The 118,938-nt window shown below is 32.7% G+C and overlaps 2 protein-coding genes across 14 annotated transcripts; one reads left to right on the top strand and one right to left on the bottom strand.

Moving 5' to 3' along the window:
* Window positions 1–7,175: 7,175 nt before the first annotated feature.
* Window positions 7,176–74,295, bottom strand: LOC148608739 (rho family-interacting cell polarization regulator 2-like). 13 transcript variants are annotated; one of them, XM_088595632.1, is made up of 21 exons: window positions 74,161–74,295; window positions 49,110–49,169; window positions 40,465–40,822; window positions 33,796–33,874; window positions 30,588–30,611; window positions 28,361–28,414; window positions 22,198–22,246; window positions 19,717–19,811; window positions 18,768–18,831; window positions 18,230–18,399; window positions 16,486–17,337; window positions 15,193–15,314; window positions 14,536–14,746; window positions 12,473–12,602; window positions 11,964–12,122; window positions 11,462–11,611; window positions 10,818–10,967; window positions 10,394–10,440; window positions 9,748–9,831; window positions 8,944–9,037; window positions 7,176–8,049 (listed from the first exon to the last, which is right to left on the bottom strand). In XM_088595632.1, exons 3-21 carry the CDS (start codon window positions 40,809–40,811, stop codon window positions 7,973–7,975), a joined length of 2,958 nt encoding a protein of 985 aa, XP_088451758.1. In that variant the 5' UTR covers window positions 40,812–40,822; window positions 49,110–49,169; window positions 74,161–74,295; the 3' UTR covers window positions 7,176–7,972. The 13 variants fall into 13 exon arrangements, with proteins under 13 accessions (XP_088451758.1, XP_088451751.1, XP_088451754.1 ...); XM_088595625.1 differs by lacking the exon at window positions 74,161–74,295 and adding an exon at window positions 70,980–71,589; XM_088595628.1 differs by lacking the exon at window positions 74,161–74,295 and adding an exon at window positions 59,412–59,475.
* Window positions 74,296–75,663: 1,368 nt separating this feature from the next.
* On the top strand, window positions 75,664–118,533 carry LOC148608740 (nucleoporin NUP35-like). Its single transcript, XM_088595647.1, has 11 exons — window positions 75,664–75,805; window positions 80,734–80,843; window positions 81,302–81,414; window positions 82,697–82,802; window positions 84,706–84,757; window positions 89,131–89,242; window positions 91,136–91,189; window positions 92,527–92,596; window positions 93,490–93,618; window positions 93,810–93,962; window positions 115,492–118,533. Exons 1-11 carry the CDS (start codon window positions 75,778–75,780, stop codon window positions 115,567–115,569), a joined length of 1,005 nt encoding a protein of 334 aa, XP_088451773.1. The 5' UTR covers window positions 75,664–75,777; the 3' UTR covers window positions 115,570–118,533.
* The last annotated feature ends 405 nt before the right edge of the window (window positions 118,534–118,938 follow it).

Raw genomic sequence — 118,938 nt, forward strand, 5'->3', positions numbered from 1 at the left:
AAATGGTCAATTCAATAAGCTTTACAAAAGTGCCATTGAGTCGAGGTCATCAGAGGAACCCTTTTAAGAGTTATGGCCCTTTCAAGGTAAAACAATTGTTTGATGACACCTTGTAGGTACTAAGGACCTTTAAAAGTAATTTATGCACTTTTTTAATTTTTTTGCCCCCCCCCCCCCCAAAAAAAAAAACAAACAAACAAACAAACAAACAAACAAAAAACAAAACAAAAAAAACGTTTGCAGGTACAGCAATTCTTTTGCTTGCTTCAGAACATTGAACTCAACTAAAATTTTCAATATTGTTATACAACCCTTGGTGGTGGCTGAGTATCATTTGAGTACCAGGTGAGCGATTTAGGCTCATATGAGCCTCTAGTAGAAGATACGTTTGATAGATCTTCGCGAGCTTTTAAGGTGCGTCTTTCTCATGTCAATGAGATATGGAATAAGTTTACGTGACACTATTTTCACAAACCAGCAACAATTTGAAATCCTCTACGGAAGACAGCAAGCAGCCCTCAACATAGACCTTAGGCGCTGTCTGCCATCTTGCTGTTAGCTTCAGGACGAACAAAATACATATTCACAGAAGTCAGATGGTGTTGCGAACTCTGTTCATAATATAAATTAAAATGGGCAGTTGTAGAAATTTGTTGTACTTTTGTTTACTTTCATCACTTTGCCTGGAAACTGTTGCTAAAAGCCTGAAGTTTGATTTTAACTACTATTGTTGAAAGTGAAAGTAGCTGTACCAGATTTCGAAAGTACTCGGGCACTCTTTTATTATAATACATTAACTCTTATGTTATGTGTTTCGATTTTTGCCTTTTAACTTTGTGGCGTACTGGGCTTTTATTATATCACTATACCAAAGCCAGGTGCTGGCAAGTCCTAATTCCGTATTTGGAAAAAAACGGAAAGCTGTGATTGGGTTCCGGCCAGTCTTTTCCTTCGTTTGTCTTCATAAAGCTATGGAAAGCTTCATATTTTGGCATACTAAGAAATACAGTCCTTACCAAATATCTTTTCTAATACTAGTATAAGAATAACTGTTTTAAAAATGCTCTGCGGTATACGTTTAAATGCTAGGTTCAAAAGCGCCATTGTGTCTTTACTAACGAACAGGTGATCGACATTATGTACACACATTGACAAGTCTAGCAAAATTAAAAACATCCACGAAATTTCTCCAAAATTAAAAGCAATGTGCAATGATACATAATACATCATGTATTTTCTCTGTTTTTTTTTTTTTGCTCATGAAACAAGTCAAAATCTGCAGTTTTTCTGTTGACTAACATAAGTAACATAAGACGGTGACTTGCATGCGATAGAAACATGCCAAACTGTAAAAAAATCAGTAGCTTTATGATGACAAACAAAGGCAAAAACTGACAAAACCGAAGATTCCATTTTTTCCCCAAACCCTGGATACTAAAAGTTAAGTTTTTTTCCGTAAGCAGCCATCAATAGCGATGTGCAAACTGCATAAAACTATATAAATGCTATAGTTAGATACATATTTTCGCATAGGCGATACATACAAATCAACTTTGGCGACAAAAAATATATAAAAGTCATGTGGAAAATCTCATTTTTGCCGGATTCGCAGATCAGGATGTTGGATGTTGTAAAGTTTCAAAATGTTCGAAACTTTTCTTATTTTCATATTTTTGTACTTTTTTTACCTTTAAAGGTGTAACTTGCAATAAAAATATCTTATCTTCTGTTTATATCTTAGAAAGAAAAAAATATGTAAACGCAGATAATAAACATTGTAGTCTTTTTTTTATTTCTTGCGGGGAATTTTTAGTTGATTTGTTTCGTATTTTTTTCTGTTTTTCCCAATTTTTTTTCTACACTCGATAACAAAGCTGTACACCAGGCCTTTCAATCATTGTATTTAATATCGTGTCAACTATAAATCAATATACAGTTGATGTCGAATATCAATATACAGTTCAACTGCATCATCTGTAGTTTGAGGGAATCCTTTATTTAATTCTTCCACATATATCATAAAAAGTTCATAAAAATCTTCTTCTCGTGGTAATTGTCCCCGAAATGTGCATTCTTCTCTACAGGCTTCGATGTAAACAGACTGGACGTGGTTCAAATAGCTTCTGGTACCATACAAGTGAGGAAGTACATACATGACACTTGGTTTACCATCAGGACAGTTCTGATTTTTAGTTGGTCTGATATTATGCGAATTCCATTCAATAACCATGCGGTTAATATCTTTCTGAAACAAGATTACAATGTGATAACAATATAATTACTGTCTATTTTCAAATTGTACACATGCCTTTTACATATAACTGTAGGTTTTAATGATTTTTTTCTGATTTTGAGTTATATAAAGATCCGATTTAAAAAAAAACGCACCTCAATGCTTTAGCAGGTTTACACAATAAAATTCGTCTTTAAAGTTATTTAAAGGTGAAAGAGGGGGTTTCTAATGCTTTTAGGCTATTTGAACTGAATGTTGAGTTTTGATATTGTCTAATTGTGTGAAACGATTTCAATTGTACTACGCGAAAATGGTGCTCAGTAACTGTCGCATTGTGTCGAGGTATCGAGGAACGGAATGTCAACATCAAACATTGTTGGTAACCATAACGCATGCTTAAGCTTTTTTTAAAGATAAGCAAATCCAAACATGACGAGGAACTATCATGCGCACATGTCTGTTCAGTAGATGAAAAGGATAAGATGTACGAAATAACTTTTAGAAGTTTTGACAATAGCTTAGTATAGGGTGAAAGCCGTGTAATAACAGTAAATTTATAGTTACCTGAATCAAACGAAGAAAACAGATCTGCATCAGATTTTTGTCGACATGGTTCCCAATAAACTGCCCATTATCGAGAAGGGCTGAAAGAACATCTATCCAGAACTGTGAGCATTGCCCTGGGAAAAAACTCCATAGCATTTCAATACGCTGATTTCCCGTACTTTTACCATATATAAAACTCTCTTCGCGATTGGTTAGAAATTCTTGCATTATGCAATATGTCCGTTTTCAGTACCCATATCTCCTCTTACACGATGTGGACAACCACCTCTTTTGCTTACTTCAATGAAGTACCCTGCGACTACTTTTGGGTCACTGCTGGTTTAATTTGCACATAGCCATATTATGTTTCTGGAAAACCCGTCAATACATCCATTTATGCAGATACCAAATTTCTTAAGCTTGTCATATGAATCTACATGCCATAAAAAGTCTGGACCAAATGCAAAGTACTTTCGTCTACGGAGGCGGAGTTTTAATCGAAACTCGATGCCCTTTTTGTCCAAAATTTGCATTAAAATACTCACAGCCACCCTTGAGACACATATTCCATGTGAATACATCTTAAATGCATTGCGCGATATCTTAGTTGACTACCACCATCTAGTTGTCCTTGGATAAATTCAGCTACTTCGAAAATATCATTTCGAAATTTGCGTCTGAATAAGCTCTCTTTTCTGAATATTCTCTTCAATGTTGTCATACTTATAGTAATATGATGATGTTGTGCTAAAAACTCTAATATTTCAGAATATCTAAATCCAAAGTCAAAATAAAAGCGGCATATCCTTTCTCGGTCCATATTTAATGCAATTGTTTAGGGATGTGGCCGTTTAAATCGTTTATATACATGTACTAAGTTGATATAACAAGTTAGCTAAGTTGATATAACAAGATAGCTAAGTTGATATAACAAGTTAGGTAAGTTGATATGACAAGTTAGTTAAGAGTAATCAAGGGAACCAAGGTCATAGCGGTAATCAAAAGAATGTAATCCAGGGACAATGACCAGACATGGAAAATAGACACACACAACAAAGAACATAAAGCAACTAAAATCATACATACAAAGTAACAAAAGTAAATGAGCAACTCGCACTCCACTAAAAACTGGGAGCATGGACCAGGTGCACCGGTAGGGCAAGCGTCCTCCGCCTTTCTAGAAACACCCGCCGAGTTGCTCATAAAAAGTCAAGTCCGGGATAGACAAACGAGAAAGGGAAAATTATGACCCGTTGAATAAATCAGTTTTCATGGTGCTGATGGATACACCATAAGTCAAGTTGTTATAACAAGATAAAAAAAAGAGCTTCACATGGTACTAACGGGCTTCCGTCGTATGGACCAGGTGCATTGGTAAGGAAACTTCACCCAGACAATATGAATCCGGTAGGATAACTCCACCAAAACATCTTATCTACCTAAGTGTATGCATTGGCAATGTAACTCCACCAAAACATCTACCTAAATGTATGCACTTTTAGGGTAATTCCACCAAAACATCTTATCTACCTAAGTGTATGCACTGGTAGGGTAACTCCACCAAAACATAAACATCTACCTAAGTGTATGGCAAGCCGTTCTCATATTTATTCCATATTTAAGAAATCTCATAAAATATATCAGACATCTTATATGTTGTATAAGATATCTCATTTCCCTATTTTAGCTTTTTTTTCTTGCTTTAATAGAAGGAATGAATCCATATTAAAAGAAACGCAACACAAAATGAATACTATTTTCATTAATCTCATAAACTGAAATAATTCTATTTCATCAAAACAGTTGGGTCTCTGTAACCCTGAATGAAACATAAAACAAAAATCACGTTATAACACTAAGACCACATTTAATCGCTCACTTAACTGATCTGAAGTTGATCTGAAAAAATCTGAATAGATTAAGAAGAAATTTACCAAAGATCTTTATCCAATTGATATTCAAATTTTAATAAGCATACTATTACCATTGTTAAGATAAATTCAGATGATGATTCACCTTTCAAACGGCGAAACTGCTAAGAATAATTTGTACAAGGAACCATCCAATGTCTTTTCCACCGGGTTCTGCAAATTGGGAAATGTCATTTCTACTGTAGAAACAATAGATGCGGTTTCGATAAATTCATTATCTTTGTTATATTATGATATTGGTTTTGATACTGTGAAATGTATTTATCGGAATCGCATCTATTGATCCTATTGTAAACATGACCTCGTCGATTCGCACAATGTGAACACGGAGTTTGACGGCAACGAATTACAAGGTCCAGTCAAAAGTGAGTTTTTTTTTTGTTTACACTGCATCAACCGATTTTTCACAATCCTTTTTCTATTTAATACAGATTTATTTTGACCGCTTGGGGGGAAAGGGAAAAGGGGATGGGGTGTCTTGCGTTTGGGACTCGGCTGTACAGACCCTGAGAAAAAAAGAAAAGAAAAAGAGAGATATACCTAAAAACAACGCTTTAAACATTTTAAAGTTTATTTCCATGGACGTTTTTACTGTTTATGTAACATTTTGATAATTACTTTTGTCACGTGAATTACCTATAAGTTGGTATTAATATGTATGTAGTTTTTTTAACTCCATACTCGACTTTTTCAACACATATTCACGATTTTGATTGTTTACAATAGTCGTTTATAGTTTACAGAGGTGTGTTTTTTCGACGCAGCCGCAATAGCGAATAACGTCTATATACTATATTAGATATCTTATATAGTATATGAGATATCTTATATAATATATAAGATATCTTAATTATTATATCAAGATATCTCCTTTCGTTTCGTATTTCAGTTGAAATCTTCAAGAAAATTATTTTGGTATAACAAACTTTTTTTTCGCATGATTTATAGCCATGTTCTATCAAGTTCAAGGTCAATCCCGGCATTATTTACTTTATTTACACTATGATACTTTTAATTGAAAGAAATCGCTTAAGTGTGAATTGTTTTTTGACGGGACCCTTTTGTGTCGGTGAGCTGCACAATTGTTGCTGTACTATTATAAAATAAATTATACTCACGTGCAATATGACGACAGAACATGTCATGCTCACCCTTCCGGAGTACCTGGTGTCACTCCAGGATTTTTGTGGGAGCTTTATGTTTTTGTTTGTTTGTTTTTTCTTAATTTCATTTGTATTTTCCTTGGCTTGCTTTTGTGTATTGTGTATGTAGATTGTCTGTTTTCACGTTCAGGCCATGTTTTGATATTTTGAATTATCCCACTGCCGATGCTTTTATTTTGCTGATATTTATGGACCAGGTGCATCTGTAATGTTAACTCTGAGACAGTATGGACCATGGGCACTGGTAGGGTAACTCTGGTTATGTTCAAAACCGTGTGGATTAGGTGCTTAAGTAAGGTATAACTCGCTCAAAACAGAATGGGTAAGGTGCATAGGTAGGGTAACTGACTTTGACACCAAAACAGTTAGCATGAACCAGGTGCACTCGGGTAAGGTAACTCTGACTCCAACCCAAATATATAGTATTGGCCAGGTTCACCAGTAAGGTATCTCTGACTCCATTCAAAACAAATAGTATGGACCAGGAGCATGGGCAATGAAATTCTGACCTCACCAAAACAGATAGTTTGGACCAGGTACATTTGGTAGAGTAACCCCAATAAACACATAGTATTGACCAGATGTATTGGTAGGGTAACTCTGACTCTATCCAAAACAGATAGTATTGACCAGATATATTGGTAGGGTAACTCTGACTCTATCCAAAACAGATAGTATTGACCAGATGTATTGGTAGGGTAACTCTGACTCTATCCAAAACAGATAGTATTGACCAGATGTATTGGTAGGGTAACTCTGACTCTATCCAAAACAGATAGTATTGACCAGATGTATTGGTAGGGTATCTCTGACTCTATCCAAAACAGATAGTATTGACCAGATGTATTGGTAGGGTATCTCTGACTCTATCCAAAACAGATAGTATTGACCAGATGTATTGGTAGGGTAACTCTGACTCTATCCAAAACAGATAGTATTGACCAGATGTATTGGTAGGGTAACTCTGGCTCTATCCAAAACAGATAGTATTGACCAGATGTATTGGTAGGGTAACTCTGACTCTATCCAAAACAGATAGTATTGACCAGATGTATTGGTAGGGTAACTCTGACTCTATCCAAAACAGATAGTATGGATCAGTTGAATTTGGTAAAGTATCACAGACTTCAATAAAACTGATGATATGGACCATGTGCATTGGTAGGGTTACCCTGACATCCCCCAAAACGGAAAATGTTGACCTGATGAATAGGTAGGGTGAGTTTCCAGTGTAATTTGGAACCACATGTCTATCTTTCAACAAACTAAGAGACCTAACATACAATGAAAAAAGTTAGAAACTGATATTTAAATTTTATTCCATTATCATATATATTCAATATATATAATATTGTAACATAATTAATATAAAGACTTTGACTAGACTATATAATAGTAAATAATATTTACCGGTAATTATTTTATTTACAATGTAATAATCTCAAAGGTTTTGACTAAAAAGCAGCAATGTAACTTACAACTGACAAAACAAGTATTACATAAATATTGTAACCTGAAAATATAGCAGGATAAAACATTTAAAGATGGATGGTTATTTTTTTCTTAAGTTAAAAAATATGCTGAAAAAAATTAAAGAGATCAAAGGCAACTAACATAAAAAGTCTGATAGAAAGTTGTCAGTTTAATTCGAATAATCAGTTAATCTCTCATAGTGGTCGGTTCCAGCACTTACTGAGAAGTTGTCATTTATTCTCTCTTAGTAATTACTGAAAAATTGTCAGTTCTAGTAATTCCTGGCAAGTTGTCAGTTCTAGTACTTACTGAGAAGTTGTCGATTAATCTCAAAGTAATTACCGTTTTAAACAACTTCATTGGGCAGTAGAATGAACTTTGGAAATACATTAAAAGTTTGTTAATAACTGTATGTAATCTAAAAGGAAAGGAGTTCTCTGTGTTTTCCATTGTATCACTTTACATTGATTCAGATTAAATAAGGATCAAATGTGCTTCTTAAATCATATAATAAAGTATTGTAAATGAAGAGAAGATCATACAACATTATTTCCCGTTTTCTCCACAGTTTAACATCTGTTACTATGGTAGCTTCACTCTGTTACTATCATAACAACTCTACTGTCCTATTTTTTCACCTGAAAGCCTTGAAATCCATGTGTAGTCAGCTGTGATTCATCAAAAGCATGTCTCCCCTCCTCCCCTGAAAAAAAAAATAATTCAGTATACATCAAACCTAAATAACTTTATTTAGAATAAAACTAAGAATATAATAATTATGGACTGACAGTTGGTTGTTTTAATAATACATACTCTAAAATATGAAAATGAATCTAAAAAAATCTATAAATGATTTACTACTAGTGGAATCTTTTCTGATATTTCATGCACAAAAAAATTACACAGATTTTGCATTTGTATTATAAGCATTGTTTCCTGTATGTTATCTCCCCCAGTGACATTTGGAGAAGAAAAAAAAAGCCAAACCGTAAACAATTGTCTGTTGTTATAATGGAGATTGGTGATACTATTTGCACTGAGCAAAGTCACATTTAAGACATTTCCAAGGAAGAATCATGAAATTCATTGAAAACATAAAAACCAGGAGGGATTTGGGAAGATTACTGATGTATATAGATTAGTACATAGCTTTTCAAATATTGCCATGTAATCAGCTCTAAATTGATATCTATCATCTGAATAAAGCCTTGATCCAATATCATGGTCTACGGATGATATAAGGGCAATTGTAAAAAGGCCATGTATCAATTTGGAATTAAAACAGTACCCCTTTTTGGAATTTAAAGCAATATTCCTTCCTTGATACATGTTTATAATCCTTATAGACATTAACAAATGTACACCAATCTATCAATAGTTACCATGGTTACTTACCAAGTGATAGTAATGCTGCTTTAGCTTGCCCCTGAATACCAGATGACGGATCAGTTTGACAAATGTACACAAATCTATCAATAGTTATCATGGTTACTTACCAAGTGATATTAATGCTGCTTTAGCTTGCCCCTGAATACCAGATGACGGATCAGTTTGACAAATGTACACCAATCTATCAATAGTTACCATGGTTACTTACCAAGTGATAGTAATGCTGCTTTAGCTTGTTCCTGAACACCAGATGACGGATCAGTTTGACAAATGTACACCAATCTATCAATACTTTCTGTCGCCTAAAAGTTAGAAATACATACATGATGAGGTGGATATAAGATCAGTGTCCAACTTCATAAAACATCTCAAATTAAGATTTTCCTCAAATCCTTTCTCAACCCAAATTTCAACCTGTCAGATCATTGAAATTGAAGATTTGAGGAAAAACACAGGAATTGAGGAAATTCACAACTTGAAATATTTTTATGAAACCCAGGCCAGGTCAACAAGCATGCACTCTTTCCCTACACAATAAGGTTTTAATAATTGATACCAATACTTGGTGCACCATGGTTTCAGGAATTTGTTTATGCCCCCACCACTGTTAGGGCATACAGGTTTACCCTTGTCCATCATTTTGTCGTTCCATTAGTTTATAAATGCCTTTTTATTTGAAATATTCCTAAATCCATCCATATTATTGATATTTCAAGTATGTTGTTTATCTTCAGTATTGGATCAAGGTTATGCCAACTGTACTTTCTTGGGTCGTATACTGTACTTGGGTTGTACAATGTATTCTTTCCTTTTACTGGTGTACAGTTATTGTCTCTGTTCTGAACATATAAACTCTACATCAATAAAAATAGTAACAAAATTGCTTTTTAAAATTTAAACACTGTATTATGCTCATCATTATTTGAAACCATGAAAATTGATTTCCACAACTGTACTGACTTGACAGAAACCTGGAAAAATGAGTATGTTGACAGTATGGTAATTAACATACCTCTAAAATCTGGAGAGCTTTACAAGAGCCAGCTCTTATATCTGAAGTTTTATCTTCTAATCCTTCAGCGAAAACAATCAGTGCCTGTAAAATAAAGTGGTTGCATACTCAAAAAGAAGGGTTTACAGGGGGTTCAAATTTACTTTCAATAGTGATATGTCCTACACTATTTTGGCATCTAAAATAAAAGGTTCCCAAAAAAAAAAGTGAAAAGTCCGCAACCAGAGTTAACATAAATATGGTAGATTCAGGTTCTAGGTAAATAATATTACAAAGGTTCTGCATGAGAAATTTTGGATTCCAGACTTAAGACCAGTGCTGATCTGAACCCCCTGAGAGATAACTCTATGTGCGGATTTTATGTTGAGTTAGAAATCTTTTTTCATGCAAGCCCAAAACTAATTTATTCAGCAAATTAAAATTAAGGGCCAAGTAAAACAAGGCAAGAAAATTTTGGGGATAGAATTTTGTGAACAATCAGGTTTTATAAAAATTTTTTTTCCAAATTTTAGGGAATGGTTGGCCCCATGCAAGCATTTCCTTGGATCTGAGCCTGATATTGGAATATTAAGGCACATGATTAAAAAGCCTACACATCTATGATTGCTATGACTACTATTTCCAGGGTTTAAGTATAATATAATACCTGGTCTCTTCTGTCCTTGTTCTTTTTAATTTTTCTCAAGTAAGATTCTGAAATAGAAATAATGTAGCATCATAACTGGTTTATTATTCTCCTAAACATATTTAGAGAATGTAGCAGTACAGTAATGGAAGGGCAATAACTCTGTCACCTAGCATCTATACAAATGTACATACTCATAGTAATTTTCAATAACTGCAAATTAAGATAAAATAAAATAGATATCTCAAACCAAAAAAAGTTTAGAAAGGTAAAAAATTCATGAATAAATCAAGTCCATGGCTATAATGTCAATAAAATGCTCTTTACAATGCAGTTTGATACAAGTACAGAGGTTAGATATATCTATTAAATTCTGAATAAAGTGATTAAATAATAGGCATAGCATTTAAGTTAAGCATTGGACAACAAGTGTTTGATTGCTTACCAACATACTCGGCCACCTCAGCGTCAGGTCCTATAAGGAGAACGCCAAGTATTTTGACGCACAGAGTTTGTGGTAGCTCTTCCTTTAGGGTTAGAATGGTCTTTATTACACTGTCTGTTTCTCCACAGCATAACTTCTCTACAAGGTTTACTGAAATGAATATTATATGTTGTTAATGCACTGTAATTTTCTGATGTATGTTACAAATTACTATTGGATGTATTAAATATTGATGATGTATTTTAATCCAACTCTTCATTAACAATAATTTTGCTTAACTGACTGCAATAAAAAGTAACCAACAAATATTATGTTTTCCGCAGTAAGTCAAATTACAATTATGGGTTATTTCAACATTTTCCAAATTTGATAACAACAAAAATTGAAACATTAAATCCTCTGCCATTTTACATTCATCCATTTTATAATTGATGCGGGTAGCTATTTTCATCCTTGGAAGAATATTTTTTCTTGTATTAAGGAACACAATTGGTTTCCACACATCCAGTAAAGCTAAATATTAGAAATAAATATTAAGTTTAGACTTTCGAAATTTTTTCAGACTTCAACATAAATACCAGTATTTCATGTACATGTAATAGAAAACAAACTGTTGACCTAGGTCACATGATCAACACACTTACTTTCATTGGCTACAGCATCTACATGTTGAAGTCCACCTTCCTCCTTAAAGTAGGTCATGAACTGATGAAGGGTCACTATACAGGTGGGTTTAATTGTCTCAGGGTCATAACTTAGGACATCAAGCATTCTCATAACTAAATGGCGAATAACTGAAAAATAATAATGTACATGTTAGAAATGACTGTCTAGTTCACCTTCATTATTATTTGACATTTTCCGAAAAAAACTTTATATAAATTAAAAATACTTTTATTCTTCTTTAGAAATCATTTAAAATTTTTTAATTCCATTGAGTAAAACTGTGTTTTAGTGTAATTCATTGTGTAATGCATCTGTTTAAATATCAAGATCCTTCATCACTATTATACAAGAAAATCTCTGCTGTATTTCATTATAAGTTTGTTCAGTATTGTTTTCTAATTAAAACCAAAGCAATCAACTGTTCATCATAAAAAGTAGAGGTAATGAGACAGTATACGTAAGGATAACATACAACAATACCTCGTTTAGGGTCTCTCTCATATTTACTACGTAACTGAGCACCATATTTTTGATCAAGGCAAGTAACTAATTTCTCAGGTTGTATATACAGTAGATTTTGATCAGTACATCTCGCCCAGAACTCACGTAAACTTTTATCCTCTGTCAAACTGGACATTACTACAACACAACAATAAGTTCTTAATTTAACAATAAAAATATAGATATCCTATAACCTAGGTATAAGTTGTTTATAGAAAATTTTGTTCCATGCTGATGACTTATTGTTTATCCTAGTCATTAACACTGAAGGTATTATCAGCTAAATGGCTGTCCTAAAGTATAGTTTGGTGATAAGAGTTTTTCAAGCATTTTAAGTTCTAATTGATATCAGAATAATTACTATTTTCATTTTCAGTCAGATCATTTTGGCATATGTGTAGAAATTATTACCCACAATGCATTTGGTTTTAAAATGGTGGAGTGGTCCTTAATGATTGTATTTCACCAGTATGACCAAAGATACATACCAGAAAGTAGGTCAATCTCCGAACCATTTTCTGAGATTTTAATCAGACTTTCTATGACATCAGCTTGTTTTTGTAATCTGTCTAATGCATAGATTTCTCTGCATTTTAAAGGTCCATATACTCCCAAACTCTGGAGAAATAAGCCATAAGATCACTTGAAAATTTCATTACTAAAATAATTTGTCAGAAAATTATTCTTATGTGCTCATTCAATATTAGTAATTCAGGAAATGAAGTTCAATGCATTTATTTTTGTTTCAGACAATACTCTCATTTTAATTGATAATCCTTATTACTTTAGACTGAGTGATGAAGCAGTACAAGTTTAGTTAATAAACAGCAGCAACCATTAGTACATGACACACCCATCCCCAAGAAGGAAGGAATGATCAGTTAATAAACAGCTGTGCCATTAGCACATGATACACCCATCCCAAAGAAGGAAGGGGTGATCAGTTAATAAACAGCTGTGCCATTAGCACATGTTACACCCATCCCCTGGAAGGAAGGAATGATCAGTTAATAAACAGCTGTGCCATTAGCACATGATACATCCATCCTGAAGAAGGAAGGGGTGATCAGTTAATAAACAGCTGTGCCATTAGCACATGTTACACCCATCCCCTGGAAGGAAGGAATGATCAGTTAATAAACAGCTGTGCCATTAGCACATGATACACCCATTCCCCAAAAAGGCAGGAATGATCAGTTAATAAACAGCTGTGCCATTAGTACATGATACACCCATCCCCTGGAAGGAAGGAATGATCAGTTAATAAACAGCTGTGCCCTTAGTACATGATACACCCATCCTCATAAAGGAAGGAATGATCAGTTAATAAACAGCTGTGCCATTAGCACATGATACACCCATCCCAAAGAAGGAAGGGGTGATCAGTTAATAAACAGCTGTGCCATTAGCACATGTTACACCCATCCCCTGGAAGGAAGGAATGATCAGTTAATAAACAGCTGTGCCATTAGCACATGATACACCCATCCTGAAGAAGGAAGGGGTGATCAGTTAATAAACAGCTGTGCCATTAGCACATGTTACACCCATCCCCTGGAAGGAAGGAATGATCAGTTAATAAACAGCTGTGCCATTAGCACATGATACACCCATTCCCCAAAAAGGCAGGAATGATCAGTTAATAAACAGCTGTGCCATTAGTACATGATACACCCATCCCCTGGAAGGAAGGAATGATCAGTTAATAAACAGCTGTGCCATTAGCACATGATACACCCATCCTGAAGAAGGAAGGGGTGATCAGTTAATAAACAGCTGTGCCATTAGCACATGTTACACCCATCCCCTGGAAGGAAGGAATGATCAGTTAATAAACAGCTGTGCCATTAGCACATGATACACCCATTCCCCAAAAAGGCAGGAATGATCAGTTAATAAACAGCTGTGCCATTAGTACATGATACACCCATCCCCTGGAAGGAAGGAATGATCAGTTAATAAACAGCTGTGCCATTAGCACATAATACACCCATTCCCCAAAAAGGCAGGAATGATCAGTTAATAAACAGCTGTGCCATTAGTACATGATACACCCATCCCCTGGAAGGATGGAATGATCAGTTAATAAACAGCTGTGCCATTAGTACATGATACACCCATCCCCTGGAAGGAAGGAATGATCAGTTAATAAACAGCTGTGCCATCAGCACATGATACACCCATCCTCATAAAGGAAGGAATGATCAGTTAAAAAAGGGCTGTGCCATTAGCACATGATAAATATGTCACCACGAAGGAATGAAAGAGTTTTTTTTTTTTTTATCACAAATCATTTACCCTTTGTACTATATTAAGACTTCTTATAAATAAGGTATTTAGGAAGAAATACAGGGATTTTCGTACAGTGATAGGCTTCTAAACAAAGTTTGAAATTTATTAAATGAGGGGTTCTCAACTTAAAGTACCTGTATGATGTGTGAAAAAAAAATCCCATAAAACATGAAAAAGTACATAACTGCAAAAAGAAAAATAGGAATTCACCAAAATGTATATGTATACAGACCTCCAAACAACTGTGACTAATTCTTACCTCTAACAATCTCTCACAGTAAACTAAATGGTACACCAAGGCATGATCAACTTGGTCATTACCAGTTGTCGGGGGTAATGGACTGGAACCTACACTGGATCCCAGTATGGTATCTTCACTCAGACGTTTGGCTAATGATTCAATACCCGAGTCAGCTGTTTTGGCTGTGGAATCTGGACTAGATATCACATGATCGAAAACAGAGGAATCACTGTAATAAAGTGGAAAGTAAGTAAATGTATAAATCTTTAGTGGCAACACATAAAGGGTATTAACAAAATTATCTGATAAACTCTAGTCAACAACAGACACATAAATCAAGCAAAATGACTGTCATAGACAACAGCATATGAACAAATGTGCTAAAAGTTCTAATAATTGCTTGGAAATGTATTTTTCTAAAATATATTAAACTTGGTTTAACAAAATAAATGAATTAAATACCAAGCCAATATGAAATTTTTCAAAATGTATTACATATAATAAAATTGCATTGTTTTATACATGAATACAGAAGACACACAAAAAAATAGAACATTCATGAGTTATCAAACCCAGATTTCTTTAATTTAATTATAGTTGGTCTATCTCCTAAACCACTAGCATGTCGTGAATACTAAATCTAGACAAACCAAATTTTTGATTTTATAGACTTACTGAGGCTGGGGAGTTTCCTCACTCTCCTCCTCTCCTTCTTTGTTGAGGAAATCAAATGCACCAAGGGCACTCTCAATAGAAATACTAATACTAGATGACCTTGAACTACATCGTGAGTGTTTCTAAAAATAGACAAATACTAGGATAACTAATAACTATATTTACAATATAACAATAACAGCCAGCAAAACAGATCATACCAATATTTCTCTGTAGAATTTTTAGAATTTTTTTCTGTTTCTCCAGTTTTTTTTTTTGTGTTACGTCTTGTTCCTTATCTTCAGTTCTATGTTGCATTCAGTTGTCTGCATTGTGTATGTAGATTGTCTTGGTTCCTTGTTTTCACATGTTGGATGTCTCTGAAATGTCTTTCTTTTTGATTCTTCAGTGTTTTTGTTACCTTATTCAGATAGGAAGATTGATGGACATACTTTAAAAAAGTAAGCAAACCTAAGGTCACTGGTCTTAATGTGAGAAAATTAAGTTATAAATAGGTTATATGTGGAAAACCCTGATTTCTTGTAAACAGTGAAAATATATGTTTAAGAGACGTAGAAAAGATGACTAAACCCAATCTTAAAAGTTTCTGAAACATTAAGTAACATGTCAATAATGCTTGTTTCTGTTATCTTTTCATTGATTTTTTTATAAATATACTGGTACTGATTGTGTTTTTTTGTCTTTCTGGAAATATTTACGTATATTGCAAAACTGTGAGACTGTCAAAAGTTGTCTTGATAAAATTAAATTTCAGAAGAAACATGCTTTCTGATTTGATAAAATTTTGTTGTGTGACTGATGTCATCAACCATTTTAAATGATCAATTGCTAAATTTTGATACTAGAATTAAATTATAAGAAATAATTGTTATATTTTTTTTCTATTTGAAATAACGCCCATGTGCACCATGAGAATGATAAAAATATAGAAATAAAACTACATGTTTTTTTTTTTTCAAATTAACATGCTGTTGCTTTATTTCAGTTTTACATATTGTTAATTCTTTCCAATTCCCAAATGGATGCTTTGAGGAAAAAAGAAAATAAAATAGGTCAATTTACCGAATTTTGTAAAACAGGAGGTAGATGTCTCACAGGCCTAAAATTGGAACCAACAATATGGGACCTGTACCTGATGCTGGATACCAAATATCAAGTTGCTGAGAAAAGTGTTACAAAAGATTTTCACCACACAAAATCCAGATTTTCACTATGTGGATTTCAACCAAAAATGACATTTTGTAATAGCATATGAGCATTACTTTGTCGACAGTAAGCATTATAATAACCTACCCTTAATATTTGTTCTAGTGTTACTATAACATCTTCCAGCTTTTCTAATTCCCTATACTGCCCATGGTAATCCTCCAATGTTGTCATCAGACTATGTAAAGCATCCTCAATATTTGTAGGTTCATCTTTTGATAATGTCACAGTATGGCCTAAAGCTACAGGGAAATGTAATGGAGAATACCATGATGAAAGGAAAGAAGATGGTGGTGAGGTCACTACTATTTTGGCTGCAGGCAACAATGCTGCAACAGGTCGGACAATATCAATATTACTGTCCTTTGCAGTTTCTGTTATTTCATCAATCGGGGCTCTTGGAGCTGGACGTTTTGTCCGACTTGGGGAATCAGCACTCTTATTCTCATTATCTCGTCTTTTTCCATCAGGAGAATAAGCACTTGACAAATGAATATCACTATCCCTATAATAACCAGGAGAATGGTAGGATAAGTCTGACTGAACAGTCCTGTACGGTGTGGATGATGCACTATGCATACCACTTGTGCGTAAAATAAAATTATCATCTTTGGTTGTGGAGAGATGAGGTGGAGTCGAATGACGCCTGCTGTCATCTGATGACAGACTTGAGTAACTACCACTAAGTTCACCATTAAGAGCAAGAACTGACACTGGTCTCTTTCTTGGAGCATTCTGAGCTCGTAACGGCATGTCAAAAAAACTCATAGCCTCTTCAACTCCATCAAGAGGATTCCATGTAATAATTACACTAAGTTTGAGTGATCCATTTGTATTAATGCTGACTGTCATCAATTGTGGATTACATGAAAAGAGGTCTTTTGTTTCACAAGTTTTCTGTCCTAATATCACAGATTTGAAACTTCTTACTTCAACTCCCTGTGAAAAAAATTAAAATCTTTTTTATTTTTAATATGCATTTATTAAGACACAAATCACCTACAACAAAATTGAATGATAAATACATTCTAACACAAATTTGAACTGGTCATGAGAATTTATTGATGTAGATAAAACCATCCTTTGTTACTGTAAAAGAAGATCTTATGATGCCTTACAATTTCCTTTCACATTTCCTATCCTTGTTTAAAGTATGATAATAATAGTCATCTGTGTTGATAAGTTTCTCAATGATAGTTTTGTGAATTATTCCTCATTCATCTCACATTTGTAATTGTAGTTGTGATATAATCTCAAAGTGGTGCTATCTTAATAGTGCATACAAAATGTTGACTTTACTACTAGTCACAGTTGAATCAAAATGAAGAGTTTATTAGTGCTTGTTGGTTTTCAGAGTGGGGTTAAATTGCAAAAACTTAAAGTCTTCAGCATCACTCTGTTGGGAATGGCTCCCACAATCCACTACACCAAGGCAAGTACATAAAGGCAGGTCATTTTGATCGGTGTAAAATTTGGCAATTTTGAAGTAAAAAGATATTTGAAAAAATTTTGGCAGAACTAACCTTCGCAGATGCATGAAAAGATCATGTGCTTAAGCTGAGTAAATATATTGCAGAATTAATTTTGCCATTGACAGACAGACCCCTAATATATGCCAAAATATGCACCCAGTTAAAGTAATCCAATATATGGTATATGCTTTCACAAGACCACAAGTACATGTACAAGTATTTTTAATACTATCTGTGTAATACCTTTATATTTAAACCATCTCCAATAACAGCTTTAAATGTGTGTTCAGGATATGGTATATGCTTTCACAAGACCACAAGTACATGTACAAGTATTTTTAATACTATCTGTGTAATACCTTTATATTTAAACCATCTCCAATAACAGCTTTAAATGTGTGTTCAGGATTTTCCCACCTCTGGTTCCCTGTTTTCTCCACACGACCTCGTGACCTCCATTTCTGTGATCCATGTCTCATTGTGATGTCAAACACATCTCCAGGACAGAGTCTGGCAAACCCTGCCATACCTTTAGAATGTACATTTGTTGTATGTTACTGGTGAATTATTATTTCAGCACAGTGCATATGCATAAACAATTTTCTTTTGGTTTATCTAAGCAAATAAACTGGCTTTTTTTCCCTTAAGACTGTCATATGAAATTAATGAAATTCAAAAAAATTTGCTTTTTAGCAAGAAAATTAATAATCACAAAATAAAAACCATTTTTCAAAGCTAAAAATCTTAAATTATTTATCTGATTTTACTAATGAGTCAATATTTTATATTGAAATTAATTATAATAATCTTAAGTTAGAAGCCTAAAAATATACCTTTAATTTAGATGGTATTAATGAATACTTCCCTTTTTCTACAATGTATATGTTTGTGTCTTACCTTTAATCCTACAATGGAAAGTTCCTAACATTGCTTCTAGCTGGGCCTCTATTGCACACATTGTCTAAATGTAAACAAATTATCTAACAATATTGGAAAAGGACAAGGTAACATGTAGACTTACACTACCTAAATAAAGGTTACTGTGAAAGTACTATTATTCCTGGAGTACAAAGTTTCGTGGTTTTCTTGAGTAGACCACCAAATTTGGTCCCCAATGAAAAGAAGACTCCAGTTGATGTGTATCCTGAAAACCTCAAAACCACGAAATCAAGAATTCACAAATTTGTGTTTCTTCTGTAATCCACAAAAGTTAGTATCCATGAATTAAAGTACTTTCACAGTAATAACAAAATTACTGAACTGATAACCTATTGGCAATAGTTTAAAATGAAAGCCCATATTACATATAGCTACAGTACTTGAACCGATACGTGCAACAAAAATTGCGATCGGTCATCGATCACCGATCAGTTTCCAGTCCGTCATTGATCAGTCAAACTGATCCATTTAACTGGTGATCGCATCATGTGACCACAGAGCGGTCAATGTATTTTACGGTTTTTGTTGTTTTCTTTGTCAATTTTACACATATTTATATAATGTAATACATTTAAACATCAATTTATACTTTTATTTTACATTGCTTCAAGGACTGTATATCATGGTAACAACAGAAAAGTTGAGAATCACTGCAATAGACTCAATCTGAATCATTTTACCACTGCAATAGTTACAATCTGAATCCCTTTTACCACTGCTATAGTCACAATCTGAATCATTTTACCACTGCAATAGTCACAATCTGAATCCCTTTTTTTATGCTACTGTTTATGATTAAAAAGGCTATACATGCAAGACAAAAATGTACAACAAGAAAAGTCTTTTAATTTTTAATTTTCTTAATAATTTATTTTCCCTAGATTCAGTACATGTATCATGTACATACCTGTATACATTCCATCATTCCATATTTAACATTACTGAGTGTGTCTTTCTGGCTGGTAGGAGAGGTTGTGTATGCTCTCTGTAAATTCTTGGTACCTACAACATGGAACATTCTATTACATGTACATCAATGGCTGGTAGGAGAGGTTGTGTATGCTCTCTGTAAATTCTTGGTACCTACAACATGGAACATTCTATTACATGTACATCAATGGCTGGTAGGAGAGGTTGTGTATGCTCTCTGTAAATTCTTGGTACCTACAACATGGAACATTCTATTACATGTACATCAATGGCTGGTAGGAGAGGTTGTGTATGCTCTCTGTAAATTCTTGGTACCTACAACATGGAACATTCTATTACATGTACATCAATGGCTGGTAGGAGAGGTTGTGTATGCTCTCTGTAAATTCTTGGTACCTACAACATGGAACATTCTATTACATGTACATCAATGGCTGGTAGGAGAGGTTGTGTATGCTCTCTGTAAATTCTTGGTACCTACAACATGGAACATTCTATTACATGTACATCAATGGCTGGTAGGAGAGGTTGTGTATGCTCTCTGTAAATTCTTGGTACCTACAACATGGAACATTCTATTACATGTACATGTAAATCAATGTCATCAAAATTGTCTTTACCGTTATATATATTTTAGTTTTCACCATTTTAAGTTTATAGTCATGCTTAATGTACTGCTTTCAAAACTTGTTCAGGAGGTAAGTATGTTCTTCTAGGTTTCAGCTTTGATAGCAGATTTCCATACACTGACAAGGTTCTTTTCAGAATATGAACCATCCTCTGGCTGACACGTTCTATTTCAAAGATCCATGCATTTTTATTCAAGTGATTGGTAACCATTTGTCTTTGGATGAGGATAAAGACTTGATAATCCGTATTCCCAAAGGGTAACAGATATAACCCCTAAACGTAAATTCTTTAATGCTTTGGCACCTTGCACAATTCTACATTAAAGCAAGTTATTGTGCATATACCAGGATATTGCTTGTTTCTGGTCCCTATTTGGCACAAAAAAAGTTACTGTCATTGCGGGTATGGAGGTCTTTGAGGTTTACACTATAACATGAGTAGAAATGTATTGATCTCTATGAAACTGTACCTCTTGGGATGTCATTCCACAAATGGAAGGCTAGAATTGATTTTAGGGGCTGTGTTCTGGAATCAGGGAGTCATATAACAATAAGAAAAGATTTCACACATTCATGAAAATTGTTTACAAATCAATGAGTCTCAATATCTAAGTTTATTTGATCTTGGTGAAAGTACAGGTACATGTACAAATCTGTGGATAAATCTCCCACATTTAGTGCTTGACAGTCCTATTAGTACATTTCTACACATTTTTTTAATATTTGTTCAGGAAGAGAGCTATGATTACCCTCCTTAGGACAAGGAATACTTAACCTAATGGTACAGATTATATAACTTTACAGTAATAAAGGAAGCAATTCAGTTATCAAGAAAGTACCATTAATTTCTCACGCCTTTAAATATGTAAGTATAAGACTTGACCAAGCAAACAAGTATTTTTCATTTTGTAAAATGGCATCTTCTGATAATTACATAACCCTAGATCTACAGCCAAAAACTATTCATGCCAAGTTTGAAGTCAGTGAATCATTTATTTTCATGCAGAAAAAGTCTGTTATTAACACAACATTTTAGCCTAGCTAAATTAAGCCATGCTTTTCTCATTAACTTAACTCCTATTCTTTTATCAAACATAACTTGTATTCTTTCCTCTAATATAACTCTATCAATTCTTTAACTTAACCTCTTTTCTTCCCTATAACTAAACTCTATCTATTCTCTAATTAGACCTCTTTTCTTCTAACTAACTTAACTCTATTTATTCTTTATCTGAACCTCTTTTCTTCCCTCTAACTTAACTCTATCTATTCTCTAATTTAACCTCTTTTCTTCCATTTAACTTAACTCCATCTATTCTCTAACTTAACCTCTTTTCTTCCCTATTATAACTTAATTTCTGTTTTCCCCTTTCAATGAATTCCATTTTCTTTCCTGTAAAAATTAACTCATGTTCCTTGCCTCTAGTTTAACCCTTGTTGCCCCTCTCATTTAGCTCCTGTTTTTTTCTTGTAGTTGAACCTATATATGTATCCCCCTTTAGCTTAACTCCTAGGTTTTCCCTCTTACCCAATATCTATACACTAGGAGCAACTTAGAATTATTTCTAGACAAGCTGAGGAGGCTTACTGTATTGGAGCACCTGGTCAATGGTCCCAGTTTTTAGGCTTCTTAGTACATGTTATTTGGGTTATATCAGAATCTTTGTTGTGTGTGTTTATATTCCCAGTCTAGTTTTTATCCTTGAAATATATTTTGATTACTGCTGGAATCATGTTTTCCTTGATTACTCTTTGTTTTACCTTAACATCCTCCTCCACCCCTGATTAAAATGAATTTATGAAAAGTTCAAATATCATGAACACTTTACCTTCTCTTAATTGTTGCTGTACAAGGTAACAGTCATGTAATTCTTCAATCTGAAAATATAAATCAACATCATCTCTTTTAGGAATAAGTCAACTATTTTAATTACTGTAAACTGAGAAGTAATTCTACATGATTTGTTTTGATATTAATAAACATAAATTTACTTAAGCACTCCATAAACAAACACCTCTATAAATTAGATCATCTGTACACAAAATACCCCTATATACCAAACACATGAAAAATGATTCATAATCAGATCATCAATAAAACTTAACATCTCTTTCAACCAAACACCTCCATAAACCAAAAACTTCAATCCAACAAAAGTAAAACTAAACATCGCTTTCAACCAAAACACCTCCATAAACTAAAATAATTCTGTCAACTAAATCCTAAATAAACCAATTCCTCCCCCTGTTTGTCACTTGTAGAGCAGTATTTAAATAACTATACATGTACATGTAATATGACATAATGTATACATGTACATGTAATGTGACATGTATACATATACATTTAATGTGACAAGAGGAAGATACACAATTATAATGAGCTGAAACAAAATATATATCTTGTGTCAGCAGGAATATGATACTTGTCTCCATTTGCATTTTGTCATTTATCATCTAAGTTTGCCTATTCACTTTAACATTAAAATGATAATGTATTCCTAATAGTACATATTTGTGGAATATATGTTAAATGTGAACCACACCTGGCTGGCCTAAACAATCCACAAATATTTAGTTGTAATCAGAAAATAGAAATGCCACTAGTGGCTGGGAGACCCATGGGAGATAGGTTACACGAGTACACGGACTCCCACAATGATGCTTAAAACAAAACAATAGTAATATAGATCATAAGTTCACTTTATGACAATGTTAAAACTCAAACAGCAAAAAAATATTGTGAAGATTTTATAAATGAAAATTACAAAACCAAATATGGACTCTAAACACTCAGACAAAGATTGCCTCAAAATTGATGTACATGAGTATGTGTGATTATAACTTTTTCACTTGCTATCTACAACAGTGAAAGCACAAGTAGTTGTCACAGTGAAAGCAGGTCTAATAGTAAATGGTCTGTCTGTCTGTCTGCATCACCAACAGTGAAAGCAGGTCTAGTAGTCAATCCTCTGTATGTCTGCATCACCAACAGTGAAAGCAGATCTAATAGTAAATCGTCTGTCTGTCTGTCTGTCTGCATCACCAATAGTGAAAGCAGGTCTAATAGTGAATCGTCTGTCTGTCTGTATGTCTGCATCACCAACAGTGAAAGCAGGTCTAATAATGAATTGTCTGTCTGTCTGTATGTCTGCATCACCAACAGTGAAAGCAGGTGTAGTAGCCACTCGTCTATTTGTCGGTCTTAGGGGATACCTACTTTGTGTAATATGTAACTCAAAAAATATTGAACAAATATTATTCAAACTAGATCTGCATCTCTAAATAGCTACAAATTTGATTTTTTCCCTACATTCTTGCCATATTGAATTTAGCCATTATTTTCAGCAGTATATGCTTTAATTAATACATTATAGTATAGTATTCTAAATCTTTCTTCAGTAGATGCTGACTGGCCAACTGAGAATGGCTTTGCAGTGATTTATATATCAGGAAAATAAAGCTTTAACAAATGACTCAGTCATCAATACAACAGAATGACTCATTCCTGAGTAACCAAGATTATTCTTAAAATCATCTTAATTTCAGTAGCACTCTTTGTCAGCACTCAATAAAATTCAGAACAATTACACAACCGGAGAGAGCTGACTACATTTTCAAGGGATGGTCATGCAATAAAAAAAAAGATCATGATGATATTACAGTTTCTACAAAAGAAACAATCTTCATAATGGATAACTTTATAGCATGAATAATCAAAATTAGTTTTTGCAAATACTAACCTAGTAAAATTGACAAATAAAATGTTCAGATGAAAAACAATGGTTAGAAACAAGAGAGAAAGATATTACATGTCTGAACAAAGGCTTGAAACAAGAGAGATATATTACATATCTGAACAAGGGCTGGAAAAAAGAGAGAGATATTACATGTCTGAACAAGGGCTGGAAACAAGAGAGAGATATTACGTATCTGAACAAGGGCCAGAAACAAGAGAGATATTACATGTCTGATCAAGGGCTGTAAACAAGAGAGAGGAGAGAGAGAGAGAGATTACATATCTGAACAAGGGTTGGAAACGAGAGAGATATTGCATATCTGAACAAGGGTTGGAAACAAGCGAGAGATATTACATATCTGAACAAGGGCTGCAAACAAGAGAGATATTACATGTCTGACCAAGGGCTGGAAACAAGAGAGAGAGAGATAACATATCTGAACAAGGGTTGGAAACAAGAGAGAGATATAACATATCCGATCAAGGATTTTAAACAAGAGAGAGATATTACATGTCTGAACAACGACTGGAAACAAGAGAGATATTACCTGTCTGAACAAGGGATGGAAACAAGAGAGATATTACATTTCTGAACAAGGGCTGGAAACAACAGAAATATTACATGTCAGAACAAGGGTTGGAAACAAGAGAGAGATTACATGTCTAAACAAGGGCTAGAAACAAGAGAGAGATATTACATATCTTAACAAGGACTGGAAACGAGAGAGATATTACATGTCTGAACAAGGGCTGGGAACAAGAGAGAGATATAACATATCTGATCAAGGATTTTAAACAAGAGAGAGATATTACATGTCTGAACAAGGGTTGGAACCAAGAGAGATATTATATATCTGAACAAGGGTTGGAAACAAGAGAGAGATATTACATGTCTGAACAAGGGCTGAAAACAAGAGAGAGATATAACATATCTCAAAATTGATGTACATGAGTATGTGTGATTATAACTTTTTCACTTGCTATCTACAACAGTGAAAGCACAAGTAGTTGTCACTTGTCTGTCTGTCTGTATCACCAACAGTGAAAGCAGGTCTAATAGTAAATGGTCTGTCTGTCTGTCTGTCTTTCTGCATCAGAGAGTTGGAAACAAGAGAGGGATAGAGGGATATTTCATGTCTGAACAAGGACTGGAAACAAGAGAGAGATTACATGTCTGAACAAGGGCTGGAAACAACAGAAATATTACATGTCAGAACAAGGACGGGAAACAAGAGATAAATTACTTGTCTGAACAAGGGCTGGAAACAAGAGAGAGATTACATATATATGAACAGGGGTTGGAAACAACAGAGATATTACATGTCTGAACAAGGGTTGGAAACAAGAGGGATATATTACATGTCTGAACAAGGGTTGGAAACAAGAGAGAGATATTACATGTCTGAACAAGAGCTGGAAACAAGAGAGAGATATTACATGTCTGAACAAGAGCTGGGAACAAGAGAGAGAGGTTACATACCTGAACAAGGGCCAGAAACAAGAGAGATATTACATATTTGAACCTTCTTAACTGTTTTATATACTGGTTAGCACATAAATAGTTTCACATGCATAAACACTAAGCAAAATTATAATGTGAGTTACAAATTACCTAAAATGCAAACTCAAATTCAAACAAATCATCTATATTTCGGATGTACGCTTTAAGACCTTTCATTTGATATGCAACAACATTTTTTGCTCTTAATGACCCTACTCTTCTAACATGTACTACTTATACAAGGTTAAAACTCTGATTTTTTAAATGTACTCATTTAGATCTTCAAAATGATATATCACATGACCCCCATTGACGAAGTTGAAAAATGATGCAATATCAAAACTATTAATAGGTATTGTTGAATTATATAAAACCATTGGAAGATTTTAAGTTGTTGCAGTATCATTGGTTTTTTATATTGGTCCTTGGTATTGTGTCAAACAGTTGTACTTGAGCAGATCTTTCATTCTGTGTACTGATCATTTGTGTGTCTATTGTGGATTTTAAAATATATACCCTTGCTCTGAAAAACTAAAATTTCAATAGATCCAAAACAAGACATCTCAAATCTGAAAACAGTATGATAATCTACAGAAAATATGTAACAAAATAACATAACAATTTGAGCAATTGCAGAGCTCATTTTGAGCACACTGATTATTTAAATATGACACGATAACAAACTCTAGAACTGGAAGTCATAGAGACATGAAACTACCACCATATATCTTAGGATGACTCGACCTTAATAAATATAACAAGGTCAAGGTCATACAATTATGTCAAGGTCACAAACCAGATTCTGCAAGACATTAAAATTCTCATAACTTTTAAACAGATAGTCTGACAGGTGTAAGCTTGGTCTCAAAATGTAGGGCTTATCGAGAATATCATTTCATACGCTGTATGTATGCACTTATCTCTTATTGTTTTCTTAATATCAGGGCTTGTAGTTTGCAGTGAGAAGGCTTTCTAGCACTGTATGACCTTTGACCTTGGATGCAAATGAAAGGTCACATTGACCAAAGATCATTGATGAAATATAAATTTGAAAAACTTAAGTATGATATTTCAAGGGATATAACTCCTGTATGGTTTAAGAACAAAATACATGTTTATGTTTATTTAATACGTCTTCTGCTTCTGCACATAAAACAGTTTTTAGATTGAGTCTATCTATTATAGTTTTCAAGATATGAGTGATTAAAAGAAATTGTTTTAGGGGACATAACTCTTAAAGATGATAATGAAATCCTTAGCAGGGTCATTTTCTAATACAACATGATGACATCTATATGTTCATCAAGTATGATAATGACATCCTGAAAAATGAGTTCAGGGGACCATGTTGATAAGATGCTAATAAATGGGAGATAACTTCTTCAATGGATGATGAAATTCTTCATGGGGTTATCATGTTAAAGTCCTAAATGAGTCTATTGATGGTCCAAATTTTTAAATGGTATCTCGAAAGATGATGAAACAGGGCCATGTCAAAGTAAATATTGGAAGGGAAAACAACTAGCAATCTGTGACCTTTGACCTTGGGTGCAAATGAAAGGTCATATAGACCAAAGATCATTGATGAAGGTCCCATGTCTCTACAACTTGCAGTTCTTGAAATATAAATTTTTAAAACTTTAGTATGATATTTAACTCCCGTATTGTTTGATAACAAAATACAAATTCATATTTATTAATTTGGTCGTCTGCTTATGTACATGAAACTGTTTCCAGATTTATTCTATCTATTATAGTTATCAAGATATGAGGGATTGAAAGAACTTGCTTTAAAGGGACATAACTCTTGGTAATGAAATCCTTAGCAGGGTCATTTCCTACTTGAACATGATGACATCTATATGTTCACCAAATATGGTAATGATATCCTGAAAAATTAGTTCTTGGGACCATGTTGAAAAAAAAAAAACACCAATAAAAGGGCAATAACTTCTACAATGGATAATGGAATTCTTCACATGGTCATCTTATGAAAGTCCCTAACGAGCTCTATCGATGGTCCAAATTTGGTAATGATATCTTGAAAGATGAATAGGGGAGAGCATGTCAAAGAAAATTTTGCAAATGATGAAAGAATTAAAAAGAAAAAAAAACATTAGAAAAACAATAAGGTCTTTCCCATGTAGGGAAAGTCCTTAATTATTCTTTTGATATAAAATCCAACAAAGGATTGTCATCAGAACAATACAAACTTTACACAACATACAATAAACAGATTTTTAAAAGTACTCATGATGGCACATACTGAATATATTTCTAAAAAGGCCAAGTTCAACTTACTAATCATTTTTATGTGTAGGAAAACATTTGTGAAATTTCTCTATAATAAGAGTTCAACACTAAAATTCAAATGCTCTCAGGTAGAAGGTGCATATGTGTATAAAGACACGAAGCAAGTTAGAATAATGCACTAATGCTTCCATATTAATCATGGATAAACTGGAATAAAGGTAGGCAATATAAGCACATATTATACTAAATACAATTACCGAACTGATTAAGTTCAGGACCAAATAAACCAAACATATCCCATTCTTCATATTAGGGGAACCACATCTTCTACTAATAGCTAAGTTTGAATAATATTGACAAATTGGTTAAATACACTTTACAAAGTAGGTACTGGTACTCGAAAAGCATGAGGAATAGATAAATGGTTGGAGTCCAGCTACTAGAACCGCTTACAATGTTGGTGACAAAGACTACATCAGGTAGAATATTATAAACAAACCTTTGATAGATGGAATTCTAATCTCTTTAAGTATCTCTCTGCTGCCTTGATTTGCTGTGAATAAAATAAAATCAGAAAATTAAAATTAAATATATCTCTACAAGTATATTACATAAGCACAATATACGTTTTATTGTTCCTGAATGTTTGTAATCAATTCACTATAGACAATATAAAACTATAAAAGGAAAACAGTAGGATATCTGATTATTGTAATGAGATCCCAAAGCAGGGTTGTAAATATTCCACGGATGTCTCACATGTATTTTATTCTATTGCTTCCATTAAGAAATTATATTCAAAGAAAATAGAGCAAAATAATTCATTCAAGAACTCAATAAAGCTTATGATGATGCAAGAAGATTGCATAGATAACAATTCTTAGTACATTTTGTACTGTATTGACTATTGTAAATAATAAGTGAAGCAAACCAATATAGTTTGAATAAGCATGTTCCATCACTTATGTTCTTGAAATCTTATAGAATTAACATTCGCATGTGGGGAAGGAGGGCTAAGGGGAATGTTACCCAAAAATGGAAAAAAATGTTTATTCTTGCATGAAATCTTGAATTTTCCCACAAATATATAATCTGTAAATGATTATTTTATGGCCCTGCTGAAGTCTTGAATCCACTCATTATTCCAGAATATTCTTCTTTAATGACCTTAAACCTGTAAATACTTTGATGCACATTCTCTTGAAGGTTTTGAAGAATTAACTTCTGTAGATGAAATAAGACATGGTATTGGATTAGTAACATGCAATCAGTGACACAACATTGCAGACACAAACAACTAAATAACAAAGGTCAAAGGGTCATCATCAATAGTATAAATAAATACATCTAAAAAAAAAGGACTGTATAAGTTGGTATGTAAAAAGTTCTTAACTGATCTGAATTACCCTCTAAATTATTGAGTGTAAAACTAGAGGAAAGTATTGATATGATGTAGAAAATTGATTGGGATCTCAAGTGTACTGTAGCATGTAAAGATAGATCTACATGGCTTTCAACTCTTTGATGAGGCTTATATACCAAAGAAATAAAAAAATAACATGAAATCTTTACATTCCACACAATTCTGTGAAAATAACATATAAAGCATATAACATCATCTCCGTTATACAGTGTTAAAACATTTATAGAGATCCTCTTTCATATATTATCCTGATCATGCAGTGATGTGTAACAAGGAACCCCCCTTTAAATCCAACATACATTACCCTGATCATGCAGTGTTGTGTAACAAGAAACCTCCCTTCAAATCCAACATACATTACCCTGACCATGCAGAGTTGTGTAACAAGGAACCCCCCTTCAAATCCAACATACATTACCCCGACCATGCAGTGGTGTGTAACAAGGAACCCCCCTTTAAATCCAACATATAGTATCCTGACCATGCAGTGATGTGTAACAAGGAACCCCCTTTAAATCCAACATACATTACCCTGACCATGCAGTGCTGTGTAACAAGGAACCCCCCTTCAAATCCAAAAAGTAGTAACTTGACCATGCAGTGATATGTAACAAGGAACCCCCTTTAAATCCAACATACATTACCCTGACCATGCAGTGCTGTGTAACAAGGAACCCCCCTTCAAATCCAAAAAGTAGTAACTTGACCATGCAATGATGTGTAACAAGGAACCCCCTTTAAATCCAACATACATTACCCTGACCATGCAGTGCTGTGTAACAAGGAATCCCCCTTCAAATCCAAAAAGTAGTAACTTGACCATGCAGTGCTGTGTAACAAGGAACCCCCCTTCAAATCCAAAAAGTAGTAACTTGACCATGCAGTGATGTGTAACAAGGAACCCCCTTCAAATCCAACATACATTACCCTGACCATGCAGTGCTGTGTAACAAGGAACCCCCCTTCAAATCCAAAAAGTAGTAACTTGACCATGCAGTATTGTATGACAAGGAACCTCCCTTTAAATCCAACATATATTTACCCTGACCATGCAGTGTTGTGACACAAACTGATTCCACACATTTAATAGTGTGAATATGCAGAAGCTTATGACAGACACCAGTTACCTGTTTCACATATAAGGAGTGGATAGGGGGTATCTTTTTCCTTTCTTCCACCCCCTTTTTCCCTGTCTCCCTTCACCCTGTCTGCCTTCCCATTTACAAAATTGTGATCATGCAGTGAATTGTGACAGACCAACAAACCGAACAATAAAAACCATCATACATGTACATGCAATTACCTTATCTGTCTCTAGTAATTTGGCCTGATAGAAAGTACAAAAAAAGTCCTCAGACCATAAAACAGACAACAAATGGACCATGAAAAAGGCATTAAATAGAATCAGTTTAATTACAATAATGGATACAGAAGTCAAAACTTTTTTTTATTCTAAAACATTCTCTCAATGAAAATCAAAAATTATTATGAATTCTGACAGAAATCAAGTTTTTTTTTTCAATGGTATCAAACATGCATCCTTTAAGGTGAAATTTGAAAATCAATACTTGGAAATGATGTATGGTGGCTTTTCATGAAATAAGGAAACACAGTCAGCATATAATGCATCTGTGATGTACCAATGAATGATTGATGAGAAAGTCAGAAAAAAATAGATACTGGGAAAAGGTTAAAGGGTAAAGGTTATTATCATTATCATTCCAGTATTTTTTGCAACCATATCATACTGCATTTTCTGCAGTGTTACATATGTTTTAACTGAAATCTGCAAAGTAAAATTCTGATATAGCATTTCATTTGAACTGATTTTTTGAATTTCCAAGTCATGTGATGTGGTAGGTTTTGTTTTTTTTTGCAGTTTAGCACCTATGATGGTTGACTGCTTTAAAAGGACTAGAAAAATATTGAAATGCTCTGAATGATGGGAGATAACTTTTCCATTTACGTCTAACCTAGTTCAATATACAAATTTCCTGAAAAATCAATGAATAATAGATAATGGTATGATATAGTATACCTTTATAATAATAAATGAAGGAATGTACTAGTGATGTTAAAGGCCCAGTCTGAGCTAACAGCTAGTTCTTCTTAATGTGAAGAATAAATACTACAGAGGCAGGCAGACAGATTTTTAATATTTTTCAATGAACATCTATATTATATCTGTACAACTTGGTCTATAAACAGTTCTGATGACTAAGTCTCTGTGTTAGGTAAATTATTTAGGGACCCTGGATGTGACATATGACATACTTGGCTATAAACACAGCAATTTATAGGTACATGTCATAGTAATGACAGTGTTCATATGCCAGCCTCAACAATAGTAGTTAAACAACACAACATTTATTTCTATGTTTGACCTTAAGATAAGGAACACTAAAGATATCTCCCATCCAATTAACATATTGATGAAAAAAAACTTTCAACTAAACTCTCACAAAAATTGTCAACTATATCCTTTCATTTGTAGTAACATTCAAGTGTATATATTAATTGTTTCTGAACTCATATGGTTTCTAGAAGTTGCTATCATTAAATTTATATAAAGATTAAAGTGGTTATTTATTAAGTTCTATAGTCACCACCAAGAACTGATTGATCAATATGGAGGCATCGACATGAACTGACACACCAATATGGAGCGCCTGTTTCCAAGTCACCACCAAGAGTTGATTGACAAATATGGAGGCATTGACATGAACTGACTCACCAATATGGAGTGCCTGTTTCCAAGTCACCACCAAGAACTGATTGATCAATATGAAGTCACTGACATGAACTGAATCACCAATATGGAGTGCCTGTTTCCAAGTCACCACCATGAACTGATTGATCAATATGAAGTCACTGACATGTATTGACACACCAATATAGAGCGCCTGTTTCCAAGTCACCACCAAGAACTGATTGACCGATATGGAGAAATCCACATGAACTGACTCACCAATATGGAGTGCCTGTTTCCAAGTCACCACCAAGAACTGATTGACCGATATGGAGACATCGACATGAACTGACTCACCAATATGGAGTGCCTGTTTCCAAATCATCACCAAGAACTGATTGACCGATATGGAGACATCGACATGAACTGACTCACCAATATGGAGCGCCTGTTTCCAAGTCACCACCAAGAGTTGATTGACAAATATGGAGACATCAACATGAACTGACGCACAAATATGGAGCACCTGTTTCCAAGTCGCCACCAAGAACTGATTGACTGTTAAGGCGACATCAACATGAACTGACGCACCAATATAGAGTGCCTGTTTCCAAGTCACCACCAAGAACTGATTGACCGATATGGAGACATCGACATGAACTGACTCACCAATATGGAGCACCTGTTTCCAAGTCACTACCAAGAACTGATTGACCGATATGGAGTCATCAACATAAACTGACTCACCAATATGGAGTGTCTGTTTCCAACCAACAACCTCCATAGGTCATAGATATTCTTCCTCTTTCACAGACATGACTTTCAATGTGGAGTACAACAGAAGCTGGAACTACTCACTCTTCAGGAGTATCCAAGTTAACCCCAGAATGGGTATTGTGTTGTTCTATTTCCTATGTTTTTTTGCTATTTTTTTTGTGTTGTGCAAATTGTCCTTCATGTTGCCCCTTTAGTCTTGTCCAAGGTTTTCCCCTCATCTGTACCTTAGGTGTTCCAGGTATTGTCTTGTCAAAGGTTTTCCCCTCATTTGTATATTAGGTGGTCCAGGTATTGTCTGGTCCAAGGTTTTCCCCTGATTATGTACCTTAGGTGTTCCAGGTATTGTCTTGTCAAAGGTTTTCCCCTGATTTTGTACCTTGGGTGTTTTAGGTATTGTCTGGTTCAAGGTTTTCCCCTGTTTATGTACCTTAGGTGTTCCTGGTATTGTCTTGTCCAAGGTTTTCCCTTATTTGTACATCAGGTGTTCCAGGCATTGTCTTGTCCAAGGTTTTCCCTTATTTGTACATCAGGTGTTCCAGGCATTGTCTTGTCCAAGGTTTTCCCTTATTTGTACATCAGGTGTTCCAGGCATTGTCTTGTCCAAGGTTTTCCCCTCATTTGTACCTTAGGTATTCCAGGTATTGTCTTGTCCAAGATTTTCCCCTCATTTTATATTTTAAATTAAATTTACATGTACATGCAGTAAAATTGCATGTCCAATGGCTACTATTGTTAAGAAGATTGAAAACCGAAGTAAAAAAGCAGAGGTAAAAAAATAGTTGTGTGTGCTTCTAACCTAAAACCCAGTAGTATTGACTCTTCAGACCTTTTGTTATACATTGTGTTGATCAGACGACTAAAAAATTCAAAAGGGGGAAGACTGGTTTCCATGGTTACAACATTTAAAGTAGGTTGCTTAATATTTTTAGCCTTTTGGTTTTGAAATTCAAAAGGAAAAGTTGCAAGTAGTAGCTGCTTTGTTCTGATAGTTTAGCAATATGTATATCACATGACCATGATCACCATATATCTCATTAATACAAACCTGAGCAGTAGATGAGACTTGTTCTACGCCTCGGGCACATAACTGGTCTATATCATCTTTTGTTGCTTCTATAAATTCTCTGAAAATTAATGATGAAGACCTTTATAAACATGGACATTGATCAGACAAACCCTTAAAGTCAGTGATAAACCCCTACATTGATGCATTGCGCAAAGACAAATGTTAAATTTATACATCAAGTTTTATACCAATGGCTTATTACATAAATATTTCCATAGTAATAGTTTATAAGGTTTGCTTTACTAGACTTAGGCAATAGATCTAAGCCATTAATCATGACATTTATCTACCAGAATAAACTACAACTGTTTATTAAATCATGGGAGCATTATAGATATTCCCATGTTCTAAAATAAAATGCTTCAAAATTCTTTAGACCACAGGGGTAGTGATTTTATTTTCAATGTCAGAGTAGAATGTTGCTCCACTATGATCACATTACATGCAACACATAGGGAAATCAAAATCTATGGCAACATAAATAGACAGTTCATAGTAAAACAATGATAAAATGGAGTCTCTGTGAATTATCTCTTTATTAAACAATCATCAGGAAATGTACTTTAGACAATGAAGAGAGACAGTTAATACACAGTCCACAAATAGGGCTACTTATAGCCACTGAAATGGACTATTATTCAACCAAGCAAAATTTCTCTACAATGTAGTAAATTATAATTAAATATAATAAGATGGATCTGTGGTCTTTGATATTGTTATAAGCATTTACTGAAGACTGAATTCCATCCCATTATAAAAGCTAGAAAGTCTATTTTGAAAGTAGTAAAACATACAATATCTATGTGTATATACATCAATAAAGTAATACTTCATCATTTCTATAATTTTATCTTTAGACCAAATTAGATTTAATATTTAGCTAGTAAAGGGAATACACCTTAATTTTATTGATTTTAAATAATGACATCACAATATTCTAATTCTTCCTACAATACAGAAACTATGGTCATTAGGTAAAACAATGACATGTCAGGGAAGTTAAATTGTCTAATCAAGTAAATATTACTGATGTATCATCTTAATGGATCAATTTTATAACTGGTTAGCATACTGAATCATGTTTATAAGGAAGTTCAGTGAATAGGATTAAAGTTTTGAGAATTGGCCATTTTAATGACACGTCTCTAATCCCAATCACTGACCATTTATCTACTCCTGATATAGTATGAAACTTTATGGTTTATTCAAAAGTGATGATGGGAATCTGTTGCTATGGTTATGTACAATGGAATAATTGTTGCCATGGTTATTTACAATGAGAATCTGTTGCCATAGTTATTTACTATGCAAATCTGTCCATGGTTTTTTACAATGGGAATCTGTCCATGTTTATTCACAAAACCTAATACAGTGCTATTTATATTTTTTTTCTGTAGAGTACATTATGCTAAAGTGCAACATACTCAGAGATGTAAGAAAAAATTCTAAAGAGCCATTTTTCTGGTAACTTCCAAAAATTTTAAGATATTTTAGATTTTTGTTTGTCTGAAAAGTTCACATCTCAAGAGACCATTATGACTTTTAAAGAGTAAATGACCTTCAAAATCTCTGCAATCAAAATCTGATGACAACATTCTAGGGAGTTGTTTGTATAAATTTCGATCAGATTCTTTAGGAGTACAACAGCATCAGACATTCTTGAATGTCCTAACATATTCATAGACATGCATTTTATAGTTAGTTTCTTTGTATGGCAAGTTATTGACATATAAAATACACCTAACTTTTGTCATACACCTTGAACAAGACGTCAGAAAATAAATCTAACATGCAAATGAGAGAAATTTATATGCAATAGCACAAGACATGTCCATTCTGTTATGAGCCAGGTTATGAAGTTTCATGGGTTGTTCACAGTAAGATGTAAACTACAACAACAGCATATAATTTATAGTTTTTTATGGCCCTCGTCAATGTTTGTTTTATTTCTGGAATTAGATGTCGATACAAATGTAGTAAATACGTTCATATTTCATGTCCAAGTTTATTAATCCTAAATCAGTATACCAGTACAAAACAGTACGTTCACATCCATAGCTAACAAAATTGGTTGATGTTGTAGTTATACAGGCCCATACGTAACAGGGTGGAAATTGCAAGGGGTGCAAACCCCCCCCCCTCCTATTTCAAAAAACCTTCAACAAGTCTTCATTTTGATTCAACTGTGACTATTAAAGTTGAGATTTTGGAGGGAAAACCCTGGCCTTTTAAGTTAGCAGCCCCTTTTCAAAAATCCTGTGTACAGACCTTTTACAAGTCATTTGCATAGAATGGAGCAAAATGATAGTAAAAACTATTCAAAACAAGTTTATGCTTGGTGAAAAACAATTAAAGTCAGAAATTTTTTGTCCAAATAAGCCCCCCTCAAAACTCCCATAAAAAACTCTATAATTCCTGTAAGTAAATGGAAGAAAACTTGGCATATTTTTTGTTGAATTAAATCAGATTCAACCAGCTCCCATTTAACCATTAATTCTATTTCTTTCTATGTTAGTTTTTGAACTCAGTACTTGTCATCTCGTGTCCATTATAATGAGTCAAGTTAGATGTATTTTATTACTGGGGGGATTTTTTTCTAAATTTAGAAACCACAATATTTACTTGTTATAAACAAAACAATCTTTCCTGGGCTTTAGCTATGACACAATTCTATTTCACACCAGTTTGTCTTCAGAAGACACAATTAACACTTATAAATACTTGATGCCCCTGAGGTGTGATGTCATTGTTAAAGAATTGTAGATTGATATCTACATCTAAATGTCCTGTTAGATACAAGGATTTAAACTTTCAATGACACTAATTTGAAGTCAACATTTATTTTCTACTTTTAATAGTAATTTTTATAGGTATATGTATGTTGCCTTAATGGGTGTTACATTAGATAGTTTTAGTACATTAGCATTTCACTTAAGGTTCAGGTCAGTTACAAACAGAGAAAGGATTAGTTAGGGCTAGGCATAACTGTGGAAGTTGGAAAAAATTAACTGCACTAAAGCCTACCCCTTTTTATGTGGTCACAGAACTCAAAAACAAAATACATGGAAAATTTTTCAAATTGTAATGGAGCTTCAACCGAATTAAGCAAATATTCTAAAAAAAAAAAAAAAACAAAACAAAACAAAAAAAAACAATGATATGACATAATGAATCTGTCAAAAGACAGGGACATAAACTTCAGAGAAACAGACAAAAGATGACTAAACTATTAGAAAAGCTAATGATTTGCTCAATCACAATGTTCTCTGAACAATGTTCTCTGAACAATGTCTCTCTGAACAATGTCTCTCTGAACAATGTCTCTCTGAACCCTGCAACATGTATACAAAGACAAATAAGAGAACAGACAGATGGACCAACACCCATTATGCTTCTACTTTTTCTACAGCATTAAAAGTAATTTGATAAATCAACATTTTGTTTGAATACTTGAACAGCAACAAACTAGTGTTTTATCATAATAAGATGGTATATAAGTTTGTTCTATACCATGACATATTATGATTGAAGTGAATCAGATACTCATTCATCTGATTCTATTTACCATGTATATCTTTGTTTATTGTGGTTTCGTACTTATCGTAGGTTAGAAAAGGAAGTGCATTTCTGGTGCGGCTAATGAATCAAAAACTTTATTTTCATTGATTATTTTCCATATTAAATACCATGAGAATTGTACTACTATTAGTGAAATCATACAATTTCATCTATATTTAATGGTAGTTAAGCTTGATACATAAATAGACAGCATGTGACCTCATTTGATTGGTTAGGCTTAAAGCTAAATAGCTGCTACATTAAGGCCAAGAAAAATGTTTTTGTTCATAAGTGACCATGACAATTTTCCAAGGTTATTGAATTACTTGAGTCACTTTAAGTTGGGAAACAAAATTAAGATCACACCCAGTACAGGAAAATTACAATCAAACCAGATTAATGTTCAGATCATTTTGGTTTTTTTTTTACTTTGAGAAGCAGTGCACCTGGTCCATGCTTCCAGTATTTAGTGGAGTCCAGGTTGCTCATTTACTTTTGTTTTTTCGTACATGTTTTGGTTACTTCATGTTCTTCGTTGTTTGTGTCTACTTTCACCATGTAACAGTAGACTTTATTCTTGAAATATATTTTTTTGATTTCTGCTCAAATCTTGGTTCCCTTGATTACTCTCTGACCTTCTGAACAAGATGATTTCTTTTTGCCTTGGCCTAAATTTGTTTACCAATACTTAAAATGGTATATATCCATTAAGGATGACCTTTGAACTAGCCCTTGGCTAGTCTCTGGTGTTGTTAATCTGGATGTTAATCGAAAAGGTAGATCACATCTAACCTTAAACAGCCTCAAGGTCATCAGAGGAATGTCATATCCTCCCATTCATTTAAATCTAGCCTAATAAGGTCAATAATTTGAATGCTTTAATTTTTCCTCCAAACCTGCATGTTAGAGCATTCAATTTATCAATTAGTCAGAAAAAATGTGTTGACAGATGGTCATACCTATGGGGTTTACTTGCCAAGGGAAAGTAACAGCACAGATTTCAATTTTATAAGTCAAAACATTGTATTGACACACAGAAGCACTGATTATCTGTGTAATATCTGAAAAAGGGTGGCATTCTGTAAAGTAATTTGATTTTACCAGAAATTTTAAACAGCTCGTACAACATTTTACACAAGCAACAATCATGTCTCATCCTTACATTACAGTCCGGGTATCCAGGGATTGTAACAAGCCCCCTTACTTGAAACCCAAAATTGTAAAACAAGGTAAAAATAAGCACATTAAAGATTGGTTAAGCAATTAACATTTGTCTGTCTATAAATGTGCCTGATTCATTCTATAAACAAATCAGACATATTATTGGACACAAATAAGATCCATGTGAGAACATGATGATTGTATTTGCAATATGCTCCAACAAATCTTTGATTTTAATGTAAAGCATTAAGTTTAGAATTAATGAATTACCATGACAACGATGATATATGAGGCCCTAATTAGTATGCTGAATGTAACAGTGTATGATATACAGAAATAGTAGACTTCCATGTAAAGCCAGTCAAACAGATCTGATAGTGATTTTGGTTTTTTACAGACGATCTTCAAGTAGTATGATGTACAAGGTAACTTGAAGTTCTACATATAATTATTTGGAGCTTGATTGATTGATTAATAGTGGTGTAACATCATATGGTAGATATTTCATGCATTCAGGACAAGAATATTTGATCAATGGAACAGACCCTGTCTGAAGTACTGAAGGTGATTTTTTTATGTGCTAGCTCACAGAAGCAACAGCTCAAAAGGACACCTGTTACCCGACTTGGACAGTTTAACTCTATCTCTGATAGGCTGCTTGGCAAAAAAGCATCAGCTACCAATCTTTAAGTGGCTAGGATCAAATCTATGACTTCCTGTACTCAATGCTTATTTAAGGCAGACTATTAGTACATTGTAAATAGTGAAATCATATTTAGATTAAAAACAAGAGGCTCCTGGGAGCCTAAATCACTCACCAGGTTAAAGTTTGTCTTTCAAGGGCAGTAAATTTAACAAGGAGTTGTCCAACAATTTTGACTCAAAAAGACATTGGTAGGACATGTCATATGGATCATTTCAGCTATTGAAAGTTTCTTTCTATCTATCATAGTTTTCAAGATAATGGCTGAAAACTATAAAAAACAAAAAACGAAAAAAACGTCATTTTTCATCTTTCAAGGGCAATAACTCTTACAAAAAGTCGCCAGAAGGCCTTATAATAAGGGTCATTTCAGCCATTGAAAGAATTTGGCTAAACCTAACAGTTTTGAAGAAACATGAGGCTCCCAGGAGCCTGATTTGCTCACCCTGTTAAAGCTTGTCTATCAAGGGAAATAAATCAATAAATTTAACAAGGACGTGTCCAACAATTTTGACTAAAGAAGACTTTGGTAGGACTATCATAAGGATCATTTCAGCGATAGAAAGTTTCTTTCTATCTATTATAGTTTTCAAGATATTGGCTGAAAACTGTTTAAAAGAAAAAACGTCATTTTTCATCATTCAAGGGCAATAACTCTTACAAGGAGTCACCTGGCAACTTTGATCCCTGAAGAATTTTGAAGGCTTTATAATATGGGTCATTTCAGCTTCAGAAATAATTTTGCTAAACCTAACGGTTTTGGAGATATATACAAAAAACTACTGTCTGACTCCTTTGTTCTATTTTAGTAACAGCAGCCATGTTTTTCTACCAATTGAAAATCCCCACAATAATTCTATGCACACTACCCCAAGGAACATTCATATCAAGTTTGGTTCCAATTGGTCAAGTAGTGTCAGAGGAGAAGATTTTTGAAAGAAATAACATTAAAAATAGCAAAGAAATGTTGAAAAAGGACAATAACTCCAACACAGCTTAATGGATTAAAATGAGGAGAAGAGATTTGAAAAATTGTTAACGAAGAAGACGACTGATGCCAAGTGATGGCAATAGCTCACCTCACATGGCCCATGGCCAGGTGAGCTAAAAATAAAATATACTGTACTACAGTGTATGAAATATTGTCTATATGTGTAATAATTGTATATAAAGTACATGTATAGTGTCTGTAATAGTACATCTTCAATAGTTTAATCTCTAAATACCTTATCCCTTTCTTCACACTTTCAAACATCAGCACAGCCCAATTGGGACGTGGAAACTTTGGCACTTTAGGGGACTTTTTATAGTGCCCAGAAGACACAGGTTTTGGGGACTGTGGCAATTTACGTTGAGTCCTGCTACGGAAAGTAGCTCCTAGAACTGGGGTTCCAGAGGGGGATTCCATAATCTGACTTGATCTATTAGCCATGCCAGCAAAGGAATGACTCCTATTAACTAACACCTGGTGATGGATGTGATGAGGGTCCACTAGGGTCTGGGAAACAACCCTGTGGTTCTCCAAGGGTACTTGTACATTATGGTATATCTGACTTGGATCCTTACGAGTCATCAAGATTGGATCTGAAATAGAGAAAACAAATCTTTAGCATGATGTTCTTAAAAGTCCAAAAGTCATGATAGTGTGTTAGTCTCATCAATGGTAGTAACCATACACTAATTATATAGATAAAAACATTGAGGTTTACACACACACCAGGGCCTAGTGATTGGATTAATTTTTGAGGATGGACGGTTTTAAAGAAATTACATTTAGAATTTCAAGTGACCATTCTTTAACACTCTTTGTAAAAAAATATATTTTTAATGGGACAGTTTCAGCTGGAATGTGATAAATAGCACATAGTCCCCTCTAATCCTAATCACTAATTAAGATCAGAGAGCCTATATTCAATGTAGTTCATCATAAAAGGAAAAACCACACATACTAGTAGTGTGTTCTACCTTCTGACCAACAAGTACATGTTAGGGAAACACCTAAAAAATGAATTGTGTCTTAAATAGTAAATACATAGATATTGGGTAGATTAAACCTATGTTGAACAAATTCATTCATACTCTATCTATAACAATGTTTAAAAATGATTTTAGTCTTAATACAACATGTAGAGGGGAATGTTATGATTTAGTCGTGACATTTATTTTAGAATATTTTAATTAAATTTTTATTAGCTTAGTTTCATTTAGTCCAGGTGTTCTGGGATGTTTTTATTTCATGTTTTATAGAAGAAAACTTAACTATTTCTCTGGGTAACATTCTACTTTCTTATTGGAGTTAATAGTTTCTCCATCTACCAGTGCCAAAATAGTGCTAAAATCACACTGATTAAAAATTGTTTAACAGAACAAAATAAAACATGTCTATTTTTTTTAAATGTAAAAATACTCAGAAAAAGCCATACCTGTTTTAGGCAGAAATCCAGCAAATTACTGATAATCCAGAAAAAATTTCACAATTGACTTATCTTAATCCACCCAATTGTGTTCATGTGATAAAAAGCATGATCAAAAACATCCTCTTACATACAAAAACATGTCCAGGTGTGTTTTCACCTGAGACAAATCAATCAATTCAATTAAAAATCAATCAACTGACCACAGACAATGCATAAAATGTCTGGAAGGAAATATTATTATCCAGGTATTAATTACTTGTTTTAATGGTTACTAACCATTAACAGCTGTTTGGGGATCTTTATATTAGAAATTACTTTACAATACCTTAAAATAGACAAAAGCAGAAATTATTTTCAAAATGAATTAATAATCACAGGAAAGCATTTAAAGCAGATGGAGTATTGTTGGGAAAGAATGATACAGTGTATATACCCCAGTTTAGGAAATTCCTTGGTCATGGAGCTTACTCCAAACCAGTAGATCATTGGTCATGAAGCACAATCCAGACAGGAAATTCCTTGGTCATGGAGCACAGTCTATACAGGAAAGTCCTTGATCATGAAGCACACTCCATACAAGAAAGTCCCCGGTCATGGAGCACATTCCTGACAGGAAAGTCATTGATCATAGACCAGCTGTACAGAATATAAATGGTGTAATCCCAATTAGCACTTAGCAGATATTGAGACAAGGGTACAATACAATTATATATCAGGGAGGCAAAAAGAATTTTTTGCAATGTGGTGTAGACATCAGACTAGATTATAGCCATTGAGATTGTATATGGAGCCAACTAATGGAGGGACTGTTATTCTATTCTGATAATATAGTTTCTAATTATAGTGTACAGGACCTATTCCTATTACTAATCAAGCCCCCCTTTTTTCCAGTAAAACCATTGACCACTGATCAAAATCATGATTTATGAGGAATGGTAAACCTGTCCATATTTATTACCAATAGGTTATTAATGTGTTATTAATCAAGGTATTTACAGGTTAACATCAAAGGACAGGTGCTACTACAAATGTATCTACCGGTCTACCTAGATATACACCAGAGATGAAGGATACCCTCATTAGTCTTCAGTATATAATTTCTACAGTTATGATTACTCTGCAGATAAAACTATACATTTCATCCACTACCATATATTAATTGAAATAACACATTTTTGACTATATTAAACATTGCATACTGGCAATCTCCCATTATACTCAGTACATCTCCTTCATGCCTGTTAAGCAATCATCAGATACATGTATAAATGACTGTCTTCAATACTCCAGTTGTTTTAATGGTACAATTAGCTTTTTATAACATATTATGTTGGCAGCTTGAAATTTCCTTTTACAACTAATGCTAATACATGTAATATATCTAATGGAAATTAGGTTCGTGCAATACATAGCACTTTACAAATTAGCCAGATTATTTAAATCACAGATCCATGGTTAAGTCATTCATTAAATGTTTTATGTAAAACTAATTAAGTAGCATTTTTTATAAAAATCAGACAGGACGTGCTTCATGCATGTCAAAAACCCACCAAATTCAGTTTTATTTCTTGTTCAGAAACAGTTACTGATCACATAAAACCAGTCATTCGATTGTTGCACAATTGAGATATCATTTATATAGATTGTACATGAACTTTACACTTTGGAAGAGTTATCATTCTTGATGTAGCTTCATTTGGTTGATTTTAGTAGGAGATGAATGTATGATTTTCTAAAAAGTGCAGATCTGAATGCAGAAAAGATTGTTGTTATGTGAAAGTATTGCATATATAGACTGAAAAAGCATCGTTTGTTTGGTGGGTTTTATCTTCATCATGAATCACTTTACCATTGGCAAGTGTCTGAATTTCATGTGGACTGGTACTAAAAAATTATGATCAAATGATAATTCCTGTTGACTTACTATAATTTACTATAAATGTACTTAACTTCACAGCTTTGTTTCTTTACCTTTGAGTCCTGTGCTTTTTATCAAGGTGTTCTTTGTTTTAACAGACCACTTGACCCCTATAAGACAGTTAGTGTCCTTCCTTGTAAAATATCTGACTACACTAAACCTACTAGAAAGAGTTGAGAAAGGGCAAGGAAAAGGTCACATCAGTGTAAAGTTCAACAAGTTACTACCTAGGATGGTATCATTAAGGATAGGAACATATAACCATACCTAGAATAAAGACAAACACCCAGAAAGTTCTGATGCTGCCGTCATTCGTCATGAAATACCTTCTGACCAACAGACATGTCAGCCAAAAATTCAGTTAGTAAGACAGAAATTCTTGAAGTTTGTTACTGCTTACATTTATTTGGATATAGGAGAAAAAGGTCAAATTTGGGTGTCAGTCTGATGCATCCAATGGCTAGGATGTAAATAGAATGGGTATGGAAATCAAGGAATGAAACATTCCATGTAAAATCAGAAACAATCCTTTGTGACTAATTCACATCTTTTGTTAAATCAATCCTTCCAGATATTCTCTTAAGACTTTAAGACTTTATGATAACAAATTTCTTACATCCCTTTTTATGAAGGTGAATTATATTTATCACTTTTTCCCCTAAACTCACCTTTACGATCATAAATCATTTACATCTCTTTCATCTTCTTCAGGTAAATATTTGACTAAATCCTTTGATATATTGTATTTTATCTCCTTAAATTCTGCTATAAAAACATTTTCACAATAATCTCATTATAATCACACATAATCACAGTAATTTTCAAGTCAACAATTTCACCCCACGATAATAACTATAATTGACTACATCACTGTAAAACTTACAGTTAAGGTCAGTGATGAAACATGTACATTTCCGACATCCTCCTGGAGAAAGATATTTTCATCTACGTATGGTTTCATTACATACTTTCTATTGATATTGTACCAGTTTGTTGAAGGTGTAAGAAAGCTTATCAACATTTATGTTTTCTATTTAAAATGAAAATTTCAATTAAGAATTTAATTATCCAGTTGTATTGTTTCCTTTTCTAACTGATATTTGTTGAAGTTTATTAAAATAATAAGTAGTAATTTGATTCTACAAACCACATAAATCCAGTTATTCTATAAATTATTCATAATTCCAATTTCCATACACTTTATACGAGGAAGATCCTCCCATCAAGAATGTCTACATCAATAATACTAACACAAATATTTGTCATGATACTATTAGACAATAGAATCCAATTGTATGCAAAATTAACGTAAATTAAAATGATATAAATAGAGAAATGACGTTTGTAAGTCTTTCCCCCTCATGACTTTGCATCTGAATCAATTACAGTGGATCATTCTAACATCACATTGTACTGACCTCAATTTGGTGGAGTTATTGATCTTCCACGTAAGGAAACATGCGGCATGTTTACAATTTACGACACATATTGACATTTTGTAAACTATGACAATTTAAATAAACATGAGCAATTGCTTCAAAAAGATAGGGATGGTACAATTGGGCTAATTATCTCTGATTTACACATAGGAATGACTGGGATAGGTGCAGATAAAGGGAGATAAATCATTGTTGTATCTTTCAGATTAGAATTCTATTTTTGACTACAGATTTATGAAAGAGAAATTTAAAATAATTTTATGAAACTTTTGATCTAGGTGATTGTTTGATAAAGTATTTCAACCAAAAGTATTTTCATTGCACATGGCATTTATATTAAAATAAGTCTTTTACAACGCTAGTACTGTAATGAAAATGTTACTGTTAACCATTGGAAGCTATATATATATATTTGATAGTAAAATAAAAAAGGAAGCCTAACAGACACATCACAGAATGTTCTGTATATTATATAATAACAGAATTTGTTCACCTCATTCTGAAAGAAGCACCAAAAATCCTGTGAAAGTTTGTTCTCACTAATACTACAGCACAAATTTTCTTAGATTCACAAAATAAAGATGGACAACTGGTATAAAATCAAGATGATAGATATTTCCGTACACATAAATAACTTGTCTATTTTCTCGAGCTTACAATGACCTCAAGGTTCAAGAGGGCACTTATCAGTATATACAACTTTCAATATTTATACATGTATCTACAATTTATAATGTAATATTTGACTTACATGTCTTGTGTATATTAACACTGAAACAGCAAAAGAAAAAAACATTCCTCTCTTAATTTGAAGAGGTTGTATGTGAATAGAATAGTCCAAATTTTGAAGTTTCATTTAAAAAACCATAGATGAAGAAAAATTAGTCTTAAAAGAAGGATGGGTGCTTTGACATGACACATCATATAAATAGTTATCAAGGATTAAAAATTTTACTGTTTTGTAGTAAAAATAGGTAATTTTATATTCCAATTATGTAATTTTCAACATTGTGGAATCTACCATATATACCCTAATGGAGAAATAACTTTTTTATGGGGGGGGGGGGGAGGAGGGTTAAAATTTCCTACATTCAAATATTTTTGTGTCCTCACATCTAATAGGAATATAGCCAAAACCAAATCACCAAGAAAAAGAAATCTCTTATACAGTATGACATACCCATTGTAGATAAGTAAGGAAGGAATTCTCTAAACAAGTAAAAAGAAACTAAGTTCTTGTTAAAGTTGGAAATAAGACATAGATATACTAGGAGCACAATAAATGGCTTTGTGACAGAGCTTAATGCACAAAAAGTCAATTTCAATTTTCACTTCTCATGAAATTTTAAAAATCCAACGGGTCAAGCTAAATGCATTTTAAACAATCATATATAAGACTTATTCTTAAAAGTTTCCAGGAAAAGCACCAGGAAACCTTTTTAAGGAAACAAATGATTTGACTTATGCACTGTTTGTGAAGATCATATAGATTTGCACAACTTCTGTGGAAACAGGATTTCTTTGAAATTATCTGTTATTTACATGTAGTGTACAGAAAGACCATTGGTCAATGTTAATTGATAATAAATTACAGTTATCTCCCCTAGGCTAGCAAATTCAATGTGAAATTTGATTAAAACTACAGAATTCAGTACGACATGACTTTTTGTTTTATGTGTTTATGGTTGATCAGTTTAGTTGTTGTTTGGTGAAGAAAATGTTGAGAGAAAATGGCTTAATTATTTAGATTATACAATTTCACAAAATTTTCAATGACAGTAAAAAGATATACTTACAAATGTCAGAATGCCTACGTTTAGCCCACCGTGTCTTTTTCAGAACGTCAAAATTTTTTCTGTGAAAACCTCCAAAACTAAACACAGTATCATCCACTTCTAAATCAAACTCATCTACTTCCATGATATTTAAAATTGTTTAGAACTAAATGACAGAGAAATTACTTTAATACAAACATCAATTTATTACATCAACCAAAAAAGCCTCAGTCTAAAGGAACATTCTCTAGGACATTCCAAAATTTATAGTTGTCTCCAAGAACCATATAATATCTTAATAAACTTGTCAAATATTGTAGAGTAATAATTGTCTCTTGGGTCTATGATAACACAGTCTGACACAGTGATTAGCCCAGCTAATTAACAGGTCCTATTACCACTATAAGTCTCCTATCTTTGCAGCTTTCACAACAGATATATATTTACAGGTGTCAGACCTTTGATGTCATAAATCATGGGTAGATTATCTCGTTATCACACCTGGACATCCACAGTTTTTATGCTTGCTACTTCGATTATTCTCTACATCCAAGTTGATAATGTACAGAAAATTGAAGATGATCCATCAAGTTACAAGAAATTGAAGTTTATATCAATCAATGAGCCAATACACATCCTTTCTGATTTGATTAAACATAAATAGCACTTAAGTCCAATTTATAAGTTTATAATACATTCTATGGTAACATTTATTTTTGGTTACTGATGCTTCAAGGCTAATATTATATACAGATGCCAAAGTAAAGCTGAAATAACAACACAACTAACTTCACACAGTAAACCACCAGATTGATGACTTATCCACAGCCAGTCAATATAGAGCACCATCAACTGAACTAAACCTGTGGTCTCCAAAATAGAAAATCTTATGACCCCATCATGTGGGGACCACTGTCTATTTAAGTGCAAAAAAGGCCAAGACTAAAATTGAGTCTAAAAAAAAAAAACCCAAAAAAACAATCTGTTTCACAAGTCATTCAAGGAAAATTTGATGATTTTTGACACATTCCTTCAAAACTAGTGACATTATCCACAACTATACATGTATTTTACATGGCTTAATGAACTATATACCATATCAGTGGAGGCTGTCTTTATTTTAGTCTCCCCGTCAATCAAGTGCCAGCGGACAGGTAAATTACTACAGTAACATAGTTACAGGTTTATTAATCAAAACTTGTTGTTTTAATACAAATTGCTATTTTATACAAGTTTTTATGATGTGTTAGCCTTTTTTGAAATCTGAACTTTATTTGTATGCAAAACAAGAAGTGTTATTTCCATAAATATGCAGCTCGTTATGCATTTGTAATTAATTGTTTAATTTACCACAAAGGTTGTAGCATGAATTTTCTTTATTAGATATGTCAAATTTTGACTTGTTTTTTTCTGTCTGTTTACATTATAAACAAGAAAGTATTTCCTGTAAAGATCTAAGACAACCGTCCATTTAAGAAAACTTTTTGTCAAGGTGTCTAGAGACATACTGTAGGAAGATCAGAGTATCAATCCAACTTTCCATTTGAGATTTTTTAAGATTTGACAATCTTATTAGTTGCATTAGTCCACAAGGCCAACAGAAAGCCCTAGACAAAATTCTTCACTCTGGAGTCAAAGAAAGTTGATTTTCTTGTCTATGAGCTACTACCAATGAAGTTTTTATTAACCCTACCATAAATTTACTAGCCTCTTGCTTCGTCCACTCCTAAAAAAAAGGAACTATGCAGCAGGCTAGTATGGAACCCTACATAAACTATACCTAGAAATAGGGAAAGATTCAGCAGGCTAACTGTGGAAGCCTGCTTTTTCCACCCCTTAGAAATGGGAACTGTGCAGCAGGCTAGTATGGAGCCTAGCTTTCACTACACCTAAACATTCTGAAAGATTAAGCAGGCTTGTGTGGAAGCCTGCTTTTTACACCCCCTACACCTGTAAATGGAAACAGTGTAGCAGGCTAATCTGGAACCCTACATTCTCTACACCTAAAAATTGGAACTGTGTAGCAAGCTAATCTGGAACCCTACATTCTCTACACCTAAAAATTGGAACTGTGTAGCAAGCTAAGTAAGGAACCATGTTTTCTCCGACCCCTAAAAATGGAACTGTTTAACAAGCTAGTGTGGAATATTGTTTTCTCTACCTTCCCAAAAATGAGAACTGTGTAGAAGGTGTTGAACCCTACATTCTCTACACCCTTAAAATCACCTGTCAACTTATAAGTACGGAGGGACAGTATTATCACATTGTAACTAGTCCTAGTCTGTCAAATCGTTTATTCTAATATGAGTTCTCCATCCTTACCTTTCCTGCCAAATCCACCTCCAAGGAAACTGGAATGTCTGGTAACTCTAATTCCACCACCTAAAATAGAAATGTGGTATGTGTCAATGAATAATACTTTAAGTCAGATGTTTGATAGATATGGCAGATTTGAGAAGTAAAATTCTACAGTGACAGAATCAACACCTACTGTGACACAGGGAAGATAAAATTACAGTGACAGAATCAACACCTATTGTGACACAGGGAAGATAAATTCTACAGTGACAGAATCAACACCTACTGTGACACAGGGAAGACATTACCCATTTAAACTTTTATCAAGAAATATAAGGAAACTGCTATCATATCAAGATGAAACTGTACTTTATAATGTATTTGCCAGAGATGTATCTGATAGAAGTAATGTGTGGTGTTGTCAGATACATTTTTGTTTTATTCCCATTATGTCAAGGTTTGCACTTAAAAATGTTTTTTTTTCAAAGATAAGATGCACATAATTGCTACATTTAGTACACAAACATTGAAGGAAAAAATAACTTTAATGCTTGCTAAATTATCATGTGTTCCCAGACACATAGTCTTGAGTTATTTTTGTTTGTAACCACTGCACTCCACTCATGAAAGAGACCAAATTTCTCACACTCATGGAAATCTTCAATAGGGTCTGGAGAAAGGAACAGTCATCTTATATGCTGCTCATCTCACAGAAAACAGAGACCTCTTTGATGTGACTAAGCCAGGGATTCAGTCCAAAATTTCACATGAGAGCATGCAATAGCTAGACCACCTATGTGGTTTGTAGAAATCCAAATTTTTTTTTTCATGGTTGATGTGTAGTAAAGGAAGATGCATGATATGCCATCAGTAAAACAGCACCAAAGATCAATTCTTCTAATGATTACCTGGAGAAAGATCAAAGAGATTTACCTGAGAGTGATTGACAAGTGCAATTAACAATTTCAATGATCTGATAGATTGTGGGTAACATATTGGGACATTCAGGAGAAAGAAAGGTCATACTCAGTGGAGCAATAATCTCTACAATGGGCATCTGATTATGGACATTGAACGGTAGATATACCAAGAGATAGGAGACACTCAATAAGGCAATGATGTGCACTAGTCTACCAGCATCAGTAGTCACCAACAATAGAACCGACTATATACACATCTGTACTAGGAATCCCACAGACATGTACTGCTCACCCAACAGAGCTGATAAGCCAAGCCCTCGCCGACATCCTTGTCCACAACAAGTGGAGCAAAATTTTCTTTTTAATTCAATTGACAAAGTCACTGATCACCTGACAATATAAACATATATAAAGAAGACTAGCATGGTCATACTATAATTAACATGAAGTTGTACACCTTGTTGTGCTAGGCATACCCCGAATCGTACAGGAAGTAGATATAGGAGAGCAACCTAAATCCCTTATAAGATATGCCCTATTTATATGAAGCAACACACTAAATTATAAATCAATCCATCCATTGGGAGCCAAGATATGTAAGACAAAAATCTTCTTGATCATTCTGTATAGTGAAAAAAAACAGAAAGTAGATATCTGACAGCAAACAAAATTTCTTACAACATATGCCCCATCTATATACAGCCACACCCCATCATCCACTGGGAGTCGAGATAATTTCAACAAAAATTTTGAAAGAATGACAGATAGACAAAGTGATTCCAATATTCCCCCTTCTCATTGAGTAGGGGTATAATGAAACAGAAAAGGAATTGGGTGTATGTTTATTAAACCAAATAAGTCTACGAAGCAGATGAAATTTGTCTGAGATTGGTCTTAACTAACTTGTATTCTCCCAGAAATATTTGAAGGGGAAATGGTTTGAGACATACCTTGGAGCAGCATTTGATTTGAGCTATAAGTTTTTACAAAATACAGTACTTTGATATTTTTTGCACTGTTTATTTTTCATGAGAGACAGGATTCAACTTTTAATAAAAGTGGCCTAAAATTATATATTAATCATACAGCATAATGACATTAGCAAAAAAATCACTTAAATTCAGCTACCTCTGGACTAAACCAGTCAAGATATCAAAATAGTATATTATGGTAACAATATACATATGATGGAATATAATGGTACAAATAGCCTATGGTCTGTAGTTGTACCAAACCACCAACAAACAATGAAATTCCCAACATATATACCAGTACTTAAGATAAACAGCTTTTACTATCAAAATCAACATTATTGCATGAAATCACTTAAGCTCCATTATTTAATACATTTGATAAGTTATATAGTGTGAAGTCTTATCTACACAGACTAATATTTAATGTGTTTATATCACTGGCTAGTCTCACAGTCTATAGACATCAACCCCATAATGTATTCTCTAGCCAAAATTTGACCACAATCTTTTTTTTTAACAAATCCTAAGACTTAAAGTAGTAGTCTTTATAAGTATTATGCAAATTCTGTAACACATGATACACCCCAAAAAAGGCCACACATTTTTATTTTTGTTATTAAGTTGCTTTATAGGCCTATATGACAAAATGTATTATTCGCTCCTTTCTGTTTGCTCTTAGGAGATAATCCACATTGAAAATCTAACAGTTTCTATTGCATATTAGTGTCATTTACAGAGTTATCTTCCTTACTTTTGTATATATTTCATTTTTATCTCCTAAGAACAAAGGTTATATGAAAAGCCATACATTAATTTCTGTTTACTATAACATTTTAAGCAAAATATCAAAAATAAAAATATGTAGGCTTTCCAACCATGAATCAAATTTTGCATGATTCTTATTTGTTGTGTGACTTAAATATTCATTCAGTTTCTTCAAGTTTTTCTTTACATGTATTTAACTATATTTAAATTTGTATTGAACTTTATGAAAATTGATCAGTCAGCACTAAAAGGAAAACTCATAACTAAATATTTTGTACTGGCATCACTAAATGTCAACAAAAATGATATCTTATTGTCAGGTACCACACCAAACCCATCTTTGACTTATTGTCGGGTACTACACCAAACCCATCTTTGACATAATGTCAGGTACCACACCAAACCCATCTTTGACTTATTGTCAGGTACCATACCAAACCCATCTTTGACTTATTGTCAGGTACCACACCAAACCCATCTTTGACAAATTGTCAAGTACCACACCAAACCCATCTTCGACTTATTGTCGGGTACCACATCAAACCCATCTTTGACTTATTGTCAGGTACCATACCAAATCCATCTTCGACTTATTGTCAGGTACCACATCAAACCCATCTTTAACTCATTGTAGGGTACCACACCAAACCCAAACCTTACTCATTGTTGGGTACCACACCAAACCAATCCTTGACTTATTGTCAGATACCACACCAAACCTATCTTTAACTTCTTGTCAGGTACCACACCAAACCCATCTTTGACTTGTTCGGTACCACATCAAACCCATCTTTGACTTCTTGTCAAGTACCACACCAAACCCATCTTTGACTTGTCCAGTACCACATGAAAATCATCTTTGACTCATTGTAGGGTACTACACCAAACCCAATCTTGACTTATTGTCAGATACCACACCAAACCCATCTTTGACTTATTCCAAACCTATCTTTGACTTATTGTCAGGTACCACACCAAACCCATCTTGGACTTATTTTCATGTACCACACCAAACCCATCTTTGACTTGTTGTCAGGTACCACACCAAACCCATCTTTGACATATTGTCAGGTACCACACCAAACCCATCTTTGACAGGTTGGACAAAGTTCCACTGTTCAAAATTAAAATCTGATCTTAATATTTCCGAACTTGGTGCCATCAAGTGTAGAGGTAACATATTGACTACATAGTCATAGGTATATAATGTCATAAAGGCCACAATCAGTAAACTCTGGTCCAAGTACAAGTGTAATTTAAATGAAATTAAGTGTAAAACATTGTTAAATGACTGTTGAAGTTATTTTAATAATCATATCCATAAGATAAACTTTCACTGTGTAATATCTATGTAGGTAAACAAGGGTAAAGATCCTCCATGGTACTATTATATAATACACAGAGGTTACTGGTTGGTACTGTGGAGATTGATCAATGACGGATTGGTAGGAATCTATACATCCCCAGGACATTCTCTACTTTTCTGAAAACTAATTTAATTCTCTTCCAAATAAGTTTGGAGGGTGGGTGGAGATCATAATAAATTTAATTAGTTTGTTATATTTGATAATTTCCACTTCCTTACAACTGCACTTTACAAAATCACATTTATTGTTATATACATGTACTTGTACCTATATTAACATTTCATTTATAACACCATTTAACCTTGAACCCACTTTTACGAAAAGTTCTGAGAAGAAATAAATTATACTTATTTTTTTGTAGATTCCAAACAAGAAAATATGTAACAAAAGAAGTTCTACATACAAGTACATGTAATACATCAACAGACAAGGTCTATCAATGGTTCATTCATCTTTTCTTACTTGTCTAAAACTGCTTGATTCATGGGACAGTTTTGCCCTCTTAGTCAAATTCTCTTATTACATTTGCATTTACATAATTTATATGGAAAGGTTAAGAATGTTTCTAACGGAATGGTGTCACCATGAAACTGGTTTTCCAGAAAGGAATGTATCATAACAGATTGACAGCTGACAGTTTTTCATGTTTTTAATGAAATTACAAATTCAGCTGTGTATAGATTCTGCTAATATATAAAATTACTATAGGTAATATTCCTGCAGAATTCATACTACAATTTACACCTACAAAATGGAGACTAAATTATAAGAAACAAAGAAACATTCAAATCAGGCATGGAAGAATTTGATATAAAATATTCTTATGAAAATGAATTTTAACCAAACAGGACAACTACTACAAAGTATCTCAACATCAGAATTAATAATCTCACCTTTCCTTGGAACAACAGCAGGTTTTACTGGAGAATTCTGGAGAACTATTGGTTTAGAATTCTGTCCTATATTAAAAGTAACAGAACGTTTCACACCCCTGAATATTCTAAAACGGTTTTGTTTAACACTTGGTGTGTGATGTAGGTTAGGCATGCTTCCTGGAACTGCTAATTCATCTCTTATGAGACGTTGAACATTCATTTTCCTTTGTTTGATAAAATGCTTTCCAAAGATTAGTTCCTTTTAGGTATTCAAAAGTTATTTAGAACAGTTTCAGTATCCAAGTTAATTAAAGTCAAATCCAATTCGATTTTTATTTCAGAAATCACAAATTTTCCATTAAAGTATGAACAAATACCACCCAACACTTATATCCCAACCATTTCACACACAATCTGAATTACTTTCTCTCTCCATCCTCACAGAAGACACTTATCACACAGCTTAAATTCCTCCAGTAAATATTGGGTCTTATCACTTTCTAATTAAATGTCTTTGTCCTGTTTGAACTGTTGTTACAATAAACAGGTAAAGTATGTAAATGTGATAGAAGGTGTCGATAACTGATCACCTAAAATTAATTGATCATTCTAACTGATTTTGGAATTAAAATATTTGTTTTTTTGCCCTAGTCAACAACCTGAGGTCAATAGTGCCAAAGAATATCCATCTATTTCATGTATTCAATGTAAGAATTTTTCACCTTCATGAAGGATTTTAACACATTCTTCATCTAAACTCCTCAGTTCTATTATTGTACCAGTCTGATTGTGGTACATGAAATTATTGATGAATTTTAAGGAAGAATTTCTGATGGAACCGGTCTCATGAAATAAAACTAATGCAGCTATTACTATATTAAAATTTCTTGAAAAATGTTTAAAATTTCATGTATAGTTTATATACCCACAATGAAAAACAAAGCTAAGAATAGTTACGGAATCTCAATTATTCCTCTCCTTCAATTGTAACTGAATCTACTGAACTTCCAGGCTTACAAAAATCCAACCAAAGAATAAAAAAAAAGCACAGCTCCTCATTCTTCATTAATGAAACATAAAAATTTCAAAACTTGAAATTTCACAACCAAATTAACATGTTTTCTGAAAAAGTATAACTATGCCAAGTTTGTAATAAATGCCAATATATAAAATCTAAATGTGAATTACATCTGTTGAAACCAACATGTTACCACAAGTACGCAATCTTAGTCATATATGGTAAAAAGTAAATTATGTGGATAAAATGAGGTTCTGGTAGATATAAATTTCTTTATCAACAATGCAATCAATGATTCTTTAAAAAGTGTATGAATTTACACTCGAAGAAGAATTAAAATTTTTATTACTTCCAATTTTTCCTATGAATCACATATCAAAATGAAACTGTCAAAATTACTATGGGTAAAATTGTACAAAATGTCATTTTGTTGTAAACATAAGAAAATTGAAGTAAATTTTACAGTCCAAGTGTCTGTGACCAGATTTAATTATGTTAATATCTAATGGACAGTATAAGATGGTTAAAGTAAAATCAGTTTTGGTAGTCAGATTTGATAATGGGTAATTTATGTCTATCCATTAATATCCACAACATCTAGATTTTAACAAAAGGGGTTCAATCTACCCACAATGCATTGCTAAAATTGGAAATCATAATGGTCCATCAGTTCACACTCACCATTATCATAAATACAATGTAATATAGTATTAAAGGTCCATCTTTAACAGTTTGAATTGGCAATCAAATGGTCAGCCTTTTAATATTTCTAACCCTTGGTTATTTTTATCATTTTACTAAGAACCCATTTAAATTTGTTATTAACAAATACTGAAGTACAATTTCCTATTGGCATTTCACCTGAAACACCTCAAGGTCACATAACATAGAAAAAAGGGACAGAAATAATTTGAAACATACACTTATAATTATCCATTTCACAGCGTCCAATCAATCATCATTTGTAACTGGTAAAATGCCTACAATCCATTATATAAGCAGGATACAACAAAACATTATAAATCTACATTTTTTGTGACACCATTTAATAGGACAATAATTAGTTATCAATACATTGATGGTCAATACTTTATCACTTTGAGCTCACTCATAAACGGAAATTCTGAAGCTCAAAGTTAGATTGGAAAAAGGAAGGTCAAAGACTTTTCAATGTTTCAAATCTATGGCTGAATTAAGGTGATCAGAAAATCCTCAATAAAGTATCATATGAAATAATGTCAGGTCCAGTAAACAAAATTACAGAGGTCCATCACTTATTCTGGTAGAAGTAAGGTCTTTATATTGAGGCAGCAGAAAATGAGAATAGTACTATGAATCAGAAATAGCCATCTTATAAGAACAAATAGCACATTTCTCTCTCAACAAGAGGCTCTCAGGAGCCTGAATTGTTCAACTGGTTAAATTTTGCATTTCAGGGGCAACAACTCTAACAAGGAATTGTCCAACAATTTTGACTCAAAGAAGACTTTGGTAGGATTTATCATACAGATCATTTCATCAATTGAAAGTTTCTTTCTTTGTATCACAGTTTTTGATAAGATATTGGCAGAAAACTGTTAAAAAAAGTCATTTTTCACCTTTCAAAGACAATAACTCTAACAGATAGACCTCTGACATCTTTGATCCAATGCAAACTTTTGTAGGGAACAATAATAATAATCAATAATATAATAAGGATCAATATGGCTATTGAAAGAATTTAGTTAATCCTAATGGTTTTGGAGATGTATGAGGCAAACTGAGCAGACTGACCCCTTTGTTCTATTTTTAGTAACAGTGGCCATGTTTTTACAGATAAAAAATCCCACATCAGATCAATGCAGAATACTCAAATGAACATTCATACTAAGTTTGATTGGTCTGGTATCTTCAGAGGAGAAGATTTTTGAAAGAAATAACATTAAAAAAAAAAAAGAAAAAAAAAGGGCAATTACTCCAACATGGCTGAACAGATTAAAACAAAAATTTGACCACAGAAAGATCTCACCATGCTGAACACTTATATTCAAGTCAGAATAGTAATGGTGGCCATGTTTTTCAATGGATCAATAATCCCCAAATCAGCTTTTTATAGGATACCCCAAAGAACATTCATACCAAGTTTGGTTTTAATTGGTCAAGTAGTGTTAGATAAGAAGAGTTGTTTGAAAGAGTAATCAAGGGAACCAAGGTTATAGCGGTAATCAAAACAATGTAATCCAGGGACAAAGACCAGACTTGGAAAACAGACATACACAACAAAGAACATAAAGTAACTAAAATCATACATACAAAGTAACAAAAGTAAATGAGCAACTCAGACTCCACAAAAAACTGGGAGCGTGGACCAGGTGCACTGGTAGGGTAAGCGTCCTCTGCTTTTCTAGAAACACCTGCCGAGTTGCTCATAAAAAGTCAAGTCCGGGGTAGACAAACGAGGAAAGGAAAACCATGACCCGTTGAATATATCAGTTTTCATGGTGCTGATGGATACACCATAACGATCCACGAGTTCATGATCACGACCATAAAACTTCTGTAGTGATGACTTCAATCTTGTAGCAACATACCCCTGTTCCAGAAGCCTATTTGTTAGAGTTCTAGCGCGATACAAAAAGTCTGCGTAGTTTCGGCAAGCTCTGGCATAACGTATGAGTTGTGAAAAAATTGTAAATGACTATGGATGACGATAGATGACGATGATGGACGCAAAGTGATGGCAATAGCTCACCAGGCCAAAGGCCAAAAGGAAATGCGTAATAAAAGAATAAAGAATAAAAAAATACACCATTAGGAGTACACTAATAGTTCTAAGAAATTAAAAATATATGAACAAAACATCATTTGTTGAAAGAAAGACACAAGAGGACTGTTCAGCCAAGATAAAAACAAGTTGTTTTTCCAAAGTAAATAAAATGCACAATTAAAGAAAACCACACTATCCAAAGAAACAAGATAGTGGTTCAGACGTCAAGCAAGAAACAAGATGGTGGTTCAGACGTCAAGCAAGAAACAAGATGGTGGTTCAGACGTCAAGCAAGACAGAAGATGGTGGTTCAGACGTCAAGCAAGAAACAAGATGATGGTTCAGACGTCAAGCATGACAGAAGATGGTGGTTCAGATGTCAAGCAAGAAATGAGATGGTGGTTCAGACGTCAGGCAAGAAATGAGATGGTGGTTCAGACAATGTTGTCAAGCAAGAAACAAGATGAAAGGTAGAAGCCTACCTCTGTTATAAAAGAGAAAATAGTACAGTTTGTAAGAAATAATAATGAACAGCAATTTATTAGGGGGTTTCCCTTTCTGAAATGTCGGATCATGGGTACACCTGAAAAAAATAGAGGAAAATGCTGTTCATTTTCCCTCTCAACCTAAGTGCCATAGAAAACACTGTCGGTTCATGCATGGACAATGATATTGCCAGACTTTTTCTGTTTTCTCCTTCCAAAATTTGCTATATTTTTTACTCTAGTTCAAGTAAATATCTCACTGGGCTGTAACACATGACTAATATTTTCTCCTTTCAGTACTGATATCTACCTGCTATAGACTATTATTGATCTAAATGTAACAGTCTGTGTGTGACAATGACATCAAACACAATACATTATAAACATAGTCAATAATAATAATATTTTTACATACGATTAAATCATGTTTTCTGTTAATTATTATATTATTATATAATTTTCTGCACATTGAGCAAAAGTAATGACTTCTATGGAAAATGTAGGAGTTTGCCAACTCATATACAACAAATATCTGATGTGTATGAGATAAAGTTGCGTTGCCTTTGATAAAATCACTTGATGAATTTCCATAGAATTGAGAAGGAAATTTATACTTTCTATCAATGTCTATATTAACAACTTGAATCTCCATTTTAATTGTTCAGTTGATTACCTGTCCTAAAACAGTTCATCAGGTAATATTTGTTAAATCAAGGAAGACCAACTACCAGTATATTACTAGCTAATAAATGTAGGATATACTTTAAGCCACAAAAACTGAAGCACAAATAATTCATAAATTTTCGAAGTAATTCATTGTAAGTAAATTATTCCTGTGAGAACCTTCCTAAGAACATCAGGATTTCAGTTACAATAAAAAAGATAGTCCAACCTGAAGTAGTTATGGTATGTGAAATTTAAGTAAAAAGAAAATGTCATCACAAAAAAAATTTATAGGTAATAAAGGAGGCCAAAATGAGGTTAAAAATGAGCATGGTAAATGTCAGTAAGAAGTCTTCATTATAGTCTGTATGACTGTAATGAAACAACTAATTTCATGCCACACAAGTGTTAAAAACACCACTTTATAAGTTTGACACAAAAGAGTTTGTCCCAGCAAAAGTTTAATTTCAATTTAATGCTGAACTACATTAGAATTATATATCTCTGCCTTACCAGGTCTTTTCCTTAGAAAACTTAATGGAAGAAGGGTATCATATCCCATTCTATCATATCAAATGTTTTTCGTCATCAAATAGCAGTCTATAGATTCACTTCTCCTGACCAAAGTCAATGTATATGTCCACTATATTTATACAAAAACAATGTTTAAGTCATAAAAAGTGACAATAAAACAGACTAAATAACCCCCCTCCTTTTTTATACTTCACATTTTGACATTTTTACTATCTTTTTTCCTGTATTGTTTGTTGACTAAAATAGAAATACTAAACAATTCAGTATAAACAAACCTTTCAAGGACTGTAAACTCAGGTTACAGATTTTATGGTTAGGAAAATTTTATTGACAGTCAAAAAGGGAGACCACTCTAGTTTTTCTACATTTTCTACATTTTTCTTCTGTTAAAAAAACCTACTGAACTTAAGTCTTTCATTTGAACTTAACACTCTGAAAAATGAGATTGCACACATATATATATATATTATCCATAAAATGTATAAGAAACTATAAATGTGTCTCTGTATCAAGTTTTATCTTCATTCTGATAACACTGCACTTTCCAATTCAGTTGATTATATAACGAACATGAAATATAATACAGAAAGCTCTGAATCACCAGAAATATATGTATGGATGGAGTATATATTAGATAATCATCAGCTTAGCCACTTTTAAACATTTGGGCAGACTTGATACCAGTCTCTCCACAATATATGTCTTCTTTTAAATAGACCCTTTTGTGGTAAGTTGGTGAGCATGCTCAATATATACTTCCACAAGGTAGGCCTTGGGTAGAACAAAAGAATTTTCCTCGCAGAAGTGTATATTGAGAATGCTCTACGCATGCTACCCCAACGTTAGCACAAAAGGGTCTATTAGTACTAAAATATTCATTCACTATACATCTATAATTCAATTTCAGAAGTAACACACTTTCTGATTGGATACAAAATTTTGTCCATCATTTCACAGACCAAATTTTTTAATATGACTGTGATGTCACCAACCTTTTTTAATGATTTACTCCTTGAATTTTGATATTAAAATAAATTATAAGTAATGGCTGTAATATTGTTTGGTCTATTTATAATAACCCAAGTGTGTGGTGCTATTATTTAGTGTTCACCATGTGATTGAGGATATTACCTTATAGCCTGATATAAGGGATTCCTTAAGCAGTAAAGAGATGGAAAAGTTAACAGTGTACATCTTGTTAAATACTATAATTAGTCTAATGTTCGGACAACTTCACAAATGTCCATAAAAGTTTGCCCACTGTTATAAATTTTTTGTGGTGCAGAATTTGTTTACAACCTAACTGGATGTTTGTGTTGTAGGTCCTATTAGTGTTTGATCTTTTATAAACTACAAAATCATATATAACTATTGAAGAATTTAAGGAGATAGTCCATGATACCCAGTTTGTATTGTTTGGCAATAGATTTGGCTTCATGTCTTATTACCTGTCTCCTATTGATTTAATTTCCTGTCTTATTACCTGTGTCCTATTGATTTAATTTCCTGTCTTATTACCTCTGTCCTATTGATTTAACTTAGTCTTATTACCTGTCTTCCATTGATTTAACTTGGCATCTTATTACACGTCTCCTATTGATTTAACTTCCTGTCTTATTACCCGTCTTCCTTTACTTGCTGACCTATTCCTTCACTCTTATGAGGCTGACTTTATAGCTGATCTGATCCGAAAGAAAGAATAACGTTTAGCTAGATCCTTTCATTTCAGTTTCCGCTATATAGATGATGTATTATCTTTAAACAATCCTAATTTCTGGGATTTGATACACTGTATCTACTCAAAAGAACTTGAGATAAAGGATACTACAGACACTGTGAAGTCAGCCTCACCTACACTTAGAAATCGATGGTAAAAGAAAACTATTGACCAAACTTTACGACAAATGTGATGACTTTTCATTCAGAATTGTCAACTTTCCTTTCATCTGTGGCAACATCCCTTCAGCACCTGCGTATGGAGTGTTCATATCACAACTCATACGTTATGCCAGAGCTTGCCAAAACTAAGCACACTTTTTGTATTACGCTAGAACTCTAACAAATAGGCTTCTGGAACCGGATTATGTTGCTACAAGACTGAAGTCATCACTACAGAAGTTTTATGGTCGTCATCATGAACTCATGGATCGTTATGGTGTATCCATCAGCACCATGAAAACTGACATATTCAACAGGTCATGGTTTTCCTTTCCTTGTTTGTCTACCCCTGACTTTTTATGAGCAACTTGGCAGGTGTTTCTAGAAAAGCAGAGGATGCTTACCCTACCGATGCACCTGGTCCATGCTCCCAGTTTTTAGGGGAGTCTGAGTTGCTCATTTGCTTTTGTTACTTTGTATGTATGATTTTAGTTACTTCATGTTCTTTGTTGTGTTTGTCTGTTTTCCATGTCTGGTCTTTGTCCCTGCATTACATTCTTTTGATTACCGCTATAACCTTGGTTCCCTTGATTACTCTTTCATAATTTTTGTATCAAATGATACCAATGTGACTTCCTCTTAATGACTTCTTGGGTTTCCTGACATCTTCTAAACAAAGAACTGAGTGAATTGAATTCAATTTCACAAATTATTCATCTCATGATACCATTGTGCACTTCCTATTTTATATTTTCATCTCCAATCAAAAGGATTATCAAAATACCAGTGAGTGAATTTATTTAACAAACCCCAAACTTATTATTGATAATTATTTTATGACTTATGTACAAGCAATTTAATCATCACTGATAAACTTCAATTTAAAACTAAACTGTGAACAGATCTTTATAGGTCCCTCATGCCATACCGATCACTTTTTACAACAACAGAATTTAGCTAAACCCATTAGTTTTTGAATTATTTCCAAAAATCTTGACCCTATAGTATATTTTTATGAACAATTGTCATGTTTTTCTCCAGATAAAAAAATCCCCACACAAAGATTGTTAAGCATATCCTAAGGAGGTTTGGTTACAATGCATTGAATAGTTTCCGAGAAGAAAACTTTCAAGGTTGAAAATGTAAAATTCTAAAAAAAAATTTCAGAACCCTTACCTCAAACATCTGTCAACAAATCTCCATGAACATTTCGGCATAGGTCTGTCTAATCATCCTGAACAATTTTACTCCCTGCCTGAATTAAACTAAACCCAACTGTTTTTGAGTTATTTCCAAATTTCTGCAATTTGACCCCTATGGTCAATTTCTAGTAACAGCTGCCATGTTTTAGTCCAGATCAAATATCCCCACATATCAATTGCTACGGACATCCTAAGGAACTTTCAAATGAAGTTTGGTTACAATCAATTGAGTAATTTCAAAGGAGAAAACTTTCAAGGTTGCAAGTAAAAAAATTTTAAAAAATCCATTTACAGGACCCATAACACAAACATCCTTCAACAGATCTTTCTGAAAATTTCGCCATAGGTCCATCTAATTATGCTGAACAAATTAAGATTTTTCCTGAAATCAGCCAGCCCTGCCAAAAAATAAGCAGTCACGGGCTGGCTGACAGGCTTCTATTTCTAACTCTGCATACACACATTGTTAAAGATATCTATAAAAAAACATTCAAGCAAAGTTTGGTTACAATCAATCCAGTAGTTTCAGAGGTGAAGATGTTTGAAAAAGTTAATGGACAATGATGATGAACACATAGTGATTGGAAAAGCTCACATGGGCCTTCAGGAATCCAATAAAGAATAAATTTTAACAAGAGGCTCCCAGGAGCCTGAATTGCTCACCTGGTTCAATTTTGTTTTTCAAGGGCAGTAAATTTAGGAAGAATTTTTATCTATCATGTTTTTCAGGATATTAGCTGAAAACTGTAAAAAAACTCCTTTTTTTCCTTTTCAGTGGCAACAATTCTTACAGGAATCGTCTGACAACTTTTTTTCCCTAAAGACTTTTGTAGTCCTAATGATATGGATCATTTCAGCTATTGAAAGAATTTGCTAACACTAACAGTTTTGGGGATATTATGTGCCAAAAACTACTGTCTGACCCTAAGTTTTATTTTTAGTAACAGCGGCCATGTTTTTTGACAGATCAAAAATCCCCAAATCAGTTCTATGCAGGATACCCCCAAGGAACATTCATACAAAGTGTGGTTCCAATTAGTGTCAGAGAAGAAGATTTTTGAAAGAAATAACAAAACATAGCAAAAAATGTTGAAAAAGGACAATAACTCCAACATGGCTTAACGGATTAAAATGAAAATTTGACCACAGATAGATCTTATCATGCTTAACACTTTTAGCCAAAGTCAGAATATCTAAATCTATCCGTTTCGGAGATACGAAAAACTGTCTGACCCCTATGTTCTATTTTTAGTAACTGCAGCCATTTTTTTTTGACATCAAAAATCCCCACATCAGTTCTATGCAGGATACCCTAAGGAACATTCATACCAAATTTGGTTCAAATTGGTCATGTAGTGTCAGAGGAGAAGATTTTTGAAAGAAATAACATAAAAAATAGCAAAAAATGTTGAAAAAGGACAATAACTCCAACATGGCTTAATGGATTACAATGAAAATTTGACCACAGATAGATCTCATCATGCTGAACACTTTTACCCAGTCAGAATTTAGCTAAACCTAACGGTTTTGGAGATATATGTGAAAAACTACTGTCTGATCCCTATGTTCTATATTTAGTAATGGCGGCCATGAAGACCTTTGTAGTCCTAGTAATATGGACCATTTCAGCTATTGAAAGAATTTGCTAACCCTAACAGTTTTGAGGATATTATACGCCAAAAACTACTGTCTGACCCTAAGTTTTATTTTTAGTAACAGCGGCCATGTTTTTCAACAGATAAAAAATCCCCATATCAGTTCTATGCAGGATACCCCAAGGAACATTCATACTAAGTTTGGTTCAAATTGGTCAAGTAGTGTCAGAGGAGAAGGGTATTGAAAAATTGTTAACAGCGACGACGACGGACACCAAGTGATGGCAATAGCTCACAGGGTCTTTGGCCAGGTGAGCTAAAAATTGGACCAAAAATAAACTAGAGGCCCTAGAGAGACAGAATCACTCACCTGGATTATTTGAAATTATGTGGTCATTTCATTTGATCATTTAAACAAAAGGTTAAAAGTTGTCTATACTTACATCATTCCTCCCACCCCTGAGCCACCTGAGCCATACAAAAACCAGAGTATTTGTAAATTATACTGAGTTCCATTGAGCCACACAAAAAGTTGACCATTTGTAGAGGCCATTGAAGTCATTAACCTTATAAAATTTCAAAACATTGGCACCAGACATTTTAGAGGAGTTGATCTTTGAAAATTGGCAAACCAGAAGTCTAATTGGCCTCTGGTAGCCATCTTGTTTAATCAAGTGGAAATAAAATTTTATCATATACTAAAATGGTTCCTGTTATTATTTCCGCCAAGTTTGGTAACCATTGACTTAGTAAAAGCAAAGATATAGGCCAAAATGTGTTTCCCCATAGGGTTTTGATGGCAAATTTGAGTGGCTGAAGCCACAAGCTGAGAAACTTGAACCACACAAAAAGTGAATTAATTGTAGAGGGTATCAAGGTCATTATCCCTATCAAGTTTCAAAAAGTTGGCACCTGTGGTTTCAGAGGAGTTGATCTTTGAAAATTGGCCTATCAGAAAGTCAAATGGCCTTTGGTGGCCATCTTGTCTGATCAAGCAGAACCAAAAAGTGGATGTTTTGTAGAGGCTTTTTCATACATTATTTCTGCCAAGTTTGGTTAAAATTTGTCAAAGGTTTTTTCATGTAGTTGAGCAAAATGTGAAAAGTTTACAGTCAACAGATGACAGGTGCAAAGTGATGGCATAAGCTCAATTGGACCTTTGGTCCAAGTGAGATAAAAAGTTGATTTTAAGGATAACACCCAATTTCTCCCTTTTAGCCCCTAATTTTTAAAAGGGACAAGGCAAAAACCTCCAAAAAAAAGAATGTATGACTGTTTCATCAAATTCCATTCTGTGGTATTAGTCAAGTTGGGGATTTGAACTGGGTACAGACAAACTGACAGACAGCATGATCACAATAAACCTCCTGTTTTTCAAGAGGGGGGTATAATAATATTCAGATTCACTATTTCATTATAGTCTACCACACATATTATAAGTAAGTAAGAATACATGCATACACATTTTTATATCTGACTAGGTCCTGATTTCATGTAGTCACATGTGCCAAATTAACATAAGTACAGGTGCTAAATTGACCAAGTGCCAATTTACAAGTTACAAACTGGTTCTCATGTAGTGAAGGGCTAAACAATCAAAGTTGAATATCTGGCAGGAAACCAGTGCATGATTTTAGTAGTGAATCTAATAATGCTTATTTAGATGCTTTAAAACCAACAAATTGTATACAAGCTTTATCAAATAACACATCTGTCCTTATAGATATAACGTGTTCGTTGTGTCCAAACCCGGCAGTCTGATTGTCTTTCGTTGATTTTTACCCACGGCCCTTTGTGTCCTGTCCAATTTTTTATGACTATTCTGTGTTCTTACCTCATCTGGTTCCAAGCGTCCTAATACCTGGCGTGTGTATGTTAACAGTTTTATTTTACATCCTAGTCATGCATATGAATGTATCTTAATTATTTTAATAATTTCATTTGCAAGGTGCAGCTTAACATGACCACAAAAACAAGCTCTAAAAGTGGGCAAATTTAAACACTTTTTACCAAGTCTGATACATTGCTTTTTTTCAATACATATATAGTAATTACTGATATTATGTTATTATCACAAACTATATATAGACATTCTGACTAGAGCACAGAACAGTAAAACTATGCTGTATTTATATCTATTACCTATCTCACCAGAGCACCAATAAATGAGATTTCACTGTATTACCTATCTGATCAGAGCACAGATAGATGAGAGTTCACTGTATTACCTATCTGATCAGAGCACTGATAGGTGAGATTTCACTCTATTACCAATCTACTCAGAGCACTAATAGGTGAGATTTCACTCTATTACCCATCTACTCAGAGCACTGATAGGTGAGATTTCACTCTATTACCTATCTGATCAGAGCACCATTAAATGAGATTTCACTGTAATACCTATCTGATCAGAGCACCAATAGATAACATTTCACTCTATTACCCATCTACTCAGAGCACTGATAGGTGAGATTTCACTCTATTACCAATCTGATCAGAGCACCAATAAATGAGATTTCACTGTATTACCTATCTGATCACAGCACCAATAAATGAGATTTCACTGTATTACCTATCTGATCACAGCACCAATAAATGAGATTTCACTGTATTACCTATCTGATCAGAGCACCCATAGGTGAGAATTAACTGTATTACCTATCTCACCAGAGCACCAATAGATGAGGTTTCACTGTATTACCTTTCTGATCAGAGCATCAATAGGTGAGAATTAAATGTATTACCTAACTGATCAGATCACTGATAGGTGATATTTCGTTGTATAATCTATCTGATCAGAGCACCGATAGGTGAGATTTCACTGTATTACCTTTCTGATCAGAGCACAGACAGGTCAGAATTAACTGTATTACTTTTCTGATCAGATCATCGATAGGTGAGATTTCACCGTATTTCCTATCTCACCAAAGCACTGATAGGTGAGATTTCACTGAATTACCTATCTGATCAGAGCACAATTGGATGAGATTTCACTGTAAGTATCATACAGAAGATGATGACATTGTGTAACAGTTCTGTAATTCAGGATGGATAGCATAGTTTACATATCTGTTTGACTGATGCCAACACAAACACCTTAACATCTAAACATCATTGAACTTCACTGATTAATAGATTCTGTCTACACATTCCACTTCATGTATAATCAATAAATCAGCCCCCTTCAGTACTGAGATTGTTCAGTTCTAGGATTGTTCAGTCAACATTTCCCACTTCATGTATGTTCAGTGAATAAAGATTAATAGTAAAACTAGCAAACTGATACGCAAACATTTTAGGCAACAGTCAAAAACAAGGACAACAACAGAGGTCTTAAATCACCCTTTTTGTACAAGGATTATCTATCAACACTTTCTAATTCATGTAAATTGAGTAAATCAGCCCCCTTATGTACTGAGACTGTTCAGTATTAGGATTGTTCAGTCGACATTTCCCACTGCATGTAAATTCAGTAAATAAACCATTTTTTTACAAGGATTATTCTATCAATGGGTCCAAATTCATGTTTGGTCCGTAAATCAACCCCATTTTCAGCTCACCTGGCCATAGCCCATACCAAATAAAAAAGCAGAAAAACAAGGGAGTCGTTACTAAAAGTGGAAAATAGGGATCAGACAGCAGTTATTCATATACATCATCAAAACAGTTAGGCTTAGCCAAATTCTGACTGATTATGATGAGATCTATCTGTGGTTAAATATTCTTAAAAATCTATTGACAAATGTTGAAGTTTGCTCTTTTTAGACTTTTTCCCCCTCCATTTTTGATGTTATTACTTTCAATAATTTTCTTCTCATAAGCTACCCGACATAATTAAATAGAAGTTGGTATGATTCTTCCTTAGGGTATCCCGCACAAAATGAAAGTTGGGATTTCTTATTCATAAAAAAAAAACATGACCACTTTTACATAAAACAGAATGTAGCTCATCAAGCAAGGTGAGCAATTCAGGCTCTTTTTTAAATCAACCCTTCTCTCCCCAGGCATGAATAATAAATCAACCCTTCTCTCTTTAGGCATGAATAATAATAAATCAACCCTTCTCCCTTTAGGCATGAATATTAAATCAACCCTTCTCTCTTTAGGCATGAATAATAAATCAAACCTTCTCCCTTTAGGCATGAATAATAAATCAACCCTTCTCTCTTTAGACATGAATAATAATAAATCAACCCTTCTCCCTTTAGGCATGAATAATAAATCAACCCTTCTCCCTTTAGGCATGAATAGTAATAAATCAACCCTTCTCTCTTTAGGCATGAAATCAACCCTTCTCTTTTTAGGCATGAATAATAATTAATCAACTCTTCTCTCTTTAGGCATGAATAATAATAAATCAACCCTTCTCCCTTTAGGCATGAATAATAAATCAACCCTTCTCCCTTTAGGCATGAATAATAAATCAACCCTTATTGAACTTGAATTGTACCAATTATTCCTAATTTACTATGTACAACAAAGATGCCATGATCCTTACTTCATATTTCCTAAAGGTTATTATCAGAGCACTGCAGGCATAAAGATCCTTTAAAGGTTATTATCAGAGCACTACAGACATAAGGATCCTATAAAGGTTATTATCAGAGCACTACAGACATAAGGATCCTACAAAGGGAAGATTAGTTACAGAGTAATCAAGGGAACCAAGGTTATAGCGGTAATCAAAAGAATGCAATCCAGGAAAAAAGACCAGACATGGAAAACAGACATACACAACAAAGAACATAAAGTAACTAAAATCATACATACAAAGTAACAAAAGCAAATGAGCAACGCAGACTCCACTAAAAACTGGGAGCATGGACCAGGTGCACCGGTAGGGTAAGCATTCCCTGCTTTTCTAGAAATACCCGCCGAGTTGCTCATAAAAAGTCAAGTCAGGGGTAAACAAATGAGGAAAGGAAAACTATGACATGTTGAATAAATCAGTTTTCATGGTGCAGATGGATACACTATAACGATCCACAAGTTCATGATGATGACCATAAAACTTCTGTAGTGATGACTTCAATCTTGTAGCAACATAACCCTGTTCCAGAAACCTATTTGTTAGAGTTCTAGTGTGATACAAAAAGTCTGTGTAGTTTCAGCAAGCTCTGGCATAATGTATGAGTTGTGATATGAACACTCCATACTCAGGTGCTGAAGGGATGTTGCCACAGATGAAAGGAAAGTTGACAATTCTGAATGAAAAGTCATCATGTTAGTCGTAAAGTTTGGTCAATAGTTTTCCTTTACCATTGATTTCTAAGTGTAGGTAAAGATATGAGACTGACCTTACAGTGTCTGTAGTATCCTTTATCTCAAGTTCTTTGGGGTAGATGCCATGTATCAAATCCCCAAAATTAGGATTGTTTAAAGATAATACGTCATCTATATAGCGGAAACTGAGATTAAAGGATCTAGACAAATGATATTCTTTATTTCGGATCAAATCAGCTATAAAGTCAGCCTCATAAGAGTGAATGAATAAGTCAGCCAGTAAAGGAGCACAATTTGTTCCCATTGGAATGCCGACAGTTTGTTGAAAAACACGTCCACCACACTGGACAAATATGTTGTCAATTAAAAACTCCAGCATTTTGTAAACATCTTCCTCTGTATATTTGGAAGATGATTTGGATTTATTTCTTACAAAGTAAGAGTAATCTCTACCAAGAACTATATATTTGTATCTAGGACTAACTGTGTTACTCTCTTGAAGTAAAGTATATATATAAAGTCAGTTGGTGAATTTATGTACTTGTAAATGCCAAAAGTAGTAAAAACTTGTCTCTTTATGACCAGGTTATTTAAAGAAGTTGTGGCATTTTATGCAAAATAGAGAACAGAAATATTTACAATGCCAAAAAGCATAGAGGTATTATGTTAACAAAGATTAAAGGCAATGTCACAGAATACAGATGTACCATTGTAACTACAAAATCAACCACTAACACAGCTGGCATCTGAGGTAAAAAATATCAAGGAGTAAGAAATTGTAAGTTTTGAATAAAATCAAATTCAAGTGAGTTGATTAAAAATGTATATTTTAGCCTTTATTTTCTCAAGATGTTACAAGCTTTGAATTCAAAATTGTTAATTATCATAATTATGCTTTCATTTGAAATACCAGTATATATCATGTATATAGGTCTATCCAAACTCTTGAATTAATGGAATGCTGCAGATTTGGTTGATCAGAGAGGATGATTTGACAGCAAGGAATGAATTAGGGTCATTTAGGGATCAACCAAATTTGCATCTATAAGTAGTTACACAGAGAAATAGTATACTGGGGAAATAACTTTATATTTACAGTGCAATTTTACTAACAATCAGCTAGCTAGCATGACAGACTAAGGGCTAACTAGCCCTTAATTTTACTAGATACAACATCTAAATGCAGTATACTTCCTTGAATTTTTGTGTGTATATATGTAAAGAGTCAAATTCACAAAGTGTCAAAAAATTGGTTGATACAGTTTTTAAATTCTTTGACATACTTAGACTGATTATAGTCTACCTATAACAGTGGGAAATGCAAAGAATCACTTAAGGGGGGCACAATTGCTAAACACTTTTTTATGTGTGTATATACACAAAAAAAAATGTTATTTTCATAAATTATCAAATTCATATTGGGGGGGGGGGCCATGATCATCATCATGGTTTCTAAGCATACATTGTATATACCTGTACCATGCTCTATCAATTCAATTGTAGTATATTTTTTGAGTCTCTATATCACAGTAAAAAACAAAAAAGGTATAATTATAATAATCATTATGGTTTTCATAGAGGGGATCATGTACATTTGTAAATACCAATTTTGGTTAACTTTTTTTTTAAGCAAAGGGAGATAATCCTACCTGGATAACAATAACTCCTTGGAGTTACAATCTCAGTATATGGCTCTATCCAATATTCTGTAGGAATATAACTTTCCCAATCCATATTGAACACAGTACTAACTACACATCTAAATTAGAACAGTATACAGTAATTGTCATAAGCTAAAACATTTCATTATATCCTTATATGGTGTCTTCCCTAAATTATTGTCCATTTTTTAACTCTCCATAAAAGTAAACATTTTTCACATGGTGAAGGCAGATTCATCAAATTCTTACGATATCATTTCTCAATTATCCACATTATTTCTATGTAATATTTTCTGTTTTTTTCTGAATCATTCAGCTATATTCTGTTTCATATCTCAGATTTAGTGCAACACTATTTCAGAAATTTCTGTATCCAAAATATTATCTATATTTCTCACTTTTACATACAAATCTGTTCTTTGATAAGAGCAATAAACATCCCCCTACACAGTTAAAAGCATTCGATAGTTAGTTTTGGCAATAACACAACTAACACAAACAGTTTTCCTCCTGCGACACGATGCCAAAATACAACACACCAACTTAATCATTCCAATACTAACAGCTCGGCTTGTCGGTGAGTACCCTTGAGTTAATCTTTTACTAATGACCAAGGCTATTCAGGTTTTTTTTCATTTATTGTTCATTAAGAAGCTAGCTTCACTTCAAGCTGGTTAAAACAACATCTTCCAAAAAAAATCATCTAAAAGACTTTAGCTAGGAGCCATGTCACATGGAATTGCATTTCTGTTAGATGACTAAATGAAACAGAAGTTTACGGCACAGAACTCTGAATCAGTCTTTCTAGTTAAATACCTATTGGCTTCAAATATGGTAGTTTCCAAATCTTAATTTTTTCTGTTTAATCTATCACTAATATAAATTATTTTAAAAGTTCATGTGTATTTTTTTCCTATTTTCTTTCTAAATCTCTAGTCACAAAAATATGACTACTGTTAATACTGCACTAGCACTTAGATAAACAAAGTAATATTCTACTGGAAAAATGGTACATCAAGCAGAGGGAATGATAGTATTGTGTATCTAGATGTAAAACTATGATTGCATATCAGTTAGCCAATACATCATAAAAACCTCTAAAATAATAATTCCGATAATGAAAGACTTCTGGCAACAGATTTAACAAACTGCATAAACCAGAATCTACTATGTACATCTCCCTGTAATATCTTTGATGCTTTCAGGTTGTAGATATTTCTACAGATTTCATATTCTACAACTCCTTTTGAAATCATGGATAAATGATCACATCAAGACTTAATTATTAATAATAAAACTTCAAATGCAACAAATGTCTTCCTTCATCACAAATGAGAACCAACTATCATTAGAATTAACTATCCTTACAGTAAGATACACATGACATAGTTCCAGATGTCTCCAACAATAATTGCTGATTCTCCAACAGAGAAATTGTAATAAAGGTCAATACATTTCTGTACTTGATTAAACATACCATTTATGTAAAGATGCAGAATCGGCTGGTGCTACATCTGATAAAATTACTGTTACATCTTAATTTAAACTAATAATATTGTTATAACCCCAAACTTATCTGAATGGTTTAAGTTGTGACAGATTGGGGAAAGTCAATGTTTTATGTAATGTTTTTCAACTACTACATGCTGTGCAGGAAAAGTTTTTTCTTTAAAATTTGATAAATTAATGAAATCTGCAAAAATAAAAAAGGTTGTTCAAAATGGAAATGCAAGGTGTAAATTTCATCAAGGTCAACCCCCTACAGTTGGCCTCTAAATACACCTGTACAATACTTATATCATCAAATCAATTTTCAATTTCTATTTTGATTGGTTTTGGTTCAGAGTAGAATAGATTAGGATTAGATAAATTTAATACCTGATTTCACTAATAGGTGATGTTCAAACCCTATTTATTTACAATGACATATGATAAATAGTTTAGGATCAGTATTTCCCACCACCATTTTAGGATTTATCTGTACATACCTCAGTAATGTTATAAGGAGCCACAATTTTATGAAATACTAAATATCTAGTTGTACTTATTTTTTTCTTTTTTTAATGATTTAAAAAAAATAATGACTAGATAACTTATAGAAGTACCCAGTAATATTATTCCAAATGTTTTACATATTTAAACTAATTATATTTGGTTGTTTTTCCATAGTTAAATTTTGAAAAAAAAGTTTGTTCATGCATTCTTTAGCTCTTGAGACAGGATGGTACAATAAACCAAACATTTTAACAACTAATTAATTACTACAGAGACAAGTAGTAGATGGAGTACACTTCTATTTATATTGTTTTATATATAAATTGTTTACCATTTTTTTATTTGATTACATATCATGAAGTCACTTTCCCAAAATATAAAATAAAACAAACACTTAATTATGTAGTATTTTGATAACAGTATTATCTTTAATGTTTTTTCCTTACAACAGTTTGTTATGCTATACATGTATCTGCACACCTGGATTACACATTGCACTATATACATGAATACAATCCAATCAAATATTTGATTTATTTTTTATAGAAGAAATAAGAAAGAAAAAAAAACACTCATTCAACTCAGTAACTAAGCCAGTCATTGAGGACTTTTGTAGCCTTGAACATTTCATTCTTGACCTTGACTGATGAGAATCCTGATGATCTATTATACATTTTATGTTGTAAGAAATACATGGAGTCTGGAATTTTCAGTAACAAAATGTTATCTACCATTGAAGGATATAAATGACAAATGAAGTCTACATTTAACATTAATATTTCAAGTCTTCATTAATTTACTGGTTACAGACACAACATATGGTACAGAGATTTCACTACATGTAAATAAATAGTAGTTCGCCCAATTTAAAAAAATATGGTCATGCAGTAGCTAATGGATGATGGACTGCACATAGTCATTTTTATCTAAGGAGAACAAAAGAAAACTAATCAAATTTATTGTTAAAACATTCATTACAACTAATTCTTATGTTTAAAGGTCTCTTGTCTCATCAATAAACTTGATTACTGACCCAATCAACGCACTGATTTCTATACAGTTATGTAGATATAATTTATGTGCTGCATCAGAGTCATCTCAGTGCATGTACAAAAATACATCAACACATGTTACACAGTAACTACATCATTGTTTAGTTTATAAGTGTACTTACCATGCTGTTCTTGTTTCCTGCTTACAATCTGTATTTAGAGCTAATTCACAGCTCATTAACGGCTAATTAAATTGGCCATTTGTAGAAAGTGTGGATTACTTTAGTCAGCACTCTCCTCTCACATGGATGCTACAAGTCTACAGTAGAATCAGTATTATATGTAACATCGCATTGATTAGTTATGTGGCTGTTTCAACACTACTCTATGTACATGTAAATGACAATTAGTAATTATTAATAACAAAAGAAGATAATTATTTTAAAACAACAGAAGCTATTGATTCATTTTATGATATTTCAAAACAATTAACAAGGTTCTTTCAGTGAAGTATTAAACTGCATAATATGACATTAAAAGTATACATGCATGTCTGGTTATTGTCATTTTTTCTAATTTAACTATTTGTTTATACAAATTAAGTTCAAGTTTGCTTTCACAATAGTCTGACGTAAACCTATGTTCATCAAAAGCTACACAGTTCTGGGCAAGTTGGTTTTGGTGATGGTCAAGTAAAAAGTTCAATGTTCAAAGGGAGATAAATACAATATCTATAATTTATAATATCTATTAGACCCACAGAGACTAGATCAATTAAATGGGCAATCCATTGAATGGTACTGTACTAAACAATTTTTTACAATATTACTATCCATGGTTATACACATTTTAGTGTATCAGCCATGGAAAGTAAATTGTAAACGATTTTTTACAATATTACTATCCATGGTTATACACATTTTAGTGTATCAGCCATGGAAAGTAAATTGTAAAAAAGTTGTCAAGGGAACCAAGATCCTAAGGGAAATCCAGAGTATAGTACTCCAGGGAAAAAGACCTAACATAGAAACATTGTTAAAACAACATTGACCTCAATTTCCTGTGTGACAGACTCAAACTTTGAAATTTTCTTGAAATGAACTGCTAAATGTTGACAACCAATTAGCTGTTTAACCTATAGTGTCCATGTACATGAATTCAAAATTGTCATTTTGCTTTAAATGACCCCAGAGTTAATTGTAACTGAATAACCTTTTGACATTGGATCTTACAAAGTCAATTTCATCTGGCAAACAAGAAATAATCTCTCAATGTGTGTGTTACAGTACAATAAGTATGTTGTTGCAAATGAAAAAAAAAGGTCCTAAGTAAATATATAAAAATATCAAAATATATCAAAAGTAACTTTTTTCTATGTATCTTGATTCCTTTTTATATAGACTTATATCTAAAAAAAAAGTTCACATAGTTGTGCTTACATTTTGTCAAATAAAGATCCAACTTTAATGGAAAAAGTTTATAGTCAGGTCAAGTTTAGCCACATTAATTATGACCGAAATGACTATTTCTGTAAATGTGTGATATTGGCCTAAATATATGAAAACATAAGAATTAGTAATAACATACAACATTTATCTTACTTATTTCAATACCACAAACCATAGACCTATCAATAAAATTACAATAAGTTAACGAGACTGGCTTTTGCGGAAAACCCTTTCACCACCCCCGATTCCGAAATTAGTTTTTCAATGACACATGCGCGCCGATAATCGAATTTGAAAGTAGAAAAGTGGGAAGCTGAGCCAGAGGGACAAAGTGCTCGTTCTTTTTACAAAATGATGAGCCATACATTTGATACTCATGGTGAGGATAGAAATCGTACTCTTCTCTCTGTAGAAGAAATACGTAACATACAGCTTAGAACATCACTTTCTCTGAAGTAGTGAAGAGTAGATGACCGATTCTGAGCTCACTTTTCTCATAAATTAAATATATTAATCCCTTAAACTATGGCATGGGGTTTGACCTTTGCACTTCTATTGAACTATTTTATTTTCTAGTATTATAGCGTAGTGCTCATTGTTCATTCTTACTATAGTTAAACACAGAACTAAAAGTTAAAAAGCTAATTTTTAAGGGCTGGGTCTATTCGCTTTGTGAGGTCAGTTCACCCTATATTCATATCTGAAAAAAGGAAAGGAATACAATGTTACAAATGCATACACAATTCGAGTCAACATCACAATAGGTTGCTATGGGTACCAGCAGAGAGGGTTCTGATACCTGATACCAGCCAATGAATGAAATTATTCTTCATCTGTTTGAAATAATTAAAATATGTTATAGCCAAATTAAATTACTTTGTTGATAATAAGTTAGAAAAAAAACATAGTATTATATTTTAATCATTTCATATCACTTGAATTTGCACTCACGGATAAATGGATGTATTGGAGACATTTCTTTTGGTGGTAATTTTAATTCAATTACCAGTCATGTGTGTCTGTTTAAACAATCCTTTAAAGATAATTAAATGACACACAGACATTTTTTTGTAATTGGTAATTAACTTACTCTGTAAACATGTACTTCACTCATTATGACAGTTAGGTGACAGCAGTGTGGGAAACCATTTTTTTCCCCAACTTGCCATACTGGCTAGTGGAATATTGATCTTGCTAGCCAAATAGAAATTCAACTAGCCAATTTTTTTTTGTTTTTTTGTCTGTACTATCGTCTGTTTTCTCTTGGATTTGACTATCTTCTGCCTTTCTTTTTCTTTTCTTCAACTATCTTTTCATTTGTTTCTAAATTTGTCAAAAACTTTTCCATTTTCGAATATTCCCTCCTGTTGAAGTTTTTCAAGTACTTAAGTACCAGTCCACATAAAATTCAGACACTACCAATGGTAAAGTGATTCATGGTAAAGAGAAACCCACTAAACAAATGATGCTTTTTAGTCTACGTATGCTATACTTTCACTTAACAACAACCTTTTCTGTATTCAGATTTGCAATTTTCAGAAAATCATACATTTATCTCCCGCTATAAGCAACCAAATGAAGCTAAAGCAAGAACGATAACTCTTGCAAAGTGCAAGTTTCATGTACAATCTATAGAATTTTTATCTCAAAATCGCAACAACCAAATGAAAAACTAAGACTGGTTATGTGATCAGTTTCTGTTTATGAACAAGAAATAAAACTGAATTTGGTGGATTTTTGACTTGCATGAATTGCCTTCTGCCTGATTTTTAGAAAGACTGATACTTGAAGTACTCCATTTCTGAACTCATATTTTAAAAATAAAATTATACTGTGTTTCAACAGATTCATCATTATGAAACAAGAAAATGTTTATCATTTGCTTCTTGTTCATTTTTATTTTGACAATAAACAATCTGCAAGGTAACATCTCATAAATTACTCAGATAATTTCGTTTGATTACTAATAGGAGATCGGGACTGTCACATAGGTTTTAGGTCATCCCGTTTACCGGAAATTAAAATGGCAGATCGTAAACAATGCTTTACAAGTCAATGAAATTGTGCAAAATTCACTTGACAGATTCAAGCAAAACTTCTTAATATGTAGGGAACACAGTGCTCCAGCTAGAAATTGAAAGGGGCAGGGTGCTGTTGAGCAGAGGGGCACCTTTGTAGTCGGAAAAGGGCACTTTTTTTTTGGTTCGCATGTTTACCATGTCGTTGTTTGTTTCATTTCCTATGTATGTAATTTTCTTTGTTTCTTTGTTTTTTTTTGTTTGAATTCTTCTTTCTGATAACTACATGTAGCTGCTGAACCCCACCTCTTATGGTTTATATGAAATTTTTTTGATAGTTACTATATGCACTAAGATCCAGGACTGAAAACTGGTCAATGATGTCTGTATCAACAAACCTGTCTTGGATATTGGTAATCAGTTCGGTGAGGAATGGTTCTTTGACTTTTGTGTTGAAGTCAGAACTTGGAGTAGTTGTCAATTGTAGATCAGATGACATCTGGGAGTATTTCAGCTGCCAAGGTCCATCTTGGGTTTATCTGGTTTCTAACATCTTGATGGTTTTGTCTATTGTTGATTTTACCATGCTGAGGTTGACATCTCTACGTTGGAAGACCAGTGATAAAGTGGATATGTGTGGTAGTGTATCTGCCAGCAACAAGAGTGATCTAAGTGTAGTTGGGTCTGTAAGACTCTTCAGGATACCATTACCAACTGGGTCACTGCTTATACCTGGCGTCCCTAGGTCAACAACAATAGCTTTATAGCATCTAACTATGCTGGAAACTGCTTGGTCATGGGATAACCATCTGTGGTGTTTGGCTTGTTTAATGCTCAGTGGTGCTTGGTTAAAGGCAGCTTGAACCATTTTCAGACTGGCTGTATGGACACAACTATACTTGTAATACTTGTAGGTTTTTTCTAACGTTTCATCAGTTTTCTTCTTGACTGGTAAGGAGTTGAAGCTATCTCTACAGGCTAGTGCAAGTCAATGGTCTCTGCAGTGGTTTGTGATTAAGGATAGGTTGTTGTCTTTTATTTTTTTGGCTATGAAATTTGGATATGAATTTTATAAATTTTAATTATGGAGAAAATTCCACAGAGAAGTAAAATTATTTGCAAATCAGCTTCCGATCTTCGTGTGAGTATACGTTATTCGTCATTGTCTGTCTTGTAATTAATTTTGTTTGCACAATGTTCGAAACTTTTTCATAAATATTTAATCCAATAAATAATAACTAAGTCTTTTAAAATCTAATGAGAAGCGAGTTTTTAAAAGTTATTTTAAGAAATCTATTTTTAGTCATGTCATAGGTCACGATAAAATCATGTCAGCTGCCGTACTGGTTCAAACAAGCAATTGAACTTTTAAAATTATTTATTTTTTAAAACTTTTGTTTGAAAATTTAATGTCGCCAGTACATGTATGTGGTCACATAAATATTTTATTTGAAAAAAAATATAAAATGACTGGTACCAAGTTGAGTCTGTGTTGAAGAACGATCTGATAGATGCGTTCTTGTTTGCAACTTTCTGCTTGTTGCTGGCAGGTTGAGCTAAACGTCGTTTCTGCAAAGGCATAGTGGTTTATGAATAACTAAAAACAAACTCAAAATGCACGTTATATACATTTATCAGCTGTGACATAGAGTAGTCTTGTTGAGATCAATCATACTACCCAAGTGGCGGGCACGCGCTGAGGTTTTCATCACCTACTTCAAACTAATTATGTTAATCAATTACACAAAACAAAAGGTAAATTGTAACTGATATCTGGTAATTAACACCTGTGAAGTTTAATCTACACCAATTGATTTTAATGACATGCTTGTATTCTCTAGGTAAATTTCAGGTACGTGTCATGACTGTAATTGTAATATTTATGATAGGAAATGAATCGATCATGCAAAAAACCACCTGTTCGGAACTTACTGTTGCAAAAAAAAGGCACAAGGTGGTATCAGAAAAGTCGTAAGGGCAGAAGGGCTCGTGTAAGGGCACCAAGGGCGCAGCGCCCTTCTATTTCGGGCTACCGAGACCATTGGAACATATTTTTAATGTATGATGTTAAGGGATGTTTAACAAAATAAGCTGTTGGCTGGTCATCTTTCCTTGGAACTCGCCAATCAAATGACAGTCGCCAAATTGACGAGTGTAAGCTAATAGGAACTTGCCAAATTACACATCTACTTGTATTTGGCAAGCTGGCGAGCGGTGGTTTCCCACACTGTGACAGGAGCGGATCCAAACACTTTGAATACGTCTCAGGGGTGCCAGTTGGGGTTCTTTAGAAAAGGGGTGTTAGGACATGATATACCATTTTTTGTCAATTTTACATTTGATAAATTTTTAATAAAATGGAGGGGTGCCAGCCCCTTGCACCCCATTGATCGGCTACTAGGTGATCAGTCTATTTGGTCTTTCCTTAGAATTTATTTTAAAAACAAACAGACCTCTAATTTTTTAATATAAAACTATTTTGCCACACTGTCATACAAATGTTTATGAATGGAAGTCAAACTTTAAAAATTATGAATTTAAACATACATGTACAATGTACATATGAAGAAAATAAGAGCATGCATACATATACAGTATTCAGCAGATTTTGATATTTATAGTTACCCAAAGACTGCTTTTAAGTTTTTTATAGATTTTGCAACAACAAAAAAATGTTTTAAAAGATATACATGTGTTTCTCTTTCTTTTTGTTGCCGTTATTCACGATCTGAATAGATGGATAGATATTCTTACTTAAACCATATACATGGAACTGGAAATTATATATAAATTCATAGGGCAGTCAAGATTCAGGGCGAACAAGATACAAGTTCCAAAGCAAAGTGCTTTGTGACATGAAAAGAACATGGAGAACATTGAGAATGACACCAACATGTTATATGATTTTATTATAGAAATAGTAGTGATTCAACAAATATTTCCTATGTAAAAAAAATTTGATGATTCACAGTGTGAATTTGGTAATTTCACTCTCCCACCAAAACATCACTACACCAATCTGTGGATAACAAAATTAAAAATTTGCGTTGAAAGTACATGTAGCAATAGATTATATAGAAAAATCTATATAATAGATAGGATAATCAATTGGTTATTGTGAATAACCAAAATATAATCACTTGTGCCAAGAACACATTAAGATTTAAGTTCTGCATATTAATTAAATTAAGGTGTTTTTCTGGACTCATAATCATATTTTGGTTATACCTCTCTTTCCAATTAATTATCCCATTAGTTTTTGAAAGAATCATTTCAAAATCTATTGCAGGAGAAGGTAGTCCAATGATGATGGGATCTCCTGCCAGTCCAACAAGTCCTCATCAGTCACAATTTCTGCCAGGCTTCCTTCTTGGCGATACTTCACAGCATACTGCTTCAGTAGGTTTATTCTTTTTGGTTATCTTTAGTTAATATGAATTACCTTGTGACCTTATTAACACAACAATGCCTGAAGTCACTGTTCAAATGGTTTTATAATTATATTGATGTGTGTAAAGTTGATTTTTGAAAACCTAAGGTTTGTAGGTGAGGAGTCAGGTACATTTGTATATTTTGGATATTTCACTTTGTGAGTCTTTTTACAGTACTACTAGTTCTTTATGGGTAATATGTTACATTTGAATGATCAGTGCATAACTCTTATTTAGCTTTTGTAAAATATATTGACTGAAAAATATAAATAATATCATTCTAAAGTGTGTATTATTTGATTGTGTGTGATAAATATCTCTCAGAATCTCATTGACAAAATTGTTTCAAAACACATTTATGTATTGTATTCTGTGGATAACAGAAACATTTTAAAAAGATAAAGAATTAATGAAATCTATTTTCAGCCTGTACCAAGAATTTGGTCAGCAACAAGTCCAAGTCCACCAAAGTCAACACACAGGGCCAATAACATAACATCGCCAATAGGTGCCAACTTTATTACATCCCCAGTAACTAGGTGAGCCAATGATATAACATCATCAGTAGGTGCCAGTATAACATCCCCAGTAACTAGGTAAGCCAATGATATAATATCACCAATAGGTGACAGCTTTATTACATCACTGGTAACTTAGTGAGCCAATGATATAACATCACCAATAGGTGCCAGCTTTATTACATCACCGGTAACTAGATAAGCCAATAATATAACATGACCAATAGGTGCCAGCTTTATTACATCACCAGTAACTAAGTAAGCCAGTGATATAACATCAATAGTAACAAGGTAAGCCAATGCTATAACATCACCAATAGGTGCCAGCTTCATTACATCCCCAGTAACTAGGTAAGCCAATGATATAACATCACCAATAGGTGCCAGCCTTATTACATCACCAATACTTAGGTAAGCCAATGATATAACGTCACTAATAGGTGCCAGCTTTACTACATCACCATTAATTAGGTAAGCCAATGATATAACATTACCAATAGGTGCCAGCTTTATTACATCAGCAGTAACTAGGTGAGCCAATGATATAACTTCACTAATAGGTGCCAGTTTATTACATTACCAGTAACTAGGTAAGCCCATAAGTTAAGTAGTCACCAGTAGTTGCCAGTTTTATCACATCATCTGTAACCATGAGTACAGTCACCAATACAAATGTAGGTGACAGTTTTATCACATCACCTGTAACCATGAGTACAGTCACCAATACAAATATAGGTGACAGTTTTAGCACATCACCTGTAACCAGGTGAGCCTGTAATTTAAGCTGTCATCAATAGCAACCATTTTGATTTGATTACACCTCCAGTGACCAGGTGAGTTATTACATATGAAGAATCTCAATACACATTGATTTGATTACACGTCCAGTAACCAGGTTAGGCCGATAGTTGAGTTATTACATATGAATGAATCTCAGAACACATTGATTTGATTACAGCTCCAGTAACCAAGGTAGGCCATTAGTTGAGTTATTACATATGAATGAATCTCAGGACACATTGATTTAACTATAAATCACACACAGCCTCTAGATATTTCATATGCAACTTTTGTATAAGGTCCCAAAATTGTGGGATGCGATTTCAGGTCGGTCAGACTTCTACTTCCTGTTTACTGACTTTATGGCAACCCTGCCATTTCTGTCTTTGATCCATTTTGACTTATCTGATGATATTAATACTTTTAAACTATAAAAAATAAATTAATGTTCGTTAATCTAGTACTAGGTCCATTTAAAAAAAAAAACAACCCACATTTATTAATACTACAGTAATAATTTCAGAGAACAGATACGACAGAAAGAGCGACCTGGAGCACCACCTACCAAGAGTTTGATATCATATGGATCACCTGCATCAGGAAGCCCATTCACTACATCATATAGTCATGTAAATATCAAGTCTGTTTCTATTTAGCCAAAGATTGGATTGAATTACTCATTAATATTTGTTTGCTGTTTTGATTTCAATTGAAATATGCTTCAAAGTGAAAAGTATAATGAAGAAAAGTGTAGAGGCATTGATTTCCTTTCAAAAAACTTTTATTAAGCCTGCCTCTGTGTTCTGTTACTCCTACAGCAGACGAGGTTGGAATTTTGTTCCTCCATACCCCTACCTCTTAATTCAGTATTCTTTGAAATTGTCAGAATTAAAGCTTTTTGTAGAGTTTCTTTACCTTCACACTGGAGAAGTGACTAAACTGTACCTACCTGATGAGAAAACAATCCTGGAATCCAAAGATGTTTACATGAACTTTACATTATGTTTTTAGCATTTTGAATTAGAACATATGGTTTACAAAATTGTGCATTTTTAATTTGCGAAATAAAACTTTTAAATTAATCATTGAATTGCCATTACCAATTATAAGTGGGTTTTGTCAAAAATATTTTGTATTCCACAGACCTGGTGAAATTATTTTTCAACCTCTCGGACATTTGGTCCGGCAACCTAACAAAATCTGCTGGACCGAACAATTATCTGCCGGACTGAAAAAAACAATAATTTTGCATTGCTTTTTTGTAATTACATTTTACATTATTCCTCATATTCCTGTTGATGAGCTTTAACCTCTGAATCAGTAAGCTTCCTTTCTTTAAGGGCTATCCAGGGATGGAATCCCTATTATATACTAAAGCCAGAATCATTTCTCTGATCCAATCCAGTTTAAATTTGCCTCGATTCGGACGCCATCTTTAAACCGGAAGTGCCAGTTGAGGCGTTTCTAATAAAAAAAAAAACATACCAGAGATCTGGTCTGGAAATCACACTAAATTTTACCAGACCATCGGCTAAAAGTATTGGTCATCTCTGACGGTCTGACGAATATCGCCATGACTGATTCCAGAAAATTAGTGACCAAGTTCAAAATGGCTGGTCACTTTGATTACTGTCTTCATTTGAAATGTTTTTTGTTTTTTTTTTGATTTAACGGATTTAACAAAAATATTTAATTTACATCGCTTGATTTCCTTTAGGTTTTTCTTTTTTATGTAAATAAAAGACTTAAATATAACACACATATAGCATATTATACACATTTGTGGTGACTTCCAACATGTCAGATGCTAGAAATTAGGATGGTATCAGGTCAGAAAATAGATCACTAGACAACCTCTAGCATTGCTGGATGATATCAAGTCAGAAAATAGCTCGCCAGACAACCTCTAGCAGTGCTGGATGGCAACAAGTCAGAAAATAAATCGGCAGACAACCTCAAGCATTGCTGGATGGCAACAAGTCAGAAAATAAATCGGCAGACAACCTCTAGCATTGCTGGATGGCAACAAGTCAGAAAATAGCTTGCCAGACAACCTCTAGCATTGCTGGATGGCAACAAGTCAGAAAATAGCTTGCCAGACAACCTCTAGCATTGCTGGATGGCAACAAGTCAGAAAATAAATTGGCAGACAACCTCAAGCATTGCTGGAGTGCAACAAGTCAGAAAATAAATTGGCAGACAACCTCAAGCATTGCTGGATGGCAACAAGTCAGAAAATAAATTGGCAGACAACCTCTAGCTTTACTGGATGGCAACAAGTCAGAAAATAGCTCGCCAGACAACCTCTAGCATTGCTGGATGGCAACAAGTCAGAAAATAGCTTGCCAGACAACCTCTAGCATTGCTGGATGGCAACAAGTCAGAAAATAGCTCGTCAGACAACCTCTAGCATTGCTGGATGATATGTTCTGTTAAAGATCAATTCTTACATTTGCACTTTTTAGATTCATTTATCAATATGAGAATGTATTTCCCATTTATTTTACCAACATGATTTTTTTTTTCAAATAGACTCCAGCACGGGGATTACACACACCTGGTTCAGCAGCACCACCCACATCAGGTATTTGTTCAAATTTAACTGGGGCCAAAAAAAAAAATAAAAGTCTTGTTTCCTGCTACAAATGTACCAGCAAAAGAAAGATAGAGTAGGTAGGTAGGGAATTGTTTTTTTTTCAAAAACAGTTTATATTGAGTTAAGTTAATAGGGAAACAATCTAGACTATAAAAGTGTTTAGTCAAAATGGCCATAAAATATTTAGGTTAGGCACAAAAGACTAGGGTAGGTTGGATAGCAGGAAACAGTATTATTGGCTGTATTGGTAAAAAATAGTGTATCCTTAAAAAACCATAAGCATTTTAAGTTTATTTTTGTGTTATGAGGCTATATTTCATGAAATTTTTAAGGAGGAATGCATGTTTTTTTAATCTTTAATTACCACCTTAAAGAGTGTGGATGTTTTTAACTTGTTTGGTAGTCAGAAACAGAACAAACTTGGTTATTGATGTGGAAGTAAAGTTTGTGGGCTGTAGAAACATTGTTTTCTTGTTATAACTTGGTTATATATATGACAGTAAAGTTTATGGGCTGAAATAACATTGTTTTCTTGTTATAACTTGGTTATATATATGACAGTAAAGTTCGTGGGCTGTAGAAACATTGTTTTCTTGTTATAACTTGGTTATATATATGACAATAAAGTTTGTGGGCTGTAGTAACATTATTTTCTTGTTATAACTTGGTTATATATATGACAGTAAAGTTTATGGGCTGTAGTAACATTGTTTTCTTGTTATAACTACTTATATACGACAATAAAGTTCGTGGTCTGTAGAAGCATTGTTTTCTTGTTATAACTTGGTTATGTATATGACAGTAAAGTTCGTGGGCTGTAGAAACATTGTTTTCTTGTTATAACTTGGTTATATATATGACAGTAAAGTTTATGGGCTGTAGTAACATTGTTTTCTTGTTATAACTACTTATATACGACAATAAAGTTTGTGGGCTGTAGAAGCATTGTTTTTTTGTTATGACTTGGTTATGTATATGACAGTAAAGTTTGTGGGCTGTAGAAGCATTGTTTTCTTGTTACAACTAGTTATGTATGACAATAAAGTTCGTGGTCTGTAGAAGCATTGTTTTCTTGTTATAACTTGGTTATGTATATGACAGTAAAGTTCGTGGGCTGTAGTAACATTGTTTTCTTGTTACAACTAGTTATGCATGACAGTAAAGTTTGTGGGCTGTAGAAGCATTGTTTTCTTGTTATGACTTGGTTATGTATATGACAGTAAAGTTCGTGGTCTGTAGAAGCATTGTTTTCTTGTTATGACTTGGTTATGTATATGACAGTAAAGTTTGTGGGCTGTAGAAGCATTGTTTTCTTGTTATAACTTGGTTATATATATGACAGTAAAGTTCGTGGGCTGTAGAAACATTGTTTTCTTGTTATAATTTGGTTATATATATGACAATAAAGTTTGTGGGCTGTAGTAACATTATTTTCTTGTTATAACTTGGTTATATATATGACAGTAAAGTTTATGGGCTGTAGTAACATTGTTTTCTTGTTATAACTACTTATATACGACAATAAAGTTCGTGGTCTGTAGAAGCATTGTTTTCTTGTTATAACTTGGTGATGTATATGACAGTAAAGTTCGTGGGCTGTAGAAACATTGTTTTCTTGTTATAACTTGGTTATATATATGACATTAAAGTTTATGGGCTGTAGTAACATTGTTTTCTTGTTATAACTTGGTTATATATATGACAGTAAAGTTTATGGGCTGTAGTAACATTGTTTTTTTGTTATGACTTGGTTATGTATATGACAGTAAAGTTTGTGGGCTGTAGAAGCATTGTTTTCTTGTTACAACTAGGTATGTATGACAATAAAGTTCGTGGTCTGTAGAAGCATTGTTTTCTTGTTATAACTTGGTTATGTATATGACAGTAAAGTTCGTGGGCTGTAGTAACATTGTTTTCTTGTTACAACTAGTTATGCATGACAGTAAAGTTTGTGGGCTGTAGAAGCATTGTTTTCTTGTTATGACTTGGTTATGTATATGACAGTAAAGTTCGTGGTCTGTAGAAGCATTGTTTTCTTGTTATGACTTGGTTATGTATATGACAGTAAAGTTTGTGGGCTGTAGAAGCATTGTTTTCTTTTTATAACTTGGTTATATATATGACAGTAAAGTTTATGGGCTGTAGAAACATTGTTTTCTTGTTATAACTTGGTTATATATATGACAGTAAAGTTTGGGGGCTGTAGAAGCATTGTTTTCTTGTTATAACTTGGTTATGTATATGACAGTAAAGTTTGTGGGCTGTAGAAGCATTGTTTTCTTGTTATAACTTGGTTATGTATATGACAGTAAAGTTCGTGGTCTGTAGAAGCATTGTTTTCTTGTTATAACTTGGTTATGTATATGACAGTAAAGTTTATGGGCTGTAGTAACATTGTTTTCTTGTTATAACTACTTATATACGACAATAAAGTTCGTGGTCTGTAGAAGCATTGTTTTCTTGTTATAACTTGGTTATATATATAACAATAAAGTTTGTGGGCTGTAGTAACATTATTTTCTTGTTATAACTTGGTTATATATATGACATTAAAGTTTATGGGCTGTAGTAACATTGTTTTCTTGTTATAACTACTTATATACGACAATAAAGTTCGTGGTCTGTAGAAGCATTGTTTTCTTGTTATAACTTGGTGATGTATATGACAGTTAAGTTCGTGGGCTGTAGAAACATTGTTTTCTTGTTATAACTTGGTTATATATATGACAGTAAAGTTTATGGGCTGTAGTAACATTATTTTCTTGTTATAACTTGGTTATATATATGACAGTAAAGTTTATGGGCTGTAGTAACATTGTTTTCTTGTTATAACTACTTATATACGACAATAAAGTTCGTGGTCTGTAGAAGCATTGTTTTCTTGTTATAACTTGGTTATGTATATGACAGTAAAGTTCGTGGGCTGTAGAAACATTGTTTTCTTGTTATAACTTGGTTATATATATGACAGTAAAGTTTATGGGCTGTAGTAACATTGTTTTCTTGTTATAACTACTTATATACGACAATAAAGTTCGTGGTCTGTAGAAGCATTGTTTTCTTGTTATAACTTGGTTATGTATATGACAGTAAAGTTCGTGGGCTGTAGAAACATTGTTTTCTTTATAACTTGGTTATATATATGACAGTAAAGTTTGTGGGCTGTAGAAGCATTGTTTTCTTGTTATAACTACTTATATATGACAATAAAGTTTGTGGGCTGTAGAAGCATTGTTTTCTTGTTATGACTTGGTTATGTATATGACAATAAAGTTTGTGGGCTGTAGTAACATTGTTTTCTTGTTATAACTTGGTTATATATATGACAGTAAAGTTTGTGGGCTGTAGTAACATTGTTTTCTTGTTACAACTAGTTATATATGACAATAAAGTTTGTGGGCTGTAGAAGCATTGTTTTCTTTTTTTAACTTGATTTTTATTTATTGGATCTCTATTAAATTTTACATGAAGTTCTATACTATGAGTGGGCGTTGGGGTCGTGGCCTCTACTGTTTGGGAATTCAGGAAGACAGAGGAAAAAGAAGCATTTCACAATATTTAGTTTAAAATATGTACATGTAATGAATTTCCTGAATATTCATGAAACCAACTAAAAAGATACTTGTAATATAGCCTTTTCAAGTATAACACAAAAATAACATTTGAATGTTTGTGGCTTTTGAAAGGTACACTATTTTTTACCAATAATGTAAATATTTACTTAAGAAGTAAAGACATTATTTAGGCATCTCAGCTTATTATAAGGAAATTTTTATCCTTTAAATTTTGTGAGTTATGCCTTCCTCAGTTAATACATAACTAAGGCTATTATTGGACAGAATTTCATGAAACTTGGTAAGTAGTTAGGATTCCAAAAAATATTGTTTGTCTTAGACATGGTAGTCATTTTTCCATTTCACTTGGATTGGTTACATATAGTTAACAAATTTTTTTTCCATTACAAACCAACTTTCACTAATTGTAATTCCTGTTCATCTGGTCAGTTGACACAGACAAAGCACTGGCTAAAGACTTATAAATCTTACTTCAGTTGAAATGAACTCAAAGCACCTTTATTGATACCCAAGACTTTCATGAGACTAAAATTCAAGATCTCATTTTTCAAAGATATTTATTATTTTTTGATACTGAATTGTAGTTTATATGGTTTGTGTGATAAGTTGTTAAATCCAGAAGTGTTGAGACTTGTTTCACTTGAGTGGAAGTAATTAAATAAAAGTTATGTACCTATAAAACACTTACGAGAAATAGGTAGGTAATTTGGACAGAAACGTCTCATACAGTAATCACCCTTCAGACATGTATGGCTATATTTGTTAATTTCTCATTTTATTTTCCAGGTTTATCATCCAGTTTAATGGATGGTATGATGGATGCATCTCAGCTCTCATTGGCAGCGAAAACTCAATTACCACCATCACCTGCTCAAATGGATCCATTCTATACGCAGGGGTAAGTCAGTTATCACAAAGCTGGTAATTTTAGCTGGGTGATACTTTTGGCACATTTTAGTTGTCTGTTTTAAAAATATAATTATTCAGTGATACTCTGTACTTAAGAACTGAGTGTTCTCTTAAGCATCCACTAAGTTTAAAATTGGCAAAATGTTTTGTATACTTTTTTTTGGCTTCAAAACATCCAATTTTATACCTTCCTTCCAAAAATAGTCATATGTTACCACAATTATAACTTAGCTGGACCCAGGAGTTTGTTATCTGAATCATTTACTCTGACAGATCAAGTGAATATATAGGTAATTCAGTTACTGCCAAGATGGTTCCATTATATACACAACCAAGTCCTTCATTGTACAATGATAACCTATCCTTCCATTATATATTATATGTTATTGGTTTACAGATAAGAGTTTTGTAAATTCAGAATAGGATTTTAAGTTTATTCTGTAGTAGCTCTAACTCACTTTTCTATTCTTTAACCCTGAAACTTATTAAGCACATGGATATCTACTGAAGCAGTTTTCAAAATTAGATTTATTTCACCATAGGTCTACAGTGAATTTTCATGAGATTTTCTGTTGAATGTATATAGAATTACTTAGTTTTAGTGTAGATCTGCATGATTTTTCTTAGACAATGTCTATTGGCATACCACTAAAATTACTTATTTCTAACACTGCTAAAGAGTAATCAAGGAAACCAAGGTTATAGCAGTAATCAAAAGAATGTAATCCAGGGACAAAAACCAGACATGGAAAACAGACATACACAACAAAGAACATTAAGTTACTAAAATCATTCAAAGTAACAAAAGCAAATTAGCAACTCGGACTCCACTAAAAACTGGGAGCATGGACCAGGTGCACCGGTAGGTTAGGCATCCTCTGCTTTTCTAGAAACACCCGCCGAGTTGCTCATAAAAAAAATGAAGTCTGGGGTAGACGAAAGAGGAAAGGAAAACTATGACACGTTGAACAAATCAGTTTTCATGGGGCAGATGGATACACCATAACAATCCACGAGTTCATGATGATGACCATAAAACTTATGTAGTGATGACTTCAGTTTTGTAGCCACATAACCCTGTTTCAGAATTCTAGCACGATACAAAAAGTCAGCGTAGTTTCGGCAAGCTCTGGCATAACGTATGAGTTGTGATATGAACACTCCATACTCAGGTGCTGAAGGAAAGTTGCCACAGATGAAAGGAAAGTTGACAATTCTGAATGAAAAGTCATCACGTTTGTCGTAAAGTTTGGTCAATAGTTTTCCTTTACCATCGATTTCTAAGTGTAGGTCAAAATATGAGGCTGACTTCACAGTGTCTGTAGTGTCCTTTATCTCCAGTTCTTCGTGGTAGATGCGATGTATCAAATCCCCAAAATTAGAATTGTTTAAAGATAATACGTCATCTATATAGCAGAAACAGATATTAAAGGATCTAGCTAAACGTTATTCTTTCTTTTGGATCAGATCAGCTATAAAGTCAGCCTCATGAGAGTGAAGGAATAGGTCAGCAATTAGAGGAGCACAATTTGTTCCCATTGGAATCCTGACCGTTTGTTGAAAAACGTGTCCACTACACTGGACAAATATGTTGTCGATTAAAAATTTCAGCATTTTGTAAACATCTTCCTCTGTATATTTGGAAGATGATTTGGAATTATTTCTTACAAAGTAAGAAGAATCTCTACCAAGAACTACTAAAGTAGTTTTTGTAAAATTTCTATGCAAAGTTTTAATTTTGGGAATACAATTTTATTGTGTGGGTTTCAAAAAAGATAAAAAAAGTTTTGTTTCAAAAGAATTTTATAGCTTGACCTACTTACACATTCAAGAAAAAAAACAGGTTTTTAGAAGTAAAAAATTGTCATATTTTACATTTCAGGGAAAGTTTGACTTCAGAAGATGTATTAGATGAAACTTGGGTAACAGTATTTGGGTAAGGTTATGATTAAATATGGGTAGCAGTGATTGGGTAAGGCTATGATGAGCATGGGTAACAATGTTTGTAAAAGGTTGTGATGAAATATGGGTAACAGTGATTGGGTAAGGTTATGATGAAACTTGGGCACCGTATATACTCCCCTATAAGTCAGATTTTTGGACTACATTTTTAACTGCTGGGAAGGGTTCGACTTATAGATGAGATCTATCACTTGAACTAAAATTGTCTGCTTGTGAAACATCATAAGCTTGATAATTGACGGTGCCAAATGTTAAACTGTAAAGGTTGGTTTTAGGAAGACTGTCTTCTACCTTTTACAGCTAAAATATTATGCAGTTAAAGAATATTTGCTGTTAAGTCTTTATTTTGCCACAATACCGGCCTTTAATGATTTTATTCGTATTTTATTCATATTTCCCACTCGTCCATTTTGTGTATTGATTATTACCTGTGTAAACTCATATAGCCAAAGACCAAAGGTGTAATAGAAACTTGACCCGATAACATACAATAATTAGTGACAAAAGTATTCAATATTTTAGTTGGTTATGACAATTCTTATTATGAATTTCTTTTTCCTTAAGATAAAACCTCGTAACTTACTGAAATATTTTTAATAATGAGTTGTTAGAGTATTATCAACTTTCTGTTTTATCCTTTTGTTCACTATATTTCTGATTTTAATTTGGGTTATTGGTTGTACCAAAATTAGAATGAATGAGAAAATGGCTGTATCAAAACAATCCACATGGCTTGTCAAGAATTTAATTATTTACAACTATGAAAACAACTCTGGTTTGTAATTATTAATTTCAACATTTATTACAAGCTATCAAAACAAACAGGTATAGTCATAGTAATTAAGGAATGATAGCGATGCAACTGTCAGAAATTAGTCTGACTTATAAGTGTGTCAAGGCTAGGTTCCAGAAATTTTGGACTGAAAAAAGGTTCCGACTTACAGGTGGATCTTCTTATACTTGAGTATATATGGTAACAGTGATTGGGTAAGGTTATAAAACATGGGTAGCTGTGTTTGGGTAAAGTAATGATGAAATATGGGTAGCTGTGATTGGGTAAGGTTATGGTGAGACATGGGTAACAGTCATTTGGTCAGGTTATGGTGAGACATGGGTAACAGTGATTGGGTCAGGTTATGGTGAGACGTGGGTAGCAGTGATTAGGTCAGGTTATGGTGAGACATGGGTAACAGTGTTTGGGTTAGGTTATGGTGAGACATAGGTAACAGTCATTGGGTAAGGTTATAAAATTAATTTAATTGAAATACTTTAAAGATTTTTACATCCAAAGAAATATTTTTAATTTGACAGGTTTCCACCTCCAGCAGCGTCTTTTATCTTACAACAGTTTTCACAGTATGGTAACATAATTAAACATGTGGTAAGTTCAGGATTACTGTATATCTGTCTAGTCAATTTTTGCTGACCATTCAAGTATAATTTTTTTCTTTCTCCTGAATTTTTCTGATTCCTTGAAAATTAGTGCAATGTTGTGTTGGCTTATCCAAACACTTCACTTTTTGTCTACAATAGATCACAGTGTATCATTTATGACCTTAATTACTAAACTTCAATTCAAAACTGGGAACTTAAAAAAAAATATGACCAATTTTTTTGACATTTACTACTGATAGTTTTTCCAGTATTTGGGATTGGAATGCAAAAACATACTATAGGGTTACCACTAATAGAATTTCCATTATATTATAGTAGTTTGACTTTGCAGTTATCAAACAATAAATCACACTACCTAGGTAATAGAAATATATGTGAGTTTGGACCCCCATGATAAATCACACTACCTAGGTAACAGAAATATATGTGAGTTTGGACCCCATGATAAATCACACTACCTAGGTAATAGAAATATATGTGAGTTTGGACCCCCATGATAAATCACACTACCTAGGTAATAGAAATATATGTGAGATTGTTTGGACCCCCATGATAAATCACACTACCTAGGTAATAGAAATATATGTGAGATTGTTTGGACCCCCATGATAAATCACACTACCTAGGTAACAGAAATATATGTTATTTTGGACCCCCATGATACTCTTACTGTCCTCTTTACCTGTAAAATAAACTGAATATGTAAATTTTGAATACATGTACAGAGATATCTGTATTCTCAATATTAACTTGTTCTCATTAAAAGGAGAATAACAGTTGTCTGAAAAATAATGATCTTTTATCATACAGAAAACATAGACTAATTTGTCCTATAGTAGAAAAAGGATATTATATTCTCAAGTCTGTTTTACTCCACAGATAGCTACAGAAGGAAATTGGATGCACTTACATTTCCAGTCCAAAATACAGGCTAAGAAAGCTCTCAGTAAAAATGGTAAAATGTTTGCTGGAAACATTATGGTTGGAGTCACTCCCTGTATAGATAAGGTAATGTTCCTCATTTGTAATGATTTATTCAAAACAAACTGAAATGCAAAACTGTTGATAAATTTTGGGGTTCAGAAAATGGATTGAGGGACTTTTAACTTGTCACTGAAGTTAAAACCAATAGGGGATGAGGGAATGCTTGGGGCATTTGATCTTGATACTTTATGCTCTTAACAATTTTTTATTTGCAGTCTGTAATGGATGACAAAGAGAATACCTCAGTACTAGGAATGTCATTGTTTAATACCCCTGGGGCGGGACATACTGGTAAGGACACACCCTCGGGAGGTACACCTATACGACCTCTGACAGCTGCTTATAGATCTGCTAGAAATGAAAATGAGGTATGTTGACATTATAAGCAAAGAATTCATATCTACAATGTATGAAATGTTTAATCACTAATTAAACATTCCAGAAATTTGGTCTAACCTGACACTGTACAATTTCTAGGATAATTACAAGTCAATGCTTTAGGTGTTAACAAAATATTGTAAATTTAGAAATTATTTTGATGTTTTTAACTTGCAAAAGATGCAGTTTATTTAAAATTCACAAATATTAAAATGTTCATTATAGATTTTTTAACATTTTAAATGCCTGATTTATCTCAAAATTGCAAAAATGTTAGATCTTGCACTTGGTGTAATTTACAAAATTGCCATGTATAGTGGATTCAATAAAATTGCCATGTATAGTGGATTCAATGATTTCTGAATACAGTCGACTCCACTTAATCGCATATCGCTTTATTGCATATTTCGGTTATTAGCATAATTTTCTCCTGCACAAAACCATTTCCTATTATTCTATTAGGGAAAAAATCGCTTATTTGCATAGGCCTTGCAGGTGCATTTCGGTTTATTGCATAGTGAATTTTGCCTCATCCAGGTAGACAGGTTTTCCCAAATTCTATTTTAAGCCTTCGGGTCATAAATATGTCAATCATATTTATTGTTGTAAAAACTATATTATCATCAATCAGGAGGTGTTAATAATGGATTAAAAACATAATGGACATAAAAGACAATTTAAATGATTTCTAATTAAAATAAACAAGCACCTAGGTGAACAATGACTTTTGACGACATGCCAAACATCACCTTATGATGTGGCTTGGGGTATTTTTTGTCCCTATTTAAATTCTTCCGACTGCAAATGATTATCAATGTAAATTTAATTTTCTTTCATAAGCTGAACAGTTTTTAGTGAGCTTGGGTTACTGGGCATAAATATCACCCAAAAATTAAAAGTCATCATTCATTCAGGACAATGTCTAATGAAATTCAACTACCCTAAGGTGCCCCATACTATCCACACTTCGTAGGAATATATCGAGGTCAATGACACGTATAATACACAACTATCAGTGTACAATGGTGATGAACAGAGGAATAAAAATACACAGACCATTTCAAAAGCCCACAAACATTGATGAATATTACACTGAATCCTGGCTGAAATATGAAATATAGGATTTTCTTTCATAGAAAGGTCAGGAAATTACTTGACTACTTATAGATGAGAAACACATGGTTTTATTTATAAATACACACAACGTAAAGAAGGTCAATAAACAAGACAAACACAATATATATTATTATTTATTGATGAAAAAATAATACAATGAGAAGGTCTATAACAATTAAATCCCAGATCAGAAATGTTGAACAGTGATATCCCTGGTTGATCCACAGTATCGTTGTCTTACCTGAACTCACACTTCCGGTAAAATCGTAATTTTGGTTATAAGAATAGCCCGGTTATTTGCATAATTTTTACTGGCAAATAGGCTATGCAATTAAGCGGAATCCACTGTATATCATATATTGTAGAAGAAGAAATTTATTACATCAGCAGAAACAGCTATAACATTTACAGAGCATATCAGTCATAAACAACAGCTATAACATTTACAGAGCATATCAATCATAGCATTTACAGAGCATATCAGTCATAAACAACAGTTATAGCATTTACAGAGCATATCAATCATAACATTTACAGAGCATATCAGTCATAAACAACAGCTATAACATTTACAGAGCATATCAGTCATAAACAACAGTTATAGCATTAACAGAGCATATCAATCATAGCATTTACAGAGCATATCAATCATAAACAACAGCTATAACATTTACAGAGCATATCAATCATAACATTTACAGAGCATATCAATCATAAACAACAGCTATAACATTTACAGAGCATATCAATCATAAACAACAGCTATAGCATTTACAGAGCATATCAATCATAACATTTACAGAGCATATCAATCATAAACAACAGCTATAACATTTACAGAGTATATCAGTCATAAACAACAACTAAAGCATTAACAGAGCATATCAATCATAGCATTTACAGAGCATATCAATCATAAACAACAGCTATAACATTTACAGAGCATATCAGTCATAACATTTACAGAGCATATCAATCATAACATTAACAGAGCATATCAGTCATAAACAACAACTATAGCATTTACAGAGCATATCAATCATAGCATTTACAGAGCATATCAATCATAGCATTTACAGAGCATATCAATCATAGCATTTACAGAGCATATCAATCATAAACAACAGCTATAACATTTACAGAGTATATCAGTCATAAACAATAGCTATAGCATTTACAGAGCATATCAATCATAAACAACAGCTATAACATTTACAGAGCATATCAGTCATAAACAACAGCTATAACATTTACAGAGCATATCAGTCATAGCATTTACAGAGCATATCAGTCATAACATTTACAGAGCATATCAATCATAAACATCAGCTATAACATTTACAGAGTATATCAGTCATAAACAACAGCTATAACATTTACAGAGCATATCAATCATAACATTTACAGAGCATATCAATCATAAACAACAGCTATAACATTTACAGAGCATATCAATCATAACATTTACAGAGCATATCAGTCATAGCATTTACAGAGCATATCAGTCATAAACAACAGCTATAACATTTACAGAGCATATCAATCATAACATTTACAGAGCATATCAGTCATAAACAACAGCTATAACATTTACAGAGCATATCAATCATAACATTTACAGAGCATATCAATCATAACATTTACAGAGCATATCAGTCATAAACAACAACTATAGCATTTACAGAGCATATCAGTCATAAACAACAGCTATAACATTTACAGAGCATATCAATCATAGCATTTACAGAGCATATCAGTCATAAACAACAGCTATAACATTTACAGAGCATATCAATCATAACATTTACAGAGCATATCAATCATAAACAACAGCTATAACATTTACAGAGCATATCAATCATAACATTTACAGAGCATATCAGTCATAGCATTTACAGAGCATATCAGTCATAAACAACAGCTATAACATTTACAGAGCATATCAATCATAACATTTACAGAGCATATCAGTCATAAACAACAGCTATAACATTTACAGAGCATATCAATCATAACATTTACAGAGCATATCAATCATAAACAACAGCTATAACATTTACAGAGCATATCAATCATAACATTTACAGAGCATATCAATCATAACATTTACAGAGCATATCAGTCATAAACAACAACTATAGCATTTACAGAGCATATCAGTCATAAACAACAGCTATAACATTTACAGAGCATATCAATCATAGCATTTACAGAGCATATCAGTCATAAACAACAGCTATAACATTTACAGAGTATATCAATCATAACATTTACAGAGCATATCAGTCATAAACAACAGCTATAACATTTACAGAGCATATCAATCATAGCATTTACAGAGCATATCAATCATAAACAACAGCTATAACATTTACAGAGTATATCAGTCATAAACAACAGCTATAACATTTACAGAGCATATCAATCATAGCATTTACAGAGCATATCAATCATAGCATTTACAGAGCATATCAGTCATAAACAACAGCTATAACATTTACAGAGCATATCAGTCATAAACAACAGCTATAACATTTACAGAGTATATCAGTCATAAACAACAGCTATATCATTTACAGAGCATATCAGTCATAGCATTTACAGAGCATATCAATCATAACATTTACAGAGCATATCAGTCATAAACAACAGCTATAATATTTACAGAACATATCAGTCATAAACAACAGCTATAGCATTTACAGAGCATATCAGTCATAGCATTTACAGAGCATATCAGTCATAGCATTTACAGAGCATATCAGTCATAAACAACAGCTATGACATTTACAGAGCATATCAATCATAACATTTACAGAGCATATCAGTCATAAACAACAGCTATGACATTTACAGAGCATATCAGTCATAAACAACAGCTATAACATTTACAGAGTATATCAATCATAGCATTTACAGAGCATATCAATCATAAACATCAGCTATAACATTTACAGAGCATATCAATCATAAACAACAGCTATAACATTTACAGAGTATATCAGTCATAAACAACAGCTATAACATTTACAGAGCATATCAGTCATAGCATTTACAGAACATATCAGTCATAAACAACAGCTATAACATTTACAGAGTATATCAATCATAGCATTTACAGAGCATATCAGTCATAAACAACAGCTATGACATTTACAGAGCATATCAGTCATAAACAACAGCTATAGCATTTACAGAGCATATCAGTCATAAACAACAGCTATAACATTTACAGAGCATATCAGTCATAAACAACAGCTATAACATTTACAGAGCATATCAGTCATAAACAACAGCTATAACATTTACAGAGCATATCAATCATAAACAACAGCTATAACATTTACAGAGTATATCAATCATAAACAACAGCTATAACATTTACAGAGCACATCAATCATAGCATTTACAGAGCATATCAGTCATAAACAACAGCTATAACATTTACAGAGCATATCAATCATAAACAACAGCTATAACATTTACAGGGCATATCAGTCATAAACAACAACTATAGCATTTACAGAGCATATCAATCATAGCATTTACAGAGCATATCAGTCATAACATTTACAGAGCATATCAATCATAAACAACAGCTACAACATTTACAGAGCATATCAGTCATAAACAACAGCTATAACATTTACAGAGTATATCAATCATAAACAACAGCTATAGCATTAACAGAGCATATCAGTCATAAACAACAGCTATAACATTTACAGAGCATATCAGTCATAAACAACAGCTATAACATTTACAGAGCATATCAATCATAGCATTTACAGAGCATATCAGTCATAAACAACAGTTATAGCATTTACAGAGCATATCAATCATAACATTTACAGAGCATATCAGTCATAAACAACAGCTATAACATTTACAGAGTATATCAATCATAACATTTACAGAGCATATCAGTCATAAACAACAGCTATAACATTTACAGAGCATATCAGTCATAACATTTACAGAGCATATCAATCATAAACAACAGCTATAGCATTTACAGAGCATATCAGTCATAACATTTACAGAGCATATCAATCATAAACAACAGCTATAACATTTACAGAGCATATCAATCATAACATTTACAGAGCATATCAATCATAACATTTACAGAGCATATCAATCATAAACAACAGCTATAACATTTACAGAGCATATCAATCATAGCATTTACAGAGCATATCAATCATAAACAACAGCTATAACATTTACAGAGCATATCAATCATAAACAACAGCTATAACATTTACAGAGCATATCAATCATAGCATTTACAGAGCATATCAATCATAAACAACAGCTATAACATTTACAGAGCATATCAATCATAAACAACAGCTATAACATTTACAGAGCATATCAATCATAGCATTTACAGAGCATATCAATCATAAACAACAGCTATAACATTTACAGAGCATATCAATCATAAACAACAGCTATAACATTTACAGAGCATATCAATCATAACATTTACAGAGCATATCAGTCATAGCATTTACAGAGCATATCAATCATAAACAACAGCTATAACATTTACAGAGCATATCAATCATAACATTTACAGAGCATATCAATCATAAACAACAGCTATAGCATTTACAGAGCATATCAATCATAACATTTACAGAGCATATCAATCATAACATTTACAGAGCATATCAATCATAGCATTTACAGAGCATATCAATCATAAACAACAGCTATAGCATTTACAGAGCATATCAATCATAAACAACAGCTATAACATTTACAGAGCATATCAGTCATAAACAACAGCTATAACATTTACAGAGCATATCAATCATAGCATTTACAGAGCATATCAATCATAGCATTTACAGAGCATATCAATCATAAACAACAGCTATAACATTTACAGAGTATATCAATCATAGCATTTACAGAGCATATCAGTCATAAACAACAGCTATAGCATTTACAGAGCATATCAATCATAGCATTTACAGAGCATATCAATCATAAACAACAGCTATAACATTTACAGAGTATATCAATCATAGCATTTACAGAGCATATCAATCATAAACAACAGCTATAACATTTACAGAGCATATCAATCATAAACAACAGCTATAACATTTACAGAGCATATCAATCATAGCATTTACAGAGCATATCAATCATAAACAACAGCTATAACATTTACAGAGCATATCAATCATAACATTTACAGAGCATATCAATCATAGCATTAACAGAGCATATCAGTCATAAACAACAGCTATAGCATTTACAGAGCATATCAATCATAGCATTTACAGAGCATATCAATCATAACATTTACAGAGCATATCAATCATAAACATCAGCTATAACATTTACAGAGTATATCAGTCATAAACAACAGCTATAACATTTACAGAGTATATCAATCATAGCATTTACAGAGCATATCAGTCATAAACAACAGCCATAGCATTTAAAGAGCATATCAATCATAAACAACAGCTATAACATTTACAGAGCATATCAATCATAAACAACAGCTATAACATTTACAGAGCATATCAATCATAAACAACAGCCATAACATTTACAGAGCATATCAATCATAAACAACAGCTATAACATTTACAGAGCATATCAATCATAAACAACAGCTATAACATTTACAGAGCATATCAATCATAGCATTTACAGAGCATATCAATCATAGCATTTACAGAGCATATCAGTCATAAACAACAGCTATAACATTTACAGAGCATATCAATCATAACATTTACAGAGCATATCAATCATAAACAACAGCTATAACATTTACAGGGCATATCAGTCATAAACAAAAACTATAGCATTTACAGAGCATATCAATCATAGCATTTACAGAGCATATCAATCATAGCATTTACAGAGCATATCAGTCATAAACAACAGCTATAACATTTACAGAGCATATCAATCATAACATTTACAGAGCATATCAATCATAAACAACAGCTATAACATTTACAGGGCATATCAGTCATAAACAAAAACTATAGCATTTACAGAGCATATCAATCATAGCATTTACAGAGCATATCAGTCATAAACAACAGCTATAACATTTACAGAGCATATCAATCATAAACAGCTATAACATTTACAGAGCATATCAGTCATAACATTTACAGAGCATATCAATCATAACATTTACAGAGCATATCAATCATAAACAATAGCTATAACATTTACAGAGCATATCAATCATAACATTTACAGAGCATATCAATCATAAACAACAGCTATAACATTTACAGAGTATATCAGTCATAAACAACAGCTATAACATTTACAGAGCATATCAATCATAACATTTACAGAGTATATCAGTCATAAAGAACAGCTATAACATTTACAGAGCATATCAATCATAGCATTTACAGAGCATATCAATCATAGCATTTACAGAGCATATCAATCATAAACAACAGCTATAGCATTTACAGAGTATATCAATCATAAACAACAGCTATAACATTTACAGAGCATATCAATCATAAACAACAGCTATAACATTTACAGAGCATATCAATCATAAACAACAGCTATAACATTTACAGAGCATATCAATCATAACATTTACAGAGCATATCAATCATAAACAACAGCTATAACATTTACAGAGCATATCAATCATAAACAACAGCTATAACATTTACAGAGCATATCAATCATAACATTTACAGAGCATATCAATCATAAACAACAGCTATAACATTTACAGAGCATATCAATCATAAACAACAGCTATAACATTTACAGAGCATATCAATCATAGCATTTACAGAGCATATCAATCATAGCATTTACAGAGCATATCAATCATAAACAACAGCTATAACATTTACAGAGCATATCAATCATAAACAACAGCTATAACATTTACAGAGCATATCAGTCATAACATTTACAGAGCATATCAATCATAAACAACAGCTATAACATTTACAGAGCATATCAATCATAAACATCAGCTATAACATTTACAGAGCATATCAATCATAAACATCAGCTATAACATTTACAGAGTATATCAGTCATAAACAACAGCTATAACATTTACAGAGTATATCAATCATAGCATTTACAGAGCATATCAGTCATAAACAACAGCCATAGCATTTACAGAGCATATCAATCATAAACAACAGCTATAACATTTACAGAGCATATCAATCATAGCATTTACAGAGCATATCAATCATAGCATTTACAGAGCATATCAGTCATAAACAACAGCTATAACATTTACAGAGCATATCAATCATAAACAACAGCTATAACATTTACAGAGCATATCAATCATAAACAACAGCTATAACATTTACAGGGCATATCAGTTATAAACAACAACTATAGCATTTACAGAGCATATCAATCATAGCATTTACAGAGCATATCAGTCATAACATTTACAGAGCATATTAGTCATAAACAACAGCTATAACATTTACAGAGCATATCAATCATAGCATTTACAGAGCATATCAGTCATAAACAACAGCTATAACATTTACAGAGCATATCAGTCATAAACAACAGCTATAGCATTTACAGAGTATATCAATCATAGCATTTACAGAGCATATCAGTCATAACATTTACAGAGCATATCAGTCATAAACAACAGCTATAACATTTACAGAGCATATCAATCATAGCATTTACAGAGCATATCAGTCATAACATTTACAGAGCATATCAGTCATAAGCAACAGCTATAACATTTACAGAGCATATCAATCATAACATTTACAGAGCATATCAATCATAAACAACAGCTATAACATTTACAGAGCATATCAGTCATAAACAATAGCTATAGCATTTACAGAGCATATCAGTCATAAACAACAGCTATAACATTTACAGAGCATATCAATCATAAGCAACAGCTATAACATTTACAGAGCATATCAATCATAAGCAACAGCTATAACATTTACAGAGCATATCAATCATAGCATTTACAGAGCATATCAATCATAGCATTTACAGAGCATATCAGTCATAAGCAACAGCTATAACATTTACAGAGCATATCAATCATAGCATTTACAGAGCATATCAATCATAGCATTAACAGAGCATATCAATCATAGCATTTACAGAGCATATCAATCATAAACAACAGCTATAGCATTTACAGAGCATATCAATCATAGCATTTACAGAGCATATCAATCATAGCATTTACAGAGCATATCAATCATAGCATTTACAGAGCATATCAATCATAAACAACAGCTATAGCATTTACAGAGTATATCAATCATAGCATTTACAGAGCATATCAGTCATAAACAACAGCTATAACATTTACAGAGCATATCAATCATAAACAGCTATAACATTTACAGAGCATATCAGTCATAACATTTACAGAGCATATCAATCATAACATTTACAGAGCATATCAATCATAAACAACAGCTATAACATTTACAGAGCATATCAATCATAACATTTACAGAGCATATCAATCATAAACAACAGCTATAACATTTACAGAGTATATCAGTCATAAACAACAGCTATAACATTTACAGAGCATATCAGTCATAACATTTACAGAGCATATCAATCATAACATTTACAGAGTATATCAGTCATAAACAACAGCTATAACATTTACAGAGCATATCAATCATAGCATTTACAGAGCATATCAATCATAGCATTTACAGAGCATATCAATCATAGCATTTACAGAGCATATCAGTCATAAACAACAGCTATAACATTTACAGAGCATATCAGTCATAAACAACAGCTATAACATTTACAGAGTATATCAGTCATAAACAACAGCTATATCATTTACAGAGCATATCAGTCATAGCATTTACAGAGCATATCAATCATAACATTTACAGAGCATATCAGTCATAAACAACAGCTATAATATTTACAGAACATATCAGTCATAAACAACAGCTATAGCATTTACAGAGCATATCAGTCATAGCATTTACAGAGCATATCAGTCATAGCATTTACAGAGCATATCAGTCATAAACAACAGCTATGACATTTACAGAGCATATCAATCATAACATTTACAGAGCATATCAGTCATAAACAACAGCTATGACATTTACAGAGCATATCAATCATAAACAACAGCTATAACATTTACAGAGTATATCAGTCATAAACAACAGCTATAACATTTACAGAGCATATCAGTCATAGCATTTACAGAACATATCAGTCATAAACAACAGCTATAACATTTACAGAGTATATCAATCATAGCATTTACAGAGCATATCAGTCATAAACAACAGCTATGACATTTACAGAGCATATCAGTCATAAACAACAGCTATAGCATTTACAGAGCATATCAGTCATAAACAACAGCTATAACATTTACAGAGCATATCAGTCATAAACAACAGCTATAACATTTACAGAGCATATCAGTCATAAACAACAGCTATAACATTTACAGAGCATATCAATCATAAACAACAGCTATAACATTTACAGAGCACATCAATCATAGCATTTACAGAGCATATCAGTCATAAACAACAGCTATAACATTTACAGAGCATATCAATCATAAACAACAGCTATAACATTTACAGGGCATATCAGTCATAAACAACAACTATAGCATTTACAGAGCATATCAATCATAGCATTTACAGAGCATATCAGTCATAACATTTACAGAGCATATCAATCATAAACAACAGCTACAACATTTACAGAGCATATCAGTCATAACATTTACAGAGCATATCAATCATAAACAACAGCTATAGCATTTACAGAGCATATCAGTCATAACATTTACAGAGCATATCAATCATAAACAACAGCTATAACATTTACAGAGCATATCAATCATAACATTTACAGAGCATATCAATCATAACATTTACAGAGCATATCAATCATAAACAACAGCTATAACATTTACAGAGCATATCAATCATAGCATTTACAGAGCATATCAATCATAAACAACAGCTATAACATTTACAGAGCATATCAATCATAAACAACAGCTATAACATTTACAGAGCATATCAATCATAGCATTTACAGAGCATATCAATCATAAACAACAGCTATAACATTTACAGAGCATATCAGTCATAAACAACAGCTATAACATTTACAGAGCATATCAATCATAAACAACAGCTATAACATTTACAGAGCATATCAATCATAACATTTACAGAGCATATCAGTCATAGCATTTACAGAGCATATCAATCATAAACAACAGCTATAACATTTACAGAGCATATCAATCATAACATTTACAGAGCATATCAGTCATAGCATTTACAGAGCATATCAATCATAAACAACAGCTATAGCATTTACAGAGCATATCAATCATAGCATTTACAGAGCATATCAATCATAACATTTACAGAGCATATCAGTCATAAACAACAGCTATAACATTTACAGAGCATATCAATCATAACATTTACAGAGCATATCAATCATAAACAACAGCTATAACATTTACAGAGCATATCAATCATAGCATTTACAGAGCATATCAATCATAACATTTACAGAGCATATCAATCATAACATTTACAGAGCATATCAATCATAAACAACAGCTATAACATTTACAGAGCATATCAATCATAGCATTTACAGAGCATATCAATCATAAACAACAGCTATAACATTTACAGAGCATATCAATCATAGCATTTACAGAGCATATCAATCATAAACAACAGCTATAGCATTTACAGAGCATATCAATCATAGCATTTACAGAGCATATCAATCATAACATTTACAGAGCATATCAGTCATAAACAACAGCTATAACATTTACAGAGCATATCAATCATAAACAACAGCTATAGCATTTACAGAGCATATCAATCATAAACAACAGCTATAACATTTACAGAGCATATCAGTCATAAACAACAGCTATAACATTTACAGAGCATATCAATCATAGCATTTACAGAGCATATCAATCATAGCATTTACAGAGCATATCAATCATAAACAACAGCTATAACATTTACAGAGTATATCAATCATAGCATTTACAGAGCATATCAATCATAACATTTACAGAGCATATCAGTCATAAACAACAGCTATAACATTTACAGAGCATATCAATCATAAACAACAGCTATAACATTTACAGAGCATATCAATCATAACATTTACAGAGCATATCAATCATAAACAACAGCTATAACATTTACAGAGCATATCAATCATAAACAACAGCTATAGCATTTACAGAGCATATCAATCATAGCATTTACAGAGCATATCAATCATAAACAACAGCTATAACATTTACAGAGCATATCAATCATAAACAACAGCTATAACATTTACAGAGCATATCAATCATAAACAACAGCTATAACATTTACAGAGCATATCAATCATAGCATTTACAGAGCATATCAATCATAGCATTTACAGAGCATATCAATCATAAACAACAGCTATAACATTTACAGAGCATATCAATCATAAACAACAGCTATAACATTTACAGAGCATATCAATCATAGCATTTACAGAGCATATCAATCATAAACAACAGCTATAACATTTACAGAGCATATCAGTCATAAACAACAGCTATATCATTTACAGAGCATATCAATCATAAACAACAGCTATAACATTTACAGAGCATATCAGTCATAAACAACAGCTATAGCATTTACAGAGCATATCAATCATAAACATCAGCTATAACATTTACAGAGTATATCAGTCATAAACAACAGCTATAACATTTACAGAGCATATCAATCATAGCATTTACAGAGCATATCAATCATAAACAACAGCTATAACATTTACAGAGCATATCAATCATAAACAACAGCTATAACATTTACAGAGCATATCAATCATAAACAACAGCTATAACATTTACAGAGCATATCAATCATAGCATTTACAGAGCATATCAATCATAAACAACAGCTATAACATTAACAGAGCATATCAGTCATAAACAACAGCTATAACATTAACAGAGTATATCAGTCATAAACAACAGCTATAGCATTTACAGAGCATATCAATCATAACATTTACAGAGCATATCAATCATAGCATTTACAGAGCATATCAGTCATAAACAACAGCTATAACATTAACAGAGCATATCAATCATAAACAACAGCTATAACATTAACAGAGCATATCAATCATAAACAACAGCTATAACATTTACAGAGCATATCAGTCATAAACAATAGCTATAACATTTACAGAGCATATCAATCATAAACAACAGCCATAACATTTACAGAGCATATCAATCATAGCATTTACAGAGCATATCAGTCATAAACAACAGCTATAACATTTACAGAGTATATCAATCATAAACAACAGCTATAACATTTACAGAGCATATCAATCATAAACAACAGCTATAACATTTACAGAGCATATCAATCATAAACAACAGCTATAGCATTTACAGAGCATATCAATCATAGCATTTACAGAGCATATCAGTCATAAACAACAGCTATAACATTTACAGAGTATATCAATCATAAACAACAGCTATAACATTTACAGAGCATATCAATCATAAACAACAGCTATAACATTTACAGAGCATATCAGTCATAAACAACAGCTATAGCATTTACAGAGCATATCAATCATAAACAACAGCTATAACATTTACAGAGCATATCAATCATAACATTTACAGAGCATATCAGTCATAGCATTTACAGAGCATATCAATCATAAACATCAGCTATAACATTTACAGAGTATATCAGTCATAAACAACAGCTATAACATTTACAGAGTATATCAATCATAGCATTTACAGAGCATATCAGTCATAAACAACAGCCATAGCATTTAAAGAGCATATCAATCATAAACAACAGCTATAACATTTACAGAGCATATCAATCATAGCATTTACAGAGCATATCAGTCATAAACAACAGCTATAACATTTACAGAGCATATCAATCATAAACAACAGCTATAACATTTACAGGGCATATCAGTCATAAACAAAAACTATAGCATTTACAGAGCATATCAATCATAGCATTTACAGAGCATATCAGTCATAAACAACAGCTATAACATTTACAGAGCATATCAATCATAGCATTTACAGAGCATATCAATCATAGCATTTACAGAGCATATCAGTCATAAACAACAGCTATAACATTTACAGAGCATATCAATCATAAACAACAGCTATAACATTTACAGAGCATATCAATCATAAACAACAGCTATAACATTTACAGGGCATATCAGTCATAAACAAAAACTATAGCATTTACAGAGCATATCAATCATAGCATTTACAGAGCATATCAATCATAAACAGCTATAACATTTACAGAGCATATCAGTCATAACATTTACAGAGCATATCAATCATAACATTTACAGAGCATATCAATCATAAACAATAGCTATAACATTTACAGAGCATATCAATCATAACATTTACAGAGCATATCAATCATAAACAACAGCTATAACATTTACAGAGTATATCAGTCATAAACAACAGCTATAACATTTACAGAGCATATCAGTTATAACATTTACAGAGCATATCAATCATAACATTTACAGAGTATATCAGTCATAAAGAACAGCTATAACATTTACAGAGCATATCAATCATAGCATTTACAGAGCATATCAATCATAGCATTTACAGAGCATATCAATCATAAACAACAGCTATAGCATTTACAGAGCATATCAATCATAAACAACAGCTATAACATTTACAGAGCATATCAATCATAGCATTTACAGAGCATATCAATCATAAACAACAGCTATAACATTTACAGAGCATATCAATCATAAACAACAGCTATAACATTTACAGAGCATATCAATCATAAACAACAGCTATAACATTTACAGAGCATATCAATCATAGCATTTACAGAGCATATCAATCATAGCATTTACAGAGCATATCAATCATAAACAACAGCTATAACATTTACAGAGCATATCAATCATAAACAACAGCTATAACATTTACAGAGCATATCAGTCATAACATTTACAGAGCATATCAATCATAAACAACAGCTATAACATTTACAGAGCATATCAATCATAAACATCAGCTATAACATTTACAGAGCATATCAATCATAAACATCAGCTATAACATTTACAGAGTATATCAGTCATAAACAACAGCTATAACATTTACAGAGTATATCAATCATAGCATTTACAGAGCATATCAGTCATAAACAACAGCCATAGCATTTACAGAGCATATCAATCATAAACAACAGCTATAACATTTACAGAGTATATCAATCATAGCATTTACAGAGCATATCAATCATAACATTTACAGAGCATATCAATCATAGCATTTACAGAGCATATCAATCATAGCATTTACAGAGCATATCAGTCATAAACAACAGCTATAACATTTACAGAGCATATCAATCATAAACAACAGCTATAACATTTACAGAGCATATCAATCATAAACAACAGCTATAACATTTACAGGGCATATCAGTTATAAACAACAACTATAGCATTTACAGAGCATATCAATCATAGCATTTACAGAGCATATCAGTCATAACATTTACAGAGCATATTAGTCATAAACAACAGCTATAACATTTACAGAGCATATCAATCATAGCATTTACAGAGCATATCAGTCATAAACAACAGCTATAACATTTACAGAGCATATCAGTCATAAACAACAGCTATAGCATTTACAGAGTATATCAATCATAGCATTTACAGAGCATATCAGTCATAACATTTACAGAGCATATCAGTCATAAACAACAGCTATAACATTTACAGAGCATATCAATCATAGCATTTACAGAGCATATCAGTCATAACATTTACAGAGCATATCAGTCATAAGCAACAGCTATAACATTTACAGAGCATATCAATCATAACATTTACAGAGCATATCAATCATAAACAACAGCTATAACATTTACAGAGCATATCAGTCATAAACAATAGCTATAGCATTTACAGAGCATATCAGTCATAAACAACAGCTATAACATTTACAGAGCATATCAATCATAAGCAACAGCTATAACATTTACAGAGCATATCAATCATAAGCAACAGCTATAACATTTACAGAGCATATCAATCATAGCATTTACAGAGCATATCAATCATAGCATTTACAGAGCATATCAGTCATAAGCAACAGCTATAACATTTACAGAGCATATCAATCATAGCATTTACAGAGCATATCAATCATAGCATTTACAGAGCATATCAGTCATAAACAACAGCTATAACATTTACAGAGCATATCAATCATAAACAGCTATAACATTTACAGAGCATATCAGTCATAACATTTACAGAGCATATCAATCATAACATTTACAGAGCATATCAATCATAAACAACAGCTATAACATTTACAGAGCATATCAATCATAACATTTACAGAGCATATCAATCATAAACAACAGCTATAACATTTACAGAGCATATCAGTCATAACATTTACAGAGCATATCAATCATAACATTTACAGAGTATATCAGTCATAAACAACAGCTATAACATTTACAGAGCATATCAATCATAGCATTTACAGAGCATATCAATCATAGCATTTACAGAGCATATCAATCATAGCATTTACAGAGCATATCAATCATAACATTTACAGAGCATATCAATCATAAACAACAGCTATAGCATTTACAGAGCATATCAATCATAACATTTACAGAGCATATCAATCATAAACAACAGCTATAACATTTACAGAGCATATCAGTCATAAACAACAGCTATAACATTTACAGAGTATATCAATCATAAACAACAGCTATAGCATTTACAGAGCATATCAATCATAACATTTACAGAGCATATCAATCATAAACAACAGCTATAACATTTACAGAGCATATCAATCATAACATTTACAGAGCATATCAATCATAAACAACAGCTATAGCATTTACAGAGCATATCAATCATAACATTTACAGAGCATATCAATCATAAACAACAGCTATAACATTTACAGAGCATATCAATCATAACATTTACAGAGCATATCAATCATAAACAACAGCTATAACATTTACAGAGCATATCAATCATAAACAACAGCTATAACATTTACAGAGCATATCAATCATAACATTTACAGAGCATATCAATCATAAACAACAGCTATAACATTTACAGAGCATATCAATCATAAACAACAGCTATAACATTTACAGAGCATATCAATCATAACATTTACAGAGCATATCAATCATAAACAACAGCTATAACATTTACAGAGCATATCAATCATAACATTTACAGAGCATATCAATCATAAACAACAGCTATAACATTTACAGAGCATATCAATCATAAACAACAGCTATAACATTTACAGAGCATATCAATCATAACATTTACAGAGCATATCAATCATAAACAACAGCTATAACATTTACAGAGCATATCAATCATAAACAACAGCTATAACATTTACAGAGCATATCAATCATAACATTTACAGAGCATATCAATCATAAACAACAGCTATAACATTTACAGAGCATATCAATCATAACATTTACAGAGCATATCAATCATAAACAACAGCTATAACATTTACAGAGCATATCAATCATAAACAACAGCTATAACATTTACAGAGCATATCAATCATAAACAACAGCTATAACATTTACAGAGCATATCAATCATAACATTTACAGAGCATATCAGTCATAAGCAACAGCTATAACATTTACAGAGCATATCAATCATAACATTTACAGAGCATATCAATCATAAACAACAGCTATAGCATTTACAGAGCATATCAGTCATAAGCAACAGCTATAACATTTACAGAGCATATCAATCATAACATTTACAGAGCATATCAATCATAACATTTACAGAGCATATCAATCATAGCATTTACAGAGCATATCAATCATAAACAACAGCTATAGCATTTACAGAGCATATCAATCATAACATTTACAGAGCATATCAATCATAACATTTACAGAGCATATCAGTCATAGCATTTACAGAGCATATCAATCATAAGCAACAGCTATAACATTTACAGAGCATATCAATCATAACATTTACAGAGCATATCAATCATAACATTTACAGAGCATATCAATCATAGCATTTACAGAGCATATCAATCATAAACAACAGCTATAACATTTACAGAGCATATCAGTCATAAGCAACAGCTATAACATTTACAGAGCATATCAATCATAACATTTACAGAGCATATCAATCATAAACAACAGCTATAACATTTACAGAGCATATCAATCATAAACAACAGCTATAGCATTTACAGAGCATATCAATCATAAACAACAGCTATAACATTTACAGAGCATATCAGTCATAAACAACAGCTATAACATTTACAGAGCATATCAGTCATAGCATTTACAGAGCATATCAGTCATAAACAACAGCTATAACATTTACAGAGCATATCAGTCATAACATTTACAGAGCATATCAGTCATAAACAACAGCTATAGCATTTACAGAGCATATCAATCATAGCATTTACAGAGCATATCAATCATAAACAACAGCTATAACATTTACAGAGTATATCAATCATAGCATTTACAGAGCATATCAATCATAAACAACAGCTATAACATTTACAGAGCATATCAATCATAAACAACAGCTATAACATTTACAGAGCATATCAATCATAGCATTTACAGAGCATATCAATCATAAACAACAGCTATAACATTTACAGAGCATATCAATCATAACATTTACAGAGCATATCAATCATAGCATTAACAGAGCATATCAATCATAAACAACAGCTATAACATTTACAGAGCATATCAATCATAAACAACAGCTATAGCATTTACAGAGCATATCAATCATAACATTTACAGAGCATATCAATCATAGCATTAACAGAGCATATCAATCATAAACAACAGCTATAACATTTACAGAGCATATCAATCATAAACAACAGCTATAACATTTACAGAGCATATCAGTCATAGCATTTACAGAGCATATCAGTCATAAACAACAGCTATAACATTTACAGAGCATATCAATCATAAACATCAGCTATAACATTTACAGAGCATATCAATCATAGCATTTACAGAGCATATCAGTCATAAACAACAGCTATATCATTTACAGAGCATATCAGTCATAAACAACAGCTATAACATTTACAGAGCATATCAGTCATAAACAATAGCTATAGCATTTACAGAGCATATCAGTCATAAACAACAGCTATAACATTTACAGGGCATATCAGTCATAAACAACAGCTATAACATTTACAGAGCATATCAATCATAAGCAACAGCTATAACATTTACAGAGCATATCAATCATAACATTTACAGAGCATATCAATCATAAACAACAGCTATAACATTTACAGAGCATATCAGTCATAAGCAACAGCTATAACATTTACAGAGCATATCAATCATAACATTTACAGAGCATATCAATCATAAACAACAGCTATAACATTTACAGAGCATATCAGTCATAAACAATAGCTATAACATTTACAGAGCATATCAATCATAAGCAACAGCTATAACATTTACAGAGCATATCAATCATAAGCAACAGCTATAACATTTACAGAGCATATCAATCATAGCATTTACAGAGCATATCAATCATAGCATTTACAGAGCATATCAGTCATAAGCAACAGCTATAACATTTACAGAGCATATCAATCATAGCATTTACAGAGCATATCAATCATAAACAACAGCTATAGCATTTACAGAGCATATCAATCATAAACAACAGCTATAACATTTACAGAGCATATCAATCATAACATTTACAGAGCATATCAATCATAAACAACAGCTATAACATTTACAGAGCATATCAATCATAACATTTACAGAGCATATCAATCATAAACAACAGCTATAACATTTACAGAGCATATCAACCATAACATTAACAGGGCATATCAATCATAAACAACAGCTATAACATTTACAGAGCATATCAATCATAAACAACAGCTATATCATTTACAGAGCATATCAATCATAAATTTTACAGAGCATATCAATCATAAACAACAGCTATAGCATTTACAGAGCATATCAGTCATAACATTTACAGAGTATATCAGTCATAAACAACAGTTATAACATTTACAGAGCATATCAGTCATAAACAACAGCTATAACATTTACAGAGTATATCAATCATAACATTTACAGAGCATATCAGTCATAAACAACAGCTATAACATTTACAGAGCATATCAATCATAACATTTACAGAGCATATCAATCATAAACAACAGCTATAACATTTACAGAGCATATCAATCATAGCATTTACAGAGCATATCAGTCATAGCATTTACAGAGCATATCAATCATAACATTTACAGAGCATATCAGTCATAGCATTTACAGAGCATATCAATCATAACATTTACAGAGCATATCAGTCATAAACAACAGCTATAACATTTACAGAGTATATCAGTCATAAACAACAGCTATAACATTTACAGAGCATATCAATCATAACATTTACAGAGCATATCAATCATAGCATTTACAGAGCATATCAATCATAAACAACAGCTATAACATTTACAGAGCATATCAATCATAACATTTACAGAGCATATCAATCATAAACAACAGCTATAACATTTACAGAGCATATCAATCATAGCATTTACAGAGCATATCAGTCATAGCATTTACAGAGCATATCAATCATAACATTTACAGAGCATATCAGTCATAGCATTTACAGAGCATATCAATCATAACATTTACAGAGCATATCAGTCATAAACAACAGCTATAACATTTACAGAGCATATCAATCATAACATTTGCAGAGCATATCAATCATAGCATTTACAGAGCATATCAGTCATAAACAACAGCTATAACATTTACAGAGCATATCAATCATAACATTTACAGAGCATATCAATCATAGCATTTACAGAGCATATCAGTCATAAACAACAGCTATAACATTTACAGAGCATATCAATCATAAACAACAACTATAGCATTTACAGAGCATATCAATCATAAACAACAGCTATAACATTTACAGAGCATATCAATCATAGCATTTACAGAGCATATCAGTCATAAACAACATGACATGACATAATATAAAAAAAGACTTGCATTTAAGAAATATTACATGTAATCAATTATACGTTGTTAAAAAAACCCTCATATTCTCAGAAGGAAAGCTGAGATTTATATTATTCTCTTAGCAAAATGATAATGACTAGCATTCTGTTTCTTTTTGAAGGTTGTTCGAAACAATCAAGCTCCACAGAAATCCAATACATTTGTATCTAAGGCTATGGAGTATATGTTTGGCTGGTGACAACATTAGAGGATTGATAAAGTGCATTGTGATATAGGATAATTATAGATGAAGAATTATTGGGACCAGAATATGAAGCTTTAGACTTCTGACTTTGTGGATTATTACAGATTGTAAACAAAATGTCATAAAATGACCATTGTACTGAGCAATGTCTGCAATTAGCAGTATGGAATTATGTACATAATTTTATATGCAGTCCCAACTTAAAATTCCAGTACAAATTCTTTTCACGTATGATGTCTTCATGAAGAGAATCTGTGTATGAATTTATTGGTGGTTATGTCGTTAACAGATACAACATAATGAATTCATGCAAAAATTGATTACAATCAATTGTATATAAATTGCATTATGTGATGTTTTATGTGATCAATTTTCACAAGTACCAACTTTCTTAACAGTATGCTGCTTGCATCAAGCTAGAACCAACCAGGTCTCATATTTTTTATCAGAAAAATAATTGATATTTTTAATAGAAAGGGTTTAAAAGTACTCTTTTTGGTAATCTATTCCTTTTCGCTTTAATCTTGTTGACAGAAATAATTCTTGTACTTTAGTTATAGGGATCTGAGTCAAAGGTCTGTGATCAGTTCCCTTAAAGCTGAACTTTTTTCACTTGTAATTGAATTTCAAATTTTATGCAACATAGTATCCAAACCAGTTGTTTTCATTATGAATGGCTTAAGTGTTTAAAAAACTAATGATAGGAGCACCCTTGCCCCAAGTAAACAGAGTTCAACTGGCTGTGGTCACATCATGCTGCAGAGTTCTTTTTTTTTAATTAGATTCTTTATGAAAATCCCTGCAGGCTTTTTTATTCAGATACCTCTATATTCAAGTTATAGGGAGCCAAAGTAGGCCTTGTTCCTTTGTCTGACTTTAACATTTGTTTTAAAATATTAAATTTCTTATGTAATTCTCTGCTTGTTTTTTTTTAATCGAATTTTCAGAATTCTCTTATAGTTTTTGATTAAAAGGGGCTGAAGTGGGCCAAATCTAAAACATTTCATACACTGTTCTAGTTGTTAAATCATTTAAACTAAATTCAGAGGATAGACTTTGTTTGGAGTAGGAAGATGCTTGATATCAACGTAAATGTGATCTTCCACATTAAAAGCTTTTTTTAAAAGTGAATTTTTAGAAAAAATTAATCATAAAAAGGTTGAAATAAGGCCATACAAAAAAAATGCCTAGATTATCAGGCCACTTTTTAGAAAAATTGATGTGGGAGGGAGTTTTATTTTATTTTTTATATTTTTTTTTATCAGAAGTAAGTTTTCTTTTTTTTTTGGGGGAAATTTCATCAAATTGAACAATTCTGTAAATTTACTGGATGTTGAGAAGTTAAATAAAATACTCTATGGCATTAAAACTTTACTGGAATATTAGATGTGGCAAGAAATAAGAGCCATCTCTGCCACGAGACATACTTTTGTTTTTAATAATCAGTGTTAAATAACAGCCTCATTCGCATCGTATTTTTTACCTTCTGTCAAGCATGCAGAAGAATCAATTAACTAATTGAAAGTTGATTCTGGACTGGATATGAAAATTACCGGATTTTGCCGTAATGAAAATCGCAGATGTGGGAGGGTTTTTAGGGGTGCAGCAGTGCCTGAGAACCTAGCATTTTTTTTTTTTTTTAGCTTAAATCAAAATGCCTTCAAAAGGAAGTAATCCACCTAAATTTCTGTCTTCATTTACAGGCTTTACTTAACTCTTTATAGTTAATAACTACTTCTTCATCTAAGAATCAGGCAAATGTATATAAGGTGTGGCACATGAAAAAAAATATAGAGATTGTAAATGGAAAGAAAAAAATCATTGTCAGCCAGATTTTTATGACTCAAATATCAATGTTTTCTTGTTGTACTTCAGTTTTTGACTGGATAGACTTATCTTTAACCATTTTTTTAAAACAAAAATTGGCAAAGCCCAAAAAAATAAACTTTTTTGTTTTCATTACAATTTTGAATTTTTTTTTATTAGATCCATTATGAGAATCTCTGCATTTTTCAATTATATTTCTGATATATTTTACTGATTATAAGTAATAAGGGGCCACAGGGGCAAACACCCCAAAAAATTAACTTTTTCAAACTGGTTCAATTTTTTAAAATTTTAAATTAGATTCCTTATACCTGGCAAAGCTTTTTATTTTGTTAGTCCTCGAAACCTGACTGTCTCTTGGTACTAGAAACCTGTCCAACTATTTAGTCTTTGTTAGAGACCTTTCTTTCTCTTCATCTTAGAATCCTGTCCAATTCTTCTTAGAAAACCTGTCCAACTTTTTATGTGTTCTAGAAACCAATCTGTCTCTGCCCTAGAACTAATATTTTTGTGTTTTACTTTATTTTGGTGTATTCAATCTTTTTCGTTTAGCTTCCTTTTTTGTTCCCTGGGTGACCCCCAACATTACAGCTTCAATTGTATTGAAAGAACTTTAATATTGCAATTTATGAAATGAATTGAAAAACAAATTATTTGTATTTTTGTTTAATTTAATATTACATATTCAATTATTGATACATAGATGTATTTTTAGTTCAGAACCAAATATGAAACTAATTTTTACAACACCATAAACAACTTTTTGAATGTGAATCAGGGGATTGGTATACATGGTATAGCTTGGTAATATCAGGCCAAACAAAAATAGTCTTGTTTCCTGTTACTAGAAGGATAAAAAAGGTTGGTAGATAGAGAAATCATTTAATTTTTCAAAAATGAATGGGGAAACAATCTAAGGGTGAACCAAAATGGTCATAAAATGTTTAGGATAATAAATATGGTAGGTAGGGTAGCAAGATACAGTTGATAGCCTCCATTTTTCTAGGCCTCATGCTTATATTTCAATATAATACTATCATTCTGTTGTCTTTCTGTCTTTATAATGTGATATTTATGTTAATATCTGTGTATATTTAACATGAACACCACTCAATAAACATTTTATTTAAATTTATTTTGTCTAATAAGTTCCAGCAAGTGAAAGCATGATGAAGCAAGAAAAAAAAACAAACAAAAACATATAATAAAAAAAAAATAAATTCCTGCTATTCTGGATAATTGTAAGATCACCACTGAGATAGGAAAGAGTAATCAAGGAAACCAAGGTTATAGCGGTAATCAAAAGAATGTAATCCAGGGACAAAGACCCGACATGGAAAACAGACATACACAACAAAGAACATAAAGTAACTTCATTCAGTAAACAGTACTGCTTGTCAGTTACCTATATGTTTATTTGTTATCAGACTGCTTTGTACAGTTGTGTAGATGACTAAAGAATTATATTAGATCACCTTGATAAGGGCATTGGAGCTAATTCCATCACTTGGCGTCCGTCATCATTGTTGTCATATG

Source organism: Perna viridis, chromosome 8, assembly GCF_037379345.1.
Source record: "Perna viridis isolate PV_CMFRI_1.1 ecotype Kerala chromosome 8, ASM3737934v1, whole genome shotgun sequence".
Lineage (NCBI taxonomy): Eukaryota > Metazoa > Mollusca > Bivalvia > Mytilida > Mytilidae > Perna > Perna viridis.

Coding starts and splice junctions, on each gene's coding strand:
- LOC148608739 (XM_088595623.1), bottom strand. CDS start 54,206: ATGAATGTTCAACGTCTCATAAGAGATGAATTAGCAGTTCCAGGAAGC. Junction 28,415..30,587: donor AATTACTAGAGACAGATAAG/GTAATTGCATGT, acceptor TTTTATTCACAG/CAAATCAAGGCAGCAGAGAG. Junction 17,338..18,229: donor GAGATGGTTTAAATATAAAG/GTATTACACAGA, acceptor TTTTTTTCACAG/GGAGTTGAAGTAAGAAGTTT.
- LOC148608740 (XM_088595647.1), top strand. CDS start 75,778: ATGATGAGCCATACATTTGATACTCATG. Junction 91,190..92,526: donor ACTTGGGTAACAGTATTTGG/GTAAGGTTATGA, acceptor TTAATTTGACAG/GTTTCCACCTCCAGCAGCGT. Junction 93,963..115,491: donor CTGCTAGAAATGAAAATGAG/GTATGTTGACAT, acceptor TTCTTTTTGAAG/GTTGTTCGAAACAATCAAGC.